This window comes from Sus scrofa, unplaced genomic scaffold, assembly GCF_000003025.6.
Source record: "Sus scrofa isolate TJ Tabasco breed Duroc unplaced genomic scaffold, Sscrofa11.1 Contig1164, whole genome shotgun sequence".
In the NCBI taxonomy this organism is placed as follows: Eukaryota; Metazoa; Chordata; class Mammalia; order Artiodactyla; family Suidae; genus Sus; species Sus scrofa.
This window is the reverse complement of record NW_018084826.1, coordinates 1,346-145,524: the sequence shown is the minus strand read 5'-3', so window position 1 is coordinate 145,524 and position 144,179 is coordinate 1,346. Positions and strand designations below refer to the sequence as shown.

Here is a 144,179-nt window from a genome sequence, read left to right as displayed (position 1 = left end):
GAATTTATTATAAAAAACGATTCCTATGCGTAGTGGATATGTTTGTGCAAAAATAAGCTAGTGAGAAGCTGTAAATGTTATGGCTCTTAAAACCTATTCTAAACTTGTTTTGTTTGTCCACATGGAGGTATATCTTTTTCTGTGACTATCCTCTTTCCTCAGAAATTTGTGGTTCACTGGAAAGAAGTGTCTTTCTTCTTCGTTGAGGTTTTTAGTCTACATTCAAGAGGGTTTTTTAGTCATTTTTAGGGCCACACTCATGGCATTTCGAGGTTCCCAGACCAGCTGTTGAATTGGAGTTGTAGCTGCTGGCCTACATTACAGCCACAGCAACTTCAGATCTGAGCCACATCTGTATCCTTCACCTCAGATCACAGCAATGACATATCCTCAATCAGAGGAAAAAGGGCAGGGATAGAACCTACATTCTCCTGGGTGCTAGTCAGATTTGTTTCCACTGAGCCGTGAAAGGAACCCCTATATTTTTGATAATACCTGTGATGAAGGTAGATACAACTCTGCTTTTAGCTTTGGGGAAATTGTCCTAACAGTCTGGTAGTAATGGCATTTTCCAAATCCAAGTTTAGGTTTCTTCCTCATATTATTGTTTTGAGGATATATATGAGGGCAAGTTTTCCCTATGTTATTTTGGATGGCTATTTTAATTAAGACCTTCTTTTCTACATATGCAAATCAGTTTGAAATGATACAGGTGTTATGAGAACTGAGAAATCTACAGCCTATAATTTAGTAATAGAAGAAAGTTAAGTCATTGGAAGGAGTGATAGCACTCAGAATTTTGCTGAATTCCCAGTTTAGAGCACGTATTTCTATAGATTAGATGATGAAAATTCTAAAACCTGTGGTGTGCACCTAGTCCCACCAGCGTAGGTGGACTTATTTTTCCAAAGGTAATTTAAGATACTGTGGTGCTTTTCTAAAAATGAGGTGTCTCAGTGCTACCTTTTTCCAAGCTTCCATCTGAGCTATGGTCCTGGTGCTGGCTGCCTTGCATCCTTAAAATAACATGTGTTCTGGAATCCCCATTGTGGCACAGTGGAAACAAATCTGATTAGGAACCATGAGGCTGAGGGTTTGATCCCTGGCCTCGCTCAGTGGGGTAGGGATTCAGCATTGCCATGAGCTGTGGTGTAGTTTGCAAACATGGCTTGGATCTGGCATTGTCTGTGGCTGAGGAGTAAGCCAGCCGCTGTAGCTCTGATGGGACCCCTAGCTTGGGAACCTCCATATGTTGCAGGTGTGGCCCTAAAACAAACAAACAAACAAACAAAAAGATAGTGTGTGTCCTGAAAACTATTGCTGATGGTTCATCTGAGCCCATTAACAGGCCTCTGTATGTCTCTGTGATAGACAAAGAGGCACTTATGGTCCTGAACAGTAAGGTAAGGGATAAAATCAATTTTGATTCTTAATGAGATGAAAGGTCTCTGACAGCCTACCTTTATTCCCAGAGTTGCTATTTATTTATTTATTATTACTTTTTTTATTTTCCCACTGTACAGCAAGGGGATCAAGTTATCCTTACATGTATACATTACAATTACATTTTTCCCCCCACCCTTTGTTCTGCTGCAACATGAGTATCTAGACAAAGTTCTCAATGCTACTCAGCAGGATCTCCTTGTAAATCTATTCTAAGTTGTGTCTGATAAGCCCAAGCTCCAGATCCCTCCCACTCCCTCCCCCTCCCATCAGGCAGCCACAAGTCTTTCTCCAAGTCCATGATTTTCTTTTCTGAGGAGATGTTCATTTGTGCTGGATATTAGATTCCAGTTATAAGTGATATCATATGGTATTTGTCTTTGTCTTTCTGGCTCATTTCACTCAGTGTGAGAGTCTCTAGTTCCACCCATGTTGCTGCAAATGGCAATATGTCATTCTTTTTATGGCTGAGTAGTATTCCATTGTGTATATATACCACATCTTCCGAATCCAATCCTCTGTTGATGGACATTTAGGTTGTTTCCATGTCCTGGCTATTGTGAATAGTGCTGCAATGAACATGCGGGTGCACGTGCCTCTTTTAAGTAGAGTTTTGTCCGGATAGATGCCCAAGAGTGGGATTGCGGGGTCATATGGAAGTTCTATGTATAGATTTCTAAGGTATCTCCAAACTGTTCTCCATAGTGGCTGTACCCAGAGTTGCTATTTTAGCTGTACACATATTTCTCAGTTAGCATGTACTCTAGTGAGTGAAGTAACAAAGCTTGCTTTTCCCCTCCTATTTTTTAAGTTATGTAAGGGAGGGAGAGAAAGAACTCCCTCTAGGTCATAGAAACTGTGAGCAAAGGATGCATAACATGTCTTCTGCCACCCAGAAAAAATTTGGCCACACCACAGGTTTGCCCCAGTATGTCCATCCTCAGACATACTCACGCACATCACACTTTTGGGGAGCAGCTTATGAATAATTACTGACGTGACCAACAAGATCAGAGACATAAGAAAAACAAAAATAGAAACACAAGGGTCTTTTATATGTGTGATAAATGGTGCACTCTCATGGAATTTCCCCTTCTTTTTTTTTTTTTTTTTTGTTGTTGTTGTTGCTATTTCTTGGGCCGCTCCCACGGCATATGGAGGTTCCCAGGCTAGGGGTTGAATCGGAGCTGTAGCCACCAGCCTACGCCAGAGCCACAGCAACGCGGGATCCGAGCCGCGTCTGCAACCTACACCACAGCTCACGGCAACGCCGGATCGTTAACCCACTGAGCAAGGGCAGGGACCGAACCCGCAACCTCATGGTTCCTAGTCGGATTCGTTAACCACTGCGCCACGACGGGAACTCCGTATTTTGGTTTTTAAATCTTTTCTCACACCTGGGTGAGGCAGTTTCTGAGTAATTGGTAGGCAGCTTTGGAGGACTTATGCAGCCTACATGGGCTCTGACATCTGACTCAAGAATGCTGAACCTCAGCCTTGGGGAGTGGGAGCTCATGGTTTCAGGAGTTCCTCAGGCGATAGTGCAGGAAATCACCCTCAGAAGCATGAGGCAAGGTGGGACCTTTTAACATCCCAAGATCACTTGGTAGTGAGTGAAACAGGGTACCTGGAAACAGATCCCAGGGTTCAGAACCCATTCACAGGCTGAGTGTGTGGGTCAAGCATGGTTGGCATCGTTTTTGAAGAGCCAAAGACAAGAGCAGCACTTCCTATACCATGACCCTTATGTGATGGTTCAGACCACATCCTTCCTTTTTCTCCAGGGCTCTGTGACCCCCTGAGGTGTACCTCCCCATGTTGTGAAAGGGACCAGGATGTGGATTTTGCACAAGTCCAGCCCCAGCATCTGGGGACAGACTCAAGGAGACCCCCACTGTGACCATTTATTTTATTGCCGATACTGAAACCTAAGTTGACGTGTGAGCACAAACAGACCCATGGAGTTTACCCTGTGAAATCAACCCAGCTTTGCTTCTCTGCTAAAGCCACTTTACTCCCCAATGTCCCCTCACAGTTTTAGCTGCAGCTGTGATGACTCCATGAGCCCCAGACCCTTGTATCACACTGAGCACTTGGTATTTCTCCTCTGCTGTCAGGAGGCCTTGTGTACAGTCTCCTTCCAAACAGTCTCATTCCCATCTATTTGGCAAATACACCCTCCTGCCTTCATGCCCATGCAGATGCTCATGGAGGAATTCTTGCCTTCATATTGACTCCCCTCTTCTCTTAAATACACAGATATCCTCATGTCACATGGCCTCTGCCTTAGGTCAGGGTCTGGATCTGATTTCATGTCTCCATCTCTATCTCCTTTGCTCCCCTGGTCCAGCCATCCTTGTCCTCAGCCTCCAATCATTGTCATGGTCTGCCACCTGGTTTATGCTTTTTCCAAAGTGGTAGGCATTGTGTATTTAAATTGAAATATCCCCCCTGAAAAAAAATCAGACTTCCTGCTGTGGCACATCACTTTAAGGAAGTGCTGTTGTCTCTGTGGTGGCACAGGTCGATCCCTGGCCTAGTGTAGTGGGTTAAGAATCCATCATTGCTATAGCTGCAGCATAGGTTGCAGCTTCACCTAGGATTTTATCTCTGGCCTGGGAACATCCATACGCCATGGATATGGAGGAAAAAAACAAAACCACAAAACCTCAGAGTTCCAATCGTGGTGCATCAGAAATGAATCCGACTAGGAAACATGAGGTTTCAGGTTCAATACCTGGCCCTACTCAGTAGGTTAAGAATCCAGTTTTGCCATGAGCCATGGTGTATGTCACAGACATGGCTTGGGTATAATGTTGCTGTGGCTGTGGTGTAGGATGGCAGTTGTAGCCCCAAGTGGACCCCTAGCCTGGAAACCTCCATATGCCACAAATGTGGCCCTAAAAAGCAAACCAAAAAACATCAAGTCTTTATTTCTGTGTCACCTCCCTCCATCTTCTAAGCCAAGGTGGCCTGTACCCAAATTTCTGCCATTCCTTCACTGCATTCTGGCCCCTCTGGATTTTGGCTGGTCCTCACACATGCCATGATCAGTGCTCTATCACCTTTTTTGTCCCTCATCCCACAAAGCTTCTCTCCAGATGTCCGCCATATTCTTGTTCCCCCTTCAGAGAGGCTCCTGCACCACTCCTGCCAAGAACCAGTCAAGTCCACTGCTTCCCCTTTTTCCTACTTATGTAATCAGTAAAACTCACCACCTGACATGCCATATTTTCTGTTTAATTTTAGTACTTGGAATCTTCTTTTCCTTCCAACACAAAGACATAGGTTTTTTTTTTAGTTTTAAGTAACCTTTTCCAACACAAACACAATTTATGAGCTGTGAGGCAGTGTCATTTACCTTATCATTTCATTTTTCCCCTAGTTTTTCTTCATATGACTGCATCTGTGACATATGGGAGTTCCCAGGCTAGGGGTCGAATTGGAGCTGCAGCTGTGGCTTGTGCCACAGCCACACCGATGCCAGATCTGAGCTGCATCTGTGACCTGTGTTGAAGCTTGTGGCAATGCTGGATCCTTAACACACTGAGTGAGGCCAGGGACATTTTTTTCTTCTTTTATATCTCTCTTTTTTTTTTTTCTGTATTTTCAGAGCTATACCCATGGCAGAGGGAAGTGCCCAGGCTAGGGATCCAATCAGAGATGTAGCCACCAGCCTATACCACAGACACAGCAACTTGGGATCCCAGCCACATCTGGGACCTACACCACAGTTTGTGAAAGCACTGGATGCTTAACCCACCGAGCAAGGCCTAGGATCAAATCTGCATCCTCACAGACACTATGTCAGGTTCTTAACATGCTGAGCCACCGCAGGAACTTCTCATTTATCTTATCATTATGCTACCTGTGCCATTTACTTCTTTGATTCCCTCCAGTTATCAAAGTGTTGTGTGCAGCCTCCCTTCCACTGTGAGAAAAACCAGTCTGTGCTCATCATCTATTGAGACGGTGCCATTTATGAATAAAGAAACTAATTGTGGGGTCAGACATCATTATGTGAGAAAATAAACAAAAACCTTGAGACTTCCCTGGATTTCCACTGAGGAGTGAGTGGGAGATGGTGAGGGAGAGATGACAGGCAGTGATGTGGAGCTCCCCCCAAATTGTCAAATTAGATTTCTTCTGGGTCAGAAAACACATACTGCAATATTCTTGCAGGAGAAAGAAGCAAACTTCATGGGACTTACAAAGTTTAATTTTTCACATGTAACCATCATTATAATAGAATACAAATTTTATATAATTTATTTCTAAGCATACCATTTAACTATTTCAAGAAGCTTTTCTTCTTTAATGATACAAACATGGGCAAGAAATCTGTTTTTACCAACTTACAACTGTGGGGAATTTAAATCTAGAAAGATAATATAACTCTTGCCCACTAAGAATGTATATTGATAAGCTGCTTCTATTTTCAAATTTATAATGCAATTTTTGTACAGAAAATGACTATGTATTCCACTTATAATATTGATATATAATAGTTACCAATATTGTTTTGAGAAATGTGGCTTAAGGAAGCTTCAAACTGAGTAAAAGATTCGTCTCTTCAGTACAACATTTTTTCATCACTAATGCAAGTGAACACAAGGATTCTGTGAATATAGAAAAAGTCCCACATTTCTTGGTGTGTTTTTAGAACTGAAATATATTTGGATGGGAGAAGATGATTGGGAAGGAACTCACTGCTTTGCTCAGCAGATAAAGTTGGTGGAGCCACCCTACAGCCACTGGCCTCAGTGTAGTTTAGGTAGGGATCCATCAGAGGGGATGGATGTGACCTGGCAGCTTAGGAGGCCTGAGTGGTGGAGAGGGAACAGCATGACTTTTAATACCCAGGTCCACTCCTGGGGAAAGAGCCATCAGGGCTTGGTGCTTGGCCTCCTGGCTTGTTTGGAAAGACTTCATGTAATGTGATGGTTCTCATGACGTCTTCAGGAATTTGAGTTCTTTGAACATTTCCACCACCTGCTCTTCTTGTTTAGACAGCTTGACTCTCTCTTTATCTAATTCTTGAGCCAGAGAACTTAGTTCCTCCATCAAAATCAGGTTGAACTTCAGCATCTCTCTGTAGGTGTCTGTGAGGCTGGGTATATTTAATGACTCTGTCTCTAGCTTGGCCTTCTCTAAAGATGTCTCCATCTCTGCATTATCCTTTTGAGCAGCACAGATCTTGTCAGTGGGTTGGCCTTTCTCCTCAATATGTGCAGCCAGTGTTTTTGCGAGCTGCTTTTTCCATCTCAGGTAAAATTGACTTTGAACAGACTGAAGCAGTCACAGTGTAAAGAAGAGACCTACCAAGAAGGGGCTGATGACAGCCCAACACACCACTGTCTCCCACTGGAGGCTCTGGGTAGTGAACCATGAACCAAAGCCATTGGGCAGCAGCAACACCAGCACCTCACTCAGCTGCCCAAGGATCAGCCCAAAGCTAAGCTCCACAGAGGATGGCAGCCCCTCCATGGCACTTATCCAGCACAGGACTCTGCCAGTTAACATGGATCCACCAGAAACAACAAACCCCAATATTCTGCATGGAACCCAACCAGCAGCTGCCATCCTGGATTGGTCAGTTATCTGCTCAGTGTTGGGGGAGGGTGAGAGAGGGGAGATTTGTAAATAAAATGTGACTCTCCCCATCATTATCTCAAGGGAATTTTTCTTTACCTCTTTCTTATTGTATTCATATCAGTAGAGAGCTGAAACATAGGGAAATTTGTCAATCTTAAGTTGATGGCTTCAGAAATCTTTAAAATGCATAACCCAGTACAGTATCCAAAAACTCAGAGTCTGTATCATCTGTATATGTCATATCCATTAACACAGAAAATACTGCTCCATCACATTTCAGGTGAAACACACACTCTTACTACATGCAGCCTATGTATTAATTTTTGTGAACATCCATCAGTTCAGTGGTGGCTCAACTCCTGAAATGGAATAAATCATAATGTACACTTTGATGTCTCTTTTTCTGCTAGTATTCTAGTAATTTTTTTTTGGTCTTTTGCCTTTTCTAGGGCTGCTCCTGTGGCATATGGAGGTTCCCAGGCTAGGGGTCAAAGCAGAACTGTAGCCACCAGCCTACTCCAGAGCCACAGCAACATGGTATCCAAGCCACGTCTGCGACATACACCATAGCTCACGGCAGTGCTGGATCCTTAACCCACTGAGCAAGGCCAGGGATTGAACCTGCAACCTCAGGGTTCCTAGTTGGATTTGTTAACCACTGAGCCATGATGGTAACTCCCTCCTAGTAATGTTTTTAAGAGCCACATGTTGTTATTTGAATAAGAAATTCATGCTGTTTTTAGCGCTGAACAATTCACAACATATTTATGCATTCTCTTAATAATGGGCATTTTGATTAGTTCAGATGTGAAGTATTATGAATAAGTGTGTTTGAATATTGATGCACATCTTTTTTTTAAATATCTGTTTTCGTTTATCCTGGGTAAAGAGCACTGGGGAGGCACAACACTGGGTAGATATGTACTAAGTAAATACTCTTTTATTTTGAAAGAGATTTCTTAAAAGTGTATTTTTTTAAATGGCTGCTGAATCTTTGGCATATGGAAGTTCCTGGGCCAAGGATTTAATCACAGCCACAGCTACAACAATGCCAGATTCTTTAACACACTGCCCTCAGCTGGGGATTGAAACCATGCCTCCACAGCAACCTGAGGCACTGCAGTCAGAATCTTAACCGACTGCACCATGGCAGGAACTCCAAGGTGTAATTTAAATGCCATGAATTCACCATTTAAATCCACAATTCTTTGCTTTTTTGTGTGTCTAAGTGTAAAGATGTGTCTCCATCACAGTCCAATTTTAGAACAATTCAATCATGATAAAAAGATTTCTCAATTTTCAGTTTTTTCTGTTGGCTTCTTTTGATACAGTCATTCTCTCTGTCTCTCTCTCTCTGTCTTTAAAACGCTTCCAATAAATACATTCTGGTTTAGTGCATTTTACTGTTTTATTAATTGTTTTTGATATTGTTCTGTGTATTTTTCTGCACTCACTGGCCTTTCTTTTGCTAACTCCAGTGGTGGCTTTTGCTTTCCTTAGAATGAGGGGTTTTTTTTTCCTTTCCCTTTTTATTATTTTTTTATTTTTATTACATTTATAGTTGTACAACCATCATCACAAACCAATTTTATAGCATTTTCATTCCAAACCTCCAGCCCATCCCTCTACCCCCAGACTGTCTCCTTTGGCAGCCGTAAGTTTTTCAGTGTCTGTGAGTCAGTATCTGTTCTGCAAAGAAGTTCATTGTGTTCTTTTTCTATATTCCACATGTTAGTTACAGCATCTGACATTGGTGTCTCACTGTCTGACTAACTTCACTTAGCATGATAATTTCTAGGGCCATCCATGTTTCTTCAAGTGCCATTGTTTCTTTCCTTTTAATGGCTGAGTAATATTCCATTGTGTATATGTACTGCAGCTCCTTTATCCACTCTTCCGTCCACAGACATTTAGGTTGGTTCCATATTTTGGCTATTGTCAATAGTGCTGAAATGAACATTGGAGTACATTTGTTTTTCATGTCACAGCTTTCTCTGGATAGGTGCCCAGAACTGGGATTACTGGATCAAATGGTAATTCTGTATTAAGGGTTCTGAGGAATCTCCATACTGCTTTCCATAGTGGCTGCAACAATTTACATTCCCACCTACAGTATAATAAGGTTCCCTTTGCTCCACACCCTCTCCAGCATGTATTGTTTGTAGACTTTTGATGATGGCCATTCTAGCCATTGTAAGGTGGTACCTCATAGAAGTTTTGATTTGCATTTCTCTAATAATGAGTGATGTCAAACATCTTTTCATGTGTTTTGACCATCTGTATGTCTTCTTTGGATAATTGTTTAGATTTTCTGCCTCGTTTTTGATGGGGTTGTTTGTTTTTTTAGTATTGAGCTGCAGGTGTTTATAAATTTTGGTGATTGTTCCCTTGTCAGTCCATTCATTGGCAAATATTTTCTCCCATTGTGTGGGTTGGGTTTTCATTTTGTGTAGGGTTTCCTTTGCTGTGCAGAAACTTTTAAGTTTAATTAGATCCCATTTGTTTAGTTTTGTTTTTACTGTCATTACTCTAGGAAGTGGTTTTGAGAAGATATTTCTGTGGTTTATGTTGTAGAGTGCTTGGCCTATGTTTTCTTCTAAGAGTTTTATACTATCTGTGCTTATTTTTAGATCTTTAATCCATTTCGAGTTTATATTTGTGTATGGTGTAAAGAAGTGTTCTAATTTCAATCTCTTACATGTAGCTGTCCAGTTTTCCCAGCACCACTATGGAAGGGACTGTCTTTTTTCCATTGTATATTCTTGCCTCCTTTGTCATAGACTAGTTGACTGCAGGTGCATGGGTTTAATTCTGGGCTATTATCCTGTTTCACTGATATGTATTTCTAACTTTGTGACAGTGCCATATTTTTTTTGGTCTTTTTAGGGACACACCCATGGAATATGGAGGTTCCCAGGCTAGGGGTCTAATTGGAGCTGTAGCCACTGGGCTGTGCCACAGCCACAGCAATGCAGGATCCAAGCCAAGTCTGCAACCTACACCAGTGCTCACAGCAATCCTGGATCCTTAACCCACTGAACAAGGCCAAGGATCAAACCCACATCCTCACTGATGCTTCTCTGGTTTATTTACCACTAAGCCATGATGGGAACTCCAGCCATGTTTTTAATGACAATAGCTTTGTAGTATAGTCTGAACCCATGGTGCCTGATTCCTTAGGCTTCAATTTCTTTCTCAGGATGGCTTTGGCTATTCTGGGTCTTTTGTTCTTCCAAACAAACTTTAACATATTTTGTTCTAGTTTTGTTAGCATTAGATTTGACCTGGGACATAGTACTTTTTCCACTTTTCTTTCTCCATAACTCATCCTCTTTTGACCTCATCCAGCCTTGTGGCATTAATCTAGTCTATCATGACTTCTACATATCGTCATCCATTCCATATGTTTCCATACCATTCAGATTTACTCCCAGCCAGCTTCTCCACATATTTCCAAATGGACATCTAAGATAACAAAACTAAACTAGACTCCTCACACAAACCTGCTTTCCCTTATCTCCCCCTTTCCAGTGAGAGTAATTCCATCCATCTTAACAGGTGTTCAAGCTGAAGATTTGTGGGCTCTTTTGATGTCTCCCCTCTCTCCACTGCATCTCCTTCCCATCATCAAAACCTCCACCCCTAGTTTCAGAATATGACCTCTCCCTATTCTCCCTGGTCAGAGCTTCTATCAACCCTTGACAGGATGATTCAGGCTACTGCTAAGCATGTTCCTTCTCTTGCCCTTACCCCTGTAGGCTGTTGTCCACCCAGCACCAGAAGATCCAGTCAGGTTATTCCTCAGCTCATTCTCCCCATTTATTTCTGCTCAGCAAAGGTCAAGTCAAAATGCACACATCACCCATGAATTCTCTGTGATCTGACACCTAGTTAGCTTTCTGATGTAAATCTACAGGCTGGCCATGCCTCTTTGTTCCAGCCTCATAGGACCTTTGATGCTTCTTGTGTGTGAAAGGATGCTCCTGCCCCAGGACCTGGCATTACCTTGTCTCTCTGTCTGAAGTCCTCCCCTGACATTCACATGATGGTCCCTCTGCTTCCCTTCAGGTCTCTGCTCCAATGACTGCTTGTCATTGAGGTCTTCCCAGTTCCCTTGTAGTCCCCACCCAGTGGCAACATTGATGATGCTACCAAACTCTGTCTCAGCTGCTTGTCACTTCAGAAGGCAAAACTGAGAGAGGTGTTGGGTAAAGGAAAAGTAGATGTATTTTAAGGAAGCTGGCAACCTGGGGAGAAGGTGGACTACTGTCCAGAAGAACCAACTCCCATCTCCCCAAGTTTTGGCCAGGATACATATAATAACTAATACAGGAAATTGCAGGCAACATGCTGGGCTAGGCTGCTCTTCTGTTTTCTAGGACATGTCTCTTAGCCATGAGGTGCCTTGGCTAGCATTGGAACTTGAGTGTGGTCATTGCCTTTTCTAGATCAGCACATCTATTCTATGGATGGGTGGTCATGTATTTCTGGAAAAACAAACAAAAGAGCAAAACAGGCAAATTCAAACAGGATCCAGTCTATCAAACCCTAGAGTTGTCTTTAAATGTTAACAAACTCGTGGTTATAAAGCAAGCCAGTTACAATGACATCCCCGTATACCACCTCCTTGTCTCATTTCCCTTCCCTGTCCTCATTACATTTCATATGCCAAGTACTCTTTTTTCTTTGAATTGTCTAGTTCTTCACTGAACTGGAAGTTTCATGAGGGCAGATTTTTTTTTTCACCAGTTTTTTACTGCATTATTTCAGTACCCATTACATAATAGGTTCAATATGGATGCAAACAAAGGAATGAATTATGTGAGAATCGAAATAAGACTTCATTTTATTTTAATGAATCTATGATTTCTTCCAAATCTGCATGTGGAGGTACATGGAGGTCTTTGGATTTAAAGTAACTTCTTCAGTGTTTGCTTGGCAAGTAACTCTATGCTTAGGAAGATTTAATAGTAAATAGTATAGGAAAATATAAAAAATAAGTAGATACTCAGTACTTAAACGTAGCTGCCAGTAGTACAACTTAACCTAATGGAAGCTAATAGAAAGGTAGCTCCAGGAAAGGTCATAATCTGCCACTGTGTCTCCTCTCAGAACATGAGGAATGTTGTGTGTCCATGGATGCAGGTGTGACCAGTGTGGAATGTCACAGTCTAAAGGTTTGTCGATACCTGCTTCTGCTTCTTCCAGGCCCAGCCTCATGCAGATCCACAGTCAGGAATTTTCAGGAAATGTCTGTCTTTTCCTGGCACAGGACTGGAGAGCTCATGCTGATGTGGAAGGCAGAACTGGGGATATGGGGCTCGGCCAAGGACTTTTTCCTGTCTAAATGAAACTCAAGACTAGGAAAGAAGAACTGTAGCAACAGAGCCAGCTACTCATTTTACAAGACACCACAGATGGTATTTCTGGCAGTCCGGGCAGGACCCCAGGTTGGCTCTGGTCTCACAAGTCCATGCATCTTCCCTTGCCCTGACCATTTTCTCCCAGCTGTGCATTAGACAGAGGCTGTGCTGCCCCTCACTAATGCTGGCTCTTCCTGGCTGCCTTCTGTGGTGGGTCCTCAGTCAAAGTTTTCTTCTCCCTGTGTAACCAGTGGCAAATTCCAGGACTTTGCATCAGGTAAGAGTGTATTTGATCCTATGAGCTCAAACTAGGATGGCCCTAGTGCTTATTCAGATCAGCAGAAAGGTGGTAACTTATGCTAAAATAAGTTGAATCATCCCAGTTTTCTGCATATTGAGGGGCTTATTCTTTGAAATGTTATCTTTCCCTTAAAGGGTCATTGTCTTGTTGTACTTGAATGCAGGCCTCATTTTATCTTTTACTTAATTACTTGAGGCATATCTCATGGTTTTAGAGTTAAGCAAGCCTGCTTCCTTCTCCAAGGATGTTCTGGTGGCTTTCTTGAGCCATTTTGTTAACTTACAGTGTTCTCCCAAGGCTCTCTAGGTTTTCCTCTCTATCTATGGTCCCTACTGGACTTCTGCAACTACCTGTGTAACTATCCTACTCTATCCCTATCAGGTATAACCCAATAAACTTTCCTCATTGACTTTTACTTTATTCAGATGTTTTATCATATCAGGGTATGTTTCTTTTGATCAGTTGTAGAACAGAAACAATGTGAAATTGACTTTCAGTAATCCTAGGTGTAATAAAACTAGTTTATGTAATATTGATGAGTCTATAGATATGTGTATATTAATCAAACCAAGCTTAAAATACACCCTGGGGGACTAAACCAATGGAACAGAGCTCTGATCACCCATACATAAGTATTCACAGCTTGGGTTTTCAAGTATCAAGCAAGCAAACCAGTGCAGTGCAAAATGTTCTCTCAGGGTCTCACTGCCCTGAACCCCCAGAAGAGGGAAAATCCAAACCAATGCCCCATCAGAGAAAAAAGCCAAATGATCAAGCCTTGTCCCAAAGAGCAAATCCCTACCAATGCTCTCTTTTAGGCTAATCCAGTGCTCTAGGAAAGAATACCCTGGTGTCTGAACTCCATGACTTGCCAGAGGTGTCTCAACCAGCCAATGCAAGTGCCTGTTTTCTGTCTCACAAAAATCAAACATGCAATGGGCCAGTGACACACAGTTAGCAGCAAGCACTCAGGGCTGTTTGCATTCTATTAAAAACATGGGAGAAAGTCTACAAGAATTTTGGTTTGGTGACATGTTTATATATACACTATACACTATCAAAATTGTGAGATGTGATAAAAGTGATAATGTGGACTTTATTATACTACAAAAATGACCACTCTCCAACAGCTTGTGTTTCAAGAATGGAAAGATATGTTATAAACTGGGGGAAAATTGTTGCATGCCAAGTATCTGAAGAGAGACTCCCATATAGGAGTTCCCATTGTGGCTCAGTGGGTTAAAAACCCACCTGGTATCCGTGAGGATGTAGGCTTGGTCCCTAGCCTTGTTCAGGAGAATAAGGATCTGGCAATGCTGCAAGCTGCATCTTACGGTGAAGATACATCTCAGATCTGGTGTTGCTATGGCTATAGTTTATGGTGGGAACTGCAGCTACAGGTGTGGCTGTTAAAAGAAAAAAAAAAAGAAATCTCCCATGTAAATATACCAAAAAAATGGAAATCTCAATAAAAAAATAAACTCCCCATTAAAAAAAGGCACATAGAGGAGATCCCCTGTAGTGCATCTGGGTCTCTTCTGTGGTGTGGGTTCAATCCCTGTCCTGGGAACTTTCACATTCCCTTTTTCATGGGCATGACAAAAAAGGGCACATATATTAATAGATATCTCCCCAACGAAGACCTAGAAATGGGAAATTAGCACCCAAAAGATGCTGAACATCAGGGAATTATGGGAAAAGAATTAATTACTTATTAAAGAAAAGCAATTAAAAACAACAATGAGATATCCTACACATCTATTAGAATGGCTACAACCCAAACAAACAAATGAAAGAATTCAACAATTCTAATTGTTGGCAAAAACACAGAATCATGCTTTATTTCATGCATTACTGGTGGGAATTTATAACTGTGTAAAATTATAGCCATCTTACAAGTCATCTTGCATATGATTTCCAAGATGAGGCTAGTATCCCCATATGATGCAGTAATTATGTCTTTTTATTTACTAAAATGGTGCAAAAAAAACAAAAAACAAAAAAACCCTATGAGTTTCTTGAGGCAGACATGAGGTTCAGGCACAGGGGATGGCGACCTGCGAAGCCAGGCCTGGCTGGGCTACATGAACAGGGGATGGAGATATTCGAGGGTGCCATGGGCTGCAGTAACAGAGAATGAAGACATGTGAGTAGACACAGGCTGCAGTCATAAGGGTTCCACACACAAAGGGAGGACACTGGCCACAGGCACATGCAAGGAACACACCTGAGGCAAGACATGGCTGTAATCAGGGGATACAGAGGTACAGAAAGGTATGTGTGGGTTGGGAACACCAAAGAGGAGGATCCTCCAGGGGAGATATTGCCTGTGGGCTGAAGGGTGGAGACATGACTCCTTACATGGGCTGCACAGACTGGAACAGGCACATGTGAGGGAAGACATGGCTATATGCAGAGGGGAGGCAAATACACAAGGATTGGCATGAGATGCAGGCACAGGGAAGAGATGCTCAGTGCTGGAATGTACTGCAGATGGGCCAGAGGGGGGTGGGGTGTAGTAGTAGTTGTTGACATGGACTAGCTGGGTGACTCAGGAAGCCTGGCACCTGCAGGCCCATGAGTTGGATCATCTAGAGGACACACATCACCTGCACACAGAGAATTTTGAAAGGAGGAGGGAAGATATGGGATACCAGACAGATCAGTACTTTCAAAAAAGTATTTCTAGCCATAAGTGGGTATGCAGGTACATCATAAATACTGACAATCAATCATGTCATATTTCCTCTCAAAAATTAAAGGACATTTAAACATGAAGAATTTCAAATGAAGGCACAGATAGGGGTATGATCAGACATCACTGAAGTAAAAACCAAAATACAACTCTGTGAGAATAGAAGCACTTAAAATAATAATCAACTCCTAGCAAAATGTATAAGAAAGACAAATGACAAATATTAGGTATAAATTCCAAGGCATTCTCTACAGAGCCTGTGGCTATTAACATAATACTAAGAGAATCCTATGAAATAAATAGGTTGAAAAATTTGACTCCAAAGTTGTATGCATGGGAGTTCCCACTGTGGTGCTGTGCATTAAGAATCTGACTGCAGCAGCTAGGGTTGCTGCAGAGGCAAGGGTGTGATCCTTGGCCCAGGAACTTCCATATGCTGTAGGTGTGGCCATTAAAAAAATATTACATGGACAATGTTTTAAAAACCAACTTACATAGCCTAACATAAGATATTTGACAAAACTCCTATGTTAAGAAATGAACCAGTTATTCAAAAATCAAACTAAGTTTTGAAACAAATTTTTAAATTTCCACAAGGAAAAATTTGAGACTTGGGCTCATGAAATATTCTAAAAATGTAAGAAAGAAAAAACATTGAAATTTCTTCAGACTGTCCCAATGAAAGTGTTTTTCAAAGATAAAGTATAACCAAATCATTATTCATAATCAATAGCACTGCATGGACAAATGATGAAGTGACATGAATAGGAGTAGTGATGCTACTCTTTGCACAGGAAGTCTGGAAAAGAGAAAAGAAAATTCTAGTCACATTAAATGAGACTCATGAGATTTGCATATTAATTCCTTACAATCTACGTGATTCTGCTATTTATGGTAACTTACCCATTCAGTATGTGACATAAACTAGGTTCATAAATCATTATTCAGATAAAAAAATGACATGGTTGTAAATGACAGAGCTAGAATTTAAACTTGTTTTCTTTGAATCTCAAATTCCAAAATACCATCTTCTGGAGAAATAGTTGTCAAGTCTCTGTGTTTCCTGGCTATGTCCCCTAACACATCAGTGATCAGAGGCCCTTTTCCTCTTATAACCATTCTCCTTCCAGTATAGTCACAGTCACTCCCCATGCCCTCTCTCCTGACACAGGCCAATCTCCCCCTCCAAATAGTCACTCATGCTTTTCTCAGTTTCACTAGCTTTTTTCCCTCATGTTTCAACATGCAAACAGGATCTCAGTTATCATGTCCCTCCAACTTTCACCATGATGACCAATCACAGAGAACTCCAAATACCTCCCATTTGTATGGCTTCATCTGTCCCAGTACAAGATTAGCATACTGAACAGGTCTACTTACAGTGTCCCCAGAAATCCAGTGGCTTTCAGAGATACCTGCCATCCCATTATGATCACCTTCTGCTACACAGCTGATTCTGTTACCAAATGCAAGTCTGTGTGTCTGACTACATGAGGCCAAACAACATGGAAACATCAGAATTTGGAGCAGATAAAAGTTTATTGCTAGGCCCATGAAAGGAGATGGATGACTTGTGCCCTCAAAGCTCTAACCTGCAAAGGATTTCAACAAAACACTTTTAAAGGCAAGGTGATGGAGGGCCATGGTTAGTTGTTGGAAAAATCCTTTGTTCTTGCATCTGTTCGTGTAGGTCAGGTCAAATGTTCCTATAAACCTCCAAAAAAAACAAAGGTTATTCTTTCTTCTGCAACTTTGTACCTCTATGTGAATGGACTCTTAAAGGTCAGAGCCTTGAGAATAAGCAGTCCTGTATATTTCCAGGTATGGGCAACATTCTGTTGCAGAAGGTGCAGAGCATGAGTAAACACAAGCCACAGAGCCTGGAGGTTAAATTTAGGTTAAAATAAAAGGAACAGATCTAAAAAGGAGTCATATTTGTTCTTCCCTATTACAAAATCAGTCATCTGAAAAAAAAATTCAGCACATTCCATGAAATCTAGAAATATCCCTGCATTCCTAATCCTTGACTCCTCTGCTTGAAATTGAAAAGTCAGAAGTTCCCTGGTGGCTTAGCAGTTAAAGGACTCAGCACTGTCACTGCTGTGGCTAAGGTTCCTGGTGTGGCTCAAGTTTGATTCCTGGGCTGTGAACTTAGGCCTGCTGTGGGCATGGCAGGGGGAAAAAATCAATTCAATTCTTGGCCTCCTCTAATTGCTTTTTTTTCTTTCCTGTTTTCTCTTGAGAAGGTTTCCTCAGTGATGATTAACTGAATCTCTTTTAATAGCAACCTCCCCATCACTTCCTCATTGACCTCCTTTAACTCACATATTCTCTTCATTCTTGAAACAAGAATAACCAAGCAAGAGAAACAAAGACTCCCCTCAGTCCCTCATCTCTACTCCTTTCTTCATGGAGTTCTTTCCTTAAACATGAACATGAAAGAGCAGGACACATTTACTTACAGTGTCCTCAAACCCCCACAGCTTTGGCTTCCTAGGATCACTTATGTTCTCTATGGCCATAACTCTTGTGAAGATCACAATGATCTCTCCATAAATAAAACCAAACAGTGGTTCTCCAACTTTTAGTTGGAACCAAAGCAGAAGTGGAACATGACCTACTTTGGGAAATGTGCTTTCTCCTAATATCCATTGGTAGATCAAACTCCGGACTGCTAAAATGCATACAGAAACACAAACATCCTGAATAGCAAAAGTGATGTTGAGTAGAAGAACAAAAGCTGGAGTCATCAGAGATTATGATTTCAGACTATACTACCAACCTATATTAACCAAAATAGTTTTTAGTATTTGGAAAAAACAGGCACATACATCAATGGGAAAGAGTGGAGGCCTTGTAAAATAATTCTATGCGTAAATGGTTAATTAATTTTGAAAAAGAAACAAAGAATATATCATAGGGAAGGATGGTCTTTCTTGTTACAATAAAACCTAAAAATAATGGCTCTTACACTGCCGGAGGCCAGGTCTGGCGGCCAGGAAGTTTACACTTTCCCGATAGGAGATGGACAGCTTCGACGAATGTACATACAGAGACAGCCTCTTTGTCCCTTCTTTCAGGGCACTGGACTGCTCAAATTTTATTGGCATAAGTGGTTGATTATATAGACAGTTTTTCACTACAGTTACATCACAGTGTTAAAAGTACATTGGTTAACTATTACATGGTATAGCAGCTATACATCATGTTCTAAGATTTTTATCTTAACTAAATTTAGTGGGTACAATTTAAGGGCAATTAGGTACAATACATCATGTGGAAAGGAGGAGACTCAGTACAAATCATCCCATGGCCAGCCAGTCTTTACAATTTGAAGAGGTCACAGACACAAGAATTTGGCATTCACAAATCTTGTTTTTAGACTGGTGCTTATCTTTAAACTGTTATGGCAGGGAGGCAGTGTAAGAAAATATAAACCAACTTAACTAGCTATCACTTAAAAGCTTTTAAAATCCAAGGACAAAACTCACAGCTAGGTTTCATGGATAATATATTTCTAACTTCTATGAACCTCATTAAAAATCCTAATTCTAAAGTTTACTAAATAACTAGTTAGTAGATAAACACTATGTTTTAACTAAGTTGGATTTAAATAGGGGAAAGTCTTTCAGGATGAAATTCTTATTATATTATTGTTGTAACTTTGTTAAATCACAAATCACAGGAAAATAAGAATGGAAAATTAGAATAATAGGTAAATAATCAGGAAAGACTGAGGAAAAAAAACTGAATAACAAATAAAACAACAGGAACGACTAGGTCACCCAGGAAACAATCCATGTTCTCCAGTGCAAACATGGAAATTGTTTTCCCAGGAAAGCCCCAATTCTTCCCCATCACCATCAAAATGAGAGCTGTGTAACCTGAGGCCTGCCCTTGGCTTGTACCATACAGGCAGGTTTTATCCTGACCAGAGGTCCACCTTTGGCTTGTACCATTCAGGTGAGCTCCCTTCCTTGGTTAGGAACCTGCCTTCAGGTTTTTCTCCCATCAGGCAAGGTCCTTTTTTCAAGTCCCTGCATCTCCTCAGCTCCCCGCATTATACCTCCAAATATTTCTGTTTATTCAAAATACTCCTTTTCCCCTGAGTAATATGTAACCATATGTGAAATTATTCTGAACCTGGAAGAGTAAGAATACAAATTTCAGAGTTCCTGTTGTGGTGGAAATGTATCCAACTAGTATCCATGAGGATATGGGTTTGATCCCTGGCCTTGCTCAGTGGGTCAGGGATCCGGTGTTGCCATGAGCTGTGGTGTAGGTCACAGACAGGGCTTGGATCCAGCATTACTGTGACTGTGGCATAGACCAGCAGGAGAAGCTCCAATTAGACCATTAGCCTGGGAACTTACATATGCCCTGGGTGTGCCCTGCTCAAAAGAGTATAAACTTGGGGATGACCAATGAATCAGAATTAGTGTTGATATAAAATTGATTATTCTGTGAATGAAGGAAGGTAGTGTTTAGATTGTGGTCTGTTAATAATATAGTTTTTTTTTTTTTTTTTTTTTTGCTATTTCTTGGGCCGCTCCCATGGCATATGGAGATTCCCAGGCTAGGGGTCCAATCGGAGCTGTAGCCACCGGCCTACACCAGAGCCGCAGCAACGCGCGCGGGGATCCAAGCCGTGTCTGCAACCTACACCACAGCTCATGGCAACGCCAGATCGTTAACCCACTGAGCAAGGGCAGGGACCGAACCCGCAACCTCATGGTTCCTAGTCGGATTCGTTAACCACTGCGCCACGATGGGAACTCCATAATATAGTTTTTTTAATAATGATTTTTATTTTTTCCATTATAGCTGGTTTACAGGGTTCTCTCAGTTGTCTGCTGTACAGCAAGGTGACCTGTTCACACATATATGCATACATTCTTCTTCTCACATGTTAATAATATAGTAATTCCAGCTGCTAAGCCTGGGAATGATAGTAGTAATGATATGTCTGTAAGTAGATCTGATTAAAAAAATAGTGGTATTTGAGATAAGGCTGGTGATTTCATATTAATAGCTGTAGTGATAAAATTGATAGCAACATTAATTGAGGACATACCTGCTAAATGTAGGAGAAATGGTTAGGTCAAGGTTAAGATCCCACATGAGGTAGTTTACCAGCCATGCCTTCTTTTTGCCCTGCCCAGTTGGTGATGAATGACACCGAATTGCAAATTCAGAGTGGCCTGTCTCTCTCCTCTAGAAACCAGCTGATGAGGGTTATTGACTGTTAACTAAAATCTTGTGGGATGGAAACCCACCTACTAAGGATTTAGCTTAATAAAATTGATTTGCATTTAATTGATGCGAAATAAAGCCTTGCAATCCTTATTTTCCAGGAATTGAGTCAGTTATATTTGTTTAGGGCTTTGAAGGCTTTTGAAATATGCTAATCAAAATTTCTAGACCAGTACTGATAAAGTTGATTTTAAAGGAAGTAATGTCCATATTGCAGTTAGTAGTGATAAAAGGGTGGCCCATTTAATTTTCTCAAATTGTCATTTTACTGCTTTTTATTAATAGAGATATATATTTATGTTGTGGAGTGTGTTAATCATAGGGAGGTATATGTTAAGTGGTGCTGTAATAGCTGTGTGATTTCTTAAATAATTATTCAGAATTATCAGATCTGTGGCTGTGATCTTGATGACCTGGGATTTACTAATGTTGCATGAGATTTGAGTGATCACCAAAGTCTTTCCTTCCCTTATGACACTGGGGATGTTTCATGTGGTGAGAATATCCTACAAGTGTCCCAGTAGAAGTAATTACACTTCCAAAGTGTAATTGGCTGAATTGCTTCTTCCATTAGAATTTTTTTTGACCACACCTGCAGCATATGGAAGTTCCCAGGCCAGGGATCAAATCTGAGCTCCAGCTATGACCTACAAATCTGTAGCAATGCTGGGTCCTTAACCCACTGAGTGAGGCCAGGGATTAAACCCCCATCCTCATGGATACTAGTCAGACTCATTTCCTTGGAGCTATGACAGGAACTCCCTATATACTTTAATTAAAAATACATTACTGAAAAAGTGCTAACCATAATCTGAGCCTTCAGCAAGTCATAGTAACACTAAAGATCGCCATCACAGATGACCATGACAAATATAATACTAAGGAAAAAGTTTGAAATATTGTGAGAATTATCAAAATGTAACACAGAGACATACAGTGAGAATGCTGTTGGAAAAATGATGCCATTAAACTTGCTCAACACATAGTTGCCAAAAGCCTTCAATTTGTAAAAAATGCAACATCTATGAAATGCAGTAAAGCAAAGCATAGTAAAATGAGGTATATCTGTAGAGCAAAACTCATGAGACACAGAAAAAACAGTACTAAAGGGGAAATTTATAGCCATAAATGCTTATATTAAAAAGCAATTGAACTTCCCTGTGGATCACATTGTAAAAAGCAAGTAAGACCTTGGGAGTTCCTGCTGTGGTACAGAGGGTTAAGGGTTAAGTATCGGGCATTTCTGCATCTGTGGCATAGGTCATAGCTGTGGCTCAGATTCCATCCCTGCCCTGGGAACTTCCATATTCCATGGGTGTTCAGACCAGGGATTGAACCCACATCCTCATGGATACTAGTCAATTTCATTACCACTGAGCCACAAGGGGAACTCCTATTCAAATAATTTTTGACAAGGATGCCAGACTATTCAATGGGGAGAGGACAGTTTTTAAATAGTGCTAGAAAAGTTGGATATTCACATGGCAAGGAATATAGTTGGATTTTTACTTAATGCCATGTATAAAAATATTCAAACATAATTGAAAATCTTTTTTTTTTTTTTTTGTCTTTTGTCTTTTTGTTGTTGTTGTTGTTGTTGTTGCTATTTCTTGGGCCGCTCCCGCGGCATATGGGAGGTTCCCAGGCTAGGGGTCGAATCGGAGCTGTAGCCACCGGCCTACGCCAGAGCCACAGCAACGCGGGATCCGAGCCGCGTCTGCAATCTCCACCACAGCTCACGGCAATGCCGGATCGTTAACCCACTGAGCAAGGGCAGGGACCGAACCCGCAACCTCATGGTTCCTAGTCGGATTCGTTAACCACTGCGCCACGACGGGAACTCCTTGAAATCTTAATGTAAAAGCTAAATCTGTAAAAGGAAGAATGAAAACAGCATTGGATTTGGCAGTGATTTCTTTTTTCTTTTTTTTGGCAGTGATTCTTGAATAGATATCAAAAAGCTTTAGGCAACAAATTCAAAAAATAGAATTCATAAAAATTATTCTTAATAATTGCATCAAATGACACCATCAACAGAGTAAAAAGCGAACACACAGAATGGCAGAAAATATTTGCAATTCATCTATCTGATAAATGATTAGAATACAAAATGTACAGAGAACACCTAAAATCCAACAACAAAAATACAAACAACCCAATTCAAGGATGGACAAAAGACAGACAATTCTCCAAAGAGGATAATCAAATGCCTATAAGCACATGAAAATATATTCAACAATCAGTAATCATTAGGGAAATTCATATCAAAACCGCAATGATATACTATTTCATACTTTTTAGAATGGCTACTGTTTTTCTTTTTTTTCTTTTCTTTTCTTTTTTTTTGGCAGAAGAGGCAAGGGATCTCTCTAGGGTCTCTTCTATTTTTTTATTTTTGTGTCTTTTTAAGACCGTAGCCATGGCATATGGATGTTCCCAGACTAGGCATCAAATCAGAGCTTCAGCTTCTGGCCTGTGCCACAGCCGCAGCAACTCTGGATCCAAGCTGCATCTGCATCCAACACCACAGCTCATGACGATGCCATATCCTTAACCCACTGAATGAGACCAGGGGTCAAACATGGGTCCTCATGGATACTGGTTGGGTTTGTTATCTCTGAGCCACCACGGGGACATCCTCTAGGGTCTCTTATAATAGCACTAACAGCATTCATGAAGTCTCCATCTTCATGGCTAATCACCTGCTTAAAGCCCTACATCTAAGACTATTACATTGGGAATTATGTTTCAATGTATGAATGGGGGGGGACACAAACATTCAGTATATAGAAAAGGGAGTCTAGAGTTTCTGAGGGGGATACTTTTGGGGGCATGTGAGAAATGAACTCTGGAGGGAATGCAGTCCAAGCAAAAAATGGAAACCAAGGCAGCATCTAGTGCCTGAGGGTGAGCCAGTTTGGAGAAGGGGAAAAGGAGTTACAGTGGGGAGGCATCAGGGTACCGGAAGAGATGGCACTCAAGAGAACTTGAGGAGTTGGGGTGCAGTCTTTAGCTTCCACTCCCATCATGTGAGTGATGGAAGGGGTTGAGAGATGACATGAAGCTGTCTCCCAGGGGCAACCACTCTCTTCCCAGAGAGAGGACCTCTGCTTTCACACATACACAGCAGGCCCTGGCCTGTCAAAGACAGAGATGAATGAGGGCCCCAAAACTCAGGAAAGCCATCAACTTTGCAAACATGGGAAAGGCAAAAAAAAAAAAAAAAAAAAAGGCTGGCAGTGAGTGTTCAGAGGGGCCAAGGGGACATGTAGGGTGTGTCAGAGAAGGGTATATTCTGTGCAGATGTGGCTGGAGGTGTGTATGTTCTGAACTTCCTGTTGTGTATTTGCAACAATGGTCCCCAGTCAGGACCCTCATCCATCACCTCTCAACCACCTTACTTCACCCTATCTCTCCTGTTCCCCCAAACTGCAGTGACTTCCACTGACTACCAGATACCAAAAAACCAAACTCTGGTATTTCATTGCTTGGCATTTAAATGTGAAGATTCATCAGGCACACCTTGAATTTCCTGCCTCCAGGCATTTATTGGTCACTTTCCTCTATATCCGATCTTCATCAGTTTAAGTCTTTGTCTAGGCTGAGCTCAGATGCTACCTCTTCCAAGAAGAGTACTCACCAGGTATCCTTGGCCAAAGGACCTCTCTCTCCTCTGACTGCTAGAGCAATGTTTTCTTTTTTTTCTTTTTAGGGCTGCACCCACACCATATGGAAGCTACCAGGCTAGGGGTTGAATTGGAGCTACAGCTGCTGACCTGCACCACAGCCACAGCAACATGGGATCTGAGCCTCATCTGCAACCTACACCACAAGTCACAGCAACACCAGATCCCCAACCCACTGAGTGAGGCCACAGATCAAACCCACATCCTCATGGATACTGGTTAGAGTCATTTCCACTATGCCACAATGGGAACTCCATAGAACAATTTTTTCTACCTCTTTGTGACAGTGTTACCTTCTGTCTTGCATTTGAACTACAGAGAGGGAGGCTGTTGTTTCCCTCCACTAAATTGTGAGCCTTTGAAGGCTTGTAAATTTGTCTGATTTATTTTTGTATCCCAGCACCTATAATGGCACATAATTCAAAATACATTTCTTAAACAAATGATATGGAAATGAATGAGAAAGTTCCTATTAGGAGCTTACAATCTAGTGAGATAAAGATGCATAGCAGTAAGAACTCATTTAATGTAAAAAGCCCAAGAAACAGTACCTGACCCATGAAAGTGAAAGTTTTAGTTGGGCAGAGATGGTGGAAAGGGGGATCATTTAGGTTGAAAAAACTGCCTAGGTGGAAGTGGGTGGCATATTTGAGGAATGCGATTAGTACCCTTGGGACTGGCATGAAGGAAAATAGTGGATAAGGGCAGAGAAGGTATGTAGGCACTAGATCATAGAAAGCCTAGTGTGTCTTTCTAAGGAATCTGAATTTTATTCTGGACGCCACTGACTTAGAATGTTTTTGAGGAAGGACATGATAAATACTTCATGAAGGAACGACTGTTTAGGATAGATACCATAGAATGGCTCCTGTTTTTATAAAGCAGAAATAATGAGTGTTTTTGAGAATGTGCACTGTTGGTGGGAATGCGAAATTATAGAGCCACTTTGGCAAACATCATGGTGACTTCTAAAATAATTAAAAATGGAATTACTGTATGGTATAGCAATTACACTTCTGGTAATGTACTCAAAATTATTGTAAATAGAGTCTTGAAGGGTTATCTGTGCACCCATATTCATGGCAGCATTATTCACAATAGCCAAAATGTTGAAGCAACCCAAGTGTGTCCATTGATTGTTTCCATACATATTTTAGGATGGTTTGTTCTATTCATGTGACAAAAGCCATTAATTTTGATAGAGATTGAATTGAATCTCTATATTACTTTGTGTAATATAGACATTTTAGCAATATTCATTCTTCCATTTCATAAGCATAGAGTATCTTTTCATTTATTTGTTTCATTTTCAATTTATTTTATTAATGTACTATTTTCAGGATACAGGTCTTTTACAACCTTGGTTAAAGTTATTCACAGTTATTTTACTCTTTTTGATGTAATCATTTGATATATACATAGAACTACCTGGGATCTAGCAAATCAGTTTTTGGGCATTGATCTGGAAAACAAAAAACCCAGCAAAAAACACTAATCTAAAAATAGATATACACACCTATGTTCATCACACCAGTATTTATGACTGCCAAAATACAGAAACAACTTAAGTTTTTATTAATGGGTGATAAAAAGATAAAGAAATTGTGGGATATATATCTATATAGATATAAATACATATGTATAATTCATATATATTTGAAATCTTGTTATTTGGGATAACAAGGATGGAACTTGAAAACATTATGCTAAGGGGAATAAGCCAAATAGAGTAAGCCAAATACAGTTTGATTTCTCTTAAAGGTGACTATATATTAAACAAAACAGAACAAAACAAGCTCATAGATATAGAGAACAGATTGATGGTTGTCAGAGGCAAAGGGTGGGAAGTGGAAGGAATACATTCATTCATTCATTCATTCATTTTTTTTTTTCTTTTTTGGCCAGTTGGTGGCATATGGCCAGGGATCAGATTGGAGCAGCCGTTGTGACCTATGCCACAAGCTGCAGCAATGCTGAACTCTTAACCCCCTATGCTGGACTGGGTATTGAACCTGTGTCCCAGTGCTCCATAGAAGCCACCAATCCTGTTGCACCACAGTGGGAACTCATTTTTATTTTAATGTAATTATATTGAATTATAATTTTTAAAAGGTGAAAGGGGGTGAATAGTTCTGACCTCTTAAGACAGAACTTAGAGAAGAATATTCCTGGTTTTTCCTTCTATTGGCTCCAAAAAGAATTTCCAAATCTTAGAGTCCATTCCTGGCTGTGAAGAGTCATGAGGATGAGGCTGTGATAAAGAGGCAAGGAATTTCCCCAGGACTTTTTTTTTTTTTGTCTTTTGTCTTTTTTGTTGTTGTTGTTGTTGCTATCTGCGGCATAGGAGGTTCCCAGGCTAGAGGTTGAATTGGAGCTGTAGCCACCGGCCTACGCCAGAGCCACAGCAACACGTGATCCGAGCCGCGTCTGCAACCTACACCACAGCTCACGGCAACGCCAGATCGTTAACACACTGAGCGAGGGCAGGGACCGAACCCGCAACCTCATGGTTCCTAGTCGGATTCGTTAACCACTGCGCCACAACGGGAACTCCTCCCCAGGACTTCTTAAGCTTGGTTTTTAAATGATATGGCCAAGATAGTTGGTAAATTTGCCAACAATGCTCTCTGTTGTTGGGTGGGTAAGACCAAGATCTCAAAAGACAACACTGGATTGCTGTCCAAGAGTGAGACTGGCAGTGTGTGTTTCAGAACCTGTGGATGAATTGAGATCAGATACTATTGGAGGCCCTTATAACAACAACAACAACAACAAAAATTGGGAGAAATATGAGGCATTAGTTTCTAATCAAAACATATATTACACAAAGAGAAATGCAATTTTTTGGACAGCAAAATGTGTTGATCTATGATGTTGTTATTCATATCTACCTGTTCATCAAGTTCTATATATTGCCACCAAGAGATAGTTAAGTACAAATCATAGCCCTGCTGACAAAAGTGCATATGACTCTAAAAGTCTGGCTGTTTGCAAAAGCAGGCTGTAAATTCATTCAAGTTTAATGGCAACTTGTTGATTGTTCCTTGGAGATGAAGGAAATGTGCAAATACTGAATTTAAAATGAAAAAGTGAGTGTTTGAGTTAAATTTGCTCAATTTTAGGCTCATCAATTAAGATTTGAAATATTATGTCTACAAACAAGACAAAACCTCTATGACTTTTCAAATAAATAATAATAAATAATATGTTGGTATGTTAAGTTTTGGCATGTTTCTAACAATAGTAAACAGGTCAAACTGTATATTTATAAACTATTTTGAGTTGATTATGATTTTACCAGAGATTTTATGGCCAGTTTATAGTAATTGCCCCTTTCAAACTTATTATTTTGTTAAATCAGTTGAGCTCACACACACTGTTATTTTTTTCTAAAATGAGAGTGTAAGCAATTTGTCCCATTTTCATAATGAACTACAATTATCATATATTAGAAAAAGATTTTTATTTTCTGATGTCAGATTATTTTTTAAAAATGATTCCCTACTGAACACAAGGGTTATAATTTAGTTTCTGCTGACATCATAAACTATTTGAGTTCAACATAAGTAGTTTATGAATGATAGGAGAACAGTTAAGTTAAATTAATCCTAAAGATTTATTCCAACTGAATAAAGTTTAAAAGAAGTGTCTTCTATTAAAATTCAAATAATACATTTTCTTCATGAAGGGCATTGAGGCAGAATAGCTTTGTCACAGAGTCATTATTTCTAAATAAGATATAGATAGTGTAAAAGGTATTTATGTTATAATGTAAAGAATTCATTTTCATGTAATTAATATATGGTCACAGATTCTATTGTATTTTAAATATACTGTCCTTTTGTTAATTTTCTTTGTATAAATTACACAACACACAGTGTTCTTTTTCATGTTGTTAATTACAAATTGAAGATACCATACTGAGTAACCTTGGCAGTATATTATGATGAATTGTAGGTAGGTTGCATAAGATCAAGCAAGTAGTGAAATCACATGATCATGTTCTAAATGAGGGAAATGCCCAACTTCTTCAAAGGTCATGTTAAATCTATTCTTCAATTAGCAATGAGCACTTTGCATAGGGATTACATGAAGTTGTGGATACAGTGACAAGAATATGTTCTTTCTGTGTTAACAATTCAGCCATTGCAGTGAATCAAAAACTTCACTGTGTGGATGCCTTCTTTTAAATATTCTTTCACTTCAGCATTCCCTCTTCATTTCCATTTTCAACTCCCTTAGTTTGAGCCCCAGCCACCCTTTTCTTGTTACATCCATGTGCTTCTGCCTTCACTGTCACCATCTGTCCTCCTAATATACATATCTGGTCCATTTAAAATCTATCAGTGAGTTTTCATCTTTGACATATAAATCCAAACCTTGTATTATAGGTTGTAGGATACTATTAGAAATAAGTTTGTATCTCCTCTCTGAGGACACCCTGGACAGAGAAAAGGGCAGGCGAACTGCAAGATTATCGATATTATGACTCATTCTTGATAATGAAATAATGGATGCTGAATACCTTAGAGTCTCTTCATTTCAGGCCTGAATAAATCTTGGTTATTGCAGAAGTGGTAGCCAGATAAAACCAGCAGGCATCAAAATCTCTTCTGATTTCATTAAACCCTGAAGGTAAAATTTTCAGATTCCTCAGCACTTGCACTAATCCTGCTTCAGAATTCTACATGATTAATGCAGGCAGTTTTGGAATGAAGTGACAAACCAATGGAAAGATGTTCAGCATCACTCATTCTTAGAGAAATGCAAATCAAAATCACTCTGAGGTACCACCTTACACCAGCCAGAATGGCCATCATCAAAAAGTCTACAAACAAGAAGCGCTGGAGAGATGGAAACAAGGCACCAGGCAGGCTGGGCAGTGTGCCTACCCTCTGCTGGCACAGCTCCCTTCTCAGAGCCCCGCCAAGGCAGGGGCTTGGAGTCGCTAAACCGGGGTATTGCGTGCCTGTTGGCAGGCAGAAGCGCCAAGCCTCTGGGGCCCCTTGGCTCGCCAGGCAAATGGGCAGTGGTGGTAGGCTCCCTCCCCCGCCAGGGATCCGGAGGCCAAGATGCTGCATCCACCATTCTTGCAATGCAGCGCAAGAGTCCAGCCTGCTGGAAGCCTAGAGGAGCCCCAGGCAGGGAGCGCCTAGCTCCCTGTGAGATGCTGACAGCGCCCGCTGTCAGGATAGTGCTTTCCCCGGGATCCCAGGCCTGCAGCCTGGCCTTGCGCCCTCTGAGCCTCCTGCTCGGCCAAGCATATCCCCTGCAGAGCCAGGGGCTGCTCCCAAGCGCCCTCATCCCCCTGCGGTGGGGGGCGTGGCTCTGGCTGCCTCCCCGGGGCCTGCGCAGGCTCGGCCACCTGGGAGCGCCAGCCCATTGCCACTAGAGGGCAGTGTGGCACCGCGCTGCCTGGACTGCGTTGCTGGCCGATCTTACCATAACTTTGAGATTTTTAGGATCTGTAATCCAATTACTGTTTCTCAGACACTAGACTCTTATCAGGGTCCAGAATCATGCTCCTGGATCCATGCAGCACAATAATTCAGCGAGAGATCTCCCCAGAATTTCCAGAGTCTTCTGGTGTTTCCTCAGTTGGCCCCTAACTCTGCCAACTGAGTCCCCTTGCTCCTTCCCAAATCTGTTACCTTTGCAGCTCCAGGCTCTTGCACTTGGTGTCCTCTGCTTGGTGACACTCACTGCTTGGTCTCAAATTCCCAGTACTTCTGCTTGAAAATATGGCCCCTGGGAAAATAGCCCTTTGAGTGGGCTCCTCACATGCCTCCTCTGACCCAAACATTGCAGCCTTCTGTGGCTGTTGATAAATGTGTAGTTCTACATATTTTGTCCAGGTTTTGTAATTATTTCATGGTAGAAAGAGAAGTGTGTGATTAGGTACTGTCTTGTCCATACCTAAAGTAGTCTTGCCTAAGAATAAATGAATAAATCCTAGGCGTAACCTTGTAAAAAACGCTAAAATGTAGGATTTCAGAACACATATTAGTTCTAGTTTACATCTTTTGCTTTAGGTCCACATCCAAAGTCATGTTACTCTTTGGGTTCTTATTTTGGCATCTTGTACCTTAGTACTGTCCCTCATTTGGTTCCTTCTCAGATCTAATCAGTATCTCTTTTATATTTTCTCTTCAATATAATTTGATAAATCTTGTGACTAGTAGGGCAGTAAACTCAGAATCAAATAACTTAATCTAAGAAAAACCTACTAATTAGGACATTTGGGGGCAACTCTGGCCTGTTAGTTTTTAGTTTGTTCGATACTAATACCAGTTTACATTTATCTTGTTCATATGGATAAAGGGAAGTTTGGCTGGAATTGGAAAATGCCTTATATATGTTTAAAGGCTACTTAGAGAAATAAAGGTAGCCTGGTAAGACCTTTTAACTCCATTGTACTTGTTCCCTATTCTTTTCTGACTACAGCCAAATAATTCATTTCACTCTCTTCTCTAGAATGAAATGGAAATGATTTCAAACTTAATCACCATATAGATAATAGAATCTATTTTTAAAAAATATCTATATGCCCCCTTTCCTAGTCTGTTTGTTGTTCATGGATTTACCAAAGATTATCCATGCCACTCCTGTTCCCACAGGCAAATAGCATTTTATGTAATGGGAAAGATATGTTACATTTGAATTCATAATCCTCTTACTAGCTATGTAATGGGCAATTTACTTAGTCCTTTAACTTTCTTTTATTTATTACTGTCCCCCTTTATTAACTGGGGATAAAATATTTCTTTGAAAGTTTGCTTTGAAGAGTAGGGAACTCTCTCTCTGAGTTACCCAAACAAGCCGGCTCATATACTAAGATGATCGTCAGTGTTCTGCACTTAATTCACCTGAGCTTCGCTGCATGTACTAATTTAAATAGCCACATGTTTTCTCACTGTCTTTTTCCTACTATGCTCTTAATTCTCTGTAATCAACATTTAGTCCCTTCTCAAAATTGTTCCACTTAAAAAGAAACATATAGACTCAGAAAGGAATTTGTGTATTTCTATTTTTCTTAGCCTTACTTATTTTCCCAAAGAGGTTTTGTTTGCTCTTTGCAGTTTATTGTCTTGCTCCAAATAAAATGAACACAATCATTTTGCCTCTTTTAATATTGTTAAAAGTTTCATTTCATACCGTGCTCTAACTTTGCCCCCCTCCTTACCACTACTGATTGTCTCTGTCCTTCCTGTGGGGTTCGCCTACAATCTTTCCTTACATACTATTTAAAATGCTTTTAGCCTGCTGTGAGGCAGCCTTGGCATCTTTGCAACTTTGTTATCTTTCCACTGGTTTGTATCTAGTTAAAATGTAGTAAATTTATTTTCCCTCCGCCTTCTTCCTACCTTTTCCCCCATTTCTTTCCTTTCTCCCATTTTAGCATTTGGTTTGTCTTCAGTTATATTTGAAATTTAAAAGCTAGCCTAGCTAGCAAGATCCTTTTTTTCTGATTAAAAAAACAAAACAGAAACTGCTGTTTGCTTGTTTCTTTCTGTGCGTGCGTGTGTGCGCGCACAGGCACACGTGTGTGTGCATAGGCGCGCATGTGCGCCTTTTTCGCACATTTGTTTCATTTACTCCTAATGTGTAAACTTTGAAAGAAGGAACACCCAGACCTCCTCTGTTAATTAGTATGTTGCTGTGTATGAACACACTCTTCACTAAAATCAAAAAATAAAGGCATCAGACTGCTACAAGTTTTACACGGAATCAACTGAACTGATGTTCTTTCATCAGTAAGTTGTGCTCAAGACTCTACTTCTTTGCACTCCTTTCAAGCAGTTCATGCAAACTAATTTAGGAGAAAACAGGATGAAACTAACTACTGGCAAGAAAATGTGTGCTTGAAGGACCTGGGGCACAATCTGGGCACACCTGAAAGGGCTGGCTGGGTGAGTCTTGCCTTCAGGGGAGGGAGGGAAACGCCCATTCTGCCCTGCAGGGGTTGGGACTGCGCATGCGTAGAAGCTGGCAGGCGGGATCTCCCAAGACAGCACGTAGGCTGAGAGCAGCGCTCAAGCTCAGCGAGGAGGAGTGGCCTGTGGTAGCCACGGCGGCCATTACGGGCGGCCATTACGGGCGGCCATTACGGGCGGCCATTACGGGCGGCCATTACGGGCGGCCATTACCCGGCAGAGGAAGAGTTCTTGAGGAGGGAAGCACTCTCCACCCCTCCTGTCTGCTTTGGGGAAAAGAGAATACAAGATAAGGGAGAAGACGGGAGGAAGAAGAGGGACAAGTGAAGGGGGTACAGAGGGAAAAGGACAGCAGTGAAAGGCTAGAGCGTGCAGGGGGCCGGCGGCCATGAGGGCAGCAGTGTGGAGCAGGAGGGTGGGCGCTGGGGTAGGGGCAGCTGCCCCTGCTTGGAGGCAGTATGTGCTGCGCCCCTCCGCTAGACACTGTGGGTGTGCTCGGAGTACAGAGACCACACAGCCGGGTAAGCCTGTGCCATCCTGGATCCCCACGCTGCACATCACCAGGTCCACCACAGATCTTCCAGGAAGACCGCGATGAACAGAAGCACGGCCCTGGGGCTTGGGCGCACTGGTCCTAGGACACTGGCTTCCTGATTACCGGGGGAGGCAGTCAGCAGAAGGTCGACCCAGAGACCTCCGGAGCAACTGGGATGTATTGATGACTGGTGTGAGAGAGCATGTGGGGTGGAGCGGCCAGGTAAGGATGGCGCCTGCTAACCCAGCACTGAGCTAAGTGGGTGGTGGCAGTGGCTGACCAGTTTCTTGCCCTATTGCTTGTAAAAAGGAGGAAACTATTTTCTGTGGGGGTAGGAAATGTCCTTGCTCTGGGGAGTTTAAAGATCTGAGGAGGGAGGGGAGAATTGGTTTATAGGCATGGGGGGATTCTATATATTATTATGAGACCATCATGATGCTTGAAGCATTAATCATGGTTTCCTGTGTTTAAAACAATGGCTTTGTATCTAGTTAAGAGACGCTGCATAAGAACACACACTTCAGAAAGAGGAGAGCTGCCCCTAGAACAAATCCACACATTTCCAGAAGATATGTGGTAGTAGCTTATTAAAAAAAAAAAAAAAAGCCAAAAAAATCTAAGGTCTTATTTTCCAAATGTGGTGGCATAGATATGGCATTGGGGGCACCTTCTTTTTGTGAGAGCTGGTACAGGGGAGTATACTTGGAAAATGCCTGCTTCTCCAGTGTGCATTCAACATGCCACAAATATGTGGTTTAGATCATACACACCTATCATAGAATAATCTGTTTTTAGATTTTGTTTACATTGTTTGTCACAATTAACTTAATATGTGATTAACTCCCGTTGAGCTAGAAACCACATTCATTTTGAAATGGGTTTCCAAATCTGACTAGGAACCATGCGGTTGTGGATTTGATCCATGGTCTTGCTCAGTGGGTTAAGGATCTGTCATTGCTGTGAGCTGTGGTGTAGGTCACAGATGTGGCTTGGATCTGGCATTGCTGTGGCCCTGGCATAGGCTAGCAGCCGTAGCTCTGATTGGACCCCCTAGCCTGGGAACCTCCATGTGCCATGGGTGCAGCCCTGAAAAGACAAAAGACAAAAAAAAAAAAAAAAGGATTTTCTATTTGGAAATATAACTTGAACTTAAATACTCATTTAAAATAAATTACATTGCAGTTTTGATTTAGACTGTGTAGTGCTATAAGATTGGATTTAATATGAACATAGCAGTAGTGAAATACTGATTTTTAAAATGACAACCACTGTTTATTCCAATATACTTGATATTTTAGAAAGAATATGAGATTAAAAGCAGATTTTGAAAAGACTCTTTGACAGTGTGTATATTTTGCATGGAGTGAGGAAAGTATAAATTGGGAAAAAGGTAAGCATGTTCATGGAATTGGTTCAGATTTAGAGAAAAATAGAGAATGTTATTATAATGAGTAGTTTTCTATTGAACCTTACTTTACTTATTCAGGAAACTTTCCTTGATAGTTTAGAGAAATGTATGAATGTGTTTTACCTAGGTTTTCTTCCTGGGGCAAAAGGTAAAAATACAACTTCAAAAATATTTATTTCTGAAGATTATTTAGGCATACTTAAAAGTTCTGTAGGGTATGCTCTTTCACTTTCTCTTCCTTAGATAATTGATTTGTTTCCTTACAAAAAGCATTTTGCTTGTTATTTTAAGCTACAGTGTGTAAAAACATGGGCTTCTTTTAATGCTTTTTTAGCTTTTAATTGCAGGCAACCTGTTGAACATGAGACCAGGGGAAAAAATATGAAATTTGCAGAACTGGAATTTCTTCAGTCCATACCAGGAAATTGATTAGACAGCAAATGAAACCATATGATCAAAAGCAAAGCTGCCTTGCGTATTTGAAAATTATAAAGAGGAGTTCCCATCGTGGCACAGTGGTTAACGAATCCGACTAGGAACCATGAGGTTGCGGGTTCGGTCCCTGCCCTTGCTCAGTGGGTTAACGATCCGGCGTTGCCATGAGCTGTGGTGTAGGTTGCAGACGCGGCTCGGGTCCCGAGTTGCTGTGGCTCTAGCGTAGGCCAATGGCTACAGCTCCGATTGGACCCTTAGCCTGGGAACCTCCATATGCCGCGGAAGCGGCCCAATAAATAGCAAAAAGCCAAAAAAAAAAAATTATAAAGAAACAACTTTGTTCATGTTTTTACCTAAAATTTTCTCTATCATTTCCTGGGCCAATGTAGTGTACTTGCCTAAGAAAGATGTTGACATTGGCACAATCAGTTGCTTACCCCCAAATGGCCTGTACATTCATATATATATTTAGATTATGAATACCTACACATTTATACACACAATCTAAATATATATGAACATTATTTTGATCTATTTTAATCATAATTTAAAGACATGATTTTGGAGTTCCCGTCGTGGCGCAGTGGTTAACGAATCCGACTAGGAACCATGAGGTTGCGGATTCGATCCCTGGCCTTGCTCAGTGGGTTAACGATCCGGCATTGCCGTGATCTGTGGTGTAGGTTGCAGACGCAGCTCGGATCTCGCGTTGCTGTGGCTCTGGCATAGGCCGGAGACTACAGCTCCATTTGGACCCCTACCCTGGGAACCTCCATATGCCGCTGGAGCGGCCCAAGAAGTAACAGAAAAAAAAAAAAGGCATGATTTTAAGGATAAATGCATCAGATACACCCATTTAAGGTTCATGTGGAATTAATTTATTTTTACCACATATTAGTTAAATAATGAGTTTATCTAGGTTAAAAAAATAAATTGAAATCTGTCAGATTACCAACACTAGAAACTTAAACCTCAGAAGAGTTTGATTGCAGATATACTTTAGTTTTTAATTTTTGTTTTCCTAGAACTTTGACAGTTTCCTCATACTGGGAAAGTCATTGAAAGAGTCAGCACATATTGACTTATTTATGAGTTTAATTAATTAAAATACATAGCTTATAAGCTAAAGACTAAAAATTCTAAAGGTAATAATAGCATATACAGTCCATATTACTTGCACTGTGTAGTGAGGATAAGAAGGGAAAGGGGAAGAAAAATACACCAAGCTGATGGGGAAAAATGAAACTAGAAAGAAGCATAACAAATAATTGTTAAACAAAATGAGAACAGTTTCTATAAAATTATTTACATAAGATGAACTCATGAACTCATAAAGACTGGTCCTCAGATTGCTTTAAAACCTTAAAGTCATAGCAAAGTTATTTTTAAAAATTGTCAAAAAATACAAAAAACAGACAGAGTTTTAGAACAGTGAAACTACTCTGTTTTATGCTATAATGGTGGATACATTTCATTATGTGTTTGCCAAAACCCTCAGGATCTACAACACTAAAATGAATCCTGTGAGCTATGGACTCTGGGTGATTACCATGTGTAGGGTGTAGGTCCATCTGTTGTAACAAATGTAGCATTTTGGGTTAGGCTCTACATGTGTGGGGGCAGGAGATATAAGGGAAATCTCTGTACTTTTCTCTCAATTTTACTCTGAACATAACCCATCTGTAAAAGATACATCTGTTTAAAAAATTTTAAGTTAGAAAATGTAAAAATAAAAATAAAAACTTTCATACCATCCAAGTCAATGCAAATAGAAGGGATAAGGACAAGTGATAATAGTACAAAATTTTGTTAGATCTACAAACTAATGAATGATCCCTATATGAATAAAAATGGTGCAGTTTGCATCACAGCTATAACCATTAGACACCTCCATGTGCAACTGACATACAGTCAAAGACATGGAAAACAGAGACCTTCACATAAAACACTACTAGTGGGGTATGTTAAACAAACAAAATGGGAATACTCAGGTACTAAAAAACAATTGTATGTCTATTTAGAAAAACAGAAGACAGAAACCTTAAAATATGCATGTGAAAAATCTCCAAACAGTGGGGGGAAAAAAGCTACTTCTTTATTATAAGCGTACATGGCCTCTTTTCAAATTTATTTTGTGAGTTCCCATTGTGGCTCAGCAGTAATGAACCTGACTAGTATCCAGGAGGATGTGGGTTTGATCCCTAGCCTCAAGGATCCTGCATTGCCCTGAGCTGTGGTGTAGGTCACAGATGCAGCTCAATCCCAGGTTGCTGTGGCAGTAGTGTAGGCCCCCAGCTCCAACCCCTAGCCTGGGACCCTCCATATGCAGCAGGTGTGGCCCTAGAAAAAAAACAAAATTGGAACTAGTTAAGTTTGATTTTAAAAGTATCCTTCAAAAAATATATACCAGACAATAGCCAGAAACAAATTATTTAAATTTTGCATAACAAAAGGGAGAAACTTAGGTGAGAAAAGAATAGTTTAAAAAAATAAAAATATTTTATTTTATGGAAACCTAAAAGAATTTAAAGATACGGAATAGCAGTTGCATAAATGGACTAATGTATTGTTGCGAAAACCGCAAAAACTGTGGCAACGGAAGGAGACAAACAGCACTCAGAGATACAAAAAAGCAAGGTTTATTCAGCACCGGTGCGGGCTCAGAGGAGTCACCTCCAGAGTCTGAGCACCAGGTCTTTGTTCTCAGTAACTTTTATACACTACAAGGTCTTGATTTTCCCATGTAAGCATCCCGGAACTCCCCCATCCCCAAGCAGACAGTGTTCCTCCCTAAGAAACTGAGCAAGCAAGGTTACAGAAGCAGAACTGATAAGCAATGCTGGGTACCTGATTAGCAGGGCTGCTGGCTTGGACAGAGAGCACACAGTTGTTACATTATTACAAGAAGGGTGGTATAGTGAAGAGCATAGCTGGAAAGGCCTGCAGCTGCCTTCTTAGCCAAGGGGGGTTGTTCTTCAGTTAAAACTCTATTTCAGTATAATATGTAACCTATAATAAAGTTGGAAGTAAAGTGAGTAAATTTGGACTTTCATTTTTAAAAGCTTATTAAATACTACTATTCATTTGGAAAAAATATAAGAGCAGATGCCTAATTTATATATTCATGAATCTGATATTTTTAGCATGTGTTGTGTTCCAGGCAGTATATTAGTTATTGAGAATATAGTGGTGAACAAAACAGATAAGATAAAGACAAAAGCATGATATAAGGACAAGTTTCATATGTGCTTATGTTCTTCCTAGGTTGTAAACTACTATGTCAGGAACACTGAATATCCAGCATTTAGTACAATGTGTTAATGTACCAGGTTTTAAATTTATATGTACTGATTGAAAGAATAAGTGGGAAGTCTTAATGACAGAGTAGCATTTACAAGTGGTAGTGGTAAAAGAAAAATGTTACATAGGGTATATCAGAAAAAAAAATTGAAATTGGTGAAATACGGTATGTGGGAGAGGTAGGAAGAGTAGGCAGATTTATCCATATAAAAGTTTGGGGTTTATTGAAGATACTATTTCAAATTATCCATACAATTATATAATGCACTTTTTATCCTTTTGCCCTCCTGTTCCCTGACTTCTCAGTCATAAAAAGTATTAAAACTAAATATTTAAGAAGTACTTGAAACCTTGTAAATTTTTTTTGGCATCAGTGGATGCTTGCAGAGTGTTAAAATAAGGTGATTTGACTTGAAAATTCTTATCAGCCCTTAAATCAGGACATAATCTCTGGGGAACTTTGGGACAAAGAGTTTAAATGAGCTTTTAAAAAGTTGAGGGAAGGAGTTCAGGTCGTGGCAAAGTGGTTAACGAATCCGACTAGGAACCATGAGGTTGCAGGTTCGGTCCCTGCCCTTGCTCAGTGGGTTAACGATCCGGCGTTGCCATGAGCTGTGGTGTAGGGATCCGCGTTGCTGTGGCTCTGGCATAGGCCGGTGGCTTCAGCTCCGATTCAACCCCTAGCCTGGGAACCTCCATATGCCGCAGGAGCGGCCCAAGAAATAGCAACAACAACAACAACAAAAAAAGACAAAAGACCAAAAAAAAAAAAAAAAGTTGAGGGAAGAAGAGCATACACACATACAACACATACAAGGTCACGTCTCTCAACCTTAGAAAAAACTTTGGAGGTTGCATAATGATTTCTATTATAACATTAGCAACAGTTAAAAGGGCACTTTTGATCCCAGGTGGCTTCTTTTGTAAAGGGGATTCCATTATCTCTCTTTTTTTTTTTCCATTTTATTATCTTCACTTTAATGCAGGCACTGTGTTTTTGTTTTTGTTTTGTTTTTACAGAATAAAATACATATATTTATAAACACAATTACATTCACACATACTATTATATCATGGATCTTAAGAAAGAGCTTAAGTGACTCCCTCTGGAGAAGTGGAATGGAAAATATGCTGAGACAAATAGGAAATTTATTCTACACTTTATCCCATTTTGTATGGCTTTCATCTTTACTATTTAGTATTATCACATTTCAATTTTTCTTTAAAAATTAGCATTATATTAAAATTGTGTATATTATGCAACTAAAATTTATAAAGAAGAAAGCCTTATATACCATTAAATACTTTATATAACATAATAAAAAGAATAACTGGTAAGAATAACAAAAATAATACACCCTCTGAAAAGAAGTAAAATATAAAATGCATAAATTGATTAAAAAACAGTGTAACTATATAAATATGTCCTCACAATTTGTTACATCTTATTGATTCTTCAGTATAGGCATTACACCATTCTAGGTGATGTGATAAACAAGACATCATAGACCTTACATTGTACCATGGAGAGAAATGGTTATTAATGATACAATTGTAGAACTGTATTATTTAATTGTAGAGTTGCATTATTTAATATAATTATCATAAATTCTTTGATGGAGAGGAAATCAGAATCAGATCTAAGAAGACCTCAGCTTTCCAAGAGTGATGTCAAATGACCCCCTTCATGGTGGATTATGCACTTATTTACTGTGAGACATATTTCTTCTCCAGAGATTCCTTGTTTGTGTATCCATTGTAGATTTTTGGTTTGCAGTTATTCTGAAGTTTTGATACAAGTCTATATGAGATTGTTTTCAGTTGTTCTCTTCATTGTAAATTCATCTCCATTGTCCTTCATTTGTACCCACCTCTTCTCATGATGTCTGATTTTGGCGGTATAATTGTGCATGGATGATTTTGTATTTTTACTGTATATATACCTTTACTGGTGAGCCTTGTCATTTGTGGAATTTTTGTTTCCTGTTGCTGTGTTTTCTTTTCTGCCTAGAGAAGTTCCTTTAGTATTTGTTGTAAGGCTCCATTGTCTCTTTTGTATTAATTATGCTTTGATTTGCTTGCTACTTAGAAGATGTGCTTTTTATTCTGTAGAACTTCTGTGCTTGAAATTGAACTTTAAAAAAAAATCTGGTCTTCAAATATGTTTGAATTGAAATAAAACTGTTTAAAATGAGAAACTGATTACGTAAAGAATGCTGATGTTCAACACTATAGGTACGTGACTACAATATTTGATGTAGTTAAATGTATTTAATATTTGATGAAATATTTGATATTCGATTAGTGGGTTAAATGTACATCTTTGTTTCCCAGACTGCTACTTTCTGGATTTATACTAAATAGGATCTCATTTTCTGTGCTTGCTTATGAAACTGCCTATAATCAGTTGCTATTGCTTGGTTCTAAGGGAATGTCTTTGGGTTCGTTGTAAGATAGAGCTTGAAGCAAAACTTAGTGTTGATGTTTTCTTTATTGTGTGATGTAATTCCAACACAGGAGAAAGGGAAAAAAGCAGAGAATGCTGGAAAGCAAATAGAAAGTTTCATGAGCTTTTAGTTATTGAGGCAGGCTGGTTCCGAGTCTGTAATTGAAAATTTTCATCTAGTTTCTCTACCACCTATCATAGAATTCCCTTGTTTTTAACCAGTAACTTGGCTCCTTTGCATTGCCTGAGTGGTTTTGCCTTGGTGGATTATGGTTACTGTAATTGTTATTGACAGTTATTACTGAACATGGCCTGCAAAGTGATGGCCCCAGGAATCTCCTAGATTCCAGACATATTACCTTTGCAACATTTTGTATTGAAAACCCTCGATCCATATTACAATTCAGGATGAATGCCCCAGCTAACAAGATAACTGCATTTACCTATTGATCATTGGAGCTCCAAGCAGCCAGATGGTACTTAAAACTTCCAAGCAGTGTCCTCTGTCTTTTGTCAGAAGTATTCACTTCTAGGAAACTGGACTCCTAAACCAGCACAACCTAATGTTGAAATGAGAATCCCAAATGGAGCAATGACTGTGTGAAGGATGGGATCTTTTCTTTTGTTACTTAAATAGTCTCTCCACGCATAGGCTGTTGGCAGCTCTGTGCATATTTTTGTTGTTGTTGTTGTTGTTGTTGCTATTTCTTGGGCCGCTCCCGCGGCATATGGAGGTTCCCAGGCTAGGGGTCGAATCAGAGCTGTAGCCACCGGCCTACGCCAGAGCCACAGCAACGCGGGATCCGAGCCGCGTCTGCAACCTACACCACAGCTCCCGGCAACACCGGATCGTTAACCCACTGAGCAAGGGCAGGGACCGAACCTGCAACCTCATGGTTCCTAGTCGGATTCGTTAACCACTGCGCCACGACAGGAACTCCTCTGTGCATATTTTGCATTCTTGAGGCAGTGCCCAGCCCTGCATAGTGACATTTCAAGGGTGCTACCCTAGCTCAGTCTTCAGTAGGTTGTTCTGTTAATCTGTCAGGGAGGCTGCTTCCAGAAAAGATAAGTGAATCCTGTGTCATGAAGTGACTCCTATACTTTAATTAGTCTATTTTGGTCATGGCCCATTTACTTTATACTTGCCTCACTACATTTTTTTAATGTGAAACTAATTTCTCAGAATGGGTTTGTTACTTGGTCTCCTCCCTCTTCTAGTCCTTTCATTCCAACAAAAGAATAATCTTTCAAAGCTCTCAGAACTTTTTTTTACCAGTTTACCAAAAAAAAAAAAAAAAAAAAAAAGGCACTGTTCCATTTTGTAAGAGTTTGGAGTTTGCTATAATTCAATGATATTCATAGTTTGGAAACTAGATTTTAAAATTCAACAAATAATTAGAAATAAATTAGGTGTTTTGTTTTAGTTCTTGTTCCTGCTATTCCAAAAATGATTAATATGATTTCTGTTTCTTCTACTTACCCTCACTCACATATTTTATCACATCTGCTTGGACTAGCTAGGAAATTGAGTTAAATGCTCTGGTTAAAAATATTACCCTTCCCTGGAGTTCCCATCATGGCTCAGTGGTTAACAAATCCGACTAGGAATCATGAGGTTGCAGGTTCAATCCCTGGCCTTGTCTCAGTGGGTTAAGGATCCAGCATTGCTGTGAGCTGTGGTGTAAGTTGCAGACTTGGCTCTGATCTGGCATTGCTGTGGCTCTGGCATAGGCCGGCGGCTACAGCTCCAATTCGACCCCTAGCCTGGGAACCTCCATATGCTGTGGGAGTGGCCCAAGAAATGGCAAAAAGACCAAAAAAAAAAAATTACCCTTCCCAAAATTCTGTTTTAATTAGAAGCAAAGACTTAAATTAGAAGTGATGAAGTAATGAGAATGAACTAATTGGGGGACTTAATATTTGTCTTTCTTAGCACACTTAAATAAATCATCACTTGACTTAGTTTTCTTCTAGTGCATACAAGTGAATTCCAATCTTTATGTTTCAAAACATTTTACAGATTCAGTCTAAATTAAAGTAGTTGATATGTTTTGTATCATAAATAATAATAGATTTCTAAAACATATAAGAAAATAGTATGTGCCTTAAAATGCATTTTTTATCATGCAGAGTGGTTATGAACTTAGTTTTACAAATGTTAAGGAATACTAATTGCCTGTTAGTAGCCATAGGGAATATTATGTTTCTTTTTCAGTAGCTTATATTCTAAATAAAGCAATACCAGAAATCATTCCACTTTTATTTAATTACTTTAAACTTTTCTCCTAAGATGTGTGAAGTTGAGAATTTAATCAAAAGAAGTATTTGGAAAAGTTTTGGGAAAAATATATTTAAAAGAAATGAATTTAGAAATCTGTTCATAATATAAGACAATAACTTCATTTAAGAGAAACGTCTTTGAAGCAACCAGTTGAAATCAGCATTGTTTCTAGAGATGTCATTAAAGTGTTTATAACTTGCATACATTATGGTGAAATAATAAGTGATTTTTCTGTATTATTTAAATAGGTGCATACACTTTAATGATATTGGATAAACATAGGATGCATATTTCCTAGTTATATGTTATTTTTATTGTATTTTCAACCAAATTTTCCTATATTTTATACTTAACTATGTATACCTATGTGCGATAAATCAATGGTGTTGATTGCAATTACATATGATTTCTGCCTTGAGATTAGCAACTTAGAGATCAGGCTCCTGTCAACCATTAAATATGATTTCATGGCCCCTTGCTCGCCCCATTTCTCATGATTCCCATTGAAGAATCATGATTCCACTGATGCCTTAGCAAATTGTATTAGCTTAGTTATTACTATTGAAGATAGAAAACAAATACCTCAAGGACATACTGGACTTATGTAAGGGAGGCTTATATGGACTAAGCAGAGTCAGAGCTACATGCTTGATCACATCTGCCTTCTCTGTATATTTCTAAAATACATAATTCAGGAAGCTTTGGACAAGTGAATGTTCCTTATAATGATTCAAGGTTGTTCTGGTGTAAACTCGTTTGCTACATAATGGAAGTAGCCTGTATTTAGAGTTACAGTTCTCCTCAATCACTTTCAGATACTAATGAATGAAAGTTAAAAACCAAATCCTGCCACCAGGCTGATATTGTTAAGCACACATTATTTTTTTCCAAGCTGGTATAAAACACTACGTGTATTGTATTCCAGAAGCTTGGTTTTAAAATGTGTTCTTTCAAGTGCTCTGATCTAAAACTTACTAAATAATGATTTATTCTAAGAAGAGAAAAAGTATTCTAGAGGCAGAATTCTCTTATTCTTAGGATCAATATCAGGCCACCAATACTTAGATCCGTTGGTTGGTCATAGAAAAAAGTAGTCATCAAGCCTTGGGTTTAATGCCTAATGTTACATGCTACATGGTGTGCAAGATGCTTCAGGTCTGGTCATTCAGGGATATGGAAGATTTCTAAATATTGTAAACAGTTCACCTGTACTCCTAATTTCAACAAAGATGTCTTTTTATAATCCCTGCAAGCCATTAATTTCAGCCTTGGATATGTACTCATAATGCTAACCATATCAGCAAACCTTCTAAAAACAATTAAATAAAACACAGCCATAGCACATCAAGTAGTCACATCTGAAGTGTTCCTGGAAAGTTGGTAGACTCTCCAGGAACAGACACTGACCTAACATATACATGGTGGCATCATGGTGGTACATCCTCCAATAAGATATATTCTGTTACTGAGTATTTATTCACTTGTGATTCACTCAAAATGAAGCACAAATGGAAAACTGTTTATCTTCCTTTTACTTGACCTTCGTGAGGCAAAACAGTCATGAGGAATGAACATTGAGTATTAGCAAAGAGATTTCAAACACAGGATGGAATGTATTTGGAGAAAGTGTCTATTCTAGGTATGCTGAGTTTGGAAAAATAGCTGCTTCCATTTCTTATTTTAGAAAGAGGTAACTATAAACCTGGGCAGTTAAAATTAAGTGTATATGTCTTAGCTTGAACTGGAGCTAAGGTATTAGAGGCCTCTGAAGTAAAGAGAAGTTTTGTAAGGGAGCCACAGATAGTTTCTTCTTGGAAAGAGTGTTTTTCTCTGTATTTCTATTAAAGGCCAAGGCAAAAGCCACATTGAAGGCAGCAGGGAAATTGACATTTTTGAGAGATCAGCATATACTGATTTTCTTTGTATGTGATTAGTCTGACTTAGCAGTTAAATGAAACAGTCAAGCATTTAGATTCCAAGAGCTTTTAATGCATCCAAAATGCTTGACTATAAGGGCCAATGTTTTGAATCCTCACAGAAATGAAGGATGCCTTTTGTTATCTCCAGGAATTATAGCAGGAGTAGAAAAAGAAAAACAGCCTAAGACAATGATATTGACTGATTTTTTCATATTTATAAATTAATATAAGTTTATATATATATATGTATTTATAATGCATTGTTGTGTAATCATGTATTTAAGTACTATTACAAATGGGCTCTGGAGGCCTGATGACCTGACCTTGCTAATGACTAGACTATATTTTACCTCAAGCACAATATGTAGACCCTGTGAGCTCCATTTCCACTTAAGTAAGGGTCAGGAGACAAAGGCACAGGCTATAACGTCACCCAGGTTCTAATACTCTGATTTTTTCTTTAGCTTTAAGACTAATTTTTTATTTTCAAACTTTGTCCTTTTTGTAGATGATCCTAAATTTCTGACACTCAGCAAAATAAAGCTTGGAAGGCTGGGAATCTTTGATAGCTTTGAAAGCACTTGCTTCTTCAAGAGCTCTGTTTCCAGAACTTACAGCAGGAAACGGTTGCATTTTGGGGTCCTACCTTAAAGCAGAATAAGACTTGGCTACTCAGAGAAGGTAGGAAAACAAAATGTGGAGGTATGTGACTTTTCTTATTAAACACTGACCATATCCTCAATGACAAATGTAATTTTTGTATGATAATACTTTAAAGTGACTTTCTTTTTATTGTATGTCTTGTTTGTATGGGTATGCATTTGCAATTTATGAGATTATATATATATATTAAAATTCTAATTAATATTCTGGATCATTAAGGTGTGAAAACAAGGGAAAAATTCACTAAATAAGTAACATCTTAAGGGAGGTCCTGGGATATCTTGGTAGTTGTCTGCAGAGAGTCTCAGGTTTTATGAAATGGTGAATTGAGTGGACTAGGCTGTGAAAGACCTAATAGTGTCACTTATTCCTTTGCCCTCATAACTAATGTAATGCCTTCCTTTACTGCTATGCCCATGTGAATTAAGAATGAGGCTGAATTAATTGGAGAGTTTGTGCTATAGTATTCTTGATTGCAGTATGATATTGTTATAGATGTAGATGCTTGGCACATGGAAATTACCCTCTTGTCTGCAGAGTATATTTCTATAATCTCAGCAGGATATAATAATTTCATAAGAAATTAAATGAAAGTGGAAATTAAATGGACATTTAAAGTATCAAGCAGCAGTGATTCAGAACACAATCATACATTTATATTCCATTTAAAATTAAGATGTGTAATTTAATCATCCATGATTTAGAAATATATATTTTAATAATTTATAGTATTAAAAAGGACATGGAGCTTTTTAAATTTTGTAATTAAGCATATGCATATAAATTTTAAAGTCTTAATTTGCTATGACATCATTCTAATATAATCCTGACATGATTATCACAACTATTAGTTTTTTTAGCTATATTAGAAGATTCTTTCTTTCCCTTTTATCCCAAATTATTTTATTGGTTCCGAAATCACTTTACAGTTGACATTTTGGAGGTAAATATATAGTTTGTTATGTCAGGGAAAAATTTATCTACTTGAAGATAAGTCATTTGCATTTTAACTATGTTGCTAAAATATTTGATGGATTTCAGTCTAAATCCAACCATTAACACAGTGAAATAAGTTTTCATTTTTATTGTTAACAGGAAAGGGAAAGTTACAAATTACTGTACATATTGTTATTGAGTTTTGTTATAAATATTTTATGCACATACATTTGCACAAACCAAGAAACAATTACAGTAATATTTCTGCTTATGATTTAATTAAAACTTATTTGCATTCTAGTTTTCATTTATTATATGACACACATTTTAAAAGGAATAATTATTAAAATCACGAAGTCAGATATTAAAGTTAAAATGTTATATTTAAACACTAGAAGAGAACAAACTAGTGAATTGCATTTTAAATCTTAAATCTCATGTTTGTATCTCCAAATCTTCATATTATAGTTTGCCTCTTGTCAGAATATGTCTCAGTTAATCAATACTTTATGAATATTTACTGTTGGATAAAAATAAACATTTTATAGGTGCAAAATAGTTTTTTTTTTCTTGTCTTTTTAGCTATTTCTTGGGCCGCTCCCACGGCATATGGAGGTTCCCAGGCTAGGGGTCGAATCGGAGCTGCAGCCACCGGCCTTTGCCAGAGCCACAGCAACATGGGATCCGAGCCGCATCTGCAACCTACACCACAGCTCACGGCAACGCCGGATTGTTAACCCACTGAGCAAGGCCAGGGATCGAACCCGCAACCTCATGGTTCCTAGTCGGATTCGTTAACCACTGCACCACGACAGGAACTCCAGGTGCAAAATAGTTTTATAAATATATTCGTATATTTATATTAGTTTGAAAGCAGGTTATTATAGCATCACATACTTTAAACGATATTGAAGTTGAGATATTTGTTGAGATGGATTCTAACAAGTATATGTTAAATGAGAAATTAGTTTCAAAAGACAAAAAACAGGTTATATTTGTAATACTTGAAACAGACATCTTTCTTATAAGCCAATAAGAAAACTCAGAAAGCTAAAAATAAAAATACACAAAGAACATGAAAAGGCAATTCACAAGTGAAAATTCAGTGAATAATATACAACTGGAACATGAATTTAAATAGGATGTTTTGATTCTAAAAATCAAATACTGTTTTTAAACTTATAATGTTGCCCAATATTGAAACCATGTTTGTAATACACGTCATTTACATTCTGAAAATCAATTGCTATTTTTAATATATAATATTGCCAAATATTGAAAATGTATATTTTACAGTATGGGAAACGTTCACAGAATGTCTATAAGTGCTGAACCAATGTGATTTGTGATAAGTTCACTTAAGGGAAAAAAAATAGACCGACTGAGGGAGGGCCCTGAGATGACACAGCCAGAAAGCTGGAGTTGAAAGGTGCAAAGAAACCTGTGTAGGGGAGGGAGAATTCTCCACCCCTCAGAGTTTCTTTTGGCTGTTCCAAGAATCAAATTGACATAAGACAGATGACAGGAGAAAAAACAAATGTATAAGAACCCCACACACATGAGAGCTTCAAAGATGGAAAGATATGCATGGCATCCTGAGCTGAGGGACAGACCAAATAGCCTGGGGATTCCAAGAAGAGGAGGGAAATTCACATGACTATAAGAAGAACAGATGTTGGGTGATGAGATGTTTGCCACTCAGATAAAAATTATCCCTGGTAATGACTCTTACCTGGGGAAGACCCCCAGTATAAACATATCTAGGTAGCTTAGAGAGAGACAGGGGTTTATCTTCAACCTGCAGGTTCTTGATTGCCATGAGCTCCAAGTAATCCTCAAGCAAAAGTGGTACATTGTGGGGAGACACCTTCTGAGCCTCTTCACCTGTCATAGGCAAATAGGGTGACAATGCAAGCAGCGTGTGTTGGGGGAGAGCTTGGGCTTCTTCTAAGAATTACTAGAAGCATCACTCTGTATTTAAAAAAATATGTAGGAGTTCCCGTTGTGGCGTGGTAGTTAATGAATCCGACTGGGAACCATGAGGTTGCAGGTTCGATCCCTGCCCTTGCTCAGTGGGTTAATGATCCAGCGTTGCTGTGAGCTGTGGTGTAGGTTGTAGACACGGCTCAGATCCAGCGTTGTTGTGGCTCTGGCATAGGCTGGTGGCTACAGCTCTGATTCGACCCCTAGCCTGGGAACCTCCATATGCCATGAGAGTGGCCCAAGAAAATGGCAAAAAAAGACAAAAAAAAGACAAAAAAAAATGCAGCTTTCAGTAGCTCTCATTCTGACTGTCCACACTACCTGAAATGGTCAAAAGACAGAGATGAAGGCAAAATCTTTTTGATGCTTTTGGCACAACATTTGTGTTGAAATGCTTCAAAGAGCTCAACACATTGAACCTGCCCTGTTTTCTGGGATATGCTATACCACTGATTGATTGTGTAGGATATACAGATAGCAAACTTGATGTAGTTATTTTATTTTGTGAGATAACCAGGTAATCCATCTATGTAGCCTGGGTGTGTGTGTGTGTGTGTGTGTGTGTGTGTGTCTTTTTGCTATTTGGGCTGTTCCCACGGCATATGGAGGTTCCCAGGCTAGGGGGTCAAGTCGGAGCTGTAGCCACTGGCCTATGACAGAGCCCCAGCAATATGGGATCCGAGCCGCATCTGCAACCTACACCACAGCTCACGGCTATGCTGGATCCTTAACCCACGGAGCAAGGCCAGGGATCGAACCCACAACCTCATGGTTCCTAGTCGGATTCGTTAACCACTGCGCCACGACGGGAACTCCCTATGCAGCCTTTTTTAAAAAGTGTAAGGATTTAAAAGGAAGAAGAAATTGGGGTCAGTCATGACATGTTATTGTGATGGTTTACAGAGTTTTTTCTCAATGAGATTTGACTTTCCATCCATTCATTTGGTCTATGACTAGATCAGATTAGAAAATGATTCTCCAGTGAAGTGATTCAAGTTACTTACCATCTGACCTAGGGACTTTTACCTATGCAATTGCAGTAAGATTTTTTTTTAGGTACCCCATCTGTTTCAGGCTTTAGTTCATTATGATCAATTAGCCCATGACAATGTTTGCAGGTGAAAACACTCGGTTTACTGAGCCAGTCCTATTTTCCATTACAGTAAACAGGCCTACCTTGACTCCAAACCTTAAGACTTTTTTCTTGTGGTCTGCCACTTCAGGAACTTAATATGTTGAAATCAGGGAAGGCATTCAAATAGTAGCACCTCTCATAATTACTCCCTGCTTCCAGTGGGCAGATACCACCAAACTTTTCAAAGATATTTTCTCCACACACAACTCAAACCACAATGCATTCTTTCCAGTGCCTTTTTTGGGGAGAGTGTTTTCTGTGAAATCCAAGGGAAAATTCTCTTTTTTTTTGGATGTTGAGCAATTTGCGCACACATCAGGTGTCCTATCCCCATAAGCTCTGTGATTCCTTCCTATCTATCACATGGAGTTAGGCTATTTCAACCTCATATAATATAAGCCATATTTGAATTCATGCTCCAGTTACAAATCAAATTGTTAGAACTATTTCCCACAATGAAGCTAACACCATGAATCTAGAATACCCTATCTGTGTATGCAAGTAAGCCCACCTGGACAGGTTCAGCCTGATTCAGTGTTGTGTTCTTTCTTCCCTGATCTGGCATCCAGTATTGGGTTACAACATAACTTTTTAAAATCATACCAGATATTTGATGTGTATGATATACTCCAATGCAGACTTTGTACTTGGCATTGATCCCCCAATGAGACCTATTTGGATTGAAACCTAATTATAGGTTTTATAGCAATGATACATGCTAGAGGTAGGTTCTAAGGCAAGATGTTTACGAGGCAACTACCCAAGTGAAATTGTTAGAGTTAAAGGGCCATTAACTTCAGAATGGGAAGGAGAGATTGCTTATCCAGGAAAAGAGTTTCAAGGCAACTAGGATTCAAGGAGCATAGATTCATCAGAATCCCCCATATTGTCTCACTGCTATCCAAACACTACTTTGCTAATTATAGGACTAGAAAGGATGTGAATTGTCATTCAGCAAATGGCAGCCTCATAATCTGCGTCTAACTTTCTGAAATATTTGTAGTGTGTCTAAAAAGAGCTTTAAAAGAGAATTTAGGGGAAATCATAGAAGCCCTCTCACTCTCTGATCATTACTTGAAATGGAAATTTAAATTCCTGACATTGTCCTTTGCTTTCTGTAATCACTCAAAAAGAACTAACTCAAAACAGTATTCTAATCATTATTTATGCCATATTATCTTATTGCACAAGTCACTTGTCTCTTACTGCATGGATTTCAATAGCAGTCTTATTTCATTCACCTTCAGATAGGCATTTGTAAAAGACACTTATTGATGCTGCACGCCATGTTCCTCAAAGGTCCCATTTTTCACTGCTGATTTTACTCTTGTCTTCAGATCTCTTCATGTTGGATAACCAACTCCATACACGAATAGATAAATAAATGTAAATCTGGAAGAATGTACAAAATCACTTAACCAAACAAATCATGTGTAGAATTCAAAAGATGTAAATTCCAACTGCTAAAAATGCATTCAACCAAAAATTGTGGCAGTTTGCCTACATAATAATTACTTTATTTTTATTTAATATAGATTATTTTATTGTGACTCTGTATTCATTTACTTATTTATTTATTGTCTTTTTGCCATTTCTAGGGCCGCTCCCATGGCATATGGAGGTTCTCAGGCTAGGGGTCTAATTGGACCTGTAGCCGCTGGCCTATGCCAGAGCCACAGCAATGCAGGATCTGAGCCGCATCTGCAACCTACACCACAGCTCATGGCAATGCTGGATCTTTAACACACTGAGCAAGGCTAGGGGTCAAACCCGCAACCTCATGGTTCCTAGTCGGATTCATTAACCACTGCGCCACAACGGGAACTCCTATTGTGACCTTTTAATATGAGTCAATTTGAGTGTCAGCAGAGCTAAACAGAAGATTTTTGTTCTTAATACTTCATTTTTTAAAAGGGAAAAGTATAAGGTTTTATTAGGCTAGGACTTTCAATATTTTATGGAATAAAAGTGAGAATGGACATTCTTGTCTTATTCCTGATTTTAGTGGAAATACTTTCCACTAAATTGTTTATACCAATGAATAGCTCATACTTCTCAAATATTAGAAGAAAAATCACTTTAAAATAAGTAAGAATATATGAAATATTGTGTGTTTTATTATTCTTAACTACAACAATTAAAAATAAACTTTATGGAGTTCCCTTTGTGGTTCACTGGGTTAAGAACCTGACATAGTGCCCATGAGGAGGGGTGTTCAATACGGACCTCACTCAGTGGGTTTAGATCAGATGTTACCATGAGTGGTGGTGTAAGTCACAGATGTGACTTGGATCTGGCATTGCTGTGGCTATGGTGTGGGCTGGCAGCTGCAGCTCTGATTCAACTCTTAATGCCAGGAACTTCCATATACCACAGGCACAGCCCTAAAAAAGAGAAAGAAAACAAGAAATGAATAAACTTTATTAAACACTATAAATTTTAAGTTATATAATACTAATAGAATGGTTACTAGTAAAAAAAAAAGAGAAATTTGGCTATTTGAATTTGTATTAGTGAAATTAATTTTTAGCCATATATGAAAAACCAGGAGTTTCTGTCATGGCTCAGTGGTTAACGAATCCAACTAGGAACCATGAGGTTGCAGGTTTGATCCCTGGCCTTGCTCACTGGGTTAAGGATTCAGCATTGCCACGAGCTGTGGTGTAGGTTGCAGATGTGGCTTGGATCCTGCGTTGCTGTGGCTCTGGCATAGGCTTGGCAGCTACAGCTCTGATTAGACCCCTAGCCTAGGAACCTCCATATGCTATGGGTGTGGCCCTAGAAAAGGCAAAAAGACAAAAAGACAAAAAAAAAAGAAAAACCAATGGCTAACATCATTCTCACTGGTGAAAAGCTGAAAGTATTTCCACTAAAATCAGGAATAAGACAAGAATGTCCATTCTCACTACTTTTATTCCATAAAATATTGAAAGTCCTGGGATTGTAAATTGGTGCAACCACTGTGGAAAGCAGTATCGAGATTCCTCAGAAAACTAAACATAGAACTACCATTTGATCCAGCAATCCCACTCCTGGGCATCTATCCAGAGAAAACCACGACTCGCAAAGACACATGTACTCCAATGTTCATTGCAGCACTATTTACAATAGCCAAAACATGGAAACAACCTAAATGTCCATTGACAGAGGAGTGGATCCAGAAGATGTGGTACATATACACAATGGAATATTACTCAGCCATCAAAAAGAACGAAATACCAGCATTTTTAGCAACATGGATGGACCTAGAAACTATCATGCTAAGTGAAGTCAGCCATACAATGAGACACCAACATCAAATGCTTTCACTGACATGTGGAATCTGAAAAAAGGACAGAGAGAACTTCTTTGCAGAACAGATGCTGACTCACAGACACTGAAAAACTTATGGTCTCCAGAGGAGACAGTTTGGGGGATGGGAGGATGTGCTTGGGCTGTGGGATGGAAATCCTGTGAAATCAGATTGTTATGATCATTATACAACTACAGATGTGATAAATTCATTTGAGTAATAAAAAAAATGAAAAAAAAGAGAGTCCTAGCCATAGCAGTCAGAAAAAAAGAAATAAAAGGATCAAAATTGGAAAAGAAGTGAAACACTGTTTGCAGATGACATGATACTATACATAGAAAATCCTGATGATGCTACCAGAAAACTATTAGAGCTCATCGATGAATTCAGTAAAGTTGCAGGATACCAAATTAATACACAGAAATTTCTTGCATTCATATATAGTAACAAAACATCAGAAAGAGAAATTAAGGACACAATCCCATTAATTATCATATCAAAAGTATTAAAATAACTAGGAATAAACCTACCTAAAGAGGCAAAGGATCTGTAGTGAAAAGTGTGGAATGTGGATAAAAGAAATTGAAGATGACACACACATATCAACGTGTACCCCATGCTCTTGGATTGAAAGTGTCCATATTGTCAAAATGACTGTACTACCCAAGGTAATCTACAAATTCAGTGAAATCTCCTATCAAATTACCAATGGCATTTTTCATAGAACTAAAACCAAAAATTTTTGAGTTGGTGTGAAAACACAAAGGATCCTGAGTAGCCAAATCAATCTTGAAAAAGAAAAACAGAAATTGAGGAATCAGGCTCCCTGGCTCCAGACTATACTACAAAGCCACGATTATCAATACAGTATGGAACTGACACAAAACCAAACATAGATCAGTGGAACAGGCTCTAAAGCCCAATCATGAACCCACTCACCTATGGTCAACTAATCTATAACAAAATAAGGCAAGAATCTACAGTGGAGAAGACAATCTCTTCAGTAAGTGATGCTGGGAAAACTAGACAGCTACATGTAAAAGAATGTTTCTCTAACACCATTCACAAAAATAAACTGATGAAAGTGGTGAGAGTGGGCATCCTTGTCTTGTTCCATATTTTAGTGGGAAGGCTTTCACCTTTTCTCCGTTGAGTGTTACATTGGCTGTGGGTTTGACATCAATGGCTTTGATTATGTTGATATGTTCCCTCTATACCTACTTGAGTAAGAGTTTTTATCATGAATGGATGTTAGATTTTGTCAAATGCTTTTTCTGCTTCTACTGAGATGATCATGTGGCTTTTGACTTTTTGTTCATTAATGTGATGTATGACATTGATTGATTTGCATATGTTGAACCATCCTTGTGAACCTGTGATGAACCCCTCTTGGTCATGGTGTATGAGCTTTTTAATATGTTGCTGGATTTAGTTGGCTAAAATTTTGTGGAGAATTTTTGTGTCTATATTCATTAAAGATACTGGCCTGGAACTTTCTTTTTTAGTAGTATCTTTGTCTGGTTTTGGTGCGAGGGTGATGGTGGCTTCATGGAATGTGTTTGGGAGTATTCCTTCTTCAACCTTTTGGAAAATTTTAAGAAGGATGGGTATAAGTTCTTCTGTGTGTGTTTGGTAGAATTCACCTTTGAAGCCATCTGGTCCTGGACTTTTGTTTGTAGGGAGTGTTTTTATTACATATTCAATTTCATTTCTATTGATTGGTCTGTTGACTTGATCTATTCTTGATTCCATTTGGGCAGGCTGTAAGTCTCTAGAAAGTTGTCCTTTTCTTCTAGGTTATCAAGTTTGTTGGCATATAAAATTGTTCATAGTATTCTCTTATTTTTTTTGTATTTCTGCAGTATCCATATATATTTCTCCTTTTTCACTTTTCATTTTGTTTATTTGAGTTTCTTCTCTCCTCCTCTTGGTGAGTCTGGGCAGAGATTTATCAATTGTTTACCCTTTCAAGGAAAGAGCTCATTGTTTTATTGATTTTTTTCTATTTTTTTGATAGTAATATCCTCTTCTTGAATGGATCATTTTATCATTCAATATTGTCCTTCTTCATCTTTTCTTATGGCCTTCATTTTAAAGTCTGTTTTGTCTGGCAAATAACAAATGCTAGAGAGGGTGTGGAGAAAATGGTACCCTCCTTCACTGTTGGTGGGAATGTAAATTGGTACAACCACTCTGGAAGACAGTATGGAGGTACCTCAAAAAACTAAATATAGAGCTACCATATGGCCCAGAAGTTCTACTCCTGGGCATATATCTTGAACAAAACTTTCCTTGAAAAATACACATGCACCCAATATGTTCATTGAAGCACTATTCACAATAGCCAAGACATGGAAACAAAATGTCCATGAATGGATTAAGAAGTGTGGTATATATACACAAAGGAATACTCCTCAGCCATAGAAAAAAACAAAATAATGCCATTTGCAGCAACATGATATGGAACTAGAGACTCTCATACTAAGTAAATTAGATCAGAAACAGAAAGACAAATACCATATGATATCACTTGTATCTGTAATCTAATATACAGCACAAATGAACCTATCTACAGAAAGAAAGAAACTCATGGGCTTGGAGAACAGACTTGTGGTTGCCAGGGGGCAAGGGGAGAGAGTGGAATGGGCTGGTAGTTTGGGGTTAGTAGATGTCAGCTCTTGCCTTTGGAATGGATAAGCAATGAAATCATGCTGTATAGCACAGGTTACTATACCTAGTCACATGTGATGCAACATGATGAAGGTTAATGTCAAAGAAAGAATGTGTATCTATCTATTTATCTAGATATATATGTGTGACTGTGTTACTTTGCTGTACAGCAGAAATTGATAGAACATTGTGAATTAAGTACAGTAGAAAAAATAAAAATCTTAAAGTCAACATGGATTAAAGACCTAAGTGTTAGAACAAATACCATAAAAACATAGGCAGAACATTCTTTGTCATAAATCTCAGCAATATCCTTTTTTGGGGGGTGGTGCTGCATTCATGGCATATGGAGGAGGTTCCCAGGCTAGGGGTCAAATTGGAGCTATGGCTGCCAGCCTACACCACAGCTACAACAACACAGGATCTGAGCCACATCGGCGACCAACACCACTGCTCATGACAGTGAAGGATCCTTAACCTTCTGAGCTAGGCCAGTGATCGTACCTCATGGACACTAGTCAGATTTGTTTCTGCTGAGCCATGATGGGAACTCTAGCAATATCTTTTTGGATCCACCTCCTAGAGTAATTAAAAATGAGACCTAATTAAACTTAAAAGCTTTTGCACAACAAAGGAAACTATAAAAAATGAAAAGGCAACCCAGAAAATAGGAGAAAATCTTTGCAGATGTAGATGACAAGGGATTAATCTCCAAAATATACAAACATCTCATGCAGCTTTATATTAAACAGGAGTTTATTTATTGATAAACATTTTTTGAGAAATTCAAAATGTTTAAAATTTATTTCAAGGGGAAATGTTGGCAGAAGGATAAATTAGGAGTTAAGGATTAATCTTACATAGTACTATACATAAAATAGATAAATATCAAGGGCCTATTGTATAGCAGAGGGAAATCTCAATATTCTGTAACAAACTATTGGGAAAAGAATCTGAAAAAGAATGGATATATGTATAACTGTTTCACTTTGCTGTACACTTGGAAGGAACACAACACTGTAAGTCAACTATACTATAATACAAGTTTTTGTTGTTTTTGTTTTTTTTTAGGGCCGCACCTGTGGAAGTTTCCAGGCTAGGGGTTGAATTGGAGCTGCAACTGCTGGCCTACACCACAACCACAGCAACACAGGATCTGAGCCACATCTGCAACCCACAGCGGAGCCCATAACAATAGCATATCCTCAAGCCACTGAATGGGGCCAGGGATCAAACCTGCATTCTCATGGATCCTAGTTGGGTTCATTAACTGCTGAGCTACAGCAAGAATGCCCCAGTTTTCTTTAAATGAATTCTGAACCATTATCCTTTGTAGAGGTTGTTATTTTTAAAATTAAAAATTTTGAATTGCTCAAAAAATGTGTATCAATATATTTTTAAGGTAAATAGGCCTTTGCCTTTATACTGTACTATTCTCTCAAACTTCTGGCTATTAAACTTTATAAATGAATAAATTAAGGAAAATCATATCTCAACTCTGACCTCAAAACAGCTGTTTTCCCACCTAGCAATCTAACTATAGCTCAGTCTGTAGAGGAGGTGATTTGAATATGTAAGACTCTCTTGAGCCTTGACTTTTCAGTTTTCTTGGCCTGATTATCTCCACCATGAGTGTGAGTTCACTCTCATACACTGTATGAATCAGGGCCTTAAAGAAGTACTTTTTTATCTTAACTCTCCTCAAAGGTACTTTCTCAGCACTTAACTGAGAAAGAGCTTCTGCATCCAGCTGACTTACAGAGGTTGTTAAGTGACTATGAATCTAGTTAGTTGCCAGCAAAATTCCCCCAATACACTCTTGAGAATTTACTTCTCCACTGAACCAGTGGATTTGTTTCTCACAGTTCAATAAATTATTAATACAGACATTTTATTAATAAAAAAGAATATTTTATATTTGAAACCTCATTTTAAAAAATGAGGGATGTTTCCATGCTTATGTTTCTATATTATTTCATTTGACCTTTGCAATGTTTGATGGAACAGACTGGATAAGAATGACCATTTAGCCTTAATTTTCCTTTAATATAGTGATTAAACCAACCCAATTCCGATGGCTGAAACTAATTTCTTTACATTATGTTTCTGTCCCTTTCTTTATTATTTTCTTGGTGTTTATGGGTTTATTTCACTCCCCATCAGACAATAGTGTTTATTTTTTTCTGTCATTTATGTTCAGGGTTCACTGAAATATCACCTGAGAGATTAATCCCACTGAGAACTCTAAGCTGAGTCCTAAAGTGGAGGTAACTTTTTCAGAGCCAAGAAAAATGAAGAGACTGCAGAACCTCATTTATTTGCCTGAATATTTTGAATTTTGTGGCTTACATGCTACTGCTATTAGTTATCCTGTATTATAACTAGCTGTGCATATGTGTTTATGAAATCTCTGCCATATAAAGTTGTTATTTAATACATTTGTTTTTCATAAACTCTGCCTTAACCTTGACATTATCCTGTTTTTCTCGTTGCCCATCTCAACTCATCACAGCCCACAGTTCTCTTTGATATTAATATATTGTGATTCATGGTGTGCAATAAATTTTCAGTTGCTTACACCAGCAACTGCCAATGTATGTGATTTCAGATGCCTTTGATATGTTTTTGATCTATTTACTTAGCAATTAAATTATGCCAAATTCTAGGAGAATTGCTGGCCCAAATTTTACCAAATGCCAGGCTGCAACCCATTGTTTTTTTTTTTTTTTTTTAGTCTTTTTGTCTTTTGTTGTTGTTGTTGCTATCTCTTGGGCCGCTTCTGCGGCATATGGAGGTTCCCAAGCTAGGGGTTGAATCGGAGCTGTAGCCACCGGCCTACGCCAGAGCCACAGCAACGCGGGATCCGAGCCGCGTCTGCAACCTACACCACAGCTCACGGCAACGCCGGATCGTTAACCCACTGAGCAAGGGCAGGGACCGAACCCGCAACCTCATGGTTCCTAGTCGGATTCGTTAACCACTGCGCCACGACGGGAACTCCCCATTGTTTTTTATATACATGTTTCTGTGGTCTGGGACCTTCTTTGATGTTCTGTCCAGCCTTAGTGGAAGTGTGGTTCTTTTATTATATTTATCATATATTATTTTAAATAAAAATAGAAATATAATGCTTACTTTCCCATACTCAAAAGGAGAGGAAATTAAGCTCTATATCCTGGTGATAGCATAATTTTTTTTTTTTTTTTTTTTTTTTGCCTGTTCTAGGGCCACTCCCATGGCACATGGAGGTTCCCAGGCTAGGGGTCAAATTGGAGCTGTGGCCGCTGGCCCACGCCAGAGCCACAGCAACACGGGATCCAAGCCACACCTGTGACCCACATCACAGCTCACGGCAACGCCGGATCCCCAACCCACTGAGCAAGGCCAGGGATCGAACCTGCAACCCCATGGTTCCTAGTCAGATTCATTAACTGAGCCACGACGGGACTCCAAAATCCTGGTAATAGAATAATTAAATATTTTGATGTGTTAAAATTCACCACTGAAGTTAATGTATCTATTGGGAGAGATACTTTGAGGCTATGCAGATATACTGTTTATCCTTAAATATTTGTTCACACATTTTATCATTCATCATTGGCCTTGCCTACAGTGATTACTGTGGTATTCTCATGGTGATTTTCTATTTTCACATTTCTTCTTCATTTGTTACTTTAAATTGTTTCCTAAGAAAGATCTGTTCTTTATTTAAATGAGATGGATTCATGGTTATTATATTAGCTTTCTATTGCATCTTTAAAGATATTGCATTTAGTGACTCAACAACAACATGCATTTATCGTCTCACATTTCTCATGTGTCAGAGTCTGGGCAGGCTGTAGCTCAGCCAGTTGCCCTGTTCTAAGACCCACAAGGCAGAAACCAGGTATACACAGGGCTGAATAATTTTCTAGAGTCACTTCCAAGTTCACTCAGGTTGTTGGTAGGATTCATTTACCTGCAGTCATGGGCCTGAAGTGTACTTGCTGGATTTCAGCCAGGTGTCCTTCTCTGCTTCTAGAAACCACCAGCATTTGCAGATTCACAGTCCCTTTCCAAGCCAGAAAGGATGGGCAGGCCACCTCATGCTTTGAATCTCTTCTCTGACTCTCTCTGTGCTGCATCTCTCTCTCCGAGCCCTGCTGGATAGAAATCTCTCTGCTGTTAAGGGCTCAAGTGATTAGATTGGGCCTATCTGGAGAACTGAGGATAATCTCCTTATTTAAAGTTTCATAACCTTAATTATATCTGCAAAGTTCTTTTTGCCAGGTAACATAAAGTGTTCCAGGCAACAGAGATTAAAGGAGCCACAATCCTCCTACCACAGTTACTTATTTTATTCTTTGGTATATAAACAAATGATTTTGTGCTGTGTTTTGGTACTCACATCCTTCTAGCTTTGCTCATTAGAAGCTTATTTCAGGTTGGTTCCTAGGTCCTTTATCATACCTCTCCTCCTTTTTAGCACTTTTTTACTTTGTGACACTACTGAATGCCCCCAAGCTCATCTGTTATTTTCCCTGCCCTAGCCCCTATGGTGAGAAATTTCTATAAGGAGCCTATTCAGTATCTTGTAATAATTTATAATGGAAAAGAATCTGTAAAGTGTATGTGTGTGTGTGTGTGTGTACGTGTGTGTGTATAAACTGAATCACTTTGCCATGTACTTGAAATGCTATAAATCAATTTTATTTCAATAAAAAATAAAAGTTATAGAAAAACAGATCAAACACAAGATGAGAGGGAAAAAATCCAATTATCTATAGATGTCAGACAACTAGCAGACAGAGAACACTACAATTCACATTACATGTAAACAGGTAAATATACACGAATCCTTTAGACTCTGCTCTGGAGTCTGCATCTGATTTATGACTCAAAAAGAGACTGTGATTTAGATCTAGATGCCAGTGTTATCCTATTACTACCTCATGACTTCCTTAAAATAAGGACCATTCTTTGACATTATGCCCTTTAATATGGCCTATCTCCTTTTCTCTCTCTTTTTTTTAGTTTTAAATAAATTTTATTTGAATATAGGTGACTTAAAATGTTATGTTAGTTTCAGATGTACAGCAAAGTGAATCAGCCATTCATATACATATATATCCATTCTCTTTTGGATTCTTTCTCCATATGGGCTATCAGAGAGTATTGAATACATTTCCCCAGGCTGTAGGTCCCTGTTATTCATCTATTTTGTATATATAATAGTATGTCTATGCCAATCCCAACCTCCCAATCTATTCCTCCATTTCTTCCCCCCAACAGTGTCTCCCCTTTAGTAAGTATAAGTTTGGTTTTGAAATCTTTGAGCCTGTTGTTTTGTGAATATGTTTTGTATCATTTTTATTAGATTCAACATATAAGTTATAGCATATGTTATTTGTCTTTCTCATTCTGACTTCACTTGTAATGATAATCTCTGGATCCATCCATGGTGCTACAAATGGCATTATTTCATTCTTTTTTAATGGGTGAGTAACATTCCATTGTATGTATGTACCACATCTTCTTCATTCTTCGTTGATGGACATTTGGGTTGCTTCCATGTCTTGGCCACTAAATACTGTTGCAGTGAACATTGAGGTGCATGATTACTCTGGTTTCTCTTCAGATCTTATAAATCTTTTCCTTTTCTCTTGATTTTGTCTTTCTGGAACTTCTTTGAGCATCATGTCTCCTCTCTTTCATACTTACATTTTTTTTTTTTGTCTTTTTGCCATTTTCTTGGGCCGCTCTCATGGCATATGGAGGTTCCCAGGCTAGGGGTTGAATCGGAGCTGTAGCCACCAGCCTACGCCAGAGCCACAGCAACGCTGGATCCAAGCCGCGTCTGCAACCTACACCACAGCTCACGGCAACGCCGGATCATTAACCCACTGAGCAAGGGCAAGGATCCAACCGAACCCGCAACCTCATGGTTCCTAGTCGGGTTCGTTAACCACTGCGCCACGACGGGAACTCCCATACTTACATTTTTAAAAATTTCTATATTTTTTTCTAAGTCATTGATTTTTTTATGACCTACAAATTCAATTAACTTTATCTGGCACTAAATACATCCACTATTTTTTTAATGTTTATATTTTATTGTTATTTATAAATCAGTATGGACAAAGAAATAACAGCTTATGTGCTGAAAAACTTAATAAAATCATTTTTACCATGATCACTATTTCTATTGTATACATATGTATAAATTCTGTTACTGCTGTTTTAGCAGTGGAGTCCTTTAAATGATAATTTACTTCAATTTTTTCCAACATTCCTAATTTTAAATTGTACCTTATAAGCTATATTCTGTGAGAAAACTCCATATCAAAAGTTTGACATTTGAACTTTAATACAGACTAATCTGGCTACTGGTTTAAACCTTACCAAATCCTGACTCCCATCTAGTTAAATGTTTGATAACTCACATTTTATACACAAGAATCCTGAGATGTTGACTTTCCATAGGTTAAAGAATAAGTAAAGTGGTAAAATTAGAATTCAAGTCCCCTGGTAATCTCTTCTCCTTACTACCACCTTTGCAGTGAATAAATCCTGAGGGTTTCTGCTAGATCTTTTATGGTGTAAAAAAAAGCTATTTTGGTCCAAAGAGGAAGGTAAAGTACATGATATCTGCCTTCACAAGATTTGCATCCTTTTTAGAATATTTCTGGAAAGTCTAATCACCATGTTGACTCAAGTACTGTTGTAGAGGAGTAAATGCAATGTAAGATTCCTGCACTCTACCTTGTGGACCACATAGAGATGGAATTGATGGTCGGTACCATCCCGAAGTTAATAGTGGGCAGTCTATGGATTGAACCTAAAAATCAAACACGTGGCATAATGGAATGATAGTTTAGAAAAGAGGTGTAGAATGCTCTTTTATTTTTTCAGTCACCAATCTGATATGCTTTCAAGCTTCTTCTGTTTTTTGTTTTCCTGAAGACTTCTGTAGCATTCATGAATATGTACACTTCAATCAGTTTGTAATCTTGCAGCACATATCAACCCCTCAGACTGTTTATCAAAGTTACATTAATTGTGGTAAGGCCTGAATTACATCAGTTCTTCCAACTACACCATAAGCTCCATGAAAGCTGGAGACAAATGTGCAGTAATGTTTAGTCTTACATCTTTTCTCATGACATTTAGATGTCAACAAAATCATTACTAAAAAAATCTAACATAATTTAGCCAATTTCACATGAGAAAAAAATGAATGTATCTTAAAATCATGTTTTTCCACACTTTCTGCATGATATTTTTTCTTTCATACAATTTGTAATTCTTTTGTCATTCCATGTAGAATAACAATCTCTCATACACCCAGAATATCAGTTTAATCAATATTAATGATTATGTAATTTAGAGTGGTCATCATCTTCCTTAACCAAAGTATGATTATTTAAGGGTAAATTCCACTCCTATTAATATAAATGAAATGGACATATATTGAAATGCATAAAGCTTTTCTTATATTTAAAACTTTTTTCTTAGGCTGGATTCCCAGCATTGTAATTACAAAAGCTGAGAGGGCATTTTGGCATATTGAAATAGAATGATTTTCAGATTATGTAAAATGCTTCCTGAATGCACCTCATGTGTGATAGAAATAAGGCATCTAGGGTTTATAATTACAGTATTTTGTCATAGGAAACATGGAAATACTTTATCAGAGAAATTACATTTTAAAAAAATTATATTTTATTGCTGTACTTTCTTGTGTCTGAATGTACTGTACAGAAAGAATTTTTGATTGTAGTATTTACAACAGCAGTTCATTCAGAGGAGAACCATTCATGCTTATCGTTATATGCAATCATGAAATGAATAGCCATTTAGCTTCCTGACATGGTGTCTCATGTATTGTTTCTTCTTATACTACATCAAAGTTTAGATGGGAAGGAATTTGCTAAATTTGGGGACCCAATACTTGCATACTTGAAATTTACATTTTTGTTTCCAGTTAATTTCTGTTCTTTGAGCTCATCCTTAGTGTATCACTATAAATGAGTGGTGGGAAAAAAGAAACATTCCAGGTGTAAAGAGCAGAAATAGAGTTAATATAGGGAAGTTTAAGACTTAAAAAATCAACAGATGGCCTGTAGGAGTGAGAATCAAGTTCCTGCACTAGAATTAATGGTCATAAAACTTTGGCAACAATAAAGAGATGGAGCATGATAATGTGAGAAAAAAAGAATGTATGCATGTATGTGTAATTGGGTCACCATGCTGTACAGTAGGAAAAAAATGTATTGGGGAAATAATAAATAAAAAATAAATAGAAGTTTTAAAAAAAGAGAGATCAGTGGTTGCCAGGGTTGGGGGAGATGAATAGACAGACCACAGAGGACTTTTAGGACCTTGAAAATAACTCTGTACAGCAGAAATTGACACAGCATTGTAAATCAAATATAACTAAAAGAAGAAAATAACTTTGTATGACATTATAATGTTGGATATATGTCATTTCATCAAAACTCACTGTATAACATCAAGAGTGAAACTGAAGGTAAAGGATGAACCTTGGGTGATGATGATGTGTTCACTGTAGGTTCATCCTCCATGAAATGGTACTAGTGATGTGACATTGACAATAGGGAAGACTGTGTGTGGGGGAGGGCAGGAAGTGTAAGAGAGAAATCTTTGTACCTTCCTGTAAATATTGTGGTTAACCTCAAACTGCTCCAAGAATAAAGTCTTTAAATGAAAAGGAACCAATGGTCACTGCTGTGATCCAGGGTCACTGCAGATGACCTAGAAACTGGCCATCCAAATACTGGTTTGCTCGCTGGAAGAAATAATCAGCATTGGTTGGCTCCCCTTCTTAAATATTCCTTCTACATATCAAACAAATGCTTCTTAGCCTGGATCATATCTCTTCTCCAAATGAAGCCACAAGGAAATAGAAAAAAAATAGTTTTGACTTTTTCATCTCTAAGTTCAGAAAGGCACACACTAGAAGAAGATAAGAATGGATGTGGAGAATTAACAAGCCGTATTCTACCCTGGCTTCCTACTGAAGATCTATACAACTTATAAAGACATGTAAAATCCACTAATAAACAACCGTGCACACCTAATGTACTGTACTTATTCTTGGCATGTCCACAGATACATGCATGCATTTAACATTTTACCAGGGAATATCTGAGTGTCCTTTTATTTACTTCATTTATCTGTGAGTGATTATTATTTCTGTAATTCAAACATCGGCAAACAACCTCTAGCACACAATGTCTTTATAAGGCAGGGTGAGAAGGATGAACAGCTTCTGCTACAGTCCTCACTTAGGCAACTGCCCAAAGTTCATATTTTGAAAAACTTTTTTCCCCCACATTTCCTATGTTCCATTAACTTTTTGGATGGCCAGGGTTGTTTATTTGGGGATAGAGGAGGCCAGAATCTCTCTTATTGAGGAGTCATAGCTGTCTGGATCTTATGACTCCTTGGGTTCTGTAATAAGTCATTTTCTTTCACCACCAGACTTAGCAGTTATTAGGAAATGCTTTGATTATTTCAGGAACATTGTAGAGGAAATTTGAAATAAAGTGTTTTTGCAGAAATTGGGAACAAAATGTGTGTCATTTAAAATTTGACATCAAAACTTCATAATTAAAACCATTCCAAGTTGTATAGTTTCTGAAGTGCTGTAATTATTGACATTTTAAAATAAAACTCCTGCTTTTTCTTAGGATATAGTCACAAGAGAATGTTCTTACACCCTAGCAACATGATCAAAATATCTGAGAACTTAGTTGCAAAGAATCTAACTCAAATCCAAAAAATGGCAGCTCTGTTGGGGAACGAGGGACCGACAGCCACTGTCATTCTTGGCAGAGCAGCAGGAAACAAAGGGAACTGCCACAGATGCAAGAGCACTGATGAAATTGATAAAACTAGTAAAACCTTGAGGGCATTCTGGCATGAGAGTCCAGAATCCCTGGGAAGCCCAGACACAACAGAAATCTCCATGCAATTTCCACTTTTTACACAGGCTTCCAACAGACAGCTCCTGAGAGTGACTGGAAGCTGAAAGAGCCCTCCCCTGAGGAAAGAGTGCTAACCTCTGAGAGTTGTCAAGGAGGAGAGACGTCCACCAGGCACATCAAGTCTACTCTGAGGAGGCAGCAATTGCCTTCAGTTTGAGAGAAGTTCAGAAGGCATGCTGAGCCTCCCCCAGGTGAATACTCAAGGATCCTTTGAAAATCAAATCTTAGAGACACAACTGGGAGAAACAACAACAACAACAAAAGACAAAAGATAAAAAAAAATAATAATAATCAATAGAAATTATTCCAACTAAAATACAAAAAAAAAAAAGTTTTTTTTTTTTGGTCTTTTTTTTGCTATTTCTTGGGCCACTCCCGCAGCATATGGAGATTCCCAGGCTAGGGGTCGAATCGGAGCTGTAGCTGCCAGCCTACACCAGAGCCATAGCAACGCAGGATCCAAGCCGTGTCTGCAACCTACACCACAGCTCTCGGCAACTCCGGATCGTTAACCCACTGAGTAAGGCCAGGGACCGAACCCGCAACCTCATGGTTCCTAGTCGGATTTGTTAACCACTGTACCACGACGGGAACTTCAAACAAAAGTAGATTAATGAAAATAATTTCTAGAGTTCCCTTTGTGGCTCAGCGGAAATGAATTTGACTAGCATCCATGAGGATGCAGGTTCCATCTCTGGCCTTGCTCAGTGGGTTAAGGATCTGGCATTGCCCTAAACTGTGGTGTGTAGGTTGCACAGCTCCTATCCCATGTTGCTGTGGCAACATGTAGCCAGCAGCTACAGGTCAAATTCAGCCTCTAGCCTGGGAACCTCCATATGCCACAGGTGCAGCCCTTTAAAAAAAAAAAATTCCTAAAGCAACCAGATAAAAAGATACATTCAGGAAGACACCAAGAAAAAGGGTGAAAAGTTCTTATCAGAAGCAGTAGAGATCAGGAGTTCCCCCTTGTGGTGAAGTTGGTTAAGGACCCTGTGTTGTCACTGCAGCAGCTTAGGTTGCTGTTGTGGCAAGAGTTTGAACCCTGGCCCAGGGACTTTCACATGCCCAGGTGCATGGGCATAGCCAAAAAAAAAAAAAAAAAAATGGAGATCAGAAGGCAATAGGAAAACATTTTTTAAGTACTAAGAAAAAATTTATCAATCTAGAAAACTAAGGACAGTGAAAATATCATTCAAAAATAACATCTAAATGAAAATACTCTAAACAGGCAATATTGAAAAAATTCATCTCCAGCCAAACTGTACTACAAAAGATACTAATAGCAGTTATTTGTAATAAAGGGATAAGTTAGTAGATAATATTCAAAATTGAATATTTTCAGATAGAATATTTCTCTCTCTTTCTGTCTCTTTAATATACCTATAAGTACTCCAGGTATATTAAATTCATGTGATTAAATTGCTTTAAAGGCTGTGTTGCTTGCTTGATAGAAAAATAAACAGCTGTATATTTATTTGTAGGTTACTACTTATGGACACATTTCCTAATTCTGTCCTGTGAGGAGGTTTAAAATAAGCAAAACATCACTAACAATGAAACTACTTTATGCTCAGATCTTTGATTTTAATTACCATTCTCCAATAAAGGGAATGAGAGCTACTTGAAGAAATAGCAAAATCCAGGGCTGGATCAGGGGAAATACGAGATAAGCCTGAAGCATCTTGCATTGGTAGAAGATAGGGAATTTCTCAAAAGTGAAAAATGGGTGAGGCATGTCTGAAAGGAAGTCAATGTGGAAATTCTCCAATTGTGAAAGTTTGAATAATTTGAACAACAAAATAAAGATTTACAATATTGGATTATTCAATACACAATGAGATAGTTCCACTCTTATAAGTGTCTAAAATATTGACTCTACATATATGGAGAATATCAGGTAGTGTTGTATTTTTTTTTTATTTAGCCATAAAAAGTAATTTGAAAAGACTCAGGAGGAAAAAGGAAGTCTATTGTTTAACACATTTAAATTTTTGTTGATCATCAGTTATTTACAGATATATTACTTTCCACCTACTTGTGAAGTTCCCACAGCCCTCCGTTATTCTTTTTTAAAATTCCAGGTTGAGAGATAATTGACACATAACATTGTATAAGTTTAAGATGACCAGTGTGTTGACTTATTTATATATGGCAAAATGATTACCATGTAGCACTAATTAGCTAATGCCTTCCTCCCATCATATAATTACCAGGGGTATGTGTGTATTAAGAACATTTACAATCTACTCTCTTATAAACTTTCATGTATGTAACACAGTAATTTTACCTGTGATCACTATGCTGTATATGTAGATCCCCAGAACTTGTCAGTCTTATAACTGGAAGTATAGACCCTTTGACTAATGTCTCTACATTTCCTCCACCTGCTGTGGGATGTTTCCCAAGGGCTGGCAGTGTTGGCTGGTCTTCTTTGAGGCAGCATGCTTTTCCTGAGGGTGGGTTGGGCTAGCAGGGTCTTTCTGAAGCAAAGGAGGACTTCCTGAGGTTGGGCGGGACTGGGAGGTCCGCACTGTGTTGGAAGCAAATTTTATGCAGCCAGGCAGAGCTTGCTCTTGTGTTTCTGGGCTGTGGGGCTCTTCCAGGGGGCTAGCGGTGCTGGGTGCTGCTGCTCAGGAGTGCAGCACCTCCCATGGGTGGGAGCGGCTAGCTGGGCTACTGGTTGAGAAAGGGGCACTTCCCCAAGGCTGCCAGGACTGGCAGGACTGCCCTGCATTGGAAGCAGATTTCATGCAGCTGGGTGGAGCTTTCTCTAGCTTTTCTGGGCTGCAGGACTTTTCCAGGGGGCTGGCAGTGCTGAGCAGCTGCTCAACAGGAGTGTAGCACCTCCTGAGGGCAGGAGCAGCTAACTGGGCTGCTGGGAGACAAAGGGACACTTCCCCAGGGCAGCTGGAACTGGCAAGACTGTCCCGCAAGGGAAGCAGATTTCCCATGGCCTGCTGGAGCTTCCTCTAAGCTTTTCTGGGCTGTGGGCCTCTTCCAGGGTGCTGGCCATCCTGGGCAGCGGTTCCATGGGAGTGCAGCACCCCCTGAAGGCCCGAGTGGCTAGCTGGGCCACTGGGAAACAAAGGGGCACTTCCCCAGGGCAGCCAGAACTGGCAGGACCACCCCGCAATGGCAGCAGATTTTGGATGGCCAGGCACAGCTTGCTCTATTATATCTGGGCTACAGGACATTTCCAGGGGGCCGGTGGTGCTGGGCGCTACTCCATTGGGGTGTAGAGCAGGGAGGCCAGGGCAGGGAAAGCCCCTGAGGTGGTTGGCTTCATGCAAGTGGTGAGGCCAGCCCTCTGGGATGGCAGGCAGCCTCGGGTCAGGCCTGTGCATGGGGTAGGGGGAGGGGGGATGCACTGGGAAGCACTGCTTTCTGCTAGCTGGTGGGCAAGTGTGCTCTCTGTGGTGCAAGGAGTATTCTATGGTGGCCTACCCCTCCTCCTCTGCCCTCCCCAACACTGGTGCCTTGTCTCTCCTCTGGTTCCACCTCTTCTCTCAGCTTCCCTCTGTTGTGGCTTTCCACTCCCCAGCCCTTAGTGTATTGCTCCCTCCACCCATGATTCTCCACTTCCTAATCCCTCAGGCTGTCTCTGTACTGCCAACCCAACAGACTGCTTCCTAGTCCCCCAGGCAGTCTCTGCACTGCCCACCCCAGCCCTCTCTGGGAACTAACCTCTGGAGCCAAGGTCTCGGTGCCCAGCCACCACCCAAGCCTCTCAGTTTTTGGGTTTTTGGAGACTGTGCCAGTAGTTCAGATGATCTGTTCAGCTCTCACTCTGCTTTTCAGATCTCAGACCTACTGCTGTGCTCTTCTTGGTGTCTGGACATCCCTCTGACTCGGTTGATCTTTCTGTCCATTAGGTGACTTTCCAGGGTGTGGAATCCTTTTCTCCTCCACAGTTCCCTTTTAGGAGCACCCATCCAGCCCTGATTCTCCTTCTCTCAGTCTCTTATTTTCTCTTGTTTTACCCTGTTATGTCATGAGATTCTTGCTGTTATTGGATTTTATGTTCTTCTGCCAGTTATTAATTGCTGTTCTATGTGAGTTGTTTAACCTGTAGATGTGTTTGTGTGTGTGTGTGTTCGTGGGAGAGGGTGAGCGAGTTCCCCTACTCTTCTGCCATCTTGCCGTCCCCCGTCTCATGTTTTGCTACTAGTCTCATTAATGTTATTTTCAAACTAATTTATCTCTATTAATTCCATATGGATTTACTGAGCACCTTCTTTTTTTTTATTACATTTTTGTGCTAAGAACCACAGCATGAGATTTCCCTTTTTTTTTTTTTGTCTTTTTTTTTGTTGTTGTTGTTGTTGTTGTTGTTGTTGTTGCTATTTCTTGGGCCGCTCCCGCGGCATATGGAGATTCCCAGGCTAGGGGTTGAATCGGAGCTGTAGCCACCGGCCTACGCCAGAGCCACAGCAACGCGGGATCCGAGCCGCGTCTGCAACCTACACCACAGCTCACGGCAACGCCGGATCCTTCACCCACTGAGCAAGGGCAGGGACCGAACCCGCAACCTCATGGTTCCTAGTTGGATTCGTTAACCACTGCGCCACGACGGGAACTCCAGATTTCCCATTTTAACACCTTTTTAAGTGCACTGTAAAGTACTGGTAGCTATAAACAGACAGCTAATCTCTAGAATGTATTCATTGAAACTTTATGTCCTTTGATGAGCAAATCCTCACTTCCCTCCTTCCTCCAGCCCCTGGCAACTACCGTTCTGCTCTTTGTTTTCATGAGTTTGACTCTTTTAGGTGCCGTCATTTAAATGGAATCATGTAGTATTTGCCCTTCTATGACTGGCTTATTTTACTTAGCACATATCTTCAAGTTTTACTCATGTCATGGCATGTTACAGTATTTCCTTCTTTTTAAAGACTGAATAATATTCTATTGTGTATAGTACAGCATTTTCTTTATCCATTTATCCACCAGTAGACTTTTAGGTTGTTTCAACCTCTTGGCCATTGTGAATAGTGCTGCAGTGAACATGAGAGTACTAATATATTTTTATTATCCTGATTTCAATTCTCAGTAAGTACCTAGAAGTGGAATAACTAGGTTATTGGGTAGGTTTTTTAAAGTTTTTTCTGAGGAACCTCTATATTACATTCTATTGCTGCTGCACCATTTCACATTCCCAATAGTGTTCAAATATTCTAATTTCTCCACACTCTCATTAATATTTATCTTTTGCAGGTTTTTTGAGGATAGCCAGAATAACAGGTGTGAGGTGATGTCTCATAGTGGTTTTGATTTATATTTCTCTGATGATTAGTGATAGGCCAATTTATATTACAGAAAAACAGTATAGTACTGACCTAAAGAAAGACACAAAAAGTTAAGGAGGCCTTCATTAGGTTGATATATGTTCCCTCTATGGCTTCTTTGCAGAGAGTTTTTATCAGAAATATGTATTGAGGAGTTCCCGTCGTGGCGCAGTGTTTAACGAATCCGACTAGGAACCATGAGGTTGCGGGTTTGGTCCCTGGCCTTGCTCAGTGGGTTAAGGATCTGGCGTTGCCCTGAGCTGTAGTGTAGGTCGCAGACGCAGCTCGAATCCCGAGTTGCTGTGGCTCTGGCGTAGGCTGGCAGCTACAGCTCCGATTCGACCCCTAGCCTGGGAGCCTCCATATGCCGCGGGAGCGGCCCAAGAAATGGCAAAAAGACAAAAAAAAAAAATTAAATTAAAAAAAAAATTTAATCGTAATTTTGGAGTTCCCGTCGTGGCGCAGTGGTTAACGAATCCGACTGGGAACCATGAGGTTGCGGGTTCGGTCCCTGCCCTTGCTCAGTGGGTTAATGATCCGGCATTGCCGTGAGCTGTGATGTAGGTTGCAGACGCGGCTCAGATCCAGCGTTGCTGTGGCTCTGGCGTAGGCCGGTGGCTACAGCTCCAATTCAACCCCTAGCCTGGGAACCTCCATAAGCCGCGGGAGCGGCCCAAGAAATAGCAACAACAAGAACAACAACAAAAGACAAAAAAAAAAAAAAGAAAGAAATATGTATTGAACTTTATCAAAAGCTCTTTCTGCATATATTGAGATGATCATATTCTTTTTATTCTTCAGTTGTTTTTTTTTTTTTTTTTGTCTTTTTTCTATTTGTTTGGGCCGCTCCCACGGCATATGGAGGTTCCCAGGCTAGGGGTTGAATCGGAGCTGTAGCTGCTGGCCTACACCAGAGCCACAGCAACGCGGGATCCGAGCCATGTCTGTGTCCTCCACCACAGCTCTCGGCAATGCCGGATCGTTAACCCACTGAGCAAGGGCAGGGACCGAACCCGCAACCTCATGGTTCCTAGTCGGATTCGTTAACCACTGCGCCATGACGGGAACTCCTCTTCAGTTTTTTGATGTAGTGTATCACACTGATTGTTTTGTGGAAATTGAAAAAAAATTCTGGTGTCCCTGGGATAAATCCCACTTGATCATGGTATAGGATCTGTTTAATGTATTGTTGGATTCAGTTTGCTAGTATTTTGTTGAGGATTTTTGCACCTGTGTTCACAAGTGATATCAACCTGTAATTTTCTCTTTGTTTGTGTTATCTTTGTCTGGTTTGAAGGTTGTGTAGAAGTTCTTCTTTGTCCTTATGGTATAATTCACCTGTGAAGCCATCTGGTCCTGGAGCTACTTTTGTTTGTAGGGAGTGTTTTTAGTGATTTGTCTATTCAGTTGATCTGTTTCTTCTTGATTCAGTTTTGGTGGGCTGTAAGTCTCTAGAAAGTTGTCTATTTCTTCTAGGTTTTCACATTTGTTGGCATATAATTGTTCATAGTCCTCTCTTTTTTTTATATTTTTGCATTATGTGTTGATATTTCTCCTTTTTCATTTCTTGTGTTTATTATTTTTTTTTCTTCTCTCCCCTTCTTGGTGGTTTTGGCCAAAAGCTTCTCAATTTTGTTTACCTTTTCAAAGAACCAGCTCTTGGTTTTATTGATTTTTTTCTACTGTTTTTTTGAATCTCTATTTTATTGATTTCCTGTCTGATTTTAATGATTTCCTTCCTTCTGCTGACTTTTGGGTTTTTTTTTAGTAGCATGTTGTTTAGTTTCCATATAATCAGTTTTTTTCTCATTTCTTTTCCTGTGGATGATTTCTAGTTTCACACCATTGTAGTCAGAGAACATACTTGAAGTAATTTGTATGCTCTTAAATTTGTTGAGGTTAGTTTTGTGCACCAGTGTGTGGTCAATCCTTGAGAATGTTCCATGTACACTTGAAAAGAATGTATATTCTGCTTTTTTTGGATGGAATGTCCTAAAAATGTCAGTGAAAGTCTAACTTTTCTATTGTGTCATTTAGGATCTCTGTTGCCTTACTGATTTTCTGTCTAGAGGATCTGTCCATTAATGTGAGTGGAATGTTAATGTCTCCTACTATTATTGTATCCCCATCAATTTCTCCTTTTCTGTCAGTATTTGTTGTAGGTATCTGGGTGCTCCTATATTAGGGGCATATATATTGATGATTGTAATACCCACTTCTCGAATGGATCATTTTATCATTAAATAGTGTCCTTCTTTGTCTTTCTTGATGGCCTTAATTTAAAGTCTATTTTGTCTGATAGGAGTCTTGCAACTCCTGCTTTCCTGTCTTGTTCATTGGCATGAAATATCTTTTCCCATTCCCTCAATTTCAATCTATTTGTGTCCTTTGTCCTAAGGTGAGTCTCTTGTACACAGTATATTATAGGCTTTTGCACTTTTAGTACACAGTATATTATAGGCTTTTGCACTTTTATCCAAACTACCACTATGTCTTTTGATTGGATCATTCAGTCCATTATCTTTTATGGTAATTATTGATAAATATGTATTTATTTCCATTTTAAACCTTGTTTTTCAGTTGATTCTATGTTTATCCTTTGTTGCTTGCTTTTTTTGGTTGTATGATTTCCTTTTATTTTATGCTTGTGTCCCTTTCTTTTTAGTTTTTGTGAATGTAATGTTTGGTTTTGATTTGTGGTTGACCTGTTTCATATTAATAAAACATATATAAATAATTACCTTAATGTTAATGGACTAAACACCCCAACCAAAAGACACAGACTGGTTGAATGGATACAAAAACAAGACCCATATACATGCTGTCTTCAAGAGGCCCACTTCACTTCTAGGGACACACAGAAATTGAATGGGAGAGGGTGGAAGAAAATATTTCATGCAAACGGGAATCAAAAGAAAGCTGGAGTAGCAATACTCATATCAGACAAAATAGACTTTAAAATGAAGACTATTTTAAGGAACAAAGAAGGACATTACATAATGATCAAAGGATCAATCCAAGAAGAAGATATAACAATTTTAAATATCTACACACCAAACATAGGTTCACCACCATATATAAGGCAACTGCTAACAACCTTAAAAGGATGAATCAACAATAACACAATAATAGTGGGGGACTTTAACACCCCACTTACAACAATGGACAGATCAAACAAAAAATCAATAAGGAAACACAGGCCCTGAATGATGCATTAAACCAGATGGACTTAATAGATATTTATAGGACATTCCATCCAAAAGCAACAGAATACACATTCTTCTCAAGTGCACATGGAACGTTCTGTAAAATGGATCATATCCTGGGCTACAAATCCAACCTCAGTAACTCTGAGAAAATTGAAATCATACCAAGCATCTTTTCTGACCACAATGTTATATGACTGGAAATCAAAACAAGAAAAAATCTGCAAAAAACACAAACACATGGAGACTCAACAGCATGCTACTAAACAACCAATGGATCACTGAAGAAATCAAAGAGGAAATTAAAAAATACCTAGCAGCAAATGACAACGAAGATACGACACTCCAAAACCTATGGGATGCAGCAAAAGCCATTCAAGAGGAAAGTTTATAACAATACAAGCCCACCTCAGGAAATAAGACAAAGCTCAAAGAAACAAGCTAACTTTACCTCTAAAGCAGCTCAGGAGAGAAGAACCAACAGGACCTAAATTTAGCAGAAGGAAGGAAATCCTAAATATCAGAGCAGAAATCAATGAAATAGAAACAAAACCATAGAAAAGATCAATGAAACAAAAAGCTGGTTCTTTGAAAAGATCAACAAAATTGATAAATGCTTAGCCAGACTTACTGAGCAAAATATAGAGAGGACTCAATAAAATTAGAAATGAAAAAGGAGAAGTAACAACGGACATCACAGAAATACAAAGGATCATAAGAGATTACTATATGCAACTATATGCCAATAAAATGGAAAACTTAGAAGAAATGGACAAATTCTTAGAAAGGTACAATCTTCCAAGACTAAACCAAGAGGAAATAGAAAAGATGAATGGACCAATCACAAGAACTGAACTTGAAACTGTGATTAAAAAACTTCCAACAAACAAAAGTCCAGGACCACATGACTTCACAGGTGAATTCTATCAAACATTTAGAGAAGACCTAACACCTCTCCTTCTGAAACTATTCCAGAAAACTACAGAGGAAGGGATACTCCCAAACTCATTCTATGAGGCCACCATCACCCTGATACCAAAACCAAAGATACCACAAAAAAGAAAACTACAGGCCAATTTCACTGATGAACATCGATGCCGAAATCCTCAACAAAATACTAGCAAACTATATCCAACAATACATTAAAGGATTATACATCATGATCAAGTGGGAAGCAAGGGATCTTCAATATCTGCAAATCCATCAGATATAATATAATGTGATATACCACATTAACAAACTGAAGAAGAAAAACAATATGATCCTCTCAATAGACACGGAAAAAGCCTTTGAAAAAATCCAACACCCATTTCTGATAAAAACCCTTCAGAAAGTGGGCATAATGGGAACTTACCTCAACATAATAAAGGCCACATATGACAAACCCACAGCGAACATCATTCTCAATGGTGAAAAGCTGAAAGAATTCCTGCTGAGATCAGAAACAAGACAAGGATGTCCACTCTCACCACTACTCTTCAATATAGTTTTGGAAGTCCTAGCCACGGCAATCAGAGAAGTAAAAGAAATAAAAGGAATCCAAATTGTAAAGGAAGAAGTAAAACTATCCCTATTTGCAGATGCCATGATACTATACCTAGAGAATCCTAAAAACTCTACCAGAAAACTGTTAGAGCTCATCCATGAATATGACAAAGTTGCAGGATACAAAATTAACACAAAGAAATCAGTTGCATTTCTATACACTAACAATAAAAGATCAGAAAGAGAAATTAGGGAAGCAATCTCGTTTACCATCACATCCAAAAGAATAAAATACCTAGGAGTAAACCTGCCTAAAGAGACAAAAATCCTGTACTCTGAAAACTATAAGCCACCGATTAAAGAAATCAAAGATGACACACAAATAGATGGAAAGACATACCATGCTCTTGGATTGAAAGAATCGATATTGTCAAAATGACTGTACTACCTAAGGCAATCTACAGATTCAATGCAATCCCTATCCAATTACCAAGGACATTTTTCACAGAACTTGAACAAAATAGTTTAAAGTTTGGAAACACGAAAGACCCAAAATAGCCAAAGATATCCTGAAAAAGAAATATGGAGCTGAAGGAATCAGTCTCCCAGACTTCCGACTATACTACAAAGCAACAATCATCAAAACCACATGGTACTGGCACAAAGACAGAAATGTAGATCAGTGGAATAGGATAGAAAGCCCAGAATTAAACCCACGCACCTACAGCCAACTCATCTATGACAAAGGAGGCAAGAACATATGATAGAGAACAGACAGCTTGTTCAATAAGTGTTGCTGGGAAAATTGGACAGCCACATAGAAAAGAATGAAATTAGAACACTCCCTAACACTATATACAAAAATAAACTCCAAATGGATTAAAAGACCTAGATATAAGACCAGACACTATAAAACTCTTAGAGGAAAACCTAGGTCAAACAGTCTCTGACATAAATGACAGCAGCGTCTTCGCAGATCCACCTCTTCAAGTAATGACAGTAAAAACGAAAATAAACAAATGGGATCTAATCAAACTTCAAAGTTTCTGCACAGCAAAGGAAACCCTAATTGAAATGAAAAGAAAACCCACAGAATGGGAGAAAATCTTTGCAAATGAATCGACTGGCAAGGGATTCATCTCCAAAATTTATAAACACCTTCTGCAGCTCCATACAAAAAAAAAAAAAATCAAAAAATGGGCAGAAGATCTAAACAGGCAATTCTCCAAAAAAAGACAGAGAGATGGCCAGAAAACACATGAAAAGATGTTCGTCACTCATTCTTAGAGAAATGCAAATCAAAACCACGATGAGGTACCAACTTAAACCAGCCAGAATGGCCATCATCCAAAAGTCTACAAACAATAATTGCTAGAGAGGGTGTGGAGAAAAAGGAACACCAGTACACTGTTGGTGGGATTGTACATTGTGCAACCACTATGGAAAGCAATATGGAAATTCCTCAGAAAACTAAACATAGAACTCCCATTTGATCCAGCAGTCCCACTCCTGGGCATCTATCCAGAGAAAACCATGACTTGTAAAGACACATGTACTCTGATGTTCATTTCAGCACTACTTTCAATAGCCAAGAGATGGAAACAACCTAAATGTCCATCAACAGAGGAGTGAATCAAGAAGATGGGGTACATATACACAATGGAATAGTACTCAGCCATTAAAAAGAATGAAATACCAGCATTTTTAGCAACATGGATGGACCTAGAAACTATCATGCTAAGTGAAGTCAGCCATATAATGAGACACCAACATAAAATGCTTTCAATGACATGTGGAATCTGAAGAAATGACAGACTGAACTTCTTTGCAGAACAGATGCTAACTCACAGACTTTGAAAAACTTATCGTCTCTGGAGGAGATGGTTTGGGGGTGGGGGGATGTGCTTGGGTTGTGGGATAGTAATCCTGTATCATTGGATTGATATCATTATACAACTAAAGATGTGATTAAGAAAAAAAAGACTCACTCTCACAATGAGCGGGGCAGCCATCCCTTGTCTGTGCAAAGGAATGAGGATTTTCCTGGAAAGAGGGCTTCAGAGCTAGCAGAGAATGTGCAGTCTTTGCATTCAAAGGGGGTGAGTGGATCACACTCATTCATAGCTTGTCCCTGCACTCAGTGGCAGTAAGGGGAGGAAAATGATCAAATGAATAGTGGAGTATGTGAGTAAAAGCCAGGAAGTGTGAAGAGAGCAAACAGGGAGTAGGTGTGGTAGCCGGTGTGGAACATGGGAGAACACTTTGTCTTAGTGGCTTGTTGAGGGTTTAGGGTGAAGAGTTAATGGTTCACCTCTTGAGAGGCTTGTAAGTCAATGAAACAAGGCACATGTTGGTTATAAGTGGGGTGAGAACAGGAGAGCTGATGAAATATGCATGTGAAATGATTGAACCCTCCCCTTCTCCCTCTCTGCTGCATATATGCAGAGAGTCCATCCCTAAAGAAAGCAAATGTGATTGTGTCAAAATTATAAGGACATCATGGAATTCCCATCATGGCTCAGTGGTTAATGAATCTGACGAGCATCCATGAGGATGCAGGTTTGATCCCTGGCCTTGCTCAGTGGGTTAAGGATCCAGTGTCACCGTGGGCTGTGGTGTAGGCCACAGACAAGGCTCAGATTCTACATTGCTGTGGCTGTGGCTGTGGCTGGCAGCTACAGCTCTGATTTGACCCCTAGCCTGGGAGTGTCCATGTCCCACAGGTGCAGCCCTAAAAAAGCAAAAAAAAAAAAAAATTATAAGGATGCCATATCCATTAAGTACATTGTAAATGTATCAATTAACATACATGCTGGGAATGTGTATTTGCAACAGATAGCAATGGCTCAAGATTTGTATTTATAATCAATACAGAATTGCTACACATTAATATAAATGACACACAACCCAGCCACAGAGTGGTGAGAAGGTGTAGATTTGTGGAAAGGAATCAGCCTGATGAGTGCTTGTGAAAACTGAAATTAAATAATACTGCGGAGTTCCCGTCGTGGCGCAGTGGTTAACGAATCCGACTAGGAACCATGAGGTTGCGGGTTCGGTCCCTGCCCTTGCTCAGTGGGTTAATGATCCGGCGTTGCCATGAGCTGTGGTGTAGGTTGCAGACGCAGCTCGGATCCCGCGTTGCTGTGGCTCTGGCGTAGGCCGGTGGCTACAGCTCCGATTCAACCCCTAGCCTGGGAACCTCCATATGCCGCGGGAGCGGCCCAAGAAATAGCAACAACAACAAAAGACAAAAAAGACAAAAAATAAAAAAAAAATAAATAATACTGCCTCAACAAAAATAAAGAAAGAAATAAATAAAACCCTCTTCAGTTTTTCAAATTCTCTTTAATGGTATATCTGCTGGGATAGAATATCCATCTTTGGAGTTCCTGTCGTGGCTCAGTGGTTGGCAAATCTGACTAGGAACCATGAGGTTGCAGGTTCGATCCCCGGCCTTGCTCAGTGGGTTAATGATCTGGCATTGCCGTGAGCTGTGGTGTAGGTCTCAAACGCAGCTTGGATCCCGAGTTGCTGTGGCTCTGGCGTAGGCTGATGGCTACAGCTCCGATTCGACCCCTAGCCTGGGAACCTCCGTATGCTGTGGGAGTGGCCCAAGAAATGGCAAAAAAAGACAAAAAAAAAAAAATAAAACAATATCCATCTTCATTAATTTAAATAGTAAAGATGAATGTTAAGACCCCAGCAGAATCACTAGAACATGACAACATTCTAAGTTGTCCCACCCTTGCTTAAAGTTATCCAGTGGCAGTCACATAGCAATTTTGTAAAATCTATCAAAACTATTGCATAAATATTTTGAATTTGTCCTACTTACTACTTTCAGATTCATCTTCCTGAATGCTAGATTTAGATTATTATTTGGGATGAACTAATATAATTTCTTCAATTTAAAGAAAGTTGAGAATCAGAGTTTAGAACTCTAAGGTGTGTGTATAACTCATGCATGAAAGAGGTGGAAATAAAATGAATTCCCTTTAAATTAAATGATCTTTCAAATATATCAAATGCTTGCATGTAATGATCTTGACAGAGAAAAAAATAAATAAATAAATAGAAATTTATTTATATTCTAAATACCCACTCTGGATATAACAAGGTAATATTTCCATGATCTTTCTGATATAACATATTGCTAACCCCGTTTGACATTTAATTATGTACTATCACAATATTTTCACACTGAATTATTTGTAATATTATTTTTTAATTTCCATGTATCTTGTCTCTTAAACCAATTATAAATTTCTTTAGAACAAAGTCATGTGTTTTTGGTTGCTCCTAATTCATGAGTGTATGCAAGACAGTCTCTGAAATTAAAAAGTGACTGACCTAGGAAAGTTTTAGATGGAATGACACATTGAGAGTGGGAAAGATGTTATGGAGAGAGAAACTTTCCTGGATTTTTCATTGTTCCTGTTGAAGGCCTTAGTTGTCTGGGACATGGGGATATATGTGATATAAAGCCGGGGACTGTTTGACTTCACTTCCCCTAGAAATTTCTTGATATATTGTAAGAATTAGATCTGTAGTCAATATCTGATTAATTGATCTGATCTCAAAGGATCACATAAGGCTTTCTCTCTTCCTGAAAGGGCCAAATGCTTACAGCCTGGCTGGACAAGGTTCCTAGGTGCTGGGGAGACTGGAAGATTATTTAAGTATTTATCTTTCAAAAGAAAAGAAGCCCAGAATTTAGAGACAATACTTGGTTGTACTATATAGAAAAGCCTGAGGTTATCTGACTCCCAGAAATATTTTGTTCATATACCAAAGATTGGAGATAGGATTCAGGCCCATTAGTTTCCATGGAGGTTCTCTTAGGAAGGGAAGGAAACACCTCCTCTTTCCTCTTTATAAGCAGAGAAGAATCATTTATCTTTGTTGTTTGCCTTTGGGGGTATTCAGCTACTTTTGTAGGAAAGATGGCTTGGCTCTCATCCTGTCCCTAAGACTAGGACCAGACAAAGGGAAACCAACACATGTAGCATTTCCCATAAAGTGTTCTAGAACACTGCATGTGTACGTTCAGGATAAAATTAATAAAGGTGAATATTAAAAACTCAACAAATGTCAGTAAAAAATGTTCAAGGGCATCATGTAGAACTTAAAATGTGGGAACTCAATTTCAAAAAAAAAGCAAAACTATAAATACAGTCACTGTGTATGGGTGAATATCTGTAATTTAATTTATCATTGGTCTATATATATATTTCTGTGTACTTTTATCTTTGTTGATTTCCTTCTACAATTTCATTAGGTCACATTCTTAGGGCAACATTGAAGAGTATAGAAACTTAAGATGATACAATAAGTAAATAATGCCTTCATTTATTACTTAAGAACACTAAACTATCTTCTAAAATGTGCACAAGAAAACTGAACACAATTCAATTAAGGAAAAAGTGGCAAATAAAAATCAAATATCTATTAGAAAAAAACATTTACCTCTAAACTAAAGCTGTAATATCTTGCACTGTCATTTGCTCACAACTTAGTTCTATGTTCCTAAGTAATACCAGTAAGTTAAAAAGAAAGTCAGTTGTTAAGATTTATATTATTGAGAATTTTAAGGAAGGAAACCATATAGAAAAAAAATACGGCATTTCTTTCTTCTCTGTATTTAAAATACGAGCGTCTTTTTTTTTTTTTTTTTTTTTTTTTTTTTTTGTCTTGTTGTTGTTGTTGCTATTTCTTGGGCCGCTCCCAAGGCATATGGAGGTTCCCAGGCTAGGGGTTGAATCGGAGCTGTAGCCACCGGCCTACACCAGAGCCACAGCAACTCGGGATCCGAGCCGCGTCTGCAACCTACACCACAGCTCATGGCAACGCCGGATCGTTAACCCACTGAGCAAGGGCAGGGACCGAACCCGCAACCTCATGGTTCCTAGTCGGATTCGTTAACCACTGCGCCACGACGGGAACTCCTGTATACGAGCGTCTTTAATGCCATGTCAGACCTAGAATTAAAAGTTGAAAATGCACAAAAACCAAACACACAAATCAATACATAAGAGGATTTTAGTTTTGAATACATTGTCTGAAGAACATAAAATTGAGTAATGGACTAGAGAATGACCATGGAGATGTGTATTGACAAGCAATTGAAGCTGCCTTTCATTTAGACACAAAATTGGTATATATAATGTTGAAGAAGTCAGAGAATTCTGGAGAAGCCTGCAGAACTTGGGCTCAGAAAAATGGCACCGGAATGAGGGATACTAGGCAGGCATATCCATAGGTGGAGGCAAGCCTTTGCACCAGTATCCTGCCCAGGTGGCTCCTGGCTCTGAGGACACAATGTGCTCTCTGGCCCTGCTGGTGCTGCAGTCCTAGGAAACCCTGTGTTGCTGCTGCTACACCTCTCAGAATGCATTTTCCCTTGTCCTGGTTGTTGCCAGAGCACTTGATTCAAAGTGTGAATCTAATTAGCTCAGATTGGATCAATGTGGCCTTCAGGAAACTGAGGAAATGAATATCTGGGGTTTTCTTTATTAGGAAACAGGTTCTGCCTCTCAGAAATCACTAAGCAACATAAGATTTTGGTCAGATGGAAATGAGGGGTGGGGGGTATGGAAGAGGGGAAAAAGGGGGGAAGGGGAGGTGGGAAGGAGAGAGGGAGGAAGAAAGGGAGAGAAATGCATGCCTCAGGGTGTATAGGAACTCCTGAGTAGAACTGAGACCCCACTGACATACAGGGACCACCCACTAATAGACTCAAGATAACTGCTTTGTAGGCATCATGAACAGCAAATACAGCCTACCTGAGATGGAAATAAGATTGAAGTGTTTAAATAATAGAAAAACAGCATGGCCTTTGTGAGTGGAGCAAAAGGGTTGGCTCCCCTTTTGTGGCTGATGTGGATGGTGAGGCAGTTAGGACCCTCAGACTCTTGAGTCATTGAAATCCACAATAAGACTTTGGATTTTGTCTATGGGAAGATACTAATATGTACTGTTGCTTTGGGTTTTTGTTTGTTTGTTTTTGTTTTTGTATTTTGATTTGTCCTTTAATTATTATTTTATTGTAGAAGAATGGCTTAAATGACTTAGTTTGAAAGTTTTACTCTGTACGCTTGGTGGAAATTGACTATTGAGACACAGGAGTGGAAAGAGGTTAATTAATTAGGAGCCTTTTGAATTATTTAAAGGAAAGTACACATATAGCAGCTTGGACTGGAGTAGTCATGGGAAAACTGTTGAAATAATAAAATGCAGTCTCACAGTCAAAAGTCTGGCTGGTAGGGAGCCTGAGAGAGTGAATGAGAGATAGAATACTTTTGAAATGTATGTCTTCAATAAATGTGTAGATAACATGTATTCTAAATTGAGGTTGGGGCTTGAATTAGAGCATTCGAAGGGGATGGGTAAACAAATGGTGTGTCATGGGAACTTTTTTGATTTATAAAAATGATTTTATTATAGTTGATTTATAATGGTCTGTCAGTTTCTTCTGTACTGCAAAGTGACCCAGTTTTATATATATATATATATTCTTTTTTTGCATTATCCTCTGCCATGTTCTATCACAAGTGATTGAGCATAGTTCCCTGTGCTGTACAGCAGGATGTCATAGCTTATCCATTCCAAATGCAATAGTTTGTATCTATTGACCCCAAACTTCCAGTCCATCCCACTTCCTCCTCCTGCCCCTCCCCCTCCCTTGGCAACCACAAGCCTGTTCTCCATGTCCATGAGTTTGTTTATTTTCTGTAGACAAGTTCATTTGTGCCATATATTAGATTCCAAATATGTGCTATCATGTGGTATTTGTCTTTCTTTTTTTGACTTGACTCACTTCACTTAGCATGAAAGTCTCCAGCTCCATACATGTTGCTGAAAATGACATTATTTTTTATGGCTGAGTAGTATTCCATTGTTTATATGTACCATGTCTTGTTAATGCATTCATCTGTCCTTGTTGGACATTTAGATTGTTTCCATGTCTTGGCTGTTTTGAGTAGTGCTGCAGCGAACATAGGGGTGCATGTCTCTTTTTCAGTGCAACATTTGACATGGATATACAAACACCTAAGTGAGTATGTAGGGTCAGTAGTTGGAGATAAAAATCTAGAGGTCAAATAATAAATCAGGATTGAAGTCCTATAGTTCAATGGTAGACATAAATAGCTTTATTTAGAGCTATTTCAGAAAGAGCTTGAGAAGAGATGTACTTCCTCAGATATTTAAAGGCATATCCAGTATTTGAGGCTTATCAAAAACTGCAGGTGAAGTTAATGACAGAGAAGAAGACAGAAAGAGAATGGGTTTTGACAAAAAAATAGTAGAAATGGGGCAAAGATTTTTGACAAGCAGAAAACTATGAGGGCTTTGGATATCCAGTGGGTTTTGAAAATACAGTGTATTTGGTTGTTTTGTAATAATGCTAAGGGATGATATGAAAATTAAAGTATTCTAGGAGTTCTCCAGTGCCACAGATGGTTAAGGGTCTAGCATTGTTACTGGAGCCACTTGGGTCACTGCTGTGGTGTGGGATCGATCTCTGGCCTGTGAACTTCCACATGCCTCAAATGTGGCCAAAAAATTAAAATATTCTATTCAGATGAGCTGAAGATGGAACATGTAACTTTGCTAAGAAATTTGTTGCTCATCTATGTAGTCTAGAGATATATGAGCCTGGTTAATTGAAACCATATCTGGTTTTGTTAATTATAATTACTGAAGTTCCCATAGCATGACCAGGAAGTACAATGTTATTTTTATCCTCAGTCTTGTGAGGCAGATGATATAAGAACAAAACAATTTGTATACAAACATGTGGAATGATTAATCCAGAATTTAATGTGGTTTAACCTGTTTTCCAGACCCAGTAAATGGCTGAACCAGAATTCTTTTTTTTTAAATATATTTTTATATATTTGAACCAGATTTCTAACCTATCTTTTTCTTTCTAGGTCTAATGTTCTTTCTATAACACAATGCCTTTTGTTCTTAACAAATGCATATTTTTATTATTATTATTATTGTAAGTTAATGCACTGTTTTCAAGAGACTGAAAAAACTGCCTGATTAAGAGCTTGCATATTGACATCAGGTTGCCCATATATGATTTCTAGATTAGCCATTAAATCCATCTGTGTGACCTTGGAAATTGACCTTTCTAAGGGTCAATTTCCTCACCTGTGAAAGTGTATTAACAATGTTTCCTTCATGGTATCACTTTAATGTTAAAGTGAAATAAAAGTGTCAGATTTATGCCATGCTAAACTTCTCTGATCAAAAATTTTTTTAAATAATGAAATGATAATTATTTAAATAATGAATTGGGTCCCTTTTTATGTCTTTTGGGGGGGGCTGCACTCACAGCATATGGTAATTGCCAGGCTAAGGGTCGAATTGGAGCTACAGCTGCTGGCTTACACCATAGCCACAGCATCATGGGATCCGAGCCCCATCTGCAACTTACACAGCAGCTCACAGCAATGCTGCATCCTTACCCAACAGAGTGAGAAGGGATCTAATCCATGTTCTCATGGATACTAGTCAGGTTCATTTCCACTGAGCCCTCATAGGAACTCCAGAACTGGATCCCTTTTAAAAGGCACTTAACATCATCCTTTTTTTTTTTTTTCTCTAAAGTATTTAACAAAGTAGCAGAATTTTAAGATTATTTCCAAATTCAAAGACTAATTACAGGTTTTGGTTATTTTAATACTGAGATTAAGAATATTATTACAATCATAACATCTTCAGAAATGCAGACTTTATTTTGTCTTTTTGACATTTTCTTGGGCCGCTTCTGCAGCATATGGAGGTTCCCAAGCTAGGGGTCCAGTCAGAGCTGTAGCCACTGGCCTATGCCAGAGCCACAGCAATGCAGGATCTGAGCCGCAAATGCAACCTACACCACAGCTCTCGGCAATGCCGGATCCTTAACCCACTAAGCAAGGCCAGGGATGGAGCCCACAACCTCATAGTTCCTGGTCAGATTTGTTAACCACTGTGCCACGATGGGAACTCCCAGAAAATGCAAACTTTTAAAAGAATGAATTCCAGGATTTTTTACTGAAATGTCTTCATAGGCTGTTATTGAATAAGTTTGAAATAACTATAATTTTTCAGATATCTACTTACTTATGAACCCAGAAACATTTGTTTTATGCCATAATTAAGCAGTAAAAGCTGTGCTTTAATTATTTAAGTTCAAAGGTTATACTTTTTGTGGTAATTACACTGGTTCAAAATTCTGAACATAATTATAGCAACTAATGAGACTGTTTCTCTGCTCTGTATAACAGGTACCATTTATAACCAGTTATTTAGAGAATTCCTAGGACTTATTTTCAGTTAGGATATTTGAGATAATTAAAAGTTTATCTGCACTCTAGAATAAAAGTAATTGATAGCAGATGTGAATGAAGAAAGTTTGTTTTTCTCTGAAAATAGTGCAATAGTTGTTTCAGTGGGAAAATACAATATCAACTGATTGTGGGATTAATATATTATCTGCCAAGCACCATAATACATAATGAATCCAAAACAAAAGCAGCTCTTTTAGAAATGGTATCTGGAATAAATGTTCCAGGATCATCTAAGTAGGTAATGTGGCCAGATGTGTGAGGCACTTAGGTCCCATTGATCTCTATGACTTCTCTGTTTCTTAACTCACTATACAGAACACAGTCAACACTGAGTGACAGTATGAAGTAAAGCATATCACAGCCTTTTGCTCGCACACATTCAAAGGATTTTCTCATAAGATCCATAGTGTAACCACAAAACATCCTGATGTATTCACCCTTTGGACCTGATATCACAAAATCAACACCACCCATCACCACTGCCTAGTCATGAAATTCCTATTCAGTCATTGCTCCACAATGCTGCTAATGCTTACCTTCTTACAACGTGGAATTTCTTTGGTCAAAGGAAGAAAATTCATAGGCTTACATTTTTTTTCAATGCTTTTACCAGGCGTGTATCTTGATCTTCTCTAAATTACAGACACTCTCCACCACATTACTTTCATCTGTGCATTAGATGAATCCAGTGGTAGAGTAAATAGGAATATTTGAACATAGCCTAAGGAAGGCCAAGAAAAACCCAGGATAATGTACTAGAAACAACATGGTTCTTAACATCAAATATACTTGCCCTTTTGCAAGTCATTTAGTGTTTCCAAATATCATTTGGTATATCTGTGAGATAGACGTGATTTTTTTTTTTTTTGTAAAATCTAATATAGGAGATCTACTAGGCCAAAGCTACTGCACAGTAACTCTTTGACAAATGATAATTCTCTGGCTTCTTTCCTCTCTACTCCATCGCCACTGCTGTATCCTGCCAGGTGCTAAGTATAAAATGAAGACTACTGGAGGATGTTGGGGGAAGATAAGGCAAATAGGCATTTGGGTTTTGGAGGGCTTTTGGTTTTGGTTTTTGTAAAATCCTTAAAGCCTTTCTAATTATATACAGAGTTGAAGATATGAATCTGCAAGTTATTAGTAACCTCTGGGAAAATTTACATCCTTCCTGAATGTAAAAACACTAAAAATTGGTGGTGGGGAGATAAACTTTACTGTATTTTAAAAGTTTGGTACTTAAATAGTTTGAGATTTTATAAATTTTGTCTTCAGTGTCTATGACATATTTTTCACTTGAGAAAAATGATCATAACCCATTACTTATATATACAAAGGAAAATAATGAGAGGACTATGCTTCCAAATATGGATAACATTTTAGAGAAGCTTCTTAACTAACAGAGAAAATTCTGTAGATCACTCCTTATTATGCTGAAACAAGAGATGTAGGATGAAAGGATAGGAACAATTTAGATTAGTGGGATTAATATCACTTAATTTCTATCAGCATGAACTATCATTTTTTCATTTAGAATTAGAGTTTGACCCAAGATTGTTTGCTTCACCATGTATAATAACACCCTTTATTTAAAGGAATACATTCCAGTATTTAAAGTTTAGAAATTTTACATCTTTATTAATTCTGAAAAATTAATGTTTATATCATAAAATTCATAATTTCTATATTTTCTTTTTCAAACGAATCTTGTAAAATTATTTCATAGAACTCCAATATATGTTATTAATAGATCATATATATGTAAGTGCATTGGTTGAGAAACTCATTTAATCAGATGAGCATTTTACTAAAATGACAGTAAAATGTATTTTGAGCTACTTTATCACTTTCAGGAAGTGAACATTGTGTTTGGTAAATCAATACAACAATTTATTGGGCAAAGGATACAAACCGCCAGTCACAAGGTGAATTAATTTTTGAGAATCTAATGTATGATATGATGTCTACACAGTTGACCTTGAACAACACAGGTTTGAACTGTGCAGATCCACTTACTTATACATGGATATTTTTCAGTAGCAAACACCACAGTGCTGCATGGCCATGAGTGTTCAAATCTCAGGATGTGAGAGAATCCTGGACACAGAGAGCTAAATATAAGTTCCACTTCATTTTTCAAAGGCCACCTGTAGGTAGCACCACCATATTGTCTACTTGAAAGCTGCCAAGAGAGTATGTCTTACAAGTCCTCACTATGGCAGGGGAAGAAAAGGTAACCTTGTGTAGTGATCAGTGCAGTAACTAACCTTATCATGGTAATCATTTTGCAGTGCTCACGTATGTCAAATCACCACAGTGTACATCTTAAACTTACACAATGTTATGTGACAATTAAGTCTCGATAAATGTGGGGAACAATGAAGAGAATTTGACACATGGAAAAATGTGTGTAGACAATTGTGCAAACATTCTAAAAGAGAGTGGGCAAAAATGTTGAATGATGATGTGATTCCACTCACCGTTTGATAACAGGTAGCAGACTGTGTGGAAGAAATTGTACTTGGAGCAAGATAGGGTCATTTGACTATAAGTGGAAAACAAAGAGTAATAGCCAAAAGGGCAGTTAAGAACTCACTGCACTCTCACCATAGAACAATTGATTTTCTACTTTTATGGATCAGATGGGCTTGTTCAATATTAAAGAATATATTTGGTGAGATACAGAGTACAAAGAATGAAGAATGAAGAAATTCAGAGTTCCTATCGTGACACAGGGAGGTCACATCATGGTGCAGCAGAAACTAATCCACCTGGGAACCATGAGGTTGCAGGTTTGATCCCTGGCATCACTCAGTGGGTTAAAGATCCAGCATTGCTGTGAGCTTGTGGTGTAGGTTGCAGACATGGCTCAGTTCTGGCATGGCTGTGGCTGTGGTGTAGGCCAGTGGCTACAGCTCCAATTTGACCTCTAGTCTGGGAACCTCCATATGCTGTGGGTATGGCCCTGAAAAAAAAAGCAATAAATAAATAAATAGATAGATAAATAAATAAGTTCTACATATTGATGAAAAATATAAAAGTAACTGGTAAAACTCATGAACAGTCAATTTAGCAAAGCAGGGCTCATCTCATGAAGATATATTGTCAAGGAAATGCAAACTAAGTTATATATAAAATAATGTCTTTGAGCCAATTCAGCAAACATTGATATCTGATAATATCAAAATGTTGATGTGTGATCTTTTCCCCTAAGTTCTTAAAGCAAAGGGAATGTGTTAACTGACAAGAATAACAACTTAATAATGAATTTGAAGTCCTTTATTAAGGGAAAAGTAATCCATGGATTGGGAAGGGGGTTGGGGGAGGAGTACCATGCCTCACAAGCGGGGGATGGAACTTTCCTCCTGGGGATTTTGGGTGAGAGTGAGTTTCCTAGAGCCTTACAAAAGGCAATGTGGAAACAGGGCATGATTGGCTAGGAGGTGGGGATTTCCTGCTAAGGCTAGAAGGTCCTATTTTCTCAGGTGAGGGAAGCTAGCTGATGCTGAGTTGGAGGGTTGTGACAAGTATTAGATGTCCTTGACAGTGAAGTTTTCTATAAGCATAGGTTGACCTGAGTTTAGATTTGTAATGTGGGCTGGGCCTCATGGTGGCCTTCACTGTGTGGGCCTCGATATGTGAATTAACTTTATCATGGGTGTTCTTGTTAAAGTCAAAGGTGAATGGGGGATTTTTTGGCAGGTTGGGGTGCAATTAGAAGCACTTTAAAGTCCTACTAAATCCTAATTTAATATCTTTGGAGCAAAATATTCTTAAAGAATTTATCAAAATTTTAATGTGGCATATCATTGAATATCTTTTTATATTCAAGTATAATCAAAGTGACCTTGTTCTAACTATACAGGCATAATCTAGTCCCATGAAGTCATAGTACTAAGACTTTTCAGTGCCTGTGATATGAAAGAATGGGTTATGCTGTAGTACTCACAAAAATATATAATGCCAGATAAAATGTAACAAAAATGTTTGTTAAAAAGTATGCCTGGGGTTACAAAAGAAAAGGAAATTCCCATATTTCAGAAGACAATAAATTGCTGAAAACTATAGCTTTGACTCATGAGCTAGCATTTCTGCAGCTATGCTGGGATTATTGGATCCACTTAGTCCTTGGGCTTCACGTCCACACGGGACTGGGACAGAGGCTTGGAGACTCAGTGGAGAATTGAATACAGTGCCCAAACATCATTCCAGAATGAGGGAAAATAAAATCCTACAGTTCATAATAACCATAGTTAGCATCGACAAAAGTATTGAAGGATATTCTTCATAAAAAATGTAGGAGTGGAAGGCAATTAGTAATGATGACGGGGGAAAGGGCACTTAATGGTGACAAAAGTCAATAATGAGTTCCCATTGTGGCTCAGTGGAAACGAACCTGACTAGTATCCAGGAGGATGTGGGTTCAATCCCTGGCCTCCCTCAGTGGCTAAGAATCCAGCTTTGCTGTGAGCTGTGGTGTAGGTCACAGACACAGCTTGGATGCAAGTTCAATCCCTGGCCTTGCTTAGTGGGTTAAGGATCTGGCATTGCCATGAGCTGTGATATAGGTTGCAGATGTAGCTCTGATCTTGCATTGCTGTGGCATAGGCTGGCAGCTACAGCTCTGATTAGACCCCTGGCCTGGGAACTTCCATATGCCACAGGTGTGTCCCTAAAAAGACAAAAAGACCAAAAACAAACAAACAAACACTTGATGATGAGGGTGACAGCACTAAAAGAGAAAATTTCCAGGCACAAGAACCTCCTCTGTCTACATCACATTGGACCTGTAGGTCACTGAAACATGCAGTGGCAGTGAGCAAAAGCCTCTGATCCCCAAATTACCCTGAATGCCCCTTACTGGCAAAAATAGATAAAATTTGCCCTCACAGAGCTTACATGGCATAGAAAAGAGAAAGAAAATGAATTATATGCATAAAAAATAAGTACATAATATTGTTATAAGGCTATAAGAGTTATAACATTAGGCCAGGGTCAGGTACACTGAGAGTGGTAAGAGTAAGGCTTGAAATTCCAAGTGAGGTTTTCAAGACATTACTCTAGGTGAAGTTAGCATTGAGGAAAATCTTAAAGTCACTGAAGGAGTTAAACATTGCATGTCTGGGGGAAAAAATTATTCCATGAAGAAGAAAAATAAGTAAAAATGCACTAAGATTAGAGTGTATCTAGTTTGGTCAAGGAAGAGCAGAGAGGCCAAAGAGCCTGGAGCAAAGTTAGCAAAAGAGAGAAAAAAGACATATAAGATCAGAGAGTTAATGGAATCAGGCAAGTGGGGCCAGACCTTGGTCATGATTTTGGTTTTGACTTAGCATAGAAAAGAGAACTCTCTGGAGGGTTCTAAGAAGGAAAAGTGACTTATCTTGTACTTTAAAGGGATCAGTCCAGCTTCTGTGTAATAATAGATAAGGCATGTTTGAGGAAGAGGGTGGTCTGGGAGAGTTCAAGTTAGGATTTTATCACAGGAAACCAGGTGAGACATGATGATAGCTTAGGTCTGCTGATAAAAGATGGTAAGGATGATAAAAAGACAGACAAATAATTTGTCCTTCTTGTATATTTTCTCATGAGCAAAAAAAAAAAATTGATGAAGTGATGATAATGGAACAATGACCTCTAAATACTTAAATATAACTACCATTCTAGAATTCTCTACTAAGACAAATTATCTTTAAAAATTAAGGTCAAATTATAATGGGTTTATAATATAAGCAAGAGCTTATATGCAAGAGCTGAGAAATTTTATTAATAGCAGACTTTCGCTAAAGGAATTTCTAAAGAATGGACTTCTCATGGAAAGAAACTTACCATAAAGGTTTCAGTGGCAAATGTTTAAAAAAGAAATAACAGACCCAAAATGGAGCTAGTTGTGATGAGCCCCACATCAGCATACCAAGACTTAATACCTATGAGTTCCAGCCTCTCCCAGGAATGTCATCTTTTACCAGTTATTCTGGAATTACCTGGTTAGCTCTACTGAGGTAATCTGTCCAGTAGAACCACCATCCCCAAAAGAAGGTGACCCTGCCTGAAACAATCTGCTCTTTGTTAGAAACTTTTCTCATGTGGTGTAGGCTGGTAGCTATAGCTCTGATTCAGCAGCTAGCAAGGGGACTTCCATATGCCCTTTTTAGGTGTGGCTTCTGCCTGTAAAATCCTTCCGTTTTGTACAGCTCCTCAGACCTCCTTTCTGCTTGCCAGACAGAATGCTACTCAATTCATGAATCACTGAATGCAGCCAGTTAGATCTTTCAGTCAGTTGGATTAGGTTTTGTTTTGTTTTTTATTTTTTCTTTTTACAGCTACACCTGCAGCATATGGAAGCTCCTGGGCTAGGGGTCATATTGGAGCTGCAGCTCTGGCCTGTGTCACAGCCACAGCAACACCAGATTGAAGCCACATTTGCAACCTACACCACAGTAACACTGGATCCTTTACCCACTGAAGGAGGCCAGGGATCATACCTGTATCCTTACAAACAATGTCGGGTTCTTAACCTGCCAAGCTGGAACAGGAACTCCTGAATTATATTTTTTGTTGTTGTTGTCTTTTTGCCTTTTCTAGGGTCATTCCCGCAGCATATGAAGGAGGTTCCCATGCTAGGGGTTGAATTGGAACTGTAGCCACTGGCCTACACCACAGCCACAGCAATGCAGGATCTGAGCCAAGTCTGCAATCTACATCACAGCTCACAGCAATGCTGGATCCTTAACCCACTGAGCAAGGCCAGGGAGTGAACCCACAACCTCATGGTACCTAGTTGGATTCATTAACCACTGAGCCATGTCAGGAACTCCCTGAATTATCTTTTTTAACACAATAATTAATGTTGAAGGAATTCACATCATGGCTCAGTGGTTAATGACACTGTAGAAATGCTAAGAAAAAAATCATAATTCCAAGCCAGGGACATTAAGAAGATGTTAAAAATTTAATAAAGATATATAAGATTTAAACTAAACAAAAACTTGATATAATGAATATAAATACAACCTGACACCAAACACACGTAGAAAGTATAACATTTTCAAGCAAACATACCATAGTCATAAAAATTAATCAGCTACAAGGCAATAAGTTAAGTCTTATTGTATTCTCAGAATCAGTACCCTAAGAGCACATTCTTGACCAGAATGCAATTTTGATATTCAGTATAAAAAATATAAAGTTGATATTCAATATAAAGACATTACTCAGGAACAACCACAACACAAAACTAGTGGAAGTAAATTCACTCTTGTAAGTGACCTTTACATAAAAGAAGAAATAGTAATTAAAATTGAAAATAATATGACTGAATGGTAATGAATATACTGCAGAGTTAAAATTTTCGTTAAAGCTAAAGTAGTACTGTGTGTAAATATATATGTATATATATTTAATTTAAAGAAAGATAAAAAAATCAGTTTGGCACTTAAGTTAGAATAACAGAAAACACTAAATAAAATCAATGTAAGAAAAATATTAACTATAAAAGCAGAAAATAATAAATACAACATAAAAAATCAGTAAGCAAAATTTCATCCTTTAGAAAGACTGATAAGATGTACAAGCATTAGAAAGTGCAAAAAAATTAGAAAGTGTAAAGAGCAATAAGCTATGTTAGGAATGAAAAAGAAAACACCATGGCCTAATTGTTGCAGAGATAATATAATGTTGCAAACAGCATTATGTAATGATTAGAATAACTGAATTTCTTAATAATATTAATAATAATAATAATACCTATACAGGGCAGAATAGAAAATCTAAATAGTCTATAACAAATAAATTGAAATAGTTTTCTTTTGCCTTTTTTTTTTTTTAAGAGCCACTCCTGCAGTGTATGGAAGTTTCCAGGCTAGGGGTGGAATCAGAACTATGGCTCTAGGCCGATGCCACAGCCACAGCAACACAGGATCTGAGTCATATCTGCAACTTATACCACAGCTCGTGGTAATGCTGAATCCTTAGCCCAGTAAGCAAGGTCAGGAATCAAACCCACATCTTCATGGATACTAGTTGGGTTCATAACCTATTGAGCCACAATGGGAACTCCAGAAATAATAGTATTTTATATATAAAGAAAATACAAACCACCTAATTTTATTAGGAAAACCACCTAATTTTATTAGGAAATTATAGTATTTATTCAAGGAACACATATTGCTAAGATTATTCAGACATTTATGCTCAGTATTATTCCAATGAAATATTAATAGCAGATAAATATATGAAAAATAAAGGTTAGTCATCAATATAACAAATTTCTAAACAAAGTATTATTAGCAAATTGAATGCAATAGTGTCCAAGAGTTTGTTATGCACATGTGTCTATACTAAAAATGCAAATTAGTTCAACTTTAGAAAATAAGATTATCTATTTATAAATACAGTAAATACAGTAAAGGAAGAAAACTATTATGTGATGAGTAGGATGAGGAAGAACAGAAACTCTCCTTTAGTGCTGATGGGAATATGGATTGATACAGATACTTTACAAAACAGTTTGATGTTACACAGTGTACTGCATATTCCTTATGTTACAACCATTCTACTTCCATGAATACACCCTTACACACATGTACAAGGAAGAATTTTTATACTGGCAATGTTTGTAAAGATCACAAAAAATGAATACATTGTGGGATATGACAAAGTAATGAAATCAAATGAACTATAGTAATTTAAAACAGTACATGATTTCCCACTGTGGTGCAGAGAGTTAAGAATGCAACGGCAGGATTGGCAGGTGACATGTTCGGGGCACCGGAGACCGAGGGTGGCCAGGCTGGCTCCAGGGCCATGAAGCCCTCGGGAGAAGACTCAAGCAGTCTGTTTGGAAGTCCAGAAGAAGCTGTCCCTTCAAGCAGGCCCAATAGGATGGCATCTAACATTTTTGGACCAACCGAAGAGCCTCAGAATGTACCTAAAAGGATCAATCCCCTGGGGGCAAAGGAAGTGGTATCTTTGACAAATGAATGCCTGTGCAGACTGGACAGCATCTGAACCCCCCTGGCGGGAAGACCAGTGACATTTTGGGTCCCCGTCACTGCTGCCTCGCCCCTGGCACACCCAAACAAGGCCAAGGACCACGTGCTCCTGCATGAGGGGGAGGAGCCCACCCCTGACCTCAAGGCCTCAGCGAGTGCCTCACCCAGACTGCCCAGGCAGGAGCCAGCAAGCAAGGTGGCCCAAGGGAGGCAGCCTGCACTCAGGAGCCCGCGCCCCTGGTGGACAGCCATGAGCCCAGGCTGGGCCCATGGTCGCACTCTCACAACAAAGTCCTGAACCTTCCCGGGGGCAAGTCCAGCATCTCCTTCTACTGAGGTACCGCCACATCCCTCACTGCCAGACAAGCCTGGGAGATAGGATTTTAGATAGTTTCTTTCAGCCCAAAGGAGCGGGGTGGGGAGAGGGTCTGTGGGGGGCCTGCGGCCTGGCTCCACAGTTGTCCTGAGGCCTTGGGCTTCCAGACACCCGAGGACACAGTGCCCGTGGGAGAGGCCCCTCTGGTGGCCCAGGGAGTGGGATCTTCTCGTCTTTGGTGTGTAGTCTCATTGGGCATCCGGGAGTCACTGACACGGTTGCAGTTAGCATCTTTGGGAGAAAAAGGCAACCCCTGGTCGGTTCATGTGGGACGGAGGGGCTGGCGTGGACACCCTCAGTCTGGGGGGGTCTCTGTGGAGACCCTCAAATCCCCGGGCTGTGACCTCTGGGCTCACGGCCTCCACTCCCAGGACCTCAGTTTCTCTCTTGAGTTCCACACATTTTCTTGAAATACCTTGATTGCTTTTCCTCCGTGCCGGTGAGCAGAACACCAGAACACTGTTCTCAGTCTTAGGCTTGATGGAAAGATTCTGTAGCTGGGTCTTCCGAGGGGCCCCACGTTGCCATGTCAAATCCTGGCCACATCTTACCTGAGAATCGCCACCTGTCATCCATCAGAGACTGGTTTCGGACTCTTTCCAGGTGGTTTTGCTTGTGAATTGTCCCCTTTTTCTCATCGGCCTTGGGCCTACACCTTGCTCCCCACCAGTGCTGTGGATGCTCTCCCACCAGCTCCACTTCTTGTCTGCAGGGCCACTCAGCTCAGCAGGCCTTTAAACCACTGACATACGTCCAGGTAATGGGGTTATTCACGTCCTTGCTCTGTCTTCTTTATAGTCCCGTTGACAGAGATCCTCAAGAACCTTGGGTTCTTGGTTTTCAATTTGATCCTTGAGAACCTTGGGTTCTTTGGTTCGAATTCTTGACTCACGTCTAAAAAGCTGTTCTAAAGTAGCAGCTTTACATAAGTGACTATTGATGCCAGTCTGTGTGTGACGCCTTTCTAGACATGAGCTCACCACTCACATCCAGCACAGAGGAAAGAAGGCATCTTAGGCACCTGTGATATGGCTTTGCAGAACCTCTGGCCATATAGTTTCTGATGAGGCCTGGAGGTTTGGTAGTTGGGCAGCAAGGTGGTCACGAGCCCCTCTCATGATGCTTGCCCGCAGAGATAACCTTTGATCTCTCAGGTGACATTTCTCCCTGTGCCTCTCACAGGCTACAGCATCAAGTCCTCTGATTCCCTCCTGAGGGGCCAGCAGGCAACCGGGGGCGGGGGGGGGCGGTCTGGGTGGTGGGGCTCTTGGTGCCTACAGAGATAACAGGTGCCAGAACAATCATCATAATCAAGATTCGGTTCCATTTCTAGTGGCCTGGACACTCAAGTGCCTGCAGGAGCCACCTGCCATGCTCCACTTCTTCCACCAGCACCCCAGGGGTCTACATGGCACTCTGCCAACTAAAGACAGACTCACTTCCAGTTGCCCTGCTGACTTAAGAGCCAAGGAACACTCTGTGTGACTCAAATACCTCCTGTCTCCATCCTTAAAATGCTTATTTGTAAAGAAGTCTGGATTCAGAATGGTTTCTCCCCATTAAAAAAAAATGTCATTAAAAAAAAAAGAATCCAATGGCAGCAGCTCAGGTCACTGCTGAGGTATAGGTTTGATCCTGGGCCTGGGGCAGTGCATTAAAGGATCCAGAGTTGCTGCACCTGAAGCTCAGATTCAGTCCCTGAACTGGGAACTTACATATATCATAGGTGTAACCATTAAAAATGATAATAAAATAAATATAAAACAGCATGATCACATCTCCAAGACAAAACATTAAGAAATAATAGCCACAAATGAATCCATACACTGTATTTGGGATATAGTACTTAAGTAAATACAACTGCATGATTAAAGGTATAAAGAAAAGTAGAATGGGTAATAAAATATTGAGGAAAAGAGATTAAATCCTGTCAGAAAAATGCAATGACTTAAAGATGAAAATGGGCTTCAAAGACACTGCTGATATTCTTTCATCAATTAATTGAGGAGCAAGGGTAAATGATGTTTGCATTATGTATATTTTTGTATATCTTTTTATTTATAGTTGATTTACAATATTAATTTCACATGTATAACATAGTAATCCAATATTTGTATAGATTATACTCCATTTAATGTTATTCTAAAATATTGGCTATATTCCCTGTGCTGTATGTTGCATCACTGTATCTTATTTTCTTTATATATAGTAGTTTGTTTTGTGTGTGTGTATATATATATTTAATGTCCATATTGTATATATGTGTATGTGCTTAATGTTTAATATATTCAATTATATAGTTTAGTAAGCAAGTGACTTTCAGCAGATTGAACTTTTGCTATTTATCTTCTGAGGGAATGTAATATCTTGAATCTGTTAGCTTTTACCTGTAGGCATTGGAGGGGGGCAGCATTGCTGGACTAGTTTGGGCAGAGGACAGTTTCACTGTTAATGGAGTGCACTACAGTCCCTCAGCTTAATTACCCTTAATTACCCTTATTTTTTAATTACCCTTATTTTTTAAGAATAGGATGCTCCTCACACCTATCACTCTCTTAAAAGATACATACATTGAAAATCTACATATACATATTATAGCTCTACCATACCCAAATTAAAAATGAAAATGGCACATCACTTTATAAAGTTAGAATCTCAAGGCCAGCCCTCACTCTACTAGGGAGAACAGCCAGTAAAGTTAAAACATGTTCATTTTTAGTTAAGAAAATAACAGATGCCAAGATAAATGGAGCATAGCAATAGTATGTAACCTTTGACATACATAGTAAACACAGCGCTTCCAAAATATAGCCTCTTGGCAACGTTTTACCTTAAGAAATTTAATTTGTAGTTCCAAATCTAGGCTATTTTTAAAGGATTCAAATGAACTTACATTCAAAAGTAAAGGAATGGGGAAGTTTCCTGGGTAAACATGATAAATGTAGAAAATCTATTCCTGGTGAATAATAGGTAGTGGCAGAAAATGCCACAAAAAGAAAAGTGTTAGAGCTGTCAAGTCTGCAACTGCAGAGGGGAAAATAAAAACTTCTTACTGTCTAACCATCAGTGAGTATGTGGAAGCCAGGAGAAATCTGGCTCCTCTTCCAGCTGGAATATAAGTGAAATTAAAGGAATTAGAAGGCACAGGTTACTGCTCACCAATAGACTTGCATGCAGTACCAATCATGTAAGAAAATGTATAATTGCTCCTACTGGGACACAAAATCATTCTAACCAATATGTTCCTGCTCTCAGATATGTGAATTATGAAGAAATATTGAAGAAGTTAGGCTAGCTCTCATGGGAAATAGAATGGTAGTCACTTAATTGAAGTTTTAAACCCAGCAGGAATCAACAAAATTTTTCCAGATGAACTTCTTATATTTGTAAAATGGAAAACCAGAGGAAATGCTACCAAGATATTCATTCAAGATTAACCAGTTTATAAATCAAAGGAAGCACATCATATTATTGCCACAGGACCCTTTCTTTTACTAAATGTATTTCTTAATTTTTATTATGCCTCTTTCCTAACAGATTTGAAATCATTTGCTAAGTTACCATATAATTAGGGAATCACCTGAGACAGTTTGAAGTGAATACATTGCAGTGGATGTTACACGTCACCGAGAATGAGCTGTTACAGTTGGGCTCTAAATTCGATGTGTAGCTTCATGGCACTAGACTGTGGGCACCTTGATTGCAGAACTAAGATAACATTCTTTTTTGCATCCCCACTGCCACATGACCTGAACTGAAAATATCTGAGTTAATGAATGAAATTAAATAAAAAATAAGGTATGATAAATTTTATTTATTTTTAAAAATCTTTTTGGCAGCACCTGTGTCATGTGGGAGTTCCCAGGCCAGGGATCTAACCTGCACCATAGCAGTGACCTGAGCCACAGCAGTGAGAATGCCAGATCCTTAACACTCTGTACCACCTGGAAACTCTGATAAATTTTATTTTAGAATTTTAAAGTAATGCTTGTTCAATAGATATTGAGCATATATTTGTGTGAGACATTCAGTATTGAGCAAGGCAAGATTCCTTTCCTCAGTGAGCTCATGGCTTGGTGAGTCAGAGTTAAGATAATCTCCATACGTTGTAAGGAGTTCTAAGAGAGAGCAGTTTCCAATGCTACATACACACATAAAACAGAACCTAACCAAGAGTGGAGACCTAGCAAAAAAGCTTCTTGATACATTTTGTGTGACAAATAAGTAAAAATTACCAAATTGTAAATAACATCCTGATTAGACAGATGAATACATTCATTTACAAAAGCATTTCTTTACAGAAGCTTATTTTATGAGTGTTTCTACATTTAAAAAATGACAAAATGTTTTCCTAGTTTTTAAATTATGTAAAATAAATAATTTTAATTCACCTTTCTCTATTGAATTCATAACAGTAAAAAGATTTGGGACCATAGTAAAGTTAGCTCTAATTCAAGACATAGATAGGAGTTCTGCTGTAGCACAGCAGGTTAAGGATCTGGCATTGTCTCTGCAGCAGCTTAGGTTGCTGCTGAGGCATGGGTTCCATCCCTGGCTTGGTGCAGAGGGTTAAGGATCCAGTTTTGCTACAGCTGTGGCATAGATTACAGTTGAAGTTTGGATTCAATCCATGGCCCAAGAAATTCCGTGTGCCATGAGCAGGGCCAAAATAAAAATAAAAAAGACATAGATATACACTGAATTTGTAAAGCAATAAGTACATGTAAATAAAATTATCTTGAGAGTGTGTTAAATCATCTGAACTGAATGCATGGCCATACTCCTGCCTCACTTAATTAACAATGTGGGTTTCTTAAGAAATCCAACCCAGTCCTGTTTTTCTCCCATGTGTAAACAGATACATTTGTCTGAGTTTGACCATGAGATGATGCTACTGACTTGGGCTTACAATCATATTTAATAGAAAATAGCTTTTCCTAACTTTCCTTAATCAAAAGAAGTGTCTCGGTAATGTGCGAAACTCATTCTGTGAAAGTTATAGAGATACTAAAACATCTGGAGGCAGAGCAGTGGTATCTTCTACCACAGGCTCACTCTAAGCTAGAATCTCCTTGAGTAGAAACAGAAGGAATTGCAATTCTTTCCCTACTATTTAAATCTTTCTCTCTCCCTCATCTCCTCCTCCCTCCCTCCACCCCTTCCCTCTGTTGCTGTACCTCTATATGTGTGTGATATAGTAGCTTTTATTGCTGAGGAACAAATTTCCACACACTTTGTGATTTATAACAGCTCCCATTTGTTATTTCATGGCTGTGTAGATCAGAAGCTCAGACAGCTCATTGCTGAATTCTCTGCTCAGGGTCCCATAAATCCAAAATCAGAGTGTGGCAGGGGCAGCATGTTCTCTTGGAACTTGGAGTCTTCTTCCAGGCACATGTGGTTTGGCAGAATTCAACTGCTTGCAGAAATTTTTAAATACATTATTCTAATGAGTTACATTAAAATGCTGTACAAATAGAAAAAAATTTAAAGTGAATTTCTGTGTTTTACTTCTTCCCTCTAGCCTATTTCCTTGATGAAGTGCAACATTCTTATCTGTTTATACAAGACAAATATAAAGAGTGACTTAATGACTTGTAAAAGTCAGAAATAGAGTTATCTTTGAAAGTCTGTGGAGGGGGAGGGGGTGGGCAGAAAGTTGCAAATGTCAAGAAACCACAGTGTCCCCTAATAGGAATCTAAAGACATTGTATGGTAGCCACCCATATATGAAATTGGAGCTTCCATATGAAATTGGGGTTCAATATGTTGTTGATAAGTTCATAAGGGAATACTTTGTTAATCACAGAGGAATCTAAAGGAAAGAACAGTTGTTGTCTAAGGTGAAGATACGGAATAGAAACCATGAACATGAGGGATGGGATTTGTTTTAAAAGGGCAAGGGAAGGGTTGAAATGTGTTGAAAATGGGGAGCTCCCATTGTGGCTGAGCAGATTAAGAAACCGACATAATGTCCGTGGGGATGTGGGTTCGATCCCTTGCCTCAGTCAGTGGATTAAGGATCTGGCTTACTGCAAGCTGCAGCCTAGGCCCTAGCTCAGATCCAGTGTTGCCATGCATGGCTGGGACATAGGCTATATCTAGAGCTCCAATTCAGCCCCTAGACTGGGAACTTCCATATGTCATGGATGCAGCTGTAAAAAGAAAAGAAAAATGTGGAAAATAGATAAAGGATCCTCCTGCGAGGAAGAAAGAGCTAGGGATGGGTTATAATGGTTCAGCTTAGAATGTTTACTGACATAGACCAGACCATCACAAGTAAATACTGGAAGACCATTGACTTGAGCCATAGACAAAACATAGAGCCAGCATAATTGTGAGTTCTTGATCCTATGAAATCTGAAGTGGCAACAGAATCAGGCATCCTCAAGGGATAAGAGCAGAAGAATTTCACTTCTCAGGAAGCAAATGTATTTCTCTCATATAAATGATAGAAAATTGGTTTTTTTCTAATAAAAATGTAAAGAAGTTAATGACAGGAATCCAATGAATAGAGTTTTCAGTTGAAGCCAGAGAATTAATACTTGTAAAAGTAATATCACAAGCTGCATGAGGAGGTTGAAATTCCAGACACTGACTGAAGTACACAACGTGCATTTGCATGCTTCATCCCCTAAAATGGGTACATTTACACCTCACCCCATGGGATGCAAGTGTTGATCAAGAGAGCTTCCAAATGCAGGGCAAATTCTTCTCCTAGTATTGTTGACTGCTACATTTTTGCTGTATAATATTCTTTATTTTCAACCAATTCAATAATTTTTTTTTTTTTTTTTTTTTTTTTTGCTATTTCTTGGGCCGCTCCCGCGGCATATGGGAGGTTCCCAGGCTAGGGGTTGAATCGGAGCTGTAGCCACCAGCCCGCGCCAGAGCCACAGCAACGCGGGATCCAAGCCGCGTCTGCAACCTACACCACAGCTCCCGGCAACGCCGGATCGTTAACCCACTGAGCAAGGGCAGGGACCGAACCCGCAACCTCATGGTTCCTAGTCGGATTCGTTAACCACTGCACCACGACAGGAACTCCTAATTCAATAATCTTTAATGACAACAGGTAACCTAAAGGCATTTATCATATTTGTCTAATTTTAGGGTCTATTAGATAATAGCTTACCACTAGAATGTTTAAAAAATACTTGGTAACTGTATGTAGGGGGGTGTTATTTTTGAGCGTATTTAAAGTTATCTCTATGTATTAATGCACAGATTTATAAGAAAAGAATTAGGTTCCTCTTTGTATTCCTGAAAATTTTCAAGTTTAGCAATTCATTAAGAACATTACAACTAATTCTATTTAGAGCAGTATTAAGGAATGAAATTTGTTTAAATATGCATATCAGTGTATTCTTGCAGTAAAGCTTAACAAAAACATGTCTTTAATGTCAGAATCTGCAAAACACAATTTAATTTTTCCCTAACCTATTTCACTGTGTTGGATTTTATATTTGAATAATTGAAGCCTAAAAACTTTTTTTTCTGTCTTAGCAAAATATTTCCTTGATGACTTAATTTGCAATAATTAGGAAAGGAAATTATATATATATACATATATATATATGTATATATATTTTGTTGTTGAAAGATTCAATGAGATAGTAATATTTTAATTTGAGGATAAGACAGCGTGGCATTTAAAAAGTGAGCCCTCACTTGAATCAAATTAAGCTTGGCAGTGCTATAAGACTTTTTAAGAAATCATAAAGCCCATTGCAACTTTGGAGCACATGATCTTGAAAGACTGGAGGATAAGAAATCTCCCCCAGAGCACAATTTCTGTTGAGTGTTTTAACAAGCTGTGTTATATAGGAGATGACAGAAAAGTACCCTATTCAAAATGAACAAAACTCGGCACATTGAGGGCAGCTGATATTCAAGGTGATAAAACATCACAATATTCATGATAGTTTGGTTTTTTAGCTAAAAGAAAATATTTTTCACATGCACTGATAAAAATCAAATGATTGTTAAGGCATATAACTTGTGACATAAGCTCTGACCATAAACAGTGATTAAGGCAAGAAAGAAAAGAGGCAGCTTCCTTGGAAAATATAAAATAAAATATCTGTTCTTCATTTAGTAAAGAGTCTCAAGAATTTGAAAACCCATATTTTGGTATGACTGTACTTGTCTCCTAATACTTCCAAAGCATAAATATGAATTATCTCTGAAACAGCAATGTTAAGAATAAAAATAAAGGTCCCTAAGAGGCTAGGAATAAGAAAGAGAGCTAAGTATGATAGCCAGCTACCTTTGACACTTGAGGGAGGCATTCCTGAAAAAGTGCTGGATTTAAAAAAGCTTATCAAAAGCAATTTTATGTAAGAAATAATGGCAAAGGACTTCATTCAGATAACTTTCAAGATGCCAGGCACTACAGCTGACTATGTGCTAGCCTGTGGGCTGTGATGAAGGGTTGCTGGGGTCATCCTTGCATCTGCCTTCTGTCCAAGGAACAACTGGTACTCTGAGCAGAGAGGACCTACTCACAAAACTGCCCCCAGATTCCTTCCATACTCACCTTCTACCTGGAGAATGCTAGTGATTAATAGCAACTTCAGTGGATGGCTTGCATAGACTTTGGCCATCAGAATTTCTCATGAACTAGAATGAGGCTGTGTTGACAAGAGGTAAGAAAATCCTGGGTCTGCTGCTGGTGACTGTAAAGAGCTCTTCTAGGCATGAGGTGAAGTGAAGCCATGTAGGTTGTGAAGCTGTATTTTATCATCACTGGTGATGACTAGTTACCATCCCTCAGTGTCGCTTAATACATGTCTTTTGAGATGCAGCCTATGATTATAGCATTTAAAACACCATTATTCTAAGCAATGTGTGGCAGTGCTATTCTAGCTGGGACCCATCAGTAAGCAACATGGTTAAATCTTACTTTCAAAAGAATACATAAAATACAAAGAGATAATCAAATAAACATGCAGTATACAATAAATTCTTTGTAAGGCTATAAAGAAAAATAAAAATTTGATGATAATTACTACATTAGATAAAGCAGTTATGGAAGCCTCAGAAGTAACTATTTTATGGGTGATGTAAAAGAAATTCCAAATGCAGAAGTCAGAGTGAGGGGAGGATATAGTAAGTGTGGCTAGAGTCTGTGTTGCCTGGGGAAGAAATCATTTCCCACTAAATCTCTCTCAAATCCATCTGTATTTCTCCAGACTGGTGATCTAATGCCCCAGCACTTCTCAGAGTATATTTTAATCTTGATTCCTCTCCTTTCAATAATGCACACCAATGCTTTTTACAAAATTTTGACTTGTAACTTGTGCCTTAGCTCATAAAGTTTACTCTGCCTGAACTGTTTTATCCTTCTGTCTTTCCCTTTACATTTGAAAGATTAACTGATGTGTATCTCTTCGCATTTCAATCAGCTGAGCATTTTCACACTTTATTTTTATTCTATTTTTTATCACATTTCTCTTACTGTTTTTTCCCCACTACAATTTTTTTTCCTACTGTACAGCATAGTGACCCAGTTGCAATACATTCTTACATTCTTTTTTCTCTCATTATCATGCTCTGTCATAAGTGACTAGACATAGTTCTCAGTGCTTAACAGCAGGCTCTCTTTACTTTTCTCATCATATTTTTTTTGTCTTTTTATCTTTTCTAGGGCCGTACATGGGCATATGGAGATTCCCAGGCTGTAGCTGCCAATTGGAGCTGTAGCTGCCAGCCTACACCACGGCCACAGCAACATGGGATCCAAGCTGCATCTGCGACCCACGTACAGCTCACGACAAGGCCAGATCCTTAACCCACTGAGCAAGGCCAGGGATCAAACCCACAACCTCATGGTTCCTAGTTGGATTTGTTAACCACTGAGCCACGACAAGAACTCCCAGATTTGCAGACTTCTTGACAATGAACTGTATTGTCATCTTGTTACCCAAGCTGATATGTACCTTAAGTTTTCAAAGAAAAAATGCAAAATATACACAAAATGTTCATAGGTAAAAAATATGAACAATTTTTGGACTGTATTTAGTTAAGCCTTCAAACTTTACTCTCAGAGATTGGCTGAAACTACTGTTAAAGCTGTATGTGTGATGATTTAAGTACTGACTGAGATGACTACCTCATTAATGTGAGGTCACAGTAAGTTCTTCTGAGGGGGGAGGATGTGTATGTGTGAGTGAAAAGACCCTCTACCTATCTGGAAATGGGTTATAACCATGAATGCAGAGACATTCTTTAAGGGTGTTGTTTGGCCTGTGATCTAATGCCTTTTTGAGAAAGGTATCCATAGATATATTAAAAGTCATAGCTCTGTTGATGTATGGCTTTCCACCAATGTTTAGCACCTTGGAGGCACTTCTCCACTTCTCAGTGGGCATCAGGGGTGAGCAGCCTGCTTTGCCTGGATCTTGCTCTCATCAGTTGCGGCAGGGCCTCATTTCTGTCTCTCATGGTTGGTTATACTTCACTCTGCCCTGTGATTCCCACAGTCCTCAATGTCCTCACTACTGTCGTACTTGGCATATGACTTCTAACCTTTCCCTCTACTCTTTTAGCAAAAAGGCATTAGGTCATGGGCCACTTGTCCTCAGGACTGAGTTTTAACATCTGTCCTGAAGGACTATATTGAGAGAAAACAAGGAGCACTTGGTCCACAAGAGTTTTCTCTTGCTTTCTCCTGAGTCCTAGTAAATACGATAACAGTCATCACAAGCTCCATTTTCGCTTTCTATCATGAAACTTTCCAAGGACTAAAAAATATTAAATGGTTACATATTAAATAAATAAAACCCTTCTTTCTCAAGGTTAATAAGCCTTACAATAGAAATATATTTTTATGATTACTGTCATTTCATCAAATCTTGAATATCACTAAATCATATTTTTGGAAGGAAATTCCTCTTAGCTTATCAGGTTTTCATGCTTTCATTAGAGGAGTTTATTGATGCTTAGTTGATCCTGTTCCACAAGTCACTTTTCAAAATAATTTACTTTGTTTTGCTTTACAGATTATTTCTGTGGTCTTGTCAAAGGTTTGTAGCAATATATTACTATTATCCATCTCTATGATACCATAATGCATTTTTATAATCAGCATCACTTTCTGAGTAGAAAACTGAACTTTTTGGGTGACTTTCTCTGAAAATTGATTAATATTCTTCAGCTAGGAACATGGCCCTTTTCCAATAGAAACATATTGAGAACTTTAATGGATTTTGAGGAGTATGGTGATGTATCATGGATCATATGTGATTAGAAGCAAAAAGGAAAAGAGGAGGAGTTCCCGTCGTGGCGTAGTGGTTAACGAATCCGACTAGGAACCATGAGGTTGCGGGTTCGGTCCCTGCCCTTGCTCAGTGGGTTACCGATCTGGCGTTGCTGTGAGCTGTGGTGTAGGTTGCAGACGCGGCTTGGATCCCGCGTTGCTGTGGCTCTGGCGTAGGCTAGTGGCTACAGCTCCGATTCAACCCCTAGCCTGGGAAGCTCCATATGCCGCGGGAGTGGCCCAAGAAATAGCAACAACAACAACAATAACAACAACAACAACAAAAAAAAAAAAAAAAAAGGAAAAGAAACTGTTGATGCCTTGGTTTCTTTAACAGTCTCTTAGTGTTGGCATAAATTCCTACAGACCATCCACTCATCTTTGGCTGTTTTGATAGGATAATCTGAGTATGTTTCCCGATGAAAAAGATACTTTGCTGCCTGGATTGTTCTGTGATAAGCACTCTTAAAGATCATATTCAGTGAATTGCAAACTTCTCAGAAGGAGAAGGTAGATGAAGAAAAGCCACAAAGACATTATAAAAGGTAAGGAAAAGGACAGTGGGCAGATAATAAGAAAGGGGAGTGGAAGGGAAAACAACTGTACAACTTTACCAGCATGATGGGAAAAACCAACAATTAAGAGGTACTTCATGCAGGGCAAAGCTCACAAAAGTATGCATTTTTAAATTTCTCTTTTTTTTTTTGCCGAAAGGTGTGTGTATGTAATTATTATTCTCCATTTAGTGAATATCAGTGGTGTATACAAAATGGCACAAAACTGATTTTCTTTCTTTAGTTCTCCTGACTAGCTGGAAGAGAAAAGTTCCATATTCGTTGATTAAGCCATAGACTCTTGAGGTATCCGTTTAATACATTGGTGGAAAAAAGCCCTAAAAATTAGGAAAAGCTTATTGAAATGAAAATTCTTTACTTCAATCAGTTCATAGATTCAAAAGAGTTTGGGGATGAACTAGGAATTTATCATAAAAACTAGTCTTTCATATCAGAGTCAAAAAACTGGGAATCTAAGTCTCATAGTAATCCCTTTTAGGATTTTGAAAACTGTGACCTGAGGGCTGAATCTGGCCTGTCACCTATTTTTTATTGAAGCTGTATGGTAACTCTCACTTGCACCTTTGTTTACATGTCTCTGTTTCATCTGTGGCTGCTTTGGTGCTACAAATCCAGAGGTTAGTAGTTGTCACAGAGACTGTATGTTCCATAAGGCCAAAACTATTATTTGACCCTATAAATATTTTGTTGACTTATGTATTTATTTTAAACATACCTATTATTCCAGGTTCAACTTGAATCTTCTAAGAGTTTTCTTGCCATTTTCCCTGCCCACACTGTCCTCTGTTTCTGTGGATTGTTGTTAAAATTATAGATATATCCATACCATCCACAGCTTAACTAAACTTCAGATAAGTATTTTTTTATTTAATTACTTTATTCTTGGAGTACTTATATTAGAAAACAAAACTTTAAATTCCTTCTTCTTCCCTAGAATATGTGAGTTTTACAACCCAGGAATGTCTTGCTCAAGAACTTGGGAGACTTCCTTTCTCAAAGTAATAATTGAGAAAGATAAGGCCCCTTTATCCCAGTCTCTATGCAGAGGTAGACACTAACTCCCATTAGTGCTACTTAGAAGACCACCCTTCAGGCTAAGGACTGGGAGTATTTTTCAATTAGTTCACTCTGTGTTTGCAAATTCACCCCCATCTTTGTTTCAGAGGAGCTGAGTTCAGACTCTTGCAATAATCTCTCAGTAATCTTGGCCTTCAGCAAACTTGGCTTGCTTTTTTTTTTGTCTTTTTAGGGCTGTACCCTAGGCTTATAGAAGTTCTAAGGTTAGAGTAGTATTGGGCATAGCTGTGGGCCACAACCTTAGCCATAGCAATGAGGAGCCAAGCTTCCTCTGTGACCTACCCCACTGCTCACAGCAATGTTGAATCCTTAAGCCACTAAGTGAGGCCAGGGATTGAACCTGCATCCTAATGGATAGTAGCCAGATTGGTTTCCACTGAGCTGCTACAGGAACTCCTATCACAAAATTTTGGATAAAGTTTTCCTTGCCAATTTAATTCTATCTAGTGCAATACTTTTTTGAAGTATCTGTGACTCTTTTCTATCAGATAAATAAAAAAAGAAATCTTACTCTCAACATCCATAGTGATGGCTGCCTTAGTGAGTTTGGGCTGCTACAACAGAATACACTGCACGGAGTGGCTAACACAGTAATTATTTGTGTCTCATATTTCTAATAGTCAAACATTCAGGATCAGGTGGAACAAAGTCAGGTTCTGGTGATGCCATGGTTCTAATTTACACAGGGTGGGTCATTTTTCTCATGCATCCTCACATGACAACAGAAGAGGGAAAGAGCAGAGCTCTATTCCTCCTAGAGGGACTCCACCCTCATAGACTAATTGCCTCCCAAAGGCCCAAGCTCCTGGTACCATCCCTCTGGAGGTTGGTGTTCCAATATAGGATACAGTATGGGGGAATCACAAAGATGCAGTCCACAAGCGTAGTAGCTTACGCTATTTATAGTCAGTGGGATTTGGTTAGACTGTTCATGATACTATGCATGTAACAGTGATAGTCTCCAAGTTGGCCTTATTTCATCATTTTTACATCCTTTACCTTTATTCATCATCATAAATAGTCACCAAGTATAAAAAGAGTTGTTGCATCAAAGAAAGGAGGATTTTTCAAAAGAAAAAATATCTCTGGGTCAAAGAAATGCAAATCAGGTAGGCATTTGAATCTATATCAAAACTCAGTTAATTCTCCACTGCTAAAATCAATAATAGGACATTTACAGATTTCTTTTAATCACAAACTCATTTAATGTGTGTTAACTAACATTTACTGAGTATGGCCCTCTTTCCCAGCAAACACCTACAAGTTCATTATTGGATAAAGAGGCACATTGGCAACCTAATCTGTTTAAATGGATGAATTATTGGTGCCCCATCATTATCACATCCAAAATGTTCTGAGATTTTTATTTGAGACGTAAATAACCACATGTGCTTTACAACACCTTTTATGAATGGACTGGGATATTTCTGGCTGTACATAACTTCTGGGGGAAACATCGTATCCTCTTCCTAAAAATTGATTGGTCTCCTTTGACATGCATCTTTAGAAATACAATTGCTTAACAGAAAAATTTGTCTTGCAACACCTCTGCTTATTTTCCTAATTAGTAAAAGCTTTTTTTTTTTTTTTCTTTTTTTGTCTTTTTGCTATTTCTTGGGCCGCTCCTGCGGCATATGGAGGTTCCCAGGCTAGGGGTCCAATTGGAGCTGTAGCCACCGGCCTATGCCAGTGCCACAGCAACTCGGGATCTGAGCCGCGTCTGCAACCTACACCACAGCTCATGGCAACGTCAGATCGTTAACCCACTGAGCAAGGGCAGGGACCGAACCTGCAAACTCATGGTTCCCAGTGGTATTCGTTAACCACTGCGCCACGACGGGAACTTCATTTTTTTTTTTTTAAGTAAAATCTTTTCTTAAAGGTGTATTTAACCCTTAGTATGAATAATGGTCACAGTGTTCTTCCTCCTTTTCTTTCTCAAAGCCATAAATTACAAAAATATTTACTGGATTTTTTTTTTGGCAAATGAAAAGAATTTTCTCATTATATAAGTACAAGTAACTGTAGTAAATGAAAAAAATGTGATAAATTGGAAAATTACTTGCAATACACACCAAAATTATAAGTTTTTGTGAGGAGAAAATGTGTATTGATAGGATGCTGCAGAATAGCAGTTGACATGAAACATGAAAACATTAACTTTGGTTATAATAAGCTTAAATCTCACATTTTGAAATGGTTTTATCTGTCAATGTCCAGTGACTCAGGAAGAGAAGAAATGGAGGGGTATGATAAGTTAAATAGTAATGGGACTTCTTTAAATTCTCCACATGCTGGCTTTTTGCCTCTTCACCCTGCAAGGTTCACTCTCAACTCCTCCTGTGGGACAGGTCATTCTCTCTCATAGAAATTTATTTTCTTAATCAGAGAGTTATGTGGGAGCCTGAGATTCAATTTTGGAAATAAAATGTTTCCTCTGAAAAGCCAAACTTGTCCTTGGAAACATACTTTCTGGTAGCTGCCCCTAGACCCATCCTGGGCAGGGTTGACTTGCCTCTGAAAGTTCTATTATGACACATCACCATGGTAATGTGATTATGCACTTCGTGCCTCATGGTCAGACTCTCACTCTGTGGACTTAGCATTTGCTGTCTGCCCGCAACTGTGAATCTCTGACTTAGATTTCAGAATTTAGGAGAAGGAATTTTCAATCGCTGTCCCATAGGTAAGTTTACATGGATCCTCTAATGTGTGTTCCTTCAAATGGGCTTGCTAATTTTGCTCATTTTCCTCATCTTTTATTTTTTTTCTCTTTTCTATCAGTCTAAACTATCTATAGAGTTATAAGTGTAACTTCCAGTTTTGTTGTATTAATTCCTATGTCTGATACACCAGCCTGAAATGTTTCCCTGAATGTAGAGAACCATATTATTTCCTAATGCCAATTTTGTACACACTCAACCAGAGAAAAGACAAAGGGAATGCACCCACACTGCTTCCACTGAAGCAGGTAAAACAGGGTGCCTCCCCAGGAATGGATATTCCAGGAGGAACAGGGATTACAACTCAGCTCTTCTGAATGTAGCTGTCAAAATCTGAAACCAAACAGTGGGGGGGTCTACATACAGAGAGTGTTATAAAGCAAGGAAACTGGGATTTACTGGCAGGATTCCCATGGGTTGATTTGGACAGGATCACGGGCTCTTTGGGTGTTGCCAGGGTGTTTGATGAGAAGGAAGAGTGCGATCGCTGAGTGGAGTGAACATTTGGTCAGTGATGGAAGGAGGGTCAGTCTGGAGATCCTCAAGGAGCAATCTGCGAGGCATTTCAAGCCTCTTGGGCATGGACGTGGCTTTCAAATTGATGTGGGACACTTTATTTCCTCTACAAGGGTCTAGAGATGGATGAGGAGTTGATAGAGCAGAATTTTGGTGAGGACCTGAGCCCTGCCCATCCTTAGCCAGCCCTTTGTCCAGGCTGCCCAGATGGATACTCAGATCAACTCTCAGGGAGACCCTGAGCACCTCAGACTTACTCTTGACTCAGCCTCCAGGGTTGGTCCAATGAAAGGAAGCTGGTTCTTGGCAGAGCCATCATGTGGAGTTTGGTTTTGAATGTTTGGAGCTCTGGGTCAAGTGGTCATTGGGAAGCTCCTCTGGACAAAGACAGCTGACAGGAAGAAGATTCGGGGAGAACAAGAGCAATTAGAATCCCCAGGTCCTTCAGACCTTCAGAAGGGCTTTGTTTGGAAGAAATATTTATATTGTGGTTCACTAGGTGAAAGATGGGATCAAAGGTGGAGTGAGGGTGTGGGCTCTTCTCTAAGCTCAGGCAATTCCTCCGGGACATCAGAACTAACCTACAGAAACCATGGGGCAGGAGGGATTGTGATTGAAGGGAGCTACTGATTCAGGTGTCCAGGACATGATCTCAGAACCCTGGGCAGGGATTTCTGTCCTCCAGCAACCAGCTCCATTCCTGCCACATATCTTTTATTCAACATTGTTGTGACTCTTGGAAAGTCACTTCATCACTCTACATGTCAGTGCCCCCCACTGTACTCTATGGGTTATAGCCCCTGTTTGCACTTCCTCCCATACAACTGGACTGGGTATCAGAGAAGATGAAAATAGATACTGTCCATGAGCTGGGAAGCATCGGTCCCATGAAGATGCTGGAGAGTAAGCTTCCACCCTTCCTGACTTGGAGCATCCACTTATCCTCTTTGGCTTCAACAACCACTGAATGTATAGCTTATTCTTGCCATCACTCAAGGCTGAACACATACTGAGCACTGATGAAGCACCCATCTGTCCTTTTTCTAAACTGTTACCCATACATCCTGAAGTCATCCTCATAACATAATACTAAAAGTTGGCCAGATTATAATTTCTATATCTTAGAACAGGGCATTGAGGTACTTAGGGATCTACAACCCTTTCCCAGGTTCATGATTCTTCTAAATATGTTTGAACCAGACCATTAGGCACAATCACTGTGCTTTTCTGTGTTTCTAGAACCTCTTAGTTAAAGTTATTTGTTTCATAAAACCTGTCTATTAGTTGTTTTAAACTGCTCAATTTTCTATGTTCTGATCCGGGCAGCTCTCCTGGGCAGCTAGCGAGCCTGGGGACTGAAAGATTAAATGGAATAAATGCGTACTAATTTCCCTATGATTTTCTGACAGCAAGTTGTTAACAGTTCTCTCTGTGGTAATGCATTTTGTGGGATCCTGCTTCCAGATTAGAAGTAGCTGGGCTCTGAGGTCACAAAAATCTACCTATGGCTGTGTGAAAAACTTATGTTGCTGTCACCACAAACAGATGGTTCACACTCCACATGAGTCTGATGAATGTACTGTGGAGAATTTTTCATTCAGTTCTTGAAAGAATAATTTTACTTTAGTGTCCTCTATATAAGGAAGAACCATTACATATTATGTGATGTCCCTTTTTTTTCCTGTGATTCCAAATTGAAAGATATTTAGTCAGTGGTCATGTTATAGCTATGGAAATAAAAATACATGGAAATCTCAATGGCTGGTTGAAGTTTAAGAGGGAAGATGGTCTCTGTCTAGGGTATAGATATTAGCTGGTTTTTGGACATTAGCTGATAGGCCTCCATTAGTGAAACCATGTTTCCAGATTTCTTTCAATTATTGGACATTGTTTAGAACTGGGTTATATCAACAAAGAAGTCAAAGAGATGACACAGACAGTTCTTGAATCCCATCACTCCAGGTTCAGCCATGGATAACATATAACATGCTTTTGGTACCTTTATTACAATTAGTGAGACAATATGGATACATTTTTATTGATGGAAAGTCTGTAGTTTGCTTTAAGATTCATACTTGGTGCTCTTATAAGCTCTGCTGTTTGACAAATGCACACCTTTACCTGTCACCATTATACCACAGAGAAATCTATACCCTAATGCTCCCTGGCATATTTCTCCCAAGAGTCAAAAGATGGGCAGTAACCAAAGGGTGTGAATAATGTGATGATGAATGGGAATACTGGAAAAATGAAATGGGAAGTATAACACAAAATGGAATAGTCTTCAGCCACAGAGTGGAGTTAAAGCTTGAAATATGCTAGAGTATAGGTGGACCAAATAATACAAAAATCTATTGTCGTGAGAGAAGTAAGGCAGGTGCACAAGACAAATATCATGTAATACTAATTGTATAGGCAAATTCATATAGTAGAAGTAGAAATTGCCAAGGCCTGGTGGCAAGGGGAAGGTGAATTGTGACCTAATGTGTATAGAGGTCATGTTGATTATGATGACAAAGATGTGGGTATAGCTAGCATTGATGGGTTCCAATCAGTGTGGGAGTAAAAAATGCTATGGAACTGTTTACTTTAAAATTATGCAAAGGGTACATACTATATCTGTGTCATCACACTGAAGGAAGTAAAAAATCATCAAGCAGAAGAGATGCTGAGCAGAAGCAAGGCATGTGAATATGTGGGAGATAAAATGGTCTCATAACATTTCAAGCAGTAGCAGGAATCGCCATGGGATTTAAAATGGGCTGGAGGAGTCATTGGACTCTGTCCTTGAAACATAGCATGACTTCTTTTTGTTTTGTTATGTTTTTATGGCCACACCTGTGGCATATGGAAGTTCCTGGGCTAGGGATTGACTCAGAGCTGTACCCCAGCCATGGCAACACCAGATCCAAGCCACATCTGCACACTTTACTGCATCATGCAGTAAAGCTGTATCCTTAACCCTCTGGGGGAGGCTTGGTGTTGAACTTGCATCCTCAGAGAGACAACACTGGATTCTTTCACCTGCTGAGCCACTCACAGCAGGAACTCCCCAAAGCATGAATTTTTAATTCACCCTTTTTTCAAATTCCCTAAGTTGTATTGATGAGGTTGGCTTTAGCTAGCAAGCTTAAGGCTCCCTTCCTCCGTTTTTCAGTGGACCTCTCCTTTGCCATCCTCAGTCCACCAAAGAGGTCGGCTAATAGCATGAGGGCCCATGCTTATTTGTCACCCACATCCTTACTCACCCACCTTGCTTTTACACACTACCTTCAACATCACTGCTTGAATAATTCCTGACCAGCATCAACAATAACCATGACCTTTATTCTGTGTTCTCCTAGAAGATCCTGAGGACCTGGGGGAGGAGTGGTCCAGCCTCAGGTCAGTCGTGGCCGCTCCTTCTGCCACCATGGTAAGTGATGTTTATTTATCTGATTAAAAAAAAACATAGCTTCATTTCCTGCTTTTCAAACTAATTCAAATACAAAAGTCTACAGTGTTTTGAGCAGTGGATATATACAGTTTTCCTGGCTTGGATGACTCTTAATTGTGTGTCTGTCCAAATGGATGATTCAGATGGACATTTTAAAAATGACAGCATCTGTTACAACATGTGTTTTTGGTTGGGAGCATTTTCTCAGAGAATAGGCCTAATAACAATAGGGTTTTGTAATTTTTGGTCAAAATCGAGAGATCTTCCGGGAAAAGTTGAAGCATTTCTCACAGACAACCTCTTTAGATTCCTTGGGAACATGGGCTCAGGGACAATTTCCCATTTGGTTTTGTGTGGACAGACAATGAAAAACCTTGTGTTCATAGAGCACAGGAAGCTTAGATTCTCACCATGTCTTCTTTTCTCTAGGTCCTTGTAGATGAGGTAACTGATGAAAATGATACTTATACAGAAATTATCACTCCAGTGACGAACAATCAGGATGAAGAAGAAGGTGGGTCTTCCTTGCTGGCATTGGTTGGAGAGCAGCCAGACCCAGGGTTCCTTTTGAAAAGAGGATTGGGGGTGTAGAGCATGTAGCTCTTTCCCAGTCATAGTGATGCCCAAGTCGTACATGCCCTGGATGCAAGTCTATCCTGTAGATTGTGCTTTGTGGTAAGATATGAGACATGGGAAGCAAGGTCCATATGTGAGCACATGTGGTGTGAGTATATGTTTCCTCAGGACCTATTGTCTGTTTCCACCACAAATAGGCCTGGCAACTTCATGGAAGACAAATACCACCCCCTCTGCTCAGCTGCTCTGCATTCATTCCTTCTCCCTTTGCCACCGCTGTTCCCAAGTGGGCTTAATATTCCGGTTGCTCAGGGGGAGATGGTGCAGAGTCAGATGGCCCAAGCTCCTGACCTATGTGGAAAAGCCAAAGTGGGAACCATGCCATAATCCCATGGGGATGCTCTGGACCCCCGACCTGCACTTATCACTCAACAGGGAATGATCAGTCATGGAACAAGAGGGTGAGGGTCCTGCTTGACATCCATGCCTGGGCCTAGCAGCATCTACATAGCTCCACAGCTCCTCTAGACCATGCCCATCCTTATAATATGAACTCTCAGTGCTGGTGTCATTTCTTAAACATGGCCAAAACAGCAGAGAATTCAGGGATATGTATATATATACAGATACATATATATACACACACACATATATAGTCACTTTAAGGCTTACAATTGACAACCCTATATACATATACATATAGACATATATATATACATATACATATATATAACCCTATATACATATATACACATATATATGTATATGTATATACATACATCTGTATATATTCACTTTAGGGCTTACAATTGATAACCCTACATAGCACACACCCAGGGGATGCTGCAAATAAAAGCTTAGAGTGAAACCTCATCATCTCATTTGTAGCCTCGTGTCCAGCACGGTTGCACAAACCTCCTGCACAGCTGGGTGAGCAGTCAGTGCTGATCACTCTCTGTTTCTCTCCGAGATATACTGTCCCACACTGTGAAGTCGGACAGCATTTCATTCAGGCACCTGCACACATTTTGTAGACAATGAATACTGGGAGAAAAATAGTGGTGTGATTGATAGTGACCATCTTTACCGGCAGGATTTTGGTAATGTTACATATTCCGTATTTGATTTTCTTTAGGAGAGTGTGGGAATACATTTATTAGCATACTTTTCCTAGAATAGAAGTCAACCCTCTATGAAAGTTTAAACAGTAATTAAGTGCAAAGACTTACGGAAGAGATGATAAATACAGTCAGTACAATGTGGCTTTTTGGGAGCAGATGATCTGGGAGGAAGTCAAGAAGACAGTGTCTATTTAGCAGAAACTTCAGACCAGCAGAACGTGTCTGGGTATCTATGCTTGAAACAGGGCTGGCTTTGGGGGTCTTTTCCCATTGATTAGGTTCCTCTTAGCTAGAACACTTTCCTCAGGTTGTATGTACGAGTAACTGTAGTAAGATACAAGCATGTGACAAATTGGAGACTTACTTGCAATGTGCATCAAAAATAGTAATTTTTGTGAGCAGCAAACTTGAATAGGACACTGCAGAATAGCAGTCGTCATGAAACATGAAAACATTCACCCTGGTTACAATAACCTTAAATCTCACGTTTTGAAATGGTTTGATTGGCAAATGTCTAGTGACTCAGGAAGAGTAGAAATGGAGGGGTAGTTCTTCCTTAAATTCTGCACATGCTGGCTTTTTGGCCTCTTCACCCTGCAAGGTTCACTCTCAACTCCTCCTGGGGGACAGGTCGTTCTCTCTCATAGAAAATTATTTTCTTAGTCAGAGGGTTCTGTGGGAGCCTGAGATTCCGTTTCGGAAATGACAAGGCTCCTCTGAAAAGCCAAGCTTGTCCATGGAAACACGCTCTCTGCCGGCAGCCGTTGGACCCATCCTGTGCAGGGGTTGACTTCCCTCTGAAAGTGGTACGATGACACGTCACCACGGTAATGTGCTTGTGCACTTCTTGCCTCATGGTCAGGCTGTCGCTCTGTGGCCTGAGAGGTTTGTACGTGGTGGCCAGTGTGACGCTCTCACTTCACGGCTCATGCTTTAGGAATGGGCAATCTCAATCACTGTTCCTAAGGTAAGTTTACATTGCTCCCCCGAGTGGCTGTTCCTTCAGATGGGCTCGCTCACTTTGTCTCCTGCATTTTTCCTTCTTGTGTTTTTCTTCTCATTTCTACCCCTCTGAGCTATCTCTAGAGTTATGCGTATAACTTCCGGGTTCGTTGTCTTAATTAATATGTCTGGTCCACCTGCCTCAGATTCATCACCCGTCATTGTTGTGACGCTTGGACTGTCACTTGGTTACCCCTCATGTGGGTCCTGTTTGCACTTCCTCACCTTCAACAGGACTGAGTATCAGAGGAGATGAAAATAGGTACTGTCCATGAGCTGCGAAGCATCGTTCCCATGAAGATGCTGGGGAATAAGCTTCCACCCTTCCCGACTTGAGGCATCCATTTACCCCCTTTGGTTTTCAGCCACCACTGACTGTCTAGCTTACTCTTGCCATCACTCAAGGCTGAACGCATACGGAGCATTGACGAGGCACCCGTCCTTCCTTTTTCTAAAATGTTACCCGTACTTCATGAAGTCGTCCTCATAACATCATACTAAAAGTCAGCCTTCTAGAATACCATTTCCACCTCGTAGAACAGGGCATCGAGGCCCTTAGGGATCTACAACCCTTTCCCCAGGTTCATGATTCTTCTGAATGTGTTTGAACCAGACCATCAGGCACGATCACTCTTACTTTGCTGTGTTTCTAGAAGGTCTCAGTTAAACAAAGGTGGTTGTTCAAAAATCCTGTCTGTTGGTTGTTTTAAACTGCATGATCCTTCTAAGTCTGACCTTGATCCAGGCAGCACTCCTGGGCAGCTGGTGAGCCAGGGGACCAAAAGATTAAATGGAATAAATGAGTACAAATTTCCCTACGGTCTTCTGACAGCAAGATGTCAGCAGTCCTCCCTGTTGTGATAGATTGCATAGGATGCTGCTTCCGGATCCAAAGGAACAATCGACAGACGTCACAAAGATCCACCTCTGGCTGCATCAGAAAGTTATGCTCCTGGCGCCACCAGCGAGTGCACCCCGCTAATGGGTCGGGGACAGGTACGTGGAGATTTTCTCCTTCGGTGCATGCAAGAATAATTTTTCTTTAGGGTCCCCTGTATACGAATGAACTCGGAAGTATTTTGTGGTATCCTTTGTGCGTGCGTGCGTGCGTGCGTGCGTGTGTGTCCAAGTTGAAACATACTTAGTCAGGTGGTAGTGTTTATATACCTGTGGAAATAAAACGACTTTGAAATCTCAACAGCCGGTTGATGTTGGAGGGTGAAGATGATCTCTAGCCAGGGTGTCGATGACGGCTGGCTTTTGGACATTAGCTGCTGTGTCTCCCTCAGGGAAGCCGTGTTTCCAGGTGTCTTTAAATTATTAGACATTGTTTCGACCTGGATTATGTGGACAAAGAAGTCCAACAGATGACACAGACGGTTCCCGAATCCCACCGCTCCAGGTCCAGCCATTGACAGTGTATCACATGCTGGTGGTACCTTTATTCCAATTAGCAGAACACTAATAGTTTGCCTTAGGAGTCATACTTGGTGCTCTTATAAGCTCTGCCCTTTGACAGATGTGCAATGTGATTTCTCACCATTATAGCACAGAGAAATCCGTACCCGAATGCTCCCTGGCCTGTTTCTCCCAGGAGTCCCAAGATGGGCATTATGCAAAAGGCCTTGATGAATGTGGTGATGAATGAGAGGACTGGCAAAATGAAATGCCAAAGAAACTCCGAGTGAGCTACTCTTTAGCCGCAGAGTGGAGTTAAAGCTCGAAATACGTTAGGGTATGGGTGGACCGAACACTACAAAAAGCTATTGTGGTGAGTGAAATAAGGCAGGTGCACAGCAAGACAGATACCGTGTAATACTACTTGTGTAGGCACGTTCATATAGCAGAAGCAGGAATTACCAAGGCCTGGTGGCCAGGGGAAGGTGAGTTGTGATGGGTCATGTCGGGTAGGATGACAAAGGTGTGGGTGTAGGTAGTGTTGATGGGTAGAAAAGCGTGTGGAAGTCAAAAAGGCTACGGAACTGTATAGTTAACAGTTATGCAAAGGATAAATATTATACCTGTGCCATCACACTGTGCTGAGCAGAAGCAGGGCATGTGACCGTGTGGAGATGAAAAATGGTCTTGGAACATTCCAAGAAGTAGCGGGAGTCGCCACGGGATTTAAAATAGGCTGGAGGAGTCATTGGACTCTGTCCTTGAAACATGGCATGACTTGTTTTTGTTTTGTTATGTGTGTGTGGCCACACCTGTGGCATATGGAAGTTCCCAGGGGAGGGGTTCACCCAGAGCTGTACCCCAGCCATGGCACCACCGGATCCAGGCCACATGTGCACACTACGCCGCAGCATGCAGCAACCCTGGATCCTTAGGCCCCTGAGGGAAGCTAGGGAGCGACCCTGCCTCCTCACAGAGACAGCTTCGGGTCCTTAACGCACGGAGCCACAGCGGGAGGTTCCCCAGAACATGAATTTGGAATTTACCTCTTTTCAAATTGCCTACATTGAATTGAGTATGTTGGCTTTGGCTAGGAAGCTTAAAGCTCCCCTTCTCATTATGTCAAGGAACCTCCCCTTGGCCAGCCTCATCCCACCAGAGTGGTCAGCCAACAGCATGTGTGCCCATGCTTCAAAATCACCCTCATCCTTACTCTCCCTCCCTGGGTTCACACACCACTCCCCAACAATGCTGCCTGAATAGTTCCTGAGCAGCGTCACCAATATCATGACCCTTCCATCTGTGTCCTCCTAGAAGAAACCCCGGGCTCCCATGAAAGGCTGCCCAGCACCGCAGGAGGAATAGAGGCTCCAAGTGGCTGCACAGTAAGTGCCTTGTCTTATCTGAGATAAAAGCATAACTTCATTTCCTCAATTTTTCTTTTATCCTCTCTCTCTCTCTGTCTCTCTCTGTCTCTCTCTGTCTCCCTCTCTCTCTCTGGTTTTGGTTTTGGTTTTGGTTTTTAATGGCTGCACCTGCTGCACATGGAGTTTCCCAGGCTAGGGGTCTAATCAGAACTACAGCTGCCGGCATATACCACAGCCACAGCAAGTCACGATGTGAGCCGAGTCGGTGACCTACAGCACAGCGCATGGCAACACCAGATCCTTAACCCACTGAGCGAGTCCAGGGATCAAACCTGCAGCCTCATGCTTTCTAGTCAGTTTTGGTTCCGCCGTGCCACAACGGGAACTCCAATTTCCTCCTTTTGTCTGTCAGTTTCAACTATGCAAGTCTACACTGTTCAAATCAGTGGAGACCTACATTTTTCCTGGGTTGGACGAGTGTTGACGGAATGTCTCTCCCAATGCATGACTGATTGAAAAATTGACAGCAGCCTCTAGAAACTGGAAGTGCGGCTGAGAGCAATGTTACCAGCAGAGAATTGCCCTCCTTGCAAGAGAATTTGGTGGGTTTTGGTCAAAGTACACATAAGAATTCCTACAGGAAGATTTGAAGCCTTTGTCCAGGATGACCTCTGTGTTTTCTTTGGGACCGTGGACTCGAGGAGTGTTTCCCTTTTGGGTTTTGCTGGGCAGAAAGACCATGAAAATTCTCATGTCCATAGAGACCAGGAAGCTTAGATTCTCACACTGTTTTCTTGCACTAGATGCCGGCCGATGACGCAACTAATAATAATGGCATGGCTTTGGAGCGCCCCACTCCAGTGACAAACAATCGGGGTGAAGAAGAAGAAGGTGGGTCTTCCTTGCGGGCATTGGTTGGAGAGCAGCCAGATCCTGGGTTCCTTTTGGAAAGGGGGTAGTCTGGGATGTGGAGCAGGCAGCTCTTTCCCAGTCATAGTGATGCCCTGGTGGCACCTGCCCTGGACACAAGTCTCTTGTGTTGATTCCTTGGGTTGTGACACATTCCGAGGGACAGGGAGTGAGGTCCATGTGTGAGCACATGTGGTGTAAGTATCTGTTTCCTCATGAGCTCTCTCCTATTTATACAGAAAATACACCGCTCAACGTTCCTTAAGAAACATCCCATCACCTCTGCGTACCACCCCTATAGGCATGCATTCGCCCCTCACCACTGCTGTCCCCACGTTGGCTTAATTTTCCCGTTGCTCAGGTGGAGATGGTGCAGAGAGAGTTGGCCCAAGCTCTTGACCTCCTACATGGGAAAGCCAAAGTGGGACCCAGGCTGGGTTCCCTATGGGGACGCTCTGGACCCCTGACCTGCACCTCTCCCTCAGCCAGGACTTGGTCGTTCGTGGGGAGCACGGAGCGGGGAGGGTCCCTGCTCCGTGTCTATGCCCGGGAATTCCAGGGTCTCCAGAGGGCCTGTCGATGCTGTGCATTTTAAAAGGTCCCTGTCAGTGCTGCGGTCATTGCTTCAACATGGCCAAAGCAGATGGGAATCGGCGAGGCGTATGCTTGTATTGGACAGTGTCACTGTCATTCTCACACTTGACCACCCTAGGTAGCACACACCCAGGCGACCTTGCAAGTAAGAGCTCACAGTTCACCCTCATCCTTAGCCTGGTGTGCGGCACCATTGTACAAACTCGCTGCCCATCTGGGTGAGAAGGACTCCGTGCTCCCTCTGTGTTTCTCTCCATGAAGTAAGTCCCTCTTGTTGTAAGGCTCTTGGGAGGGCAGACATCCTTTTTGCTCAAGGCCCATGCACCAAATGAAGCCTGCAGAAAAACTGTCATGTGATGGATAGTGGTTGGATTTCAGTATTGTCATGTGTTCTATTTTTGGTTTTTAAGATCAACGTTTTGGGTTTAAGATCCCTTCATTAGCATACTTTTCCTAGAATTACCCCTCCAGGAAAGTTCTAAGTTTTCTTAAATGATTTTAATTTTTTCCTTTACACTCGGTTTAAATTTTTCTGTTAATTTCTGCTGTGCAGGAAAGTGATCCTGTCGCACACGCGTGCACACACGCACACAGACACACCCATATACATGCTTACATTTTCTCCCACTATCCTCTATCACGTTCCTTCGTGAGTGGCTGGATATTGTATCCCTGTGCGATCCAGTGGGCTCTCATCGCATAGCCAGTCCAGATGCAATTGTTTGCATCCCTAAAGCCCAGAGTCCCAGTGCATCCCACTTCCTCCCTGACCCCACTGGCAAGCACAAGTCTCTTCTGCAAGTCCTTGAGTTTCTGTTCCGTGGAAAGGATCATTTGTGCTGTGTTTTAGAGTCCAGATATAAGTGACATCATGTGGGGTTGGTGTTTCTCTTTCTGAGGGACTTTGCTTAGGATGAGCGCCTCTAGTTCCATCCACTCTGCTGCAAATGGCACTAATTCCTTCCTTTCACGGCTGAGGAGTACCGCATTGTGTATATATCCCACCTCTTGTTAACCCATTCATCTGTCGGTGGACGTTTAGGTGGTTTCCACGTCTTGGCTAGCGTGAGGAGTGCCGCACTGGACACTCGGCGCTGTCGTCAACGTCCATGGGTGCCTGTATCTTGTTCAAGGCAAGTCTTGTCCCCACATACGCCCAAGAGTGGGATTTCTGGGCCACATGCTAGTTCTATATTTAGTTTTCCGAGGTCCCTGCATGGTGCTTTCCATAGCGGCTGTGCCAAGTTACATTCCTACCAACAGGGTGGGAGGGTACCCTCTTCTGCACACCCTCTCCAGCATTTGTAATTTCTAGCCTTACTAATGATGGCCCTTCTGACAGGTGCGAGGTGGTACTTCTTAGCAGCTTGGATTTGCCTTGTTCTAATCATTCATGGTGTTGAGCATGTTTTCGTGTGCCTGTTGGCCATCTGTCTATCTTCCTTGGGTGACTGTCTATTCAGTTCTCTTGCCCATTTTTCAAGTGGGTCGTTGTTTGTGTTTGCTGTTGATGGTGTCTTGTCTTAGGTTTAAGTCTTTAAGCCGTTTTGAGTTTCTTTTTGTGCACGGTTTGAGGGTGTTGTTTTCCAGTTTCCTGGATTTTCATGTGGCTGTCCAGCTTCCCAGCACCACGCGCTGAACAGACTGTCTTTTCCCCCCTTGACATTCTTGCCCCCTTTGTTGAAGAATAATTGACCGTCGGTTTGGGGTTTATTTCTGGGTTCTGTCTTCTGTTCCAGTGGTCTGTGTGTCGGTTTTGGTACCTTTGCCACACTGTCTTGCTTACCGTAGCTTTGTAATATTGACCGAAGTCTGGGAGAGGTGTGCCTCCTGCTTGGTTTTTGCTCCTCAGGATTGCCTTGGCCATTCCGGGCCTGTTTAGGTTCCGTGTAAATGTTTGGACGGTTTTGTTCTAGTTCTGCGAAAACGATCACGGATAGGGATGGCATTGCATCTGTAGATTGCTTTGCGTAGAACGGCCATTTTTAGGATATTCATTTTTTCCAAGCCAGGAGCGTGGCCTATGTCTGCCCTTCTTTGACTCCTCCTTAATTTCCTTGAGTCATGTTTTATTGCTCTCGGCGCAGAGGTCTTGCAGCTCCTGGCTCAGGTTGGTCCCCAGATGTTTAATGCTTTGGGTTCTTCCTTGGACCCCTGCTTGAGTGGCTAAGAGGAAGGCCATCCCCTCCCCTGGAGTGAACACTGGGGGAGGTGTCTCCTTGCAAGCCTGGGGAGAGCAGCCTTCCTCCTGTTCCTTGGCCCTCTGCAGCTACCCGTGTGCACTCCAGGGCCTTTGCCCATCCCCTTGTCTACCGCCTCTCCTTGTTTTGTCTTCCTTCTTTCGCGTTTACACAGGGTCATTTTTCTCATGCATCCTCCTCACCTGACAAAAAATAAAAAAGAACAAAGAGGAAAAGGGGAGAGCTCTAGTCCACCTAGAGGGACTCCACACTCATAAACCAATTGCCTCCCAAAGGCCCCACCTCCCGGTACCATCCCACTGGAAGTTGGGGTTCCAACATAGGATGCAATTAGGAGGGAACACAGAGGTGCACTCCATAAGCATGGTGGCTAATGCTCTTTATAGGCAGCAGGATTTGGCTAGGCTGTTCATGATACAATGCATGTAGCGGTGATATTCTCCAAGTTGGCCCTGTCCCATCATTTTTACATCATTTATCTTGATGCATTAGTATCGATAGTCACCAGCTTTTCAAAACATTTGTAGTATCTGACTAGAGGAAGATCGCCCCCCCACCCCACCCCCAAACAAAACAAATCCACCATAGGGCTTGGCCAAAGGAATGCCTAATCTACATGGCAAGTTGAATCTATATCCGAACTCAGTTAATTCTCCACTACTGAAATCAATAATTGGACATTGACAAGTTTCTTTTAGTTGCAAATTGAATGTGCCCCTCTTTGCCAGCAAACACCTACCAGTTCCTTCTTGGATAAATAGGCACGTCGTAAGTCTAATCTGTTTAAATGGATGAATCGTTGGTGCACCATCACTATCCCATCCAAAATGTTCTGAGATTTTTACTTGAGACATAAATTACCATGTGTGCTTTACAAAACATTCTGCTCCTTTTATGACTGGACTGGGACACTTCTGGCCGTACGTAACTTCTAGGGGAAAAGTTGTATCCTCCTCCTGAAAAACCGATTGCCCCCTTTGACATGCATGTCTAGAAATAGTCACAATGGTTTAATAGAAAAATTTGTCTTGAAACCCCTGTGCTCACGTTCCTAAGTAGGAGGAACTTTTCTTAAGGGCGCCGTTAATCCTTGGTGTGAATAATGGTCACAATATTCTTCCTCCTTTTCTTTCTCAAAGCCAGAAATTACAGAAATAATTACTGATTTTCTTTTTTTCTTTTTCTTTCTTCCTTTTTTTTTTTTTCTTTTTGGCAAAAGAAGAAAACTTTCCTCAGGTTGTATGTACGAGTAACTGTAGTAAGATACAAGCATGTGACAAATTGGAGACTTACTTGCAATGTGCATCAAAAATAGTAATTTTTGTGAGCAGCAAACTTGAATAGGACACTGCAGAATAGCAGTCGTCATGAAACATGAAAACATTCACCCTGGTTACAATAACCTTAAATCTCACGTTTTGAAATGGTTTGATTGGCAAATGTCTAGTGACTCAGGAAGAGTAGAAATGGAGGGGTAGTTCTTCCTTAAATTCTGCACATGCTGGCTTTTTGGCCTCTTCACCCTGCAAGGTTCACTCTCAACTCCTCCTGGGGGACAGGTCGTTCTCTCTCATAGAAAATTATTTTCTTAGTCAGAGGGTTCTGTGGGAGCCTGAGATTCCGTTTCGGAAATGACAAGGCTCCTCTGAAAAGCCAAGCTTGTCCATGGAAACACGCTCTCTGCCGGCAGCCGTTGGACCCATCCTGTGCAGGGGTTGACTTCCCTCTGAAAGTGGTACGATGACACGTCACCACGGTAATGTGCTTGTGCACTTCTTGCCTCATGGTCAGGCTGTCGCTCTGTGGCCTGAGAGGTTTGTACGTGGTGGCCAGTGTGACGCTCTCACTTCACGGCTCATGCTTTAGGAATGGGCAATCTCAATCACTGTTCCTAAGGTAAGTTTACATTGCTCCCCCGAGTGGCTGTTCCTTCAGATGGGCTCGCTCACTTTGTCTCCTGCATTTTTCCTTCTTGTGTTTTTCTTCTCATTTCTACCCCTCTGAGCTATCTCTAGAGTTATGCGTATAACTTCCGGGTTCGTTGTCTTAATTAATATGTCTGGTCCACCTGCCTCAGATTCATCACCCGTCATTGTTGTGACGCTTGGACTGTCACTTGGTTACCCCTCATGTGGGTCCTGTTTGCACTTCCTCACCTTCAACAGGACTGAGTATCAGAGGAGATGAAAATAGGTACTGTCCATGAGCTGCGAAGCATCGTTCCCATGAAGATGCTGGGGAATAAGCTTCCACCCTTCCCGACTTGAGGCATCCATTTACCCCCTTTGGTTTTCAGCCACCACTGACTGTCTAGCTTACTCTTGCCATCACTCAAGGCTGAACGCATACGGAGCATTGACGAGGCACCCGTCCTTCCTTTTTCTAAAATGTTACCCGTACTTCATGAAGTCGTCCTCATAACATCATACTAAAAGTCAGCCTTCTAGAATACCATTTCCACCTCGTAGAACAGGGCATCGAGGCCCTTAGGGATCTACAACCCTTTCCCCAGGTTCATGATTCTTCTGAATGTGTTTGAACCAGACCATCAGGCACGATCACTCTTACTTTGCTGTGTTTCTAGAAGGTCTCAGTTAAACAAAGGTGGTTGTTCAAAAATCCTGTCTGTTGGTTGTTTTAAACTGCATGATCCTTCTAAGTCTGACCTTGATCCAGGCAGCACTCCTGGGCAGCTGGTGAGCCAGGGGACCAAAAGATTAAATGGAATAAATGAGTACAAATTTCCCTACGGTCTTCTGACAGCAAGATGTCAGCAGTCCTCCCTGTTGTGATAGATTGCATAGGATGCTGCTTCCGGATCCAAAGGAACAATCGACAGACGTCACAAAGATCCACCTCTGGCTGCATCAGAAAGTTATGCTCCTGGCGCCACCAGCGAGTGCACCCCGCTAATGGGTCGGGGACAGGTACGTGGAGATTTTCTCCTTCGGTGCATGCAAGAATAATTTTTCTTTAGGGTCCCCTGTATACGAATGAACTCGGAAGTATTTTGTGGTATCCTTTGTGCGTGCGTGCGTGCGTGCGTGTGTGTCCAAGTTGAAACATACTTAGTCAGGTGGTAGTGTTTATATACCTGTGGAAATAAAACGACTTTGAAATCTCAACAGCCGGTTGATGTTGGAGGGTGAAGATGATCTCTAGCCAGGGTGTCGATGACGGCTGGCTTTTGGACATTAGCTGCTGTGTCTCCCTCAGGGAAGCCGTGTTTCCAGGTGTCTTTAAATTATTAGACATTGTTTCGACCTGGATTATGTGGACAAAGAAGTCCAACAGATGACACAGACGGTTCCCGAATCCCACCGCTCCAGGTCCAGCCATTGACAGTGTATCACATGCTGGTGGTACCTTTATTCCAATTAGCAGAACACTAATAGTTTGCCTTAGGAGTCATACTTGGTGCTCTTATAAGCTCTGCCCTTTGACAGATGTGCAATGTGATTTCTCACCATTATAGCACAGAGAAATCCGTACCCGAATGCTCCCTGGCCTGTTTCTCCCAGGAGTCCCAAGATGGGCATTATGCAAAAGGCCTTGATGAATGTGGTGATGAATGAGAGGACTGGCAAAATGAAATGCCAAAGAAACTCCGAGTGAGCTACTCTTTAGCCGCAGAGTGGAGTTAAAGCTCGAAATACGTTAGGGTATGGGTGGACCGAACACTACAAAAAGCTATTGTGGTGAGTGAAATAAGGCAGGTGCACAGCAAGACAGATACCGTGTAATACTACTTGTGTAGGCACGTTCATATAGCAGAAGCAGGAATTACCAAGGCCTGGTGGCCAGGGGAAGGTGAGTTGTGATGGGTCATGTCGGGTAGGATGACAAAGGTGTGGGTGTAGGTAGTGTTGATGGGTAGAAAAGCGTGTGGAAGTCAAAAAGGCTACGGAACTGTATAGTTAACAGTTATGCAAAGGATAAATATTATACCTGTGCCATCACACTGTGCTGAGCAGAAGCAGGGCATGTGACCGTGTGGAGATGAAAAATGGTCTTGGAACATTCCAAGAAGTAGCGGGAGTCGCCACGGGATTTAAAATAGGCTGGAGGAGTCATTGGACTCTGTCCTTGAAACATGGCATGACTTGTTTTTGTTTTGTTATGTGTGTGTGGCCACACCTGTGGCATATGGAAGTTCCCAGGGGAGGGGTTCACCCAGAGCTGTACCCCAGCCATGGCACCACCGGATCCAGGCCACATGTGCACACTACGCCGCAGCATGCAGCAACCCTGGATCCTTAGGCCCCTGAGGGAAGCTAGGGAGCGACCCTGCCTCCTCACAGAGACAGCTTCGGGTCCTTAACGCACGGAGCCACAGCGGGAGGTTCCCCAGAACATGAATTTGGAATTTACCTCTTTTCAAATTGCCTACATTGAATTGAGTATGTTGGCTTTGGCTAGGAAGCTTAAAGCTCCCCTTCTCATTATGTCAAGGAACCTCCCCTTGGCCAGCCTCATCCCACCAGAGTGGTCAGCCAACAGCATGTGTGCCCATGCTTCAAAATCACCCTCATCCTTACTCTCCCTCCCTGGGTTCACACACCACTCCCCAACAATGCTGCCTGAATAGTTCCTGAGCAGCGTCACCAATATCATGACCCTTCCATCTGTGTCCTCCTAGAAGAAACCCCGGGCTCCCATGAAAGGCTGCCCAGCACCGCAGGAGGAATAGAGGCTCCAAGTGGCTGCACAGTAAGTGCCTTGTCTTATCTGAGATAAAAGCATAACTTCATTTCCTCAATTTTTCTTTTATCCTCTCTCTCTCTCTCTGTCTCTCTCTGTCTCTCTCTGTCTCTCTCTGTCTCCCTCTCTCTCTCTGGTTTTGGTTTTGGTTTTGGTTTTTAATGGCTGCACCTGCTGCACATGGAGTTTCCCAGGCTAGGGGTCTAATCAGAACTACAGCTGCCGGCATATACCACAGCCACAGCAAGTCACGATGTGAGCCGAGTCGGTGACCTACAGCACAGCGCATGGCAACACCAGATCCTTAACCCACTGAGCGAGTCCAGGGATCAAACCTGCAGCCTCATGCTTTCTAGTCAGTTTTGGTTCCGCCGTGCCACAACGGGAACTCCAATTTCCTCCTTTTGTCTGTCAGTTTCAACTATGCAAGTCTACACTGTTCAAATCAGTGGAGACCTACATTTTTCCTGGGTTGGACGAGTGTTGACGGAATGTCTCTCCCAATGCATGACTGATTGAAAAATTGACAGCAGCCTCTAGAAACTGGAAGTGCGGCTGAGAGCAATGTTACCAGCAGAGAATTGCCCTCCTTGCAAGAGAATTTGGTGGGTTTTGGTCAAAGTACACATAAGAATTCCTACAGGAAGATTTGAAGCCTTTGTCCAGGATGACCTCTGTGTTTTCTTTGGGACCGTGGACTCGAGGAGTGTTTCCCTTTTGGGTTTTGCTGGGCAGAAAGACCATGAAAATTCTCATGTCCATAGAGACCAGGAAGCTTAGATTCTCACACTGTTTTCTTGCACTAGATGCCGGCCGATGACGCAACTAATAATAATGGCATGGCTTTGGAGCGCCCCACTCCAGTGACAAACAATCGGGGTGAAGAAGAAGAAGGTGGGTCTTCCTTGCGGGCATTGGTTGGAGAGCAGCCAGATCCTGGGTTCCTTTTGGAAAGGGGGTAGTCTGGGATGTGGAGCAGGCAGCTCTTTCCCAGTCATAGTGATGCCCTGGTGGCACCTGCCCTGGACACAAGTCTCTTGTGTTGATTCCTTGGGTTGTGACACATTCCGAGGGACAGGGAGTGAGGTCCATGTGTGAGCACATGTGGTGTAAGTATCTGTTTCCTCATGAGCTCTCTCCTATTTATACAGAAAATACACCGCTCAACGTTCCTTAAGAAACATCCCATCACCTCTGCGTACCACCCCTATAGGCATGCATTCGCCCCTCACCACTGCTGTCCCCACGTTGGCTTAATTTTCCCGTTGCTCAGGTGGAGATGGTGCAGAGAGAGTTGGCCCAAGCTCTTGACCTCCTACATGGGAAAGCCAAAGTGGGACCCAGGCTGGGTTCCCTATGGGGACGCTCTGGACCCCTGACCTGCACCTCTCCCTCAGCCAGGACTTGGTCGTTCGTGGGGAGCACGGAGCGGGGAGGGTCCCTGCTCCGTGTCTATGCCCGGGAATTCCAGGGTCTCCAGAGGGCCTGTCGATGCTGTGCATTTTAAAAGGTCCCTGTCAGTGCTGCGGTCATTGCTTCAACATGGCCAAAGCAGATGGGAATCGGCGAGGCGTATGCTTGTATTGGACAGTGTCACTGTCATTCTCACACTTGACCACCCTAGGTAGCACACACCCAGGCGACCTTGCAAGTAAGAGCTCACAGTTCACCCTCATCCTTAGCCTGGTGTGCGGCACCATTGTACAAACTCGCTGCCCATCTGGGTGAGAAGGACTCCGTGCTCCCTCTGTGTTTCTCTCCATGAAGTAAGTCCCTCTTGTTGTAAGGCTCTTGGGAGGGCAGACATCCTTTTTGCTCAAGGCCCATGCACCAAATGAAGCCTGCAGAAAAACTGTCATGTGATGGATAGTGGTTGGATTTCAGTATTGTCATGTGTTCTATTTTTGGTTTTTAAGATCAACGTTTTGGGTTTAAGATCCCTTCATTAGCATACTTTTCCTAGAATTACCCCTCCAGGAAAGTTCTAAGTTTTCTTAAATGATTTTAATTTTTTCCTTTACACTCGGTTTAAATTTTTCTGTTAATTTCTGCTGTGCAGGAAAGTGATCCTGTCGCACACGCGTGCACACACGCACACAGACACACCCATATACATGCTTACATTTTCTCCCACTATCCTCTATCACGTTCCTTCGTGAGTGGCTGGATATTGTATCCCTGTGCGATCCAGTGGGCTCTCATCGCATAGCCAGTCCAGATGCAATTGTTTGCATCCCTAAAGCCCAGAGTCCCAGTGCATCCCACTTCCTCCCTGACCCCACTGGCAAGCACAAGTCTCTTCTGCAAGTCCTTGAGTTTCTGTTCCGTGGAAAGGATCATTTGTGCTGTGTTTTAGAGTCCAGATATAAGTGACATCATGTGGGGTTGGTGTTTCTCTTTCTGAGGGACTTTGCTTAGGATGAGCGCCTCTAGTTCCATCCACTCTGCTGCAAATGGCACTAATTCCTTCCTTTCACGGCTGAGGAGTACCGCATTGTGTATATATCCCACCTCTTGTTAACCCATTCATCTGTCGGTGGACGTTTAGGTGGTTTCCACGTCTTGGCTAGCGTGAGGAGTGCCGCACTGGACACTCGGCGCTGTCGTCAACGTCCATGGGTGCCTGTATCTTGTTCAAGGCAAGTCTTGTCCCCACATACGCCCAAGAGTGGGATTTCTGGGCCACATGCTAGTTCTATATTTAGTTTTCCGAGGTCCCTGCATGGTGCTTTCCATAGCGGCTGTGCCAAGTTACATTCCTACCAACAGGGTGGGAGGGTACCCTCTTCTGCACACCCTCTCCAGCATTTGTAATTTCTAGCCTTACTAATGATGGCCCTTCTGACAGGTGCGAGGTGGTACTTCTTAGCAGCTTGGATTTGCCTTGTTCTAATCATTCATGGTGTTGAGCATGTTTTCGTGTGCCTGTTGGCCATCTGTCTATCTTCCTTGGGTGACTGTCTATTCAGTTCTCTTGCCCATTTTTCAAGTGGGTCGTTGTTTGTGTTTGCTGTTGATGGTGTCTTGTCTTAGGTTTAAGTCTTTAAGCCGTTTTGAGTTTCTTTTTGTGCACGGTTTGAGGGTGTTGTTTTCCAGTTTCCTGGATTTTCATGTGGCTGTCCAGCTTCCCAGCACCACGCGCTGAACAGACTGTCTTTTCCCCCCTTGACATTCTTGCCCCCTTTGTTGAAGAATAATTGACCGTCGGTTTGGGGTTTATTTCTGGGTTCTGTCTTCTGTTCCAGTGGTCTGTGTGTCGGTTTTGGTACCTTTGCCACACTGTCTTGCTTACCGTAGCTTTGTAATATTGACCGAAGTCTGGGAGAGGTGTGCCTCCTGCTTGGTTTTTGCTCCTCAGGATTGCCTTGGCCATTCCGGGCCTGTTTAGGTTCCGTGTAAATGTTTGGACGGTTTTGTTCTAGTTCTGCGAAAACGATCACGGATAGGGATGGCATTGCATCTGTAGATTGCTTTGCGTAGAACGGCCATTTTTAGGATATTCATTTTTTCCAAGCCAGGAGCGTGGCCTATGTCTGCCCTTCTTTGACTCCTCCTTAATTTCCTTGAGTCATGTTTTATTGCTCTCGGCGCAGAGGTCTTGCAGCTCCTGGCTCAGGTTGGTCCCCAGATGTTTAATGCTTTGGGTTCTTCCTTGGACCCCTGCTTGAGTGGCTAAGAGGAAGGCCATCCCCTCCCCTGGAGTGAACACTGGGGGAGGTGTCTCCTTGCAAGCCTGGGGAGAGCAGCCTTCCTCCTGTTCCTTGGCCCTCTGCAGCTACCCGTGTGCACTCCAGGGCCTTTGCCCATCCCCTTGTCTACCGCCTCTCCTTGTTTTGTCTTCCTTCTTTCGCGTTTACACAGGGTCATTTTTCTCATGCATCCTCCTCACCTGACAAAAAATAAAAAAGAACAAAGAGGAAAAGGGGAGAGCTCTAGTCCACCTAGAGGGACTCCACACTCATAAACCAATTGCCTCCCAAAGGCCCCACCTCCCGGTACCATCCCACTGGAAGTTGGGGTTCCAACATAGGATGCAATTAGGAGGGAACACAGAGGTGCACTCCATAAGCATGGTGGCTAATGCTCTTTATAGGCAGCAGGATTTGGCTAGGCTGTTCATGATACAATGCATGTAGCGGTGATATTCTCCAAGTTGGCCCTGTCCCATCATTTTTACATCATTTATCTTGATGCATTAGTATCGATAGTCACCAGCTTTTCAAAACATTTGTAGTATCTGACTAGAGGAAGATCGCCCCCCACCCCACCCCCAAACAAAACAAATCCACCATAGGGCTTGGCCAAAGGAATGCCTAATCTACATGGCAAGTTGAATCTATATCCGAACTCAGTTAATTCTCCACTACTGAAATCAATAATTGGACATTGACAAGTTTCTTTTAGTTGCAAATTGAATGTGCCCCTCTTTGCCAGCAAACACCTACCAGTTCCTTCTTGGATAAATAGGCACGTCGTAAGTCTAATCTGTTTAAATGGATGAATCGTTGGTGCACCATCACTATCCCATCCAAAATGTTCTGAGATTTTTACTTGAGACATAAATTACCATGTGTGCTTTACAAAACATTCTGCTCCTTTTATGACTGGACTGGGACACTTCTGGCCGTACGTAACTTCTAGGGGAAAAGTTGTATCCTCCTCCTGAAAAACCGATTGCCCCCTTTGACATGCATGTCTAGAAATAGTCACAATGGTTTAATAGAAAAATTTGTCTTGAAACCCCTGTGCTCACGTTCCTAAGTAGGAGGAACTTTTCTTAAGGGCGCCGTTAATCCTTGGTGTGAATAATGGTCACAATATTCTTCCTCCTTTTCTTTCTCAAAGCCAGAAATTACAGAAATAATTACTGATTTTCTTTTTTTCTTTTTCTTTCTTCCTTTTTTTTTTTTTCTTTTTGGCAAAAGAAGAAAACTTTCCTCAGGTTGTATGTACGAGTAACTGTAGTAAGATACAAGCATGTGACAAATTGGAGACTTACTTGCAATGTGCATCAAAAATAGTAATTTTTGTGAGCAGCAAACTTGAATAGGACACTGCAGAATAGCAGTCGTCATGAAACATGAAAACATTCACCCTGGTTACAATAACCTTAAATCTCACGTTTTGAAATGGTTTGATTGGCAAATGTCTAGTGACTCAGGAAGAGTAGAAATGGAGGGGTAGTTCTTCCTTAAATTCTGCACATGCTGGCTTTTTGGCCTCTTCACCCTGCAAGGTTCACTCTCAACTCCTCCTGGGGGACAGGTCGTTCTCTCTCATAGAAAATTATTTTCTTAGTCAGAGGGTTCTGTGGGAGCCTGAGATTCCGTTTCGGAAATGACAAGGCTCCTCTGAAAAGCCAAGCTTGTCCATGGAAACACGCTCTCTGCCGGCAGCCGTTGGACCCATCCTGTGCAGGGGTTGACTTCCCTCTGAAAGTGGTACGATGACACGTCACCACGGTAATGTGCTTGTGCACTTCTTGCCTCATGGTCAGGCTGTCGCTCTGTGGCCTGAGAGGTTTGTACGTGGTGGCCAGTGTGACGCTCTCACTTCACGGCTCATGCTTTAGGAATGGGCAATCTCAATCACTGTTCCTAAGGTAAGTTTACATTGCTCCCCCGAGTGGCTGTTCCTTCAGATGGGCTCGCTCACTTTGTCTCCTGCATTTTTCCTTCTTGTGTTTTTCTTCTCATTTCTACCCCTCTGAGCTATCTCTAGAGTTATGCGTATAACTTCCGGGTTCGTTGTCTTAATTAATATGTCTGGTCCACCTGCCTCAGATTCATCACCCGTCATTGTTGTGACGCTTGGACTGTCACTTGGTTACCCCTCATGTGGGTCCTGTTTGCACTTCCTCACCTTCAACAGGACTGAGTATCAGAGGAGATGAAAATAGGTACTGTCCATGAGCTGCGAAGCATCGTTCCCATGAAGATGCTGGGGAATAAGCTTCCACCCTTCCCGACTTGAGGCATCCATTTACCCCCTTTGGTTTTCAGCCACCACTGACTGTCTAGCTTACTCTTGCCATCACTCAAGGCTGAACGCATACGGAGCATTGACGAGGCACCCGTCCTTCCTTTTTCTAAAATGTTACCCGTACTTCATGAAGTCGTCCTCATAACATCATACTAAAAGTCAGCCTTCTAGAATACCATTTCCACCTCGTAGAACAGGGCATCGAGGCCCTTAGGGATCTACAACCCTTTCCCCAGGTTCATGATTCTTCTGAATGTGTTTGAACCAGACCATCAGGCACGATCACTCTTACTTTGCTGTGTTTCTAGAAGGTCTCAGTTAAACAAAGGTGGTTGTTCAAAAATCCTGTCTGTTGGTTGTTTTAAACTGCATGATCCTTCTAAGTCTGACCTTGATCCAGGCAGCACTCCTGGGCAGCTGGTGAGCCAGGGGACCAAAAGATTAAATGGAATAAATGAGTACAAATTTCCCTACGGTCTTCTGACAGCAAGATGTCAGCAGTCCTCCCTGTTGTGATAGATTGCATAGGATGCTGCTTCCGGATCCAAAGGAACAATCGACAGATGTCACAAAGATCCACCTCTGGCTGCATCAGAAAATTATGCTCCTGGCTCCACCAGCGAATGCAACGGGCTAATGGGTCGGGGACAGGTACGTGGAGATTTTCTCCTTCGGTGCATGCAAGAATAATTTTTCTTTAGGGTCCCCTGTATACGAATGAACTCGGAAGTATTTTGTGGTATCCTTTGTGCGTGCGTGCGTGCGTGCGTGCGTGTGTGTCCAAGTTGAAACATACTTAGTCAGGTGGTAGTGTTTATATACCTGTGGAAATAAAACGACTTTGAAATCTCAACAGCCGGTTGATGTTGGAGGGTGAAGATGATCTCTAGCCAGGGTGTCGATGACGGCTGGCTTTTGGACATTAGCTGCTGTGTCTCCCTCAGGGAAGCCGTGTTTCCAGGTGTCTTTAAATTATTAGACATTGTTTCGACCTGGATTATGTGGACAAAGAAGTCCAACAGATGACACAGACGGTTCCCGAATCCCACCGCTCCAGGTCCAGCCATTGACAGTGTATCACATGCTGGTGGTACCTTTATTCCAATTAGCAGAACACTAATAGTTTGCCTTAGGAGTCATACTTGGTGCTCTTATAAGCTCTGCCCTTTGACAGATGTGCAATGTGATTTCTCACCATTATAGCACAGAGAAATCCGTACCCGAATGCTCCCTGGCCTGTTTCTCCCAGGAGTCCCAAGATGGGCATTATGCAAAAGGCCTTGATGAATGTGGTGATGAATGAGAGGACTGGCAAAATGAAATGCCAAAGAAACTCCGAGTGAGCTACTCTTTAGCCGCAGAGTGGAGTTAAAGCTCGAAATACGTTAGGGTATGGGTGGACCGAACACTACAAAAAGCTATTGTGGTGAGTGAAATAAGGCAGGTGCACAGCAAGACAGATACCGTGTAATACTACTTGTGTAGGCACGTTCATATAGCAGAAGCAGGAATTACCAAGGCCTGGTGGCCAGGGGAAGGTGAGTTGTGATGGGTCATGTCGGGTAGGATGACAAAGGTGTGGGTGTAGGTAGTGTTGATGGGTAGAAAAGCGTGTGGAAGTCAAAAAGGCTACGGAACTGTATAGTTAACAGTTATGCAAAGGATAAATATTATACCTGTGCCATCACACTGTGCTGAGCAGAAGCAGGGCATGTGACCGTGTGGAGATGAAAAATGGTCTTGGAACATTCCAAGAAGTAGCGGGAGTCGCCACGGGATTTAAAATAGGCTGGAGGAGTCATTGGACTCTGTCCTTGAAACATGGCATGACTTGTTTTTGTTTTGTTATGTGTGTGTGGCCACACCTGTGGCATATGGAAGTTCCCAGGGGAGGGGTTCACCCAGAGCTGTACCCCAGCCATGGCACCACCGGATCCAGGCCACATGTGCACACTACGCCGCAGCATGCAGCAACCCTGGATCCTTAGGCCCCTGAGGGAAGCTAGGGAGCGACCCTGCCTCCTCACAGAGACAGCTTCGGGTCCTTAACGCACGGAGCCACAGCGGGAGGTTCCCCAGAACATGAATTTGGAATTTACCTCTTTTCAAATTGCCTACATTGAATTGAGTATGTTGGCTTTGGCTAGGAAGCTTAAAGCTCCCCTTCTCATTATGTCAAGGAACCTCCCCTTGGCCAGCCTCATCCCACCAGAGTGGTCAGCCAACAGCATGTGTGCCCATGCTTCAAAATCACCCTCATCCTTACTCTCCCTCCCTGGGTTCACACACCACTCCCCAACAATGCTGCCTGAATAGTTCCTGAGCAGCGTCACCAATATCATGACTCATACTCTATGTTCTCCCAGTTCACCCTCGGCATATTTTGGTGAAGGAGTACAGCAGCTCAGAAGATATTCCATCTGACCCCTCAGTAAGTGCCTTTTATTATTTGAGATAAAAGCATAGCTTCATTTTCTCCTTGTTTTCAATCAAATTCAAATGTGAAAATCTATACAGTTGAAAGTATGGAGACATACTTTTTTCCTGGGTTGGATGACTGAATGCCTTTCCCAGTGATTGACTGTAAAAGCTATTTTCAGTACAACAGCATCTGTTGCACACTGCATGTGTGGTTGGGAGCATTTTTTCTGCAGAGTATTACCCTCCTTGAAAGAGAATTTTTTAGTGTTCGGTCAAAATAGACTTAGGTCTTCCAGGAAATTTTGAAGCATTTCTCACAAATGACATCTCTGTTTTCTTTGGGACCATGGACTCAAGAAAAGCTTCATTTAGCTTTCTGAGAAAAGAAATAGTATGAAATATTCTTTGTTCATAGAGCCCATGAAGCTTAGATTCTCACACTGTTTTCTTTTCTCCAGCTCATGTTGTACGAGTGGCCTTACAGAAGCGGTGTGTATTCAGAGATCATCTCTCCAGTGACAAACAATCTTGGTGCAGTAGAATGTGGGGCTTCCTTGCTGACATTGGTTGCAGAGCCTCCATATCCTGGGTTCCTTTTGGAAGGAGACTTGGGGGTTTAGAGCATACAGCTCTTCGCCACTCATAGTTTTGCCCAAGATGTCCATGCCCTGGACACAAGTATATCATGTTGATGCCTTGGGTTTTACATGTTATGAGGGACAGGGAGTGAGGTCCATGTGCGAGCACATGTGGTGTTTTCCTCATGAGATATTTCATATTTACATGGACATGACAACCATTGAATTTCCCCAACACAATTTCCATCCCTTCTGCACAACTTCTCTACATTCATGCATTCTCCCTTCACCACCACTGTTCCCAGTTTGGCTTAAGTTTCCCCTTGCTCAGCTGGAGATGGTGCAGAGACAGTTGGCCCAAGCTCTTGACCTCCTACATGGAAAATCTAAATGGGGACCCAGGCCAGGTTATCCATGGGAGTGCCTGGACCCCTGACCTGCACCTCTCTCTCAGCCAGGATTTTGTCAGTCATGGAGCACTGACGGGGAAGGGTCCCTGCTCCATGTCTATGCCTGGTAATACCAGGGTCTCCAGAGGTCCTGTAGATGCTATGCATCTTATAAGGTCCCTGTCAGTGCTGACATCATCGCTTCAACATGGCCAAAGCAGATGGGAATCGGCGAGGCGTATTCTTGTATTGGACAGTGTCACTGTCATTCTCACACTTGACCACCCTAGGTAGCACACACCCAGGCGATCTTGCAAGTAAGAGCTCAGAGTTCACCCTCATCCTGGTGTCCGGCACCACTGTACAAACTTGCTGCCCACCTGGGTGAGAAGGACTCTGTGTTCCCTCTGTGTTTCTCTCCATGAAATAAGTCCCTCATGTTGTAAGACTCTTGTTAGTGTGGCTGTACATTTAATCAGGGCACATGCTGCACACACCGTGTAGAAAATGAAGCCTGGAGAACAACCATGATATGAATGATAGTGGCTGTTTTTAATGGTAGGATTTCAGTATTGTAAGTTCTTCTATATTGGGTTTTCTTTAAGAGCAGTGTTTTGTGAATCCATTTATTAGCATGCTTTTCCTGGAAATCAGCCTTCCAGTAAAGTTGTAATTTTTTTAGTGCTTTTTGTCTTTTCCTTCATAAGTGACCACATATCGTGCCCTGTGCTATCCAGTGGGATCTCATTGCTTATCCACTCCCAAAGCAGTTGCTTGCACCTCTTAACCACAGAGTCCCAGTTGAGCGCAACATACATTTTCACATATATTTGATCACCATCATAGCTTCTATGGGGTCATATCTTCTCAAGGTGTTTACCCATTTTTAAACTCAGCTATTTGCCCACAGTCTTTGTTTTTCATTTTTTTGGTTTGTGTGTGTGCATGTGTATTTGTTTTGTTTTAATTGAGTGTTAGTTTCTTATATTTTTTGGATATGGGTCCCTTATCCAGAAGCAATATTTGCAAGTATTTCCTCCCATCCTATACATTGCCTTTTCATTCTGTTGATTGTTGAAGAGACTATACTTTTTTGACTGGGGAATCTTAGAACCTGGGCAGTGATCATTTGGCCATACATATATGAGTTTATTTTTAGGTCCTTCTCTTATGGATCATTGGTCTGTCTTCCTGTTTAGATGCCAGGGGTAGATGTTTTTGCTGCTGTGGCTTGGCAGTGTGTTTTGAATCTGGGAATTGAGACGTCTCCATTGTTGTTCTTTGCTGTCAAGATCATCTTTTTATTCTTTGGGGCTCTACATGTATTTTAGGATTTTCTTTTCCAAGTCTCAAAAAATGGCATGAGGTTTTCTGAGTTGTTGCAGTATAATGTGTACATCATTTTCAGTAGCAGAGAAATGTCGACAACATTAAACCGTCCAGTCTATGAACATGGTGTGTCGTTCCAAGCACTTGCACCTTCTTTAATTTCTTTCAGCCATGATCTGTAGTTTTCAGTGTACAAATTGTTCACCCCGTAAGGGGGTGCCACTGCCTTCCTTGGGTCTTCCAGGCTCAGGGGTGAGAAGGATGGGATCATGAAAAGAGTGATGCATCCCTCCCTCCCCTCTGCCCATTCTCTCTGGTTTTGTCCAGCACCGGTGCCCTGGGCCATGCTCCTCACTACTGGCAAAAAGTGGGGTGCCCTGCTGGGAATTCCTCCCAGGTCAGAGTGTTGTTGACACTGCTGTTAGAGTGTCCCCAAGGACTCTCACAATGCCTAGCATGGGTCCAAGTGCCCAAGATAACCTGCAAATGAAAGATCCCCTCTGGTCGTCCAAATTCTCTGAATGAACAGTGAGGTGAGGGTGGTTGGTTGTCTCTTCTTCATCTTGCAAGCTCTTAGAGCCACTCTGTCCACTGTGGTACCCACTAGCCAGAAGTGCCTGCTTATATTTAACTTAGTTCAAATTGTGGTTAACTCAAGCAATTAAAAAGAAGCATGCTCACACACACACAACACCCAATGGTTTGATCACACTAGCCATATTTCAAGTGTGCCCATAAGTGTTGGAGTTTCTAGTGGGTCAGCTTGAAAGGGAGAGCTGTAATGGACCTGTGGAAGTGAGAGGTTGACAGATGCTTCTCTCAGCATCTCTTTCTTGAAGGTTTGAAACTGTGATCGATGTCTTACTGAAGGACTGTTGCTCCACAGAGCCCAGGGGAGATGTGAGCACCTGGAGAGAGGACTAGTGGGATGCCTTGGAAGGCAGCATTAGCTGAAGGGGAAGGGGAGAAATGGGTGGGGCAACTTTCCTTATAACATTATTGCTCATGTTTATGATTCTGCAGAATTTATTGCGGAGAGCGTTGGCAGCATCACTAACGAAGATGAAGGTAGGAACAACACTGCCAAGGGTGAAAGCTTGGATTCAGGTTCCCAGCTGGAGGGGATCCCTTACAGCAGATTTTGGCTTTGTTTTTAAATTTGCCTATGAAAACCATAAGCTGACAGGGCACAACAAAACTCTGCGAGTCGCTTGACACTGGAGACCCAAGTTCTTGGAGCAAGTGTCTGGTGGTGGATGAGAAGTATACTCTGTCTGCACTTTCAGGATCCCATTGCTCTTTCTTCCTCACGTAAAAGCACTCCCAGGGTAGGATGGCTTATAGAGCACGTCTCTGGGATCACGGATGTGCTCCAGCCTCCTTCAGCTCATCTCAGCCTGGACAGCTCACCCAAGGCTGATGTGCTGATGCACACATCATGTTTGAGGGAGGGCTCCATGTCCACCTGCCTGGGGACCCTCCCCACCAGAAGGAAGTCTAGAGGAATGTGTGAAGGGGAGGCTGGGCTTCTCTGCACACTTGCTCCCACAGACCCATCCACCTGGTCTCCTGGGCTTGACCAGGCCCAGGACAGAGGCTCAGGGCAGCAGGGCCTGGGACCCCTGGTTCCCTGAGAATCCACCGCTCATCCAGGCAGCCTTGGCCCTGCTCCCCACACCCCAGTCATGTGCACACCATGTCCTCTCCTCAGGCCTGACCAGCTCTCATCCCTCCTTGTCCTTCCAAGTCTAAGGGCAAATCCTGGTAGGCACCCTATGTTTATGTAGATGCCTGTTGGCTCATTTTGGGGCAAGGAATTTGGATACATTCCTTCACCTCTGATTGTGCTTTTATCCTCTCTGAGGAGCTGGGAAAGTCAGGGTGGTGTTGTGAGCAATAAGCTTCTGCCAGATACCTCAGGTCACCCCAGGTGCCAGCACAGGATCAGGCCCATGCCAGGAACTCCCTGGGTGGCATCGATTGGTTAAGAGAAACATTGACTGCCTGGAGAGTGGCAACATTGCCATGGCCCTTCTTCCACCCTGCCCTCATTGGAGGAAGGAAATGAGCAGTAATCAGAGGAGAGAAATGAGGAAGGAGGGAGTCGGAAGCAGGGGTTCTGGAGGAAGGCCAGGGCATGCTCCGAGGTTCATGGGGACAGATGCAGCCTGTGTGTGGAGCAGGAAGACACAGGTCTTATTCCAAGTCACATTGAGGGAAGCAGAGGGCTGCAGCAGGATCTTGGGGATCAGAGACCTTCTCCACTGTAGATGTGAACCAGCTGAGGCCCTGGGAGGTCCATGGAGGTGAGGACAGAAAGGGGCCCGAGACTGAGCTCCCTGCAGCATCATGGTCCTGAGGTTCCATCTTGATTCTAAATCACCCCTTTCCTTTCCCATGGCCTCCCCAACCTGGTGGCTGCCCCTGGACACAGAATGTTACATGGCAGATAACGAGAATTCTGACAAGGAAAGCAGAATTAAGCGGGTAATCTATTTCCTCTTTCACATCTTTTCATTTTCCTCTCTTTGTGTCACCCGTAGACTCTTCCTTGTAAGTCTTCCCACTCCTTCTCCATCCTTTTATGATATTTACCATGATGGATTTGGTCTCAGAGACTGTACTTTTCCTCCCAGAAGCGGAAACGCTCCCTGTTCCTGCGTTTAAGAAAAGCATTTGGGGGGACAGCCTCCGATGCCGATGATGAGCACACCTAGGAAGAGGCAGTGTCGATGTGGCAGACCGGGGGTGCAAAGGTGAGGAGACAGATGCGCCTGTTCTCCACAGCATGCCCAACTTCCTTTTGGTTTTTCAGAAAGCCAGACAAAACTCTGTGTGGCCGCCCTTGTGTGTGACCACGAAGTGGAGAAAAGAGGAGGGTATTAATCCATCCAGAGGATGCCATGAGCACACCTCCCAAGCAACACATCCCCATCCCAGGAGCCCCTGAGGTTGCTAGTCAGAGGGGCGCTGTAGGGCCATCAAGTGCATGACTCACTAGGGGCTCTTCCCAGTGTGTTCTTTTTTTTTTTTTTTTTTTTTTGCTATTTCTTGGGCCGCTCCTGCGGCATATGGAGGTTCCCAGGCTAGGGGTCTAATCGGAGCCGTAGCCACCAGCCTACGCCAGAGCCACAGCAACGCAAGATCTGAGCCACGTCTGCAACCTACACCACAGCTCACGGCAACGCCAGATCGTTAACCCACTGAGCAAGGGCAGGGACTGAACCTGCAACCTCATGGTTCCTAGTCAGATTCGTTAACCACTGCGCCACGGCGGGAACTCCCCAGTGTGTTCTTTTTGAAGAGCCCCACTGGAGTGGTCCGACATCCTCTGCAGGACCCATCCCTGCAGTGCCAATCCCCACCCCCTCAAGTTACCAGGGAGCCTCCCCCCCCAGGGAATCACCAGGTGATGTGAGGCAATGGAGGAGTGGCCCTGACCTGCCCAGTCTCAGGACTTCTGGGAAAAGGGTGAAGAAGACCCAGACACCCACTGCTCTGTGAGCAGGGAACTCACCTGTCCCTGCTCTGCATCCCTATGGACTCTTCATGGTCCTGGTATCATTTTGGGAAGCTGCAGGATCCCTGCTTGCCTAGGAGGTGCCTGAGCCCTGGGGGTCCCTCAGCCTCTGCAGCCCCCTTGTAAGGTCTCGGTCACCTTATGGCCCCATTTCACAACCTGCGCTGGAGCTTCTGTAGATACTATATTATGTGTGTCCAAGTCACACTAAAGCAGCATGAGGTGGCACTTCATTGCAGTGCTCATTTGGGATGGGTTGCCAGGCAGGATTTATGTTACTTCTGTTCCTTTTGTTTTTTCTCCAATTTTGTCATTAAATAACATAAACACAGCTTGTTTTATTACATTTTTAAAAAGCAGTGTTGTGGAGTTGCCTTGTGGCTCAGTGGGGTAAGGTTTTGGCTTGTCCCTGCTGTCTCTGGTCACAGGTATGGCATGGGTTCCATCCCTGGCTGAGGAAACTCTGCATTCTGAGGGTATAGCCAAAATTTTTTTATAAATAAAAAAATAAATAAAAATCAGTTTTTTCCCTAAATGATCACCTCTCTTTGTGTTACAGATTGTCAGTTTGGCATCAATGACAACCTGGATGTGAACACCCCCAGCCTACGCCTCAGCACATCCATACCATCAGGACCTCCACCTAAATAAGTCCAGAAGCAGCCTCACTCAATGCTCACCTCCTAGGGCACCTCACTTAGTATAATCTCCGTTGTTTAACTGCATAGATTTAGTGTATTAGTTATATCCCTAGTTTTATCTTTTAGTTTTCTCTATATGTTCTATATGTTCAATATTTATCTCTATGTTCTGTCTTTATGAAATAAAATGTTTCTTATTAAATTTAATTTATTATTACACTGTATTTATCTATACAGCTGCTTTTAGAATCCTGCTTTATAAAATAAAATACACACAGAGATAGAAAAGCACCCTCAGCAGAGGCAGCGCTTCATGAATTGTTGGAAGGCAGGTGCCCTAGTGTCCACCAGGATCACTCCCTCCCTCGCTTATCCCTCACCAAGTCTCAGTTCAGTAAGGAACTCCAAAGTTCATACTTTACACCGGTCCCATGTCAGTGGTTGTTGTTGTTGTTGTTGTTGTTGTTGTTCTTTTGAGGGCTGCACCAGCAGCGTTTGGAGGTTCCCAAGCTAGGGATGGAATCGGAACTATAGCTGTTGGCCTATGCCACAGCCACAGCAATGCTGGATCCAAGCCACTTCTGGGACCTACACCACAGCTCGCTGTGGTGCCAGATCCTCAAACCCACTGAGCGAGGCCAGGGATTGAATGTGCGTCCTCATGGATGCTAGTCAGATTCGTTTCTGCTGAGCCATGATGGGAACTCCCCATGTCAGTCTTCCTAGGGAGTCCATTGTCTGAAGCCTGTTCAATCCAGTGGTCCAGGGGGTAATAAACCCAAGATCTTTCATGGTGGCTTGGATATCAGGACTCTTGATACCCACCCAGCCTGGCTGGTAAAAAATTCATGATTCATCATCTATCCCCTTGTGAATCTTAAATATGTTTCTCTATTTCCTTCTGGCACAGAGA

At 40.8% G+C, this 144,179-nt stretch overlaps 1 protein-coding gene and 1 pseudogene across 1 annotated transcript; both read left to right on the top strand.

Moving 5' to 3' along the window:
* The first annotated feature begins 32,928 nt into the window (after nucleotides 1–32,928).
* LOC100519166 lies at nucleotides 32,929–143,449 on the top strand. Its single transcript, XM_021081021.1, has 16 exons — nucleotides 32,929–33,027; nucleotides 114,446–114,516; nucleotides 114,967–115,051; nucleotides 118,101–118,232; nucleotides 119,949–120,019; nucleotides 120,805–120,892; nucleotides 126,501–126,632; nucleotides 128,345–128,415; nucleotides 129,213–129,300; nucleotides 134,908–135,039; nucleotides 136,755–136,819; nucleotides 137,268–137,298; nucleotides 140,129–140,173; nucleotides 141,540–141,592; nucleotides 141,742–141,861; nucleotides 143,185–143,449. The coding sequence occupies exons 2-15, from the start codon at nucleotides 114,514–114,516 to the stop codon at nucleotides 141,820–141,822; spliced, it is 1,077 nt and encodes a 358-aa protein (XP_020936680.1). The 5' UTR covers nucleotides 32,929–33,027; nucleotides 114,446–114,513; the 3' UTR covers nucleotides 141,823–141,861; nucleotides 143,185–143,449.
* LOC110258051 lies at nucleotides 93,550–101,763 on the top strand (annotated as a pseudogene).
* Nucleotides 143,450–144,179: the final 730 nt, after the last annotated feature.

Bases quoted from the DNA above. Each gene is read 5' to 3' on its own strand.
- LOC100519166 (XM_021081021.1), top strand. The intron at 118,233-119,948 runs GTACGTGGAGAT...GTGTCCTCCTAG, and splicing joins CGCTAATGGGTCGGGGACAG to AAGAAACCCCGGGCTCCCAT. The intron at 141,593-141,741 runs GTAATCTATTTC...TTTTCCTCCCAG, and splicing joins AGGAAAGCAGAATTAAGCGG to AAGCGGAAACGCTCCCTGTT.